The 141,020-nt window shown below is 41.0% G+C and overlaps 6 protein-coding genes across 6 annotated transcripts; 2 read left to right on the top strand and 4 right to left on the bottom strand.

The window, feature by feature from the left end:
• Window positions 1-27,135: 27,135 nt before the first annotated feature.
• On the bottom strand, window positions 27,136-38,347 carry LOC130092472 (pancreatic secretory granule membrane major glycoprotein GP2-like). The gene is made up of 7 exons (XM_056260328.1): window positions 38,261-38,347; window positions 37,980-38,078; window positions 29,415-29,599; window positions 29,145-29,308; window positions 28,406-28,651; window positions 27,753-27,915; window positions 27,136-27,582 (listed from the first exon to the last, which is right to left on the bottom strand). Exons 3-7 carry the CDS (start codon window positions 29,562-29,564, stop codon window positions 27,502-27,504), a joined length of 804 nt encoding a protein of 267 aa, XP_056116303.1. The 5' UTR covers window positions 29,565-29,599; window positions 37,980-38,078; window positions 38,261-38,347; the 3' UTR covers window positions 27,136-27,501.
• A 411-nt stretch (window positions 38,348-38,758) lies between these two features.
• On the bottom strand, window positions 38,759-70,662 carry LOC130092597 (uncharacterized; the record flags this gene model as incomplete). The annotated part of the gene is made up of 23 exons (XM_056260497.1): window positions 70,587-70,662; window positions 70,321-70,500; window positions 70,179-70,226; window positions 52,146-52,267; window positions 46,351-46,617; window positions 46,155-46,250; window positions 45,871-46,000; window positions 45,621-45,742; window positions 45,139-45,405; window positions 43,729-43,824; window positions 43,442-43,571; window positions 43,190-43,311; window positions 42,707-42,973; window positions 41,298-41,393; window positions 41,011-41,140; window positions 40,759-40,880; window positions 40,276-40,542; window positions 40,087-40,182; window positions 39,801-39,930; window positions 39,549-39,670; window positions 39,066-39,332; window positions 38,877-38,972; window positions 38,759-38,797 (listed from the first exon to the last, which is right to left on the bottom strand). Coding segments are annotated over exons 1-23 (3,288 nt in total), but the record flags the coding sequence as incomplete, so codon positions are not given.
• Window positions 70,663-98,778: 28,116 nt separating this feature from the next.
• On the bottom strand, window positions 98,779-101,066 carry LOC130092598 (E3 SUMO-protein ligase ZBED1-like). Its single transcript, XM_056260498.1, has 3 exons — window positions 99,781-101,066; window positions 99,304-99,454; window positions 98,779-99,198 (listed from the first exon to the last, which is right to left on the bottom strand). Exons 1-3 carry the CDS (start codon window positions 101,064-101,066, stop codon window positions 98,779-98,781), a joined length of 1,857 nt encoding a protein of 618 aa, XP_056116473.1.
• A 21,718-nt stretch (window positions 101,067-122,784) lies between these two features.
• Window positions 122,785-125,064, bottom strand: LOC130092599 (zinc finger MYM-type protein 1-like; the record flags this gene model as incomplete). The annotated part of the gene is made up of 1 exon (XM_056260499.1): window positions 122,785-125,064. A coding segment is annotated over one exon (2,280 nt), but the record flags the coding sequence as incomplete, so codon positions are not given.
• Window positions 125,065-126,077: 1,013 nt separating this feature from the next.
• Window positions 126,078-135,487, top strand: LOC130092600 (uncharacterized). Its single transcript, XM_056260500.1, has 3 exons — window positions 126,078-126,102; window positions 126,277-127,299; window positions 135,441-135,487. Exons 1-3 carry the CDS (start codon window positions 126,078-126,080, stop codon window positions 135,485-135,487), a joined length of 1,095 nt encoding a protein of 364 aa, XP_056116475.1.
• LOC130092466 (E3 SUMO-protein ligase ZBED1-like) lies at window positions 131,144-133,286 on the top strand. Its single transcript, XM_056260321.1, has 2 exons — window positions 131,144-131,788; window positions 132,096-133,286. Exons 1-2 carry the CDS (start codon window positions 131,317-131,319, stop codon window positions 133,088-133,090), a joined length of 1,467 nt encoding a protein of 488 aa, XP_056116296.1. The 5' UTR covers window positions 131,144-131,316; the 3' UTR covers window positions 133,091-133,286.
• Window positions 135,488-141,020: the final 5,533 nt, after the last annotated feature.

Genomic DNA, 141,020 nt, shown 5'->3' on the forward strand with positions numbered 1-141,020 from the left:
AAACCTGCAATAAACCTCTTGTTTTGGATATTATCTGTGTGTTGCATTCTTCTGTTCCATGACAAAAAACATGATCAGCAATGCAGCCTTTGGCTGGTGGCAAGACAGCAATGGGATGACATATTAACCCTCTGGGGACCAGAAACGCGCCGGCGCGTTTTGCCGTTTTTTTTTTCACATAGCAGAAAAATAGACTTAAAATACTCTGTTGATTTTGATCGTACATATAAGTGTTATACATCAATCGATCCTGTTAATTGTCTATTATTTTTCTGTATACTCACAATAAAAACAAAGTTTTGTGCTTTTTGTCAAATAAAGAAAAATAAACATGATGCGAGTTTTGCCATCCCTCTGTCAGTGCAGTCCATTCTGAAACACGTCCGAAAAATTAACTCTAACTCTGCAAATACTTGTCATACAGGCACGAGAGATTTTTCTTTATGAAGCTTGAATTCTCTTCTTTTCAATGAAGTAATTTATATAAAAAACAAATATTCTCAGTTTATGTAATCTGTATGAAAAGAGAGTGCTGTCAGAATTTTTTTCCCCAGCTCATTACACTTCATTACGTGTTAATCTGACACGCCCACGGAGGACGCGCGCTATTCAAACGCAAATGTTGAGGCAAGCCATGACAATGCCCACATCAGCCGTTCCACGCGGCGGTAAAATGTGTGGTGTATTTGCTGCCTTTTACCACTAAGAGGCGCTACAATCATAGACTCTGAAAAGTGTTCGTTTATTCTTTCTAATGCGTAATCTGCCGCCGCACCGCGGCTCATTTAGAGCGATTAAAAGCTGGTAGCAGATGAATTCAACAAGTGAAACGTAGTTAAAATAATTCATAATCACAATACTGAAATTAGGCTACTGAAATGAAATTGAATAAATAATGAAAACATAAAACATTGCAATAAAAACATTTACAGACGTACAGACGATAGCTCAGTGGTTAACGCAACAACACGAGCTTCGAGGAGCTTCAAACGACCCGAGATCGAATCTCAATGTAGCATACATGTTGTTAACCGATGTTGGCCAACAGCGTTTATATTTTACCTTCTTGATGCTTAAAGGTGCCCTAGAATGTTTTTTATTATTATTTTATAATGTTTCCTGGGTTACCCTTATAATGTTAGTATGTTTTTCAGATAAAAAATAATCATAATTTAGAAATAAATGGCATTTTTCCTAGCCTGCTTTTAGCCTCTGATTTGAACACTCTGTTTGAAGGGGCGTGTCTGCTGTGGGATTTAGTGTAACCGCGGCCACTGCTGTGATTGGCTGACATGCTTGCATATGAAATAGCAACGCATTACATGTGAAACTCTCTCCCGAATACTTTTACTACTGCTATTATACGTTTTTACTATAACAGCTATCGAGATTAACGAATCGTGAGATGTTTTTAAAGTATTTAGATCTATTCCCATCACATAAAATGTTGCCGTGATGAGCATTGAGCAGATGACAGTGTTGATCGCGAGAATGAAGATCTTATCATTGCAAAGCAGTTTCTGCACTCTCTCTGCTTTCACCAATGCAAACACGATGATGTAAATACAGTAAGAGCTTCGTTGTGCAGTAACGTGCGTCATTGATTTCATAACGAGTTTGGCAAGTGTCCAGATAAACTCGCGCTGTGTGGAAAGATTGTTCTTTGATCGCTTTCTGTATATAATTTGTTCACAATTTAAATACGATTATTTTCATCCTACTAAAAGAAACGATGTGAAGCTGATATTTTAGTCACTGGCTTGACTTACTGATGCATAAACAGTATTGAACGATTTTGAGAGAAAGATTACCTGTCTGAACTTGAACAATTACACATCAGAAAGTGTTGCTTGGTAGCTCGATCCGAGGCCAGCTCTGTATTGGCCCAAGTTGAGGAAACAGTCGTCGGTGAAATGTTTGAAAATTTCCAGAGAAAATAAAATTAACCCATTGTTTCTTCAGAGGCTCAGATGAAGGAACTAAAAAATACTTTTGTGTTCATGTGTACATCCACACTGAGCAACTGCCATGCTTCGGCTGCGCAGTTCCGCCTGGCATTGAGGGCTGGCATTATGCAAATATTTGGAGGCGTACATATTAATGATCCCGACTATTGCGTCACAGTCGGTATTGTGTGGAGAACCGACCGTTTTTCAGGGGTGTTTTTCATAAACGTGAATTAAATGAGAACGCGAAAACAGTCCAGTTTGAGATTCACTCTATGTCATGTCCATGCACTGAACTCTTGTTATTTGACTATACCAAGGTAAATTCAATTTTGAATTATAGGTCACCTTTAAATAGCTAACTGTTTATAACTGTTTACTTATTTAAAGTCAAGAGTTTTGTTTAATTATCATAACATAAATTTGCTACATTCCTGTAGAATCGCAGCCGCAGCACAAACGACAAAAACTGATGAAGGAAGATTGTCAGCCGATTGCATCAGAAAATGAAAATGAAGAAGCTCGTCTTTAGTCTGCTAAATTATTGTGTAATGTAAAAGAACACTAAAATTACTTAAGTTTGAAACCAAATTCGAACATTTCAAGGTTTAAATAAAGTGTCGGGACAGTTTTTTTTATTATTTAAAACAGGGTTGCATCGGGTTTAGAGTTTATATCTTTTGCGATGCAAAATAAGAAACACTATAGGCTAATCTTATTCTTGCGACATTTTAAATTTGTATTGCCAAAGAAATGACAGCTATATTAAACAATTAAAACAGTAGGCCTACAAAACGAAAATTGTCCAAAGCAACATAATTAAATTAAAACATGCGTTTTTCTTTGCCTCTCTCGCGCTGAATCTCTTTTTTAACAAGTTTATTTAGTCTCCCTCTCTCCATATGAAAGAGGAACATTAACACCTAGGCCTATTGTCCTGCGCGCACGATACAGCACTGAACTGTCCCTCCAACCCCCCCACCGGCTATCAGAGTCTGAGGCTGATTTAACACAAAGAGAAGTCGCAATTCACACTTAAATCGCTATTCTAGACAGTGTTGATAATGAAGGAATTAAATGATTTAAGTTACATGTAGCCTAGTGATATTTCTGTCATAAAAGTTTATTACTAAATATTTCATTATTTCAATAATTGATGAAATAAAACTGGTTTGGGCCAGCTTTTTCCAAGCAAAACTAAATATAATCTGAAAAAACGCATGTTAATTTGTTGTCATGAACAAAATGTTCAACTCAATATTAAAGTCTACAGGGATCTTTGGATCCTTTCAACCAGGCATGCAATTTGTGAATTAAGTTTTTATTTTTTGTATTATTCAAATAAATATCGAAACACGGTGCTTCGTGGTAATGCTGCTAAATTAAATAACATGTATAGAATAATTATGAACTTAAATGAAACAATATCGCAACATTTCGACAAATACATTATTTGATATGTTTTTACATTTTAATTCAGGGCGATTTAGCCTGCTACATTTAATTAGAGCGAGATTTTCACCCTTGTCATTTTCTCATTGGGAAGCGCTTACAGGCTACATGTTTGAGTACATCCTCTGTACCTCTCGTTTTCATATGGATTACATAATCAGATAACATTTATTAGCCTGAATATTTAGACATTTAAAGGCTTTAGACAGAGCCGATTTCTTATAGTGACTGAGCTGAAGTGGCTTTCGGTTCATTTTTGTGACGCGCAGTTCTGGAGACAGAGACGACAGATAAACTTTTGTCGTTAGCAAAAGTTCGAATAAAACCCGACTTTAGAAAAATGCATAGGGCCACTCGGCGTGGTCTGCCAAAACACTTAATTATAAACTTCAATATTTCAATCAAAATAATCTCAAAACGCTTTGTGAAATTTTGAAAAGCCGTGCATGCATTAAGGCCACTTGAACTAATGAACAACTGAAACGCTGGTTTTGATTTTATTGTTTGTCGTTTAAACGTGCTTGTTGCATATATCTATTTTATATTTGATATGGTCTATTGGTGAAGTAGCCTATAGCATTGATTACTGTGGAGGGAGGGGTGTGGGGATTCAAATAATTCAGCAGAAGCAGGGATGTTTAGACCAGAAGGAAATCCCCGTCCCCCCTGGCAAATCACACTTTACTTAAAACCATGTTTTTAAAAACTCTAGGTTGTAGGGAATCAAAATAATAATAATAATAGGCCTAATAAATAAATAAAAAATTATATATAGGCTATATATATAAAATTACTTTTTTTACAGAACTGCTTTTGAAATTACGATTGGTAGCCTCGTACGATTGGTACAGATGCAACGTCGTTCTGTTGGATACTATTGTTCCTTAGTGTAAAATGGAAATGCATGGTAATTTTATTTTATAAATATAAGCAAAAAACTGTATGGTGTAACAGAGTTTTAGAGCTAGACAAATCTCTCTGCATTAATAAATATAAAATTTACAGTAGACCATGTATGATCGGGATTGGAACCCGTGTCATCTTGATGATCGAATCGTAAGTTCTACCGCTCGGCTATGAATTTTCTCACTGAGACATGCCCAAACGTTTGTTTCTCAAATGAGCGAGAAAACGTTTTGTCGTTAGCCTGTGATTGTAGGCCTACTTTAGCCTACATGAATAAAAGTAGACCTTTTACAGTTTTAAAAGATGATATCTTATCTGTATGACCAACAATTACGCAGTAAGTTCTTTTAGCTGTTATGAGAAAAATAAATCCAAATGAACGCGCCACCGCGTTTGTCAAACTCTAATTCAACATGCCAGAATAAAGCCAGATTTTAGAATAATGCATAGCCACTCGGCGTGGTGTGCCAAAATACCCTAATTATAAACTTCAATATTTCATTCAAAACCATCTCAAAACGCTTTGTGACATTTTAAAAAGCCGTGAATGTATTAAGGCCACTGGAACCAGGATCGTAACTGAAACGCGCTGCATGTCTCAATACAGGAAGCGCTGGTTCAGATTGTATTGTTTGTTGTTTAAACGTGCATGTTGCATATTTAAAAATATTTGTTTAAAAATAAATGTTTGTTGTAGGCTTATTTGTAAATTACCATAACTTGTAGAATTTCATCCTTACTGTTAATTGACATTAGCCCCACTTACGTTTTGATAAATGTCCCTTTGCGCCACCTGGCGGTCATTTCGCGAGCGACTTTGAAATGCGACTGGTTTATTTTTATTGTATTGGTCTACTTTAAAAAAAGTAATACTTTATAAGACATTTATGGGAAAAGACTATTTTCTTTTCAAGATGTTTCCAACTGTAACTTTGAACCAATTCTGTAGACTGGCCCATATAGCATTTGACCAGGATTTGTTTCCAGGTATGACAAAAATGTGCTTTTGGCTTTCATTTATATTTTGATTGTTTGTATATATATATATATGTGTGTGTGTGTGTGTATATATATATATATATATATACAAGAAAGAATGCAATGACAATATATATATATATATATATATTGTCCTTACATTCTTTCTTGTGTGACACCCCTGAATGAAAGGCTCATTATTATGCAGGGTCACTGTCTGAGAACCACTTAATTATTCATGATAGGGGTTGGGCCGTTCCGCCCATCCGCATATTGCCTTGGCAAACAAAAAAATGTTTTTCACAATTTAAAACAATCTATTATTTTATGTGAATGATTAGGAAGGATGATTTTCAGATCATTTTGAAGCAAAAACTCTAGGCGACAACGTACATTAGTCAAAAGTCTTGTGGACTCATATTTAGTATGTTTTTTGTGTCCTTATTTCAAAAACTTTATTTTTTAGTTTTTTCAATAACCACGCATAAACAATATTCTCTCAAAAATACAAACATGTACATACATGTTGCTCACACATTATGGTAGTCCTGTTTGTGCTAAATAGAGTGTAATTTCACCTGTGCCAATAATATGTTTATAAGCAACTGAAAAAAGCACAAATGTCAGAGCATGTCAAAACATCTCAAGGACCCCAAAAACACCTTGGTCCCCAGAGGGTTAAAAAAGAACATCACACACCTGCCTAAAAACTTGACAAATTTCTGGATCTTTATAAGAAAACAATCAAGCAACCAGGCTACATAAAAGTTATATTAGATCAATTAAATGTGTACTGTTTGTTACATGATTCCCAATTATATTCATTATTTCACAATTTCTAGTATTTGTACAGGGTTTATATTTTTATTTCAGTGTTGTAATTTGCTATTCATTTTATTTTAACTGTGAAGCAGATTTGTTATGTGAGCAGTGTTCGGCCCTCTGTGAGGCCACCTTGATAAACTGTCTTTGAGGAAGAGTTTTGTTGGCCTTATTTCACTTAAAGGGATAGTTCGGCCAAAAATGATATTTAAACCATGCATTACTCACCCTCAAGCCGTTCGAGATGCATATGTCAATCTTGTTTCAGACGAACACATTTTCAGTTATTTTAGAAAATGTCTTAGACCCTTCAGTGGATATAATGTGAAGCAATGGGGTCCACCTCCTTCAAGTCCCAAAATGTGCATATATATCCTTCACAAAAGTAATCCATCCGGCTCCAGGGGGATAAACGAAGGCCTTATGAGGGTAATCCGTGTGGTTTTGTCGTAAAAATATACATATTTAAAACTTTATAAATGAAAATATCTGACTTCCGGCAACGATCGATGCGCGTCCAAGGGTGATGGAAGTCGGCGTACGAGGTAGGACGTAGAACGAACGCGCCCGCGCAGCCAGAGAGCAGAGCAAAACATCACCCGTGAACGTGCGTCGATCGTTGCCGGAAGTCAGATATTTTCATTTATAAAGTTTTAAATATGTATATTTTTACGACAAAACCGCACGGATTACCCTCATAAGGCCTTCGTTTATCCCCCTGGAGCCGGATGGATTACTTCTGTTACGGATATATGCACATTTTGGGACTTGAAGGAGGTGGACCCCATTGCTTCACATTATATCCACTGAAGGGTCTAAGACATTTTCTAAAATAACTGAAAATGTGTTCGTCTGAAACAAGATTGACATATGCATCTCGAACGGCTTGAGGGTGAGTAATGCATGGTTTAAATATCATTTTTGGCCGAACTATCCCTTTAAGAGAGTTGTCCTGCTGAGGCCTCCGCTCACCTGAGCTCTGTCTAGACAGTGATATCAAGAGTTCGTCCCTCTGTGAGGCCGCCTTGATAAACTGTTTTTGAGGTTGAGAAGGTTTGACCTCCTCTCGCTTTAGAGAGTTGTTTTGCTGAGGCCTCCGCTCAACTGAGCTCCAGTTAGACAGTAATGGTTGCCTTGGCAAGACATGTCTTTGATTAGAGCCGTCTCAGGCCCTATTAGATAATATTGGCCCAGAGATGCTGACTTAGGGTCAGCCAGATCCCCCTAGTATAGTGACAGGTGAAGGAACTTGCTTTTTTCTTTCCCAGTATTCCCTTTAAGGTAATGCCTGTCAGGGGGACTGGGCTTGCCAGACCTTGGGCTCTGCCCTTGGGGCGGGTGCTGTACGCTCGTAAGGAGGAAATTACACTCGGGTTCTTCCTTACATTGGGCATGGATCTAACTGTACGTTCACACCGCCGCCGACTTGAGCGTCAAAGAAGCTCTGGCCGCTCTGTCAAGGACGCTTGTCAAAAAGCACGGGGAAGCTCGTTGACGCTTTGGACGCTCTGACGTAGCAGGGAGAAGAGAAGTGTCACAACATGAAATGTAATAAACAGAAAAAACAAGCAAAACATTGAAGAAACCTTTTATAATGACAGCATTTTTATAACCGTTTTGGTCACATTTGGTCGGGGAAAAAAATAATAATTAGCTATTATTATTATTATTATTTGCATTAGGCTATTATTTGCATTAGTGCAATTGGTCAAATTGTTGTCACCGTGAGCAAATGAATTGCATTCCCGCTTAAAACGAGCGTTCGTAAATATTTCAAATAAAAGTTGCGCTCATTCTCAAATGTGTATCACTGGATCATTATGGAGAATCGCGAAGTTGTTGTGTTTGGTGCTGCTTTACTGTATTTGCGGAGAAGACGTCGGACTCTGAGATTTTGGGTTCATGACACCCTCCAGGACCGTTATCAATTCGGAGAGTATCACCGGCTGGTGCAGCAGCTGCGGCTCGATGACGAGAGGTTCCAGCGGAACTTCAGGCTGGACATGGAGCAGTTTGATAGCGTGCTGTCAAAGGTGGGGCCGCTCATTATGATGACTAGCACCAATTACCGCAGTGCAATAAGTCCTGCAGAGCGTCTGGCTATTTGCCTGCGGTTCTTGTCCACCGGGGATTCCTATCGCACTATTGCTGCTAGCTATCACATGGGAGTGAGCACTGTGGCCAACATTGTCCCCCAGGTCTGCAGGGCCATTTGGGACTCCATGGTGGAGGAGTACATGCCAGTGCCCACCACGGAGGATTGGCTCTGCATAGCAAAGGGGTTCTACCAGCGGTGGTCTTTCCCCAACTGCCTTGGATCCATAGATGGGAAGCACGTGGTGATTAAGTCTCCTGACAATTCAGGGTCCATGTTTTTTAATTATAAGGGGACTTATTCTGTAGTGCTTCTGGCAGTGGTAGATGCTGAATACTGCTTTCGGGTAGTGGATGTGGGCAGCTACGGGAAGACGAGTGACGGCGGTGTCCTGGCCAACTCCACCTTCGGCCGGGCACTACTGGACGGGACTCTTGGCCTCCCACAGGATGCTCTGCTGCCGGGAGCTGAGCATCTAGGAGCGCAGCCACATGTTTTTGTTGCTGATGAGGCTTTTCCACTGCGCCCCAACCTCATGCGGCCTTTTCCTGGCTCCAACCACTCTGGCAGGCGCAGAGTATTTAACTTCAGGCTGTCACATGCTAGGCTGATTGTTGAGAATTCTCACGTCTCAATGGCGTATGTACAGAGGAGTCATTGGGATCAGCCCTGCAAATGTGGACACCTGTGTGAAGGCTACCTGCATCCTGCATAATTTCCTGAGAAGGACCTCCAAGACGCCAACCAGGGCAACTGGAAGACGTGCAGGACCACCACCAGCTGCAGACAGGGAAGTTGCTGGCCTACAGGCAGTAACCCGAGTGGGCAGCAACAACTCCGCACGGGAGGCCATCCGTGTCCGGGAGACATATACCTCCTATTTCTCCACCAAGGGAGCTGTCAGCTGGCAACCTGGAGTATGAGCCTAGTGCTACAAAAACGGCTCTTTTAAGAGCCACCAATTACACTAAAAGCAAAGTTTCCATAGCTAAGCACTTATACACTTTTAAACTATATATAACATGGATTTAAAAATAATATGAATCATACAACCATGAACGTTTAATTTTTTTGTGTGTTTATTTAAAATTATTCAAATGTATTTAAAATTGATTACAATATTTATTTGAAAAAACAAAACAATTCATACAACGTAACTTTTTACAACAAAAACAAAAACTTGGTCCCAACAGGGCTTTTAACGTCAACATGTTAATCAAACAGACGTGAACTTGGTTCCTCACTGCACTTTGGTTTCTCACCCCGTTCCTCACTGCACTTCCTTTGTGAATGATTCTGTGTGTGTGTGTGTGTGTGTGCGTTCATGCATGTGAGGGAGAGAGAACAAGGGGCAGCTGACAGCACTGCGAGGGTAACAAGCTTACTAACAGCCCTCACAGGGTTGTCAGCTGCACCCCGTTCCTCTCAGCCCAAGGGTCAACCTCACGACACTTTGCCTCATACACTAGGCGGTGCATCTCAAACTTGAGATCCTGCCTTGTCCTTAAAGACAGGGTTCTAAAGTCTTCCTGCAGGCTTTTAAAAAAATAGCTATCACTATCCTCAGGAGGAGGGGGAGGAGAAGGGCTGGGGACAGGTTCCGGTCTGTTGCTCACAGCCTCCAATGCTATGATCAGTCTCTCCTCAAAGTCAGTGTGGGGCCTCTTCCTTTTCGGGGCAGGCTGGCTTGCTCTCTGCACTGGTCTGTTGCTCTCTGCACTGGCCTGAAGCTCTGGTGTCTGTTCTTGTGACTGAAGCTCTGGTGTCTGCTCTGGTGCCTGACTGTGCCCGGCCATGGCATTATCACTGTCCTCAGGCCATTGTCCACTGTCATCTAGGGCTTCACCTCCCCCCATATTACTGGACGTTGGCCGGTCCTCCATGAACGGATTGAGGAAGCCCATGACTGCACTGTACCGCCATGGCCGGGCACTGCTTGCACCCGCGCCACTCTTTCGCCTATCTTTCTCCTTTCTTTCCTTCCTGAACATGTCCCTCAAGCTCTTCCATTTCTTTCTGCAATCCTCAGCTAGTGAACAGACAACAACAACAAAAACGTAAGCAATGTGAATATTCAACAACATCACATCACAGAGCAGCTTCTTTACATGAAGTGTTTCTCTCTTGTAAGCTCGTTATCAGAGTTGCTATTCTATGTTTTGAGGCTGGCATTATCACTGTCATCTAGGGTGACAATATCTGCTAGCTATCAATCAATCAAGGAAATAGCATGATTAACATTCTTTTTTCTTTCAGAATTACTTAAAGAAAATTAAAAATCCATAGCAATCACTGCACTATATCGATATATCAAGTTTTTTTTATCATAAGCTGCTGGTATGCATTTTGTGGGGAGAGCAAGTTTATATTGCTGTCAAGACAGAGACACATTTGAGTATCTATCAGAAACAGTTTAAACCTAAAATGCACCGCGAAATGGACGACATGACAAACGCCGAAAGAATGAATGAAACTGGCGGTAACTTTTTGGCGGGCCAGATGTTGTAGCCGTAACTTAAACCTCCCGTTTGACACAACTTGTTAATGCATTGCACTAAAATGCTTCTTCTACTTTTAATTACTTTTGCGCATTTAATTAGGATAAAATGATCTGCAAACAGATCGTACCATTCACATCAAGCAAGGAAGACTAAGTTAGCATGCTACAGTGCACTGATCATTGTTGTGCAATTATTTTTCTCCTAGTTAAAAATATTATAAATCATCAGCACGCACTTCACCAACTCACCGGAGACACCAACTATCCCAGCTATTTTATCCCATGCCTCGTTCTTTTGTAACTGGTCCCTGTAAGCAAACAACGTCATATCATATATGATAGGAAACCCAGCAACAGCGATTATCAGCTTCTCCTCCATTTTCTCGGAACTAATGTTTTGGTAGGAACGAAAGTTCACATCGTATGTTTCTCCGGAATCAGCCAGAGTGAAGGACGTCTTTATTCTGATTGGTTGCTGGCGTTTTGCCGCTGCTTGTCGCTGAACTGCGTCATAGCTCATTACCATAAAGTTGAGCTTCTTTCAACTTTCTGATTGATGCTCAAAACGCCCAAAACGCGACGCCGAGGGATTTGATGCTCCTTGCAGCTGAGAGAAGCCAGCTTCCATTGAAAATGAATGACTTCCGGCCGCTTTGGAAGCTCAAGTCGGCGGCGGTGTGAACGTACAGTAAGGTGGCCTTAGGGAATAGTGTCACTGACAGTTCAGGGTTGACCTAAGTTGGTCTTCGGTTTCTAAGTCCTTTGAGTCTTCTTTGTGCTTGTCATTGCCATTTAGGCAGTTACAGTGGGTAGCCAACCAGAATGCCTATTACTGCCGCGACTCGTGCCGCGGCAAATCCCCCGCGGTAAAAATAAACTAGCCGCATTTCAAAGTCGTTCGCGAAATGACCGCCAGGTGGCGCAAAGGGGCATTTAGCAAAACAGCCGCAATTGCCGCATTTTTAAACGTTAGTGCGGGGCTATGTCAATTAACAGTAAGGATGAAATACTACAACTATGGCAATTTCCAAATAAGCAACAAACATGAAAAATTAAAACGAGCTATATTTTCTGTAGGTTACAATAATGAAACAAACAAAGATTTGGTGAAGTTGAAACTGCATGTTAAAGTAATAATTTTATTATTAAAGACAGACAATTTTGTTAATGTTATTTAAACAAACGATCATACAATTTATAGTATACATAGTAGTAGCCTATACATATAGAGGTTTATTTGTACGAACTATTAGGCTATATATCTCTGTTTGTATCTGTTTATTAAAAAACACAGCACAAGGTCTTGTAAAAAAAAAACAAGAATGAGACTGATTGAATATGTAAAAAATAAAATAAAAATAAACAAACGAAACAGAATAGAACAAACTTTTAGAATAAAAAATAATCAAAATAAAAATAATTTAGCCTACAACATATTCGGTTAAATTTAACAAAAGCAAAACTTAATTAAGTAAAAGTACATTTAAACAGAACATAACAAACTTTTAGAGCAGAACATTTTATAAATCAAAAGTTAAAATAGGCCTCTCTCGCAGTCAGTGGAAATAAATTAGGTGCAATAACTATTGAGGAATGAGAGGATTGATTTCAAAATGTCACAAAGCGTTTTGAGATGTTTTTGAACGAAATATTGATGTTTATAATTAAGTGTTTTGGCACACCGAGTGGCGCTACGCATTGTTCTAAAATTGGGTTTTATTCTGGCATGTTAAACTAGAGTCCGACAAACGCGGCGGCGCTTTCACTTGAATTTATTTTTTCTCATAACAGCTAAAAGAACTTCAAAGGCTAGCCTACGCCGTAATTTTTGGTCATACAGATAATATGTCATCTTTTAAGGCCCCGTTTACACGATGGGAAAACGCAGATATTTCTCTGCGTTTTGCCCTCTCATTTACACGAAAACGCCGTTTTTATCACAGAAAACGATTATTTCTAAAAACTCCGGGCAAAGTGGAGATTTCTGAAAACGCCGGTTATGCGTTGCCGTGTCAACTGGGAGAAACGGGGTTTTAGGTTCTCAAACGTCACATTATGCGCCAGAAAATGCTTAACGTCATGTGAGCGCCCTATGTTTACAGTTTGTTTGGCTACTGATCATGGATGCTGTTAAGGTAGTACTCATTTTTACTTTTGTGCAAACGCTTTTGGCTTGCTTGCATTTACAAACACAACTGCTCTACTATATCGAGGAGCAGAGGCGAAGGAGTGCACGGAGGTCAGCATTTTTACAGCAGCTTTCCCTTCCAAGACGTAGGTACATTGCCTGCCAACGTCGCCGCCGCCGGTTTTGGATCCGACCTGGGCGAACCGCGGTCTGGTGGGAAAACTTCGAGAAAGAAGTCGTGCTCCCGGAGGAATGGCATGAGAACTTCCGAATGTCACGGTCATCTCTACTGACACTTTCGGAGTTACTGCGTCCCTCCATAGAAGGTCAGACCACTGTCATGCGGTCGCCGGTCAGTGTAGAGAAAAAAGTTGCCCTAACCCTATACTATTTAGCTGATGAGGGTAGACTACGTAAGACGGCCAACGCATTCGGCCTGTCTAGATCGGCCGTTTCAATAATAATCAGAAAGGTGTGTAGAGCGATAACTGTCCACTTGGGTCCTAAATATATAACACTGCCGAAATCCAAAGCTGCTGTCCAGCAATTTGTGCAGGGATTTGAAGAAGCTCATGGCCTCCCTCAGTGCCTAGGTGCTGTGGATGGGACGCATGTAGAGATAAAGCAACCACCAGCCAATTCCACTGATTACATCAATAGGAAAGGGAGGTTTACCTTAAACGTTCAAGCCACCTGCGATTATAAATATGCCTTCATGGACGTGGTAGTGAAATGGCCTGGGAGCGTGCACGACGCCCGCATTTTTGCTAACTCCACACTTAACACGTCCTTGAAAGATAGAAGCATCCCTCCCTGTCCAAGGCAAATCATTGAAGATGAAGAGGCCATACCGGTTTACATACTAGGCGACCCTGCATATCCACTGCTCCCATATCTTATGAAAGAATATGTTAATGGAGGAAGCACTGCCCAGGAGCAGTACTTTGGACTTTCTTTGTGCCGAGCAATGATGGTGATAGAATGTGCATTTGGGAGACTAAAAGCCCGGTTCGGAGCCCTGAGAAGAGCCATGGACATTAATCTGGCTGATCTTCCCTTTGTAATTTATGCATGTTTCGTGCTGCACAATTACTGTGAGGCTTCCAAGGACATGGTAGACGACAACAGTGTTACTGAGGCAATTCAATATGACAGGGACAACCAGCCAGACACACAGCCAGCTGCCAGAGGAGACTGCATGACATCAGAAGGGAAGAGGGTCAGGAGAATCCTCACTCAATTCCTGGATCCATAAAAGGGACAATCTTCTCTCCATTGTGTGTGGGGTATCAGACAGTATGACATTTCACAGTTTAAAGTTCTCATTTTCATAGTTCACAATATTTTGCCTATGTTCATCACAGACCTAAAAACTGTGTGCTCCTTACATGCCAGTACTTAGGCAGTATGTTTTGGCTACATTTCAATGTGTTAAGCATTTAAATTACCATGTAAAAGCAAACATGTTTACAGTTTTCTGTTCTTTACATTGTACATGTTTACAAGTCACTTGGATGTAATGTATTGACATTGCCAAGTGTAAATGTTATTTGTTTGGTAGAATGCCATTATCCACATAAAGAATGAGAAATTCTAAATGGTCCTGTGTGAACACTTTCTGTAATAGGTTGATGTGTGTGATTATTCAATATAAGTCAAACAACAAGTCTTAATTTTTCAGACATTTTACTTCTGAAGAGATGTTTGTCATTAATCCAGAAAATCAGACAAGCATAGAAGTGCAAAAAAAGTGGCATTTGTAGTGCAAATTGTCAAATAATAAATAAAGGCATATTTCATGTAAACTTAGACTTCAAGAGGAATTCACAAATTGACTGAAGTAGTCCATATAAGCTGCCTCTTCAGTACTGCTGTTCAAGCAATAGGCACTTTTCAAGTAAAAAAACACTTTAAGTAAAAAAACACTTCAAGAGGCCTTAACTCCAGGCTACCTATATATATCCCGATTTTATACACTTGGTACAAAAATATTTGAACTATAAAAACAAGTCCCCAAACATAACATAACATAAGCTTATGAACAAAATACAGTACCAATTTACAGTACCCGTATTGCCAAAAAAAAAAAATTTTACCAATCACAATTGCACATCAATTTAAACTTAGCGATATCTCAATATCGCTAATCTTCCTTAAGGGCTTGGGTATATAAAAACTGACCCTGCATGCCCTCAACAGGTGTGTGTGTCAAATCAGTTAGGTTGATGGTGCTGAGTGGCACTGCATTGAGTGGTCTGTTGTCAGCTGACGAGTTGGGTGGGAATGAGTGCTGAACTGGTGCTGAATTTGGAAAATAGGAGTGTGTGTGTAGTGGTGGCGTGTGTGCATAAACTGGTCCATAAGGACCTCTTCCCTCAAATGGGATATTGTAATGTGGCGGTGGCTGCACAACTTGCCGCAGGAGAGCAAACCCATCTGCAATTGATGATGTTAACCTATCCAGGGTATTTGTTATTTTAGCGAAATTCTCGGATGCCTGCTTTTCTGAGGTCTCAATAATTTCCACAAGTTTCTTCTTGACATTTTTGTCATCCTCAATGGCATTCAGCCACTGGTTTTCAGCGGGCAGCTTCCTCTTTAACCGTTCATGCCGGTGTCCCTTCAGTTTAGCCTTTACAGAGTAGTCAAAAGAAAATGTATTAAAACATGCTCATTTGCAGAAGTAAACCTATCTGAAAATAATCACATTTGATATTACCATTATGAATGATGGCCTATATTTCCCTCAGCATAATCAATCTATAAACAAGTATTTAACACTAAACGTCACGATTCATAACAGACTATAGGAATACAGAAATTAAAACATACTTTCAATGGAAGGCTAATCTCCCCAAAATGTACATCTGAGAGACACAGGAAATCTTTTTTGCCAATGGACACAACCCTCCCCCGATGCTGTATTGTTGTAGCACATGAGGACGACTGATGTGACTTCTCTTCATCTACTTTTTAATGTTTGCCATTTACCACTACTTTTTTGCGTGTATGTTTACAGACTATTGACGTAACTATTGCGAAAAATTTCCTTCAGGATGAATTATTCTGATGAAGCATTTCTTATATTATCTTATATTTCACAGATACATACACACATTATGTATACACCAACAATACATACATGACAAAAAATACATACCTGAAGCAGGTCTCTCCTCTGCTTCACTGTGGGGGTGATGGCCACACTGCCAATCAACATCTTGAACCTCTGCTTCAGACTCGGCGTCTAAGGATTCCCCCAAGGACGAAGTAGATGTGGCGGAGGAAGGAGCAACGGAATCCTCCAGTTCGTTGGTCTCGATGCCGGAGGCGATGGTCGTATTAGCTGGGGAACCACCCCAAACCTGCTCGCACAGTTCAAAGTAGAGGAGCACCACTCTTCCGTGGCCGCTCCTGCGTCCAGTGTCCACTGAACTTCTATATTTCCCTCTTATTGCCTTAAGTTTCGTTGTCAGATGGGCTCGCGTTATCTCCTCCTTCACATGAGGAAACTCCTCGTTGGTCTCGGACGGGTATTGCTCCAAGAATTGCGACAACATGTCGACATATTTGGACTGGCAAGATTCCCAGTCGACATTGTCTTGGGCTTTACTTGCCTTGTAGTCTAACGCGACATTAAGGAGTAACTCAACTTCGCTGTCTGTCCACACAAACGAACCTCGCGCCATATTTGTTGTTTAGAAAGGAACAGGAAGTCGATCGTGTTATTCGTTGTTGTCGATTTTGAAGATTCTGATTGGCTTGCATGGCTTTATCCTTCTCCCTACACTGCCACCCATAGGTTTGGCATAGTTATGATGCCGCTCGACGGCGTAATTATGCGGGTTGATGTAAATGACAACTTTTTTGAAAACGATGTTGTGTGCACGATGGTATTATTGAAAAAGGGGGGGGGGGGGGGGGGGATATTCGTTTCTCTAAATACCCGGCTATTTGTAAACGTGGCCTAAAACTGTAAAAGGTCTACAATATGCTAACGATAAAACGTTTTCTCGCTCATGTGAACGAACACACTGGAGAAACAAACGTTTGGTCATTTAACAAAGAGTAAATTCATGGCCGGGTGGTAGAACTTACTGTTCGATCGTTTAGATGACACGGGTTCAAATCCCAAACAAACTTGGGACTTTAGTAAATTTTGTATTAGCCTATTAATGCATTTTATATCCTATTATTAAAGGTGCTCTAAGCGATGTCATGTGTTTTTTAGGCCAAAACATTTTTTGTCACATACAGCAAACATCTCCTCACTATCCGCTGGCTGCCTGTCCCCTGAACACACTGTAAAGAAACGCGATCTCTGTAGACAGCCCATGCTTCACAAACAGCACCAAAAACAAACTGCAGCGACCCGCTCCCCAAAACATAACAAACTGTTCCAGCCAATGACCGACAAGAAGGGTTTGGGGGTGTGGTTTGGGGGGTTAGTGTGCGGATGAGGAGGAGGGAGGGTCTAGCTAGCCTCCGTTTTGTTTGACAATAGTTCGAACGTCAACAAGAAGTGACGTCACCCAGGATCGCTTAGAGAACCTTTAATGAAGAGAGATTTGTCTAGTTCTAAAACTGTTACAGCATATAGTTTTGGCTTATATTTATAAAATAAAATTGCCATGCATTTCCATTTTACACTGGAACAAAATGTGGGTGGGTTAAAAATAAAAACATTTTTTATAAATGGGCCTATAGAACAAAAGATAGAATCAATTTTAGAAATGAAAAATAGAATCAAAAGTTAAAAATAGAGATAACAATAAGCTTAGCCTATTCCTATGGGGACCAGCGCAATAACATACAAACAAAAAGTAGGCTACACCAAAAGACCGTATCTGCAGTCAGTGAAAATAAAGTAGGCTAGGTGCAATAACGCTGAATATTTGTAGCCTACTATTCTATTGAGGAATGAAACGAATGAAGAGCGCTTCTCTCTCGTGAGCGATATAATTTCATAGTAGCCTATAAAGGCTTCTTATAGCCCACTTTGTGTTAATTTAATTTGTAGAGGATTTATTAACTCAAACATTAACACTGAAATAAATGAAACTAAATTATTGTAAATTAATTAAAACATTGGCTTGACTTGCTATTAGCTAAGTTAGTCAGCAGCATTTGGGTTTTGCGTTCTTTATGATATAAGAATGAAATACAGTAGGCTACTACGTTGTTATGATCAGCATAATTTTCTTTAATAAAAGAAATATAAATTTAAAAACATTTCAATAGAAAAATGAAAACAATTCAATAGGCCTAGTAGCCTATAGCATTTCTACATTCCGGTAGAACCCCCGTTGCGCTGTACCACCGCCGGCAAAACCTTCTGAAGGTGATCAATGTATTTATTGCACGCTGTTTTTGTCAGGCGATCTCTCCAGAAAGTCACTATGGCCTGAAGAAGCTCGTCTTTGTTCCATGGCTTAGCCTCACGTCTGACGAACTCTTTTAGTGCGTGCCAAACCAGTTCGATCGGGTTGAGATCTGGTGATCTGCAGGCAAGGTACAAGTTAGAGGATATTGTCTTGTGCACATTTCATAGAGAAGTTAATCTAAATGAACGCTACCCAGGATGTAAAAAAAACATACTCGGCTGGGGTTTTCACCCAGTTGATCCCCGCCTCAGCAATACACTGTCTCGACGCTGCATGTTTTGGTTCATTGTCTATGTTATAAACAGAGAGAAATGTCAGAAAAAATTGAACCATTCCGATAATAGAAATGGCAAAATGTCACAAGCACATTATTATTATTTTTACCTTGGAAGAAGCGATGAGGTCCTTTAAATTTTTTCTGAATGTATGGCGCCAACGCAGATTTTATTATGCTGTCTTGGTAATAGTGCCGGTCCATAATTCCTTTAAAATTCAGTGATGTTAATAAACAATTCAGATAAATTGTAAAAAAAAAAAAAAAAAAAAAAAAACAGTTGTGCTATATTGTAGAACTCACCTTCGAATACAACTATCGGTCCTGGTCCCTGACGGGATATGGCCCCCCAAACATGAAGTTTAATGGGATGCTTGGCCTTAGGTTTTGCAATGTGCCGACCCTTTTTCTTATAGCACATTAAAGCAAACCGCTCCAAAGCCACAGTTGATTCGTCAGCAAATATTACGTTGTCAAAGGTCTCTTTGACAGCCATCCACTGCTGAACTTGGGTAAGACGCAGTGTCTTGTTGTTATCCCGAATCATAGGGTCTGTTCTGTAAGTAAATAAATAAACACTATTAATACAATAATAAAAACAATACACACTGTTAAAATATGTAAATACTGTAATATGTTGCTATGTATACAGTTACTTATAGTCGCTTACCGGGCTTTTCCATAAGTCCATCCAAGTTTCTTTATGGACCTTCTGATTGTGCTGATTGATATTTTTAACTGCATTCGGGACTGAAGCTCGTTTTGAATTTTTATTGCAGACTGTTCATCGTCCTCATGTAGTAGGCCTATTTCTTCGATGCATTTAAGTGCCGCACTATAAATAATAATTACATTTTATGCGATGTCGTAGATTTTTAGTAAACAAAAATGAATAGGCTAATACTGTAGCTTACCTGGTCACTTTCAACACAGTTGGTTTCTTAGTTGCAGGAGTCTGGCGACGAAGGCGACAATGTCGTCTGATCGTGTCGTCTGACACATGAACACCCGACTGCATCAAGAATGTCCTGATGTTAGAGAACAGATGTCCTGCTCTCCACATAGACCTGATCTTGATGCTCATCTCAGGGGAAATCTTCGCCATGGTCGACAGTGTGGCAGAAAGCTCGATTTAAAAAAACAGGACCAGTTATAGCCTAACGTCTAAAAAGAGACGGCCCCGGTCATTTATTAGGCTATGTTTTAATGAGTTGTGAGCATTGGTGTTAATATTAGGGCGATTAAACGGTGAATTGTGAGCTAATCTGCCCTACAAAGCAAAAAGGCAGTAACTACGCAGAGTGCAGAACAGAGAAAAATGACTTTAAAGTTATCCTGTCATCCAGCCTAAGTAGTTGTAGGTAGATTATTGGACATGTGGCTGTTTTGTTACTTTATATTAGCTTATTCTTTGTACATATCAATCCTCATATTTAATTTGATAATTTACCCCTATTTTGCAGTTACTGTATTCTTGGTTTGTATTACTTACCAAAAACGTGGCACCATACCTGGAAAAGGCAGTAACTACAGATTCTCCAAAAACTATTTTGCCACAACTTGGGCTCTGGGTCTGAAACACTGTGTTTGAAATAATTGGAACCATTTGGACAACATTTTCAAAAATGTTGTGTTGCAAAACTAGTGTTGCGGAGCGGGCGTGTTACGGATGTGGTGTAAATTTTTAGTAATCAAAAATCATGTCTAATTAATTGAAATCATGAAACTTTTATTATAAACTATTATTAAACTTATACCATATTTTAAAAACAAACATTTTTGGTCAAACAACATGCTGCACAATGAGCTTTACTGTGAACAATTGTGATTATTCCTTTAAAAATTAAGTTTTAATCTTAATTTATTTGTATTAGTGTTAGTATTATTACATCGAGACGTTTCTAAATTCTACTGTACAGCAGTAATATATTTCTGTCAAGTTAAACCGAACTTTTATTTTGACGGGTTGCCGTGAAGACCGTGTCCTCATATAGGCAAAAAAACAGCGCGCGCGTGTGTGTGTTAGTTTGGTAGGGGAACAATTAGGGGAAACACTGCATCTCATACAAAATTTGTGCGAAGTTAGAAGCGTGAAATCGCAAATGTTAAAACCGTCCCGTGAGGATGCCGCGAAATCAGCTGTGTGTTCACCATGGCAATAGTAACTACACTACGTAGCAACACGGTCATTTTTTGTTAGGTAAAACATAACAAGAATACAGTAATGGATGTTACTGTACTCTTGCTTTGTTTCACTAGGGCTTTTTGCAGTTACTGTACAAACGACTACCATTTTTCTCCAAAACGACACACATTTGAGATAAGATGTTTTGTCACATAACAAAGGATGCCTTGAATGTCATGAAAATGATAATAACTCATTTTTGACCAAAAATGCAGTTACTGCCTTTTTGGTTTGTAGGGCAGTAATGTTATGGGGATTAAAACGTAGAATAGGCCTAGATTCTTAAGTAGAGGTGTTTGTTTAACAGTTATGCAATTATCTAGCTATTCAATATAAAGCAACATGATTGTAATAACCCAAATCCTGCTAATGATCAGTTAATTTCCCAGGTAGGCTATATGCACTTCGAAATAATGGTTCTTATATGGCTCTTTGTTTGGGTTAATGGTTCCATGACAACCCGGTAAATTTACATGTACAACTGGTCATTTTGTAACTATGTATCATGAGCTATTAGTCAGAAAGTTGGTGACCATTTTCCCCTTTTTAATGTAGGCATAATTAGCGAGTGGGGCAGATGTACCTAAAACATCTATCAAATTATGAATTACATTCCTCTTTGTAACATAAGATGCGATATGGCCCAATGTGTTTATGAAATCATGAAAAGTGTTACCGTTGCCGCTCGTCTAAAATCACAACACTAAATGCACACTAACGTGTCCGTGTTCGTGATATAGAATTATTGATGAACATCTATACCTTTGTAGGCTACACACACGTTAAAACAAACACACATTTTTCGCCATTTAATGTAACACTTTAGGAAACAAGACTTTGGAAAAATGTACGTTAATATTAATATGAGCATATGGAATTCCTTCATTCGTGTGCCTCCGCATTAATGCTTGAGGCATGCTTGGGAGCTTAGTTGTGAGCCGGGGGAAAAACCAACATATTGCCAGCCTCATCTCAGGAGCTGGCTTGAGTTAGCTTAAAGTGGGGGAGGGCGCATATTTAGCATTTGAATGGTGTGTGACATTCTAAAACATTTAATGCGTGACGCCCACACACAACTAGTAGAAAGTAGACCATGTTTGTTCGGGATTCAAACTTAAACAATTTTAGTGTTCTTTTACATTTTCATTTGTTTTTATATTGAAAGTAATACTACTTAGTTAGTCTGTCAAGTCAACAAAATCAGTCTTTTCTGATTTGTTCAATGTATGGATCTGTTTTGAAAAAATTCTCCTGTTGCTATGGCCAGGTATCACTGTCAGTCAACTTCACAAAACAATAATTTAGCAGATAAAAGACGAGCATCATTATTTTCATTTTCTGACGCGATCAGCTTTCTTTTTTTATTTTTTTTTCATTTCCCTCATCAGTTTGGTCGTGCAGCGGCTCTACTGGAATGTAGCAAATTTACGTTAATGTGGCATTGATAATTAAACAAAACGCTTGACATTAAATAAATAAACAGTTAGTGAACTCACTAATAAACAGTTACCTATTTAAGCATCAAGAACGGTGAAACATAAATGAAGTCGGCCAACAGAAAAGATTCGATCTCGAAACACTTGAAGCGCAGTGAGACTCATGATGTTGCTTTAACCACTGAGCTACCGTCTGAACGCTATTCAATTTCGTCTTATGCTCTTCCTTAGCCCCATTGATAGCCTAATATATATTCTGTTGCAATGTTTTATGTTGTAATGTTTTCACTATTTGTTCAATTTAATTTCAGTATTGTGATTATGAATTAGTTTATGTTTCACTTGAATTCATCTGTTACCAGCTTTCAATAGCTCTGAATGAGCCGCGGCGTTAGATTACGCAATAGAGAGAACAAACGGACACCTTTCAAAGTCTGTGATTGTAGCGCCTCTTAGCGGTAAAAGGCAGCAAATACAGATCCGTATCCGTATTATTCTGGTTGAGTAACCACTGTAATTACCTCAGCATGGCGAACTGGGTACTCGTTCACAAACGTGTCTTCGGACGCAGTGCAAGTTCCCCATTCGAAAGGGAACGTCTTAAGTTACGCATGTAACCATGGTTCCCTGAGAATAGGAACAAGACACTGCGTCTCGCTACCATGCTTCGGGCATACCTAGTCATGTCTCTTAGACAAAAATGCTCATAACGTATACTCTATTGGTGCCCTTTTATACTCACTGTCACTCTGGACTGCGACACCCCATGATGTTACTCTAATGTAATTGTCACATTTGAATCATGTACTTCAGACACCGGTCACTCTGGAGGCGTTCCCCAAAGTGTCTTCGGACACAGTGTCTTCGGACACAGTGTCTCGTTACCCTTCTCTGGTAACCATGATTACATTCGTAACCTGAGACATTTTTTGAGAATTATCCTTCAAACTGATAGTTTACTTTGCTGGATGTAGCAACTGATGACAAAAATGCATTAAACAAGATTAATGATGTATGCTTAATTTCACGATAAGTATGCGATTAATCGCACAAAACGGTCCGATTAATCGAGATTTAAAAAAAGTAATCTATTGACAACCCTAAATATATTATAATGTAAAATAGCCATGTCTTTGTCATTCTTAATTAAAAATAAAAAGTAAATGTATAAATCTTTATTTATGATCATCCCCAGGTTTCTATGGTCTTGCAAGTTTGGTTATGCATTAAATGTGTGGCTATAAGATAAAGAATGCCATTCACATCTGAGATACCTTCATCTGATCAATTTTTGAAGGCAGCATAGATGTTTCCTATGCTGTCTTTGAAATCCCACAATCCTGTGCATTCCATCCTGTGAAAGTTTAGCTAAAAAATAAAGATGGCATCTGAAAGTTGTGGTTAGTGTTCAGTTTATTTGTAAATGTACGTTTTTTTTGGGCCAAAATTTTGCACTTTCGATCTTATTTCTAGGGGACCGTTCGGTATTTATGGAAAGGGCCACCGGAGGAAAATAGGGGAGGGTCATGTCTTTTTATTCTTTGTTGAGGGGAGGGTCATCCAACTTTGTTTAGGGGAGGGTCATCCAACTTTGTTTAGTCTATAGGGGAGGGTCACCCAACTTTTGTATTCATCAAAACAGCTAAATTTCAAAATGGCTTGTCTGGTGCATATTTCTTTCCATGTAGCTACAGCTCTCTCGGTCTCGGCCCCCCATCGCTATCAGATGGGTCTGACCCAACAAAAATCCAGTTTGGCGCTGTCTGACAGTGCGCGCGCGCTTCAGTAGGCTACACGCTCAGAAAAAAGTGCATTAGAACAGAACGCCAATGAAATGTTTACCCGGCAAAGCTTTAAAGCACGAGCAAATAATGAACTTTTGGGATTGCGAATAAGTGCAGTGTCCTGTGAGTGCTAGTCTACCGCTGCATTAACATGTGATGTGAATGTACGTCGAGTTTTAATGGGACTGAGGCGCCAGAACTGCAGCTGATGTGCGCTGTAGGACGATACTATTTTAGTTTCCATTCTTATTGTGTTTCCACAACAATGTTAGTGAGCAAATCTACTGAAATTGCCACAATAACAGTGGAGTGTGATGTGTTGGACATAGGGCTACCACATTTTTAAATTACTATTCGTATTATTTGAAGTTAACATAATAAAATACGTAGACTTACACCAAAAAACTTGTTGAGGATAAATTCTTTAAAATTGGGCAATTCCAGCATCATGGATGTGACATTTGCAGTCAAAACTTGAAATATAAATTCTCAGAAAATGCATTTAATACTGAAACGTCTGTTTATATATTCATACTCCATTAAGGCGGGCTTACACGGTGCGATTTTTTGCTGTTTTACGAGCTCGCAGATGATTTTTTTCACTCGGGAGAAATCGCGTGGAAATCGGTTGTGCTCGCATGTTGCGGCTCGTGTGTGCTAGGAAGATACGAGCCGAGCCGAACCTCTCGACCTCACGATAATTTTTAAACATGTCTAAAAAGTTCGGGAGCTGTAGGCTTGAATTCGTGAGGTGTGTGCGCTGTGCAGTTGAATGAGCCGATTTGTCGATCTATCTGAATTTGACCAATCAGGAGCTGAAGAAATCCACAGAAGAAAGAATGGCAACGCCACCGTGAATTTGGACTATTGAAAGGGAACCCTACTACTTTATTATGATTTTAGTATCATATTGATTAATAAATGCACGCACAATTATCAGTGAACTTGATAAATGTTGCAGATATGTTTTACTATGCACAAACAAATGCCTTTCAACTTGTGTGCAAAATTCTGAATTAAATGAATGTGCAGCAATATGTACAAATAGAGTCTGTAGCCTATGTGTTGTAGCCATAATAAGCGTATTTAGTTTCATATTTATTATAATGTTTTTTTTCATCTGTTTATTATGAAAAGTATAGCCTATACGCAATATATCGGGAGACATGGCCAGACATGATTTTGACCACTTCATTAAGTGTTGTTTTGTAGAAAGCCTTTCTTTAAAGTGAATTTCGTTTTGTATAAATTCTATGTTAATTTTAATCAATTTTTCATCAAACAATTTTCCTGGATTTAATTAATAAGAAGCAAAAATAGCTGGATTTACAAATGCACATCTTGATTGTTGCATGCAGCACACATAGCCTATGTCGAAATAAGACATAACCACAACAATCATCGAATTGTCCTGGTTTGAGACTGTTAATAACAAAAAATATTCTTTTTATTTTTTTCGTGTTTGCATTTATGAGGGAATTTTTTTTTTTACTGACGTGACAGTTCTCCGTTACGGACATGACCGCTCTGAAAGTGACTTTAAAACTTTTACAGATAAATATATAGAAAGCTTGACATGTCTACTTTTTAACAGAATAATTCAAAACGAAAGAAAACAGACTACAGACTCTGCTTCTGTAATCTGTAAATGTGCATTTCTCTCTGGCGAGTTCACTACTGCGAAGATCGCGAGTCAGCATCATCACCTTTATATTTGCAGCCACACTGACAAAGACTTGTTTATTAATAAACAATTAAAATGTCCCCTTGAAATTATTCATAATCATTACTTTTGCCGGTTCTTTGTGGCAGCTTTAAAATACTGTATTGGCAGCGCCACCCTTACATTTTACCATGAACGCGTCACCACGGCATCAGCACCGAAAATATGATTTTTTTTTATTTTTTTTTTTATCAAAAATCGTGATACGAACCGAATTGTAGGTTTGGTCTGTCGTTACAGCCGCAAGATGAGAATGCAGGAGTTTAGTCGTTTATCGTGGAATGGCTATCTGAACATCTTTGCCAAAACCAGTACAAAAGTAATTAATAAATTATCGGGGAGGGTCATGCCTTTTTTCACAATCATTTTGGTGGGTCATAGAAAAAATTATTGCTGGCGAAGGGAGGGTCAAGTCTTTTTTGACTACAGATCTCAAATCTCCTCCGGTGGCCCCTTAAATAAATAACGAACAGTCCCTAGCAAGAAATTACTATTATAGTAATTATTCGCTTAGTTGTCACAAAAGCATTCTCTATTTTGCTGGCGATCATTAAACCGTTACTCTGCCTCAGAAACCTGTCCGAAATCAGTTTTGTGAGGTACCTACATGCGCAAACGCTCCCTGCTAAGTCACTGCCTGATAAAGCAGCAAAGCAATAAGTCAGCTGCCTAAGCTTTCGGACGCAGCCAATATGTCATGGCCATGACCAAACTAAGTGATCTGAACATATCCCTTTTAGGTCACCATACTTACAACTTATATTTGTCACATTTCCACCTAGCCACCATCCTCTGCACTACACTTCCCAGCATCGCTCCTGGTCCCCACCAGCACTTCATCTCCAATCACAAACACCTGCACGTTTGCAATCACATCACCCTCATCACTGCCACTACAAAGGCACACTCCTCACCACAGTTCATTGTCCGACCTGGTTTGATGTATGTGGACTCTTCCCCTTTGTCTCCAGCGATCTCGCTGTCTCCAGCGTCTTCCTTCCCTCTGTGTCTCCGCCAAGATCACCCTTTGGACTCCACTACCCTGCTCACCTCATCCCTGCACCTTTGTTATTCAATAAATCACTGTTCACCATCCACCTTCCTCTCCTGTAACAATAATCCAGGTCATCCGTAACAATATCTGTCTCTTATGGGTATAACTTCCATTAACTAAGCAGAGTAGTACAGTAAATAGTATTGTTCTGGCTATATCTGAACTACCATTGTTACATTTTATGAATAGATGTATTACCTTTGAGTGCAATACTATTCATTCTCTGCAATACTTCATACTCTGGTAGTAACACTCATTAAATTGAATTCACTCTAAACATGAGAAAAACAACAACATAAAACTAAGCTTTATGAAAAAACAAAATACCACAAAGTATTTTCTTCATTGCTAAGCAGGTTTATTCAAGGATAGTCTGGTCTATTGTTTCCAAAATTACTCCTTGAACAAAGAGAAAGACAGAAAGCTAATTCATTCATTTAATTCCATTAATTAAACTAACAGTAAATGTACCATACATGGTACATTTTAGTCATACCCATCCAATAATCTAGAAGAATTTAGTTTTGTATTTGAATAACACTTCCTCTTTAACAATAAAACATTACATGAATAGTTAATGAATTGTTATTACAGAGATTTTGTTTTTCTGTGCATCAACGTCTGGGTTAGATTTAGTAGTTTTCCGAAAGTCCCTTTTCACCTAGCAGTTGGTATTCATTGGTGATATGTTTATTTAAAATATCTCTGATTTGATGTTTAAAGACAAGGAAGTGCTTTCAAATTCATATTTAGAAATCTCATATTTAGATCATTCACACAAAGTATTTTGATATAAATGAAGGATCTTTCATTCATCATGGTTATTGAGCTTTGTTAAAGACCCATGGTGATCGCAGAAGAGTGATGGAAATCCAAAGATCTGCGCTTTCTGCGTCTATATCCAGGGTCGCAGGACTGAAAATGACAGACAAGAAAATACATTTATCATTGACTTCTACAATGCAAAGGCTGTTGAATGTGTTTTCTTTTAAACAGATCTTTCATAAAAGGTTCATAATTTACTTGAAGGCTTCTGTAAAAATAATGCAGTGGATGGACCATTCAAAAATACTGTCCAAACATACCAGTGCACATCTGCCATTCTGTACAAGGCAGAGATGAACCTGACAGTGCAGGAAGATGCGGTCAGAGATTCCTGAGAAGGTGAACATCCTGAAGGAGAAATGGCTTGTCGTATCAACACCATTCTGAAGAACCTCCACTGTGCCATCTTCAGGGTTGGGGCATCTAGGAAGAGAGTAAAGAAGACAATAAAGAAAAAAAAAAGTATAGCATGGTAAGATTTGAATGTAGGCTCCAAGTATTTGGTCATAACCAAACATATGGTACAAACATTTTGGGTAACATTTTATTTTAATGGTCCACTTTCGACATTCTACTATTAAGTAACTTTGCGATTGCATGTTAACTAACTCTCATTAGAGTATTAGTAGATTGTCTCCTTAATATCTGCAAACCCTTTTTTAATGGTCGCCCAACAGTCATTCTATTGACTGTAAGTAACTTTGAAAATGCATGTCAACTTATTCTACTAACCTAACAGTCTACTACAGTTTACTAATACTCAAATGAAAGTTAGTTGACATGTAGTTGCAAAGTTACTTTATAATTAGTAGAATGTTTAAGTGTACCATTGAAATAAAGTGTTACCCAATTTGGTAGTATTAACTTTCTGAGATTACAACAAATTTAGTAATTTAACCATCAAGTCACTCACTCTCTAGTAATTAGACTCCAGCGTATATGATAGTCAATATCATTAACAGGTGTGGCCCAGCAGTTGTCTAGAACCGTTGCAATTTGATTTCTATCCACTCCATCCACCTCAACAGCCACATACATCTGCTGGTTCACCTGTATTTCCACCTCCCCATCAAATGGGCTAGTAAACTGTGCATCATGGTAGGGAATCATGCGGATCCGGTATGTGCCCTGGCCAGCAGGAAGCTCCAGACTCATCTCACTGTGGGCAATTTTTTTTAAAATATTAGCAACCATGACTTACTTAAGTAAATGGTAATGGTGATAGCTCACATTGATAGCTGATGACTCTGACTAGATTCAAACCACCAACCGTTCGCTTACCAGCTCTGAGCCTTAGGCACTGACACAACATAAGACAAGGATAACTACAGACTTACTAAGGCTGCAACCTGTTTTATAACCACTGTAACATTGATCAAAATTCTTAACCCATGTTGAATCAGGTGGAAATTCTCTGGAAAGACCTAAATGAGGTCATTGATTTTATTGAGTTGAGTAGGTAAAAATCAGTCTCTTTCATGTTCTAGACAGACAAGTAAAATATTGGAAATTGAATGAAGTCAATCCAAACAGTTAAAAACATGAAGATTTCCTAAATTGCAATAGTGATTTGCCTCATTAACCGTAATAAAAAAACTATTCATTTTCATAATACTACACGCTTATACACAGAAGGTATTGAGTACCCTTACCCGCCTTCAGCTTGGATACCCATGGGCATAGATAGGGTCTGGATCAGAGGATACGCACAAGAAAATGTAATGTTCAGCCACCTCTCTCTTGAAATGATGCTCTGGCCAGTGCTTCTTAAGTTAGACTGAATGGAGTTTTGGTAGATGAAGTGAGTCCTGTTGCTCTGTGAGGACATGGACAAATGTCAATCTCAAGCTCAATGACAATTTACTAATCATTTACACATCTCTACAGCTCTAGTGATGAAACAGAAATGGAAAGATCATTACCATCAGAATGGTACCACATATGTGGCCTTCATTGTCAAATTGAAATACAAGTCTGCCATGCTCAAGGGTTCCTTGGCAGCTTGGATCATTTAAGTGCAGGGTCTCAGGAGTAAAACCAGATTCAAAGAGCTGGCAGCGGGACAAAGACATGGACCCAGTGCTGCTGGCGCAAGACTCCACAGCATCTGAGCAGATAAAGCATTCAACAGAGATATTTTTTAAGATTTATTTTTGTTGGTGTTTTTGCCTGTATTTATACAGGACAGAAAGGAGAGCAGACAGGAAGCTAATAATAATAATACCGTATTGTTCCGAATATAAGACGAAAAGGCTTTTTGAAGACCAAATCTTGTCTTTTAAAGAAAATACTTAGCATATTTTTCATATTTAATTTTTTTTTTTTTTTTTTTTTGTATTTAGAGTAAATACTGGTAAAATGTACCAACAACCATGACATTCAGAAATAAACACTTTATGGCATAGCTACCATAAAAATAACCTGAAGTTCTCATATCCAGTAGGTTTCACTATGTCTGATTTCTCACCTTTTTATGTATAGTGACAGATGTTGGCAAGTCAAAAAACACAGGTGTTTGATCAACATTACCTATCTGATCCAGGGGATATGAATGTTTTTTCCTTAGGCCGATCACAGCGCTGAAAAGACAGCAGTTCCCTTTCGTTGTCACTCCGAGTTCCGTCGGATGACGACGAATGGGGGTTTCGCTTAGAAGCCAATCAACTTCAAATACTTCAAAACGAGCCAATGGCAAAGAATGCCATGGGTCTGCGGAATTTGCATAGCGTAACTCCGCCTCACCTCGTGAGTATATAAGGAGAACGCTGGCAGCAAACCGGCATGTTTTCGCTTTGGAGCCAAGTTAATCCTTCGTTCCACAAGCCATTCCTGAAATTGTCAGTTCTTCAAACGAGCAAGATTCTCTGGTGTTGGTGTGACGGCGATCTTCGGCGAGCGCGCACTTCCTGCTTATCTGTCTGTGGTTCGACAGCGAGTGTGTTTCTCCCCGAGCGCTTCAACACAATCAGGTTTCTTTTTCTCACAAAAGAGCTTGCACGTGGCACGTCTTTTTAAAGATGCCTCGCCCGTGCACTTCTGGTTGCGGTAGGCTGGTTGACGACTCTGATGGGCACGGGTGCTGCATAGTGTGTTTGGGCATTGATCACGCTAGAGCAGCACTCGTGGATGACTCATGTTCTCTCTGTGGGAACATGACCATCGCAGCATTACGGTCAAGACTCGGTGATCTCGCAAGAGTGAGGGTCCCCTCATCCACACCCCGATCTACTGACTCTAGAAATAGAGCTAGTACTTCGGCTGGTGGCCAGGGTGATCTGAGGGTGACGGTTTGGAACCAAGCGCCGACTATCAGTCCGTGCCCAGCCGCACCCTCTCCAATGCTGCAACCCGTGAGTGTTCAGGGGATTCCGGCGAGATCATCTTCGGGTGTCCCGCGGGTTTCCTTTGGCGCTCCAGAGGAAGATGCCATGTCTATTGCAGCATCACAAGGTGGGTCTGAGTCTGCTGGAAGTGAAGACTCATCACAGCTGCCGCCTTCGGGTGTGACTACAGTTGTGCCAGAGTCAGATCCAGAGATGACGGCCATGCTGTCTCGAGCCGCCGCGAGCATCGGGTTAGAGTGGAACCCTCCGCCCTGCCCCGAGCGCTCGCGGCTGGATGATTGGTATTTGGGTCAGGCTGCGGATCCCCGTCCCCGTCAGGCCCCGATACCTTTCTTCCCGGACGTGCATGATGAAATCTCGAAGTCCTGGAAGACTCCCATGTCTTCCCGCGACCGCTCGATGATTTCATCCGCCTTTCCTCCCCTCGATGAGGCCGCTGCCCGTGGGTACACTGGGCTCCCCCCGGTTGAACGCTTTGTTGCGCGTCTGCGTTAGTGGCGAAGTCCTACAGAGCTGCGGGACAGGCAGCCGCCTCTTTGCATGCCATGGCCATTCTGCAGGTCTACCAGGCCCAGATGCTCAGGGACATGCACGAGGGCAGGACAGACCCGGGGCTCTTCAATGAGCTGCGCGCCGCCACCGACCTTGCTCTCCGAGCGACGAAGGTGACCGCACGCTCCCTGGGTTTGGTGATGTCCACAGCCGTGGTCCAGGAGAGACACCTCTGGCTTAATCTTGCTGATGTGGAGGATGCCGAGCGGTCCCGGCTGCTCGACACCCCCATATCGCAAGATGGCCTTTTCGGCGGTGCAGTCGAGGATTTTGCCCAACAGTTCTCGACTGCCCAGAAACAGACTGAGGCTATTAAGCACATTCTGCCCCGACGGCCCGCTGCTGCCTCCACTCAGCCGACCGGGCAGAATACTCAGTCTGTTTCCCGCCGAGGGCGCCCTCCTACGGCTCCCACCCCTCCCGCCCGGCCCAAGCAGCAGCCTTCACCCGGGCCCGGTCGCGGAGGAGGCCGTAGGAAGGCGCCCCAGCCCTCTCCAGTCCCGCCCCCCGCTAAATGCCGGGTCAAGCGGCGCTCCTGAGACGGGCTGCTCAGGGATGATGTACACTTCTCAGGAGGTGGTAGCAGGACCACTCCTTCCCCCGGTGGAGGGCCGGGGGAGAATCTTGAGAGAAGTGACACATTCATCCCTGAGCATACAGAGTTCTTGGACGACACGGTGCGCCGCCCCCGGGCCGTGCACCCCTCGTCCTCCTCTGTCCCAGAGCCGGATGACAGTGCGTGCCGTCCCCGGACCGCACCACTCTCATCCCCCTCTGTCGCCAGACCCCTGGCAGAGCAGACCCCCGTGGAACGTTCGTCCTTCCCTGGTCTCCTCTGTCAGGGCGCGGTTCATGACTGCACCCCCACATCGGGCCGCTATGCCGTCCACGTCTGGGTCAGTCATACCGCCTCGCTGCCCCACCGACGGGAAGTCTGTGGTTCGCATGACCCCGCTGGTGCAGTCCTTGGGAGCTTGGTTAGAGCTTCCCAACCTGTCCCGCTGGGTCGCACGAACGATCAGGCTCGGCTACGCGATTCAGTTCGCGCGGTCTCCTCCCCGCTTCAGGGGAGTCCACTCCACTTTGGTCGGTGGCAATGCCCCTATCATGAGAGCGGAGGTTGCTACCCTGCTGGCGAAGGGTGCGATCGAGACTGTCCCTCCAGCCGAAATGAGGTCCGGGTTTTACAGCCCCTACTTCATTGTCCCGAAGAAAACCGGTGGGTTACGGCCAATCCTGGACCTGCGCGTATTGAACCGCTCCCTTCACAGGCTGCCGTTCAAGATGCTCACCGCCAAACGCGTTTTCGAATGTGTGCGGCACCAGGATTGGTTTGCAGCGATCGACCTGAAGGACGCCTACTTTCATGTCTCCATTCTCCCTCGACACAGACCGTTCCTACGGTTTGCTTTCGAGGGACAGGCATATCAGTACGCAGTTCTCCCATTCGGGCTAGCCCTGTCCCCTCGCGTCTTCACGAAGGTCGTCGAGGCAGCCCTTGTTCCCCTCCGGGAACACGGGGTTCGCATTCTGAACTATCTCGACGACTGGCTGATTCTAGCTCACTCTCGAGATCAGCTTTGCGAACACAGGGATTTGGTACTCCGCCATGTAGCCCGTTTGGGCCTTCGGGTCAACTGGGAGAAGAGCAAACTTTGCCCCGCGCAGAGGATCTCTTTTCTCGGTATGGAGATCGACTCGGTCGCCATGTCCGCGCAGCTTACGAGCGAGCGCGCGCAGTCACTGCTGACTTGCCTGAGACAGTTCGAGGGCAAGAGTGCGGTTCCACTGAAACTTTTTCAGAGGCTCCTGGGGCATATGGCATCTGCAGCCGCGGCAACGCCGCTCGGATTGCTTCATATGAGACCGCTTCAGCTTTGGCTTCGCGACCGAGTCCCGAGGTGGGCATGGCAACACGGCACGCTCCGAGTACCAGTTACTCCGACCTGCCGTCAGACCTTCACCCCGTGGGGGAACCTCAGCTTTCTACGGGCAGGAGTGCCTCTGGAACGAGCTTCCCGGCATGTTGTTGTAACGACAGATGCCTCCACCACGGGCTGGGGTGCCATGTGCAATGGACGTGCTGCCGCGGGCTCCTGGACAGGACCCCACCGCTTATGGCACATCAATTGCCTCGAGTTGCTGGCTGTACAGCTCGCCCTGCGCCGCTTCCGAGCCGTGCTCTCGGGCCAGCATGTACTAGTCCGATCAGACAATACCGCGACCGTAGCGTACATCAACCGTCAAGGTGGTCTGCGCTCCCGCCGTATGTCGCAACTCGCCCGCCACCTCCTCTTATGGAGTCGGAAGCATCTGAGGTCGCTTCGAGCCATTTTCATCCCTGGAGCCCTGAACTGTGCAGCCGACGAGCTGTCACGGCTTCAGCCCCTCCCCGGAGATTGGCGACTCCATCCCCAGACGGTTCAGCTGATTTGGGACCAGTTCGGGGACGCACAGATAGATCTGTTTGCCTCTCACGACTCGACCCATTGCGCCCAGTATTATTCCCTGACCGAGGGCACGCTCGGCACGGATGCTCTGGCGCACAGCTGGCCGCGGGGCCGCAAATATGCGTTTCCCCCAGTGAGCCTTCTTGCGCAACTCCTGCGCAAGGTCAGGGAGGACGAGGAGCAGGTCACTCTGGTCGCGCCGTACTGGCCCACCCGGACCTGGTTCTCCGAACTTGTACTCCTCGCGACAGCACCTCCTTGGCCCATACCTCTGAGGAAGGACCTACTTTCTCAGGGACGGGGCACCCTATGGCACCCTCGTCCCGATCTTTGGAACCTCCACGTGTGGCTCCTGGACGGGACGAGGCAGGTTTGAGTACCCTGCCACCAGCGGTGGCGGCTACCATCACTTCCGCTAGAGCGTCGTCCACGAGACACCTCTATGCGTTGAAGTGGAACCTCTTCGTCAACTGGTGCTCTTCTCACCGAGAAGACCCCCGGAGATGTTCGATCAACGTCGTGCTTTCCTTCCTTCAAGAGGGGTTGGAGCGAAGGCTGTCTCCCTCCACCCTCAAGGTCTATGTCGCCGCTATTGCCGCACAGCATGATCTTATAGAAGGTAAGTCGGTGGGGAAGCATGACCTGATCGTCAGGTTCCTGAGAGGAGCGAGGAGACTGAATCCTCCTCGCCCTCCTCTCGTACCCTCTTGGGACCTCGCAGTGGTCCTAACTGCCCTGCGTAGTGCTCCCTTTGAGCCTTTGCAGTCAGTCGAGCTAAACTTCCTATCTATGAAGACAGCGCTTCTGACTGCGTTGGCCTCCGTTAAGAGGGTGGGGGACCTGCACGCATTCTCCGTTGACGAAGCGTGCCTAGAATTCGGGCCGGGCTATTCTCACGTGATCCTGAGACCCCGGCTTGGATATGTGCCCAAGGTTCCTACCACTCCCTTCCGGGACCAGGTGGTGAACCTACAAGCGCTGCCCCCGGAGGAGGCAGACCCAGCCTTGGCACTGCTCTGTCCAGTACGTGCTCTTCGCATCTATGTAGACAGAACGCAGTGTTTCAGGACCTCAGACCAGCTCTTTGTCTGTTATGGTGGGAAGCTGAAGGGAAAGGCTCTCTCCAAGCAAAGGTTGTCTCACTGGATAGTGGACGCCATTGCTTTGGCATACCAGCAGCAAGGTCGACCGTGCCCCCTTGGTGTGACTGCCCACTCCACCCGGAGTGTGGCATCCTCTTGGGCTCTAGCGCATGGCGCCTCGCTAACAGACATCTGCAGAGCTGCAGGCTGGGCGACACCTAACACATTCGCCAGATTCTACAATCTCCGAGTGGAGCCAGTGTCCTCTCATGTACTCGCTTCAACCAGCTAGTACCGGACCCGCTCAGGTGTCTTCGCTTGCTCGCCACTCCACTCCACGGACTGGATACGTGCGATATTCTCCTCAGGTGAGCTTCTCCGAAAGCCCTGAGTTCCTCCAGCACTCCTGACGTCGGCGCCAGTGTCTTTTGCCTGCGCGTCGGCTAGGTGCCTCCCGTGTGCATGGTACCTCCCGGAGCTACCCCCACATGTGTATTCCCACTGTAAGCCTCTCTGAGCATGTGTCTTTCCCTTGGCAAGCCACCTTGCCACCCCTGGGGTTGAAATATTCCACCTGCGGCTGGACACCCCAGTGATTCCCCATATGCATCCCTCGGGTCATATGTGTATTCTTAAGTCCCCCCCTCTGGGTTGGCAGTAATTGCATACTTCCCTAAGATCTGGGATATGCTCCCCAGTGTACCTTGGTATTCCTGTGTTAAATAGGAGTCCTTCGTCCGTGCTAGTCTCACGACAGGGATCTCAGATTTACGCAGGGCACTGGAAGACAGCTGAGAAATGGCGTGATTAGACTGGTATCCCCATTCGTCGTCATCCGACGGAACTCGGAGTGACAACGAAAGGGAACGTCTCGGTTACGGATGTAACCCTCGTTCCCTGAGTAGGGAACGGAGACGTTCCGTCTTCCTGCCACTTCCGCTGTACCGCGGGGATCGCCTGAACTCAGGTTGGCTCCTCAGCGAAGAAACATGCCGGTTTGCTGCCAGCGTTCTCCTTATATACTCACGAGGTGAGGCGGAGTTACGCTATGCAAATTCCGCAGACCCATGGCATTCTTTGCCATTGGCTCGTTTTGAAGTATTTGAAGTTGATTGGCTTCTAAGCGAAACCCCCATTCGTCGTCATCCGACGGAACGTCTCCGTTCCCTACTCAGGGAACGAGGGTTACATCCGTAACCGAGACGTTTCTCCCTGAAGTTGGAGGGCAAGCGCTAATCCGTTATGCCGCATCAAAGCGGCCGGTTTGAGGATATTAACAGACAAGTGTGTCAGTAAGTAGCCAAAATAAGAAATGATGGGCTTCGATGGTGGGTAAGCTCAGCTTTTTGGCGATATCCAGTGTCTTCAGCTGAATGATGGCTCTGGTTTTGGGCAGCCCCTAATTTCTTTTTTTTTTTTGGCTACGTACTGACACACTTTGCCTGTCAGTTTCTTCCTTATGAAGGATTGGTGCACTTTTTTGGTCTTCAAAATCAATTCCTACATTCACTGCCATTGTAAAGCTTGGAAGAGCCAGGACATTGTTAAATTTAACTCTGATTGTATTCATCTGAAAGAACAAAATCATATACACCGAGGATGGCTTGAGGATGAGAAACGTGACCTTCAAATGAAAGATTGGTATCAACGAGCACACCCAGGTTCCTAACCGACGACGAAGACTTGACAGAGCAGCCATCAAGTGTTAGACAGTATTTTAGGTTATTGCGTGAGGATGTTTTTTGTCCAATAATTAGAATCTCTGTTTTTTCATAATTAAGTAGTAGGAAATTACTAGTCATCCAGTTTTTTAAATCAGCTAAGCATTCCGTTACTTTTGTGAATTGTAAGTTTCGTCAGGGCGTGAAGAAATGTAGAGCTGAATATCATCAGCATAACAGTGAAAGCTAATGCCATGCTTCCTAATGATATCTCCCAAGGGTAGCATGTACAGAGTGAACAGCAACGGTCCTAGAACTGAGCCTTGTGGTACACCATACTGAACTTTTGATCAATATGACATCTCTTCATTTACTGCTACAAACTGATAACGGTCAGATAGGTATGATTTGAACCGTGCCAATGCAATTCCACTAATACCAACATCATTTTCGAGTCTATTCAAAAAAATATTGTGGTCGATAGTGTCAAATGCAGGACTAAGATCGAGTAACACTAACAGAGAGATACAACCATGATCGGATGATAAGAGCAAATCATTTGTAACTAATGATAGCAGTCTCAGTACTATGGTACGGTCTAAATCCTGACTGGAAATCCTCGCAGATCCCATTTCTTTCTAAAAAGGAACATAGTTGTGAGGATACTGCCCTTTATAGTATCTTTGACAGAAAAGGTAGATGGCCGCCCGAGGGCTCGTCACCACCATGGCCACCCGAAGGGTCTTCACCGCCGTGGCCGCCCGAGGGGTCTTCGCCGCCACGGCCGCCTGAAGGGTCTTCACCGCCGTGGCCGCCCGAGGGGTCTTCGCGGCCGCCCGAGGGGTCTTCACAGGACGGCCCGCCACGTCCTGCTCCGCCCTGGTCGCCTGCGCAGCCTGCTCCGCCCACGTTCCATGGCCCCGGTTTCCCGTGCAGGCCTGGCCCTCCATCCCTCCCCCAAGTCCGCCTCCGCCCTCCTGAACTTTTTGGTGTGTTATGGGCATCAGGAGCCGCCCATAGGGAGGGGGCTATGTCACGGTGTGGGTTTGTCTTGTCAAGTTTAGTGGTTCCCTGTCTGTCTATTAGTCTTCCCAGGTGTTTCCCGTTAACCACGCCCCCTTGTTATCCTGTTTAGATCTTTGCCCCTGTATTTAAGCCCTGTGTTTCAGTCCAGTCTTTGTGAGTTCTCGTATTGTTGTAATGCTGTATGCACGCTGTCCTGTTCCTGAGTCTGGTTACCAAGTCTTTATTTGTTTAGTTTCTAGTTTATTTAAATAAAACACTGCTGCACGTGGATCCTGCTTTTGCCTCTACTTCAGCCGCTACATAACAATAATAATAATGCAAGAAGGATTTTAGTTAAATGCATGAATGCACAACAACTGTGAGAGAACTCACCATAGATTTCATGATTTGGATTTTGTCCATCCAAGCAAGCACAGCCATTGACACCACTTCTCTCCTGACAAGCCTCATTTTCAGTGCAAGTATCACAAACTAAAAAAGAAAATAAGAAGAACATTGCACAAAACAACATGAAAGCTATCATTCACTTGGATCTTGACCTACCCAAATGTGTTAAATTATATCAGTATATATATCAGAATATATGAAGACTATAACCATTATTTACACATTGAAAAAATGAGTTGAAACAGAGAAAAAATAATAGCCATTACCATCGTGACTGCCATCAACAAAGAAAACCCAACGACCGTTATCATTGACATTGCTGTTGGATGACAGTTCAGCAGCACTCAATGATGAAATGGAAGCTTTAGCGTTAAGTTCTGCCGGGAAGACTCAATTGCAACGTCACTTATTACCTTCTCATCTATCCAATCGTGTCTAATACTTGCGGTATAAAAGACCAGTACTTACACATGTCTGAGTTCGCAGATGCTGACGCTTTCATTCACCTCCATCCTCCCCACCACCACCAGGATGGTCCCTTCCCCTCCATCCTCCCCACCACCACCAGGATGGTCCCTTCCTATACCTCACAGGGGGTCGGCTGCGCCCCTGCCTTCGTCTTCAGGCAGGAAATGCAGAGTCCGGACCCTCGGATTGCGAGCTATGGACGGGGCCTACGCCAAAGAACTTTATTGCTTGCTGGGCTATCAATAAATGTATTTATTGTTACAGTATTTATTCTCCCGAGTCTTTCTGGTAGAAATGGCAAACGAGTGTGAAGAGTTCACTGTGTCAAAGCCAGCCTGAATGAAATATGATATGTTAACTGGAAAAATTTGGAGACTAAAATCATTTTTAATAATAACAAAATTTACAACTTACTAGCCAAACTTGTCCTGTTTCTGCAATATCACCATAGTTGATCAGGATGAAAGAGCGATCACCATTGGAGGCTAAAACCACTTGGAAAGTGACCGACTTCAAAGATAAAACAAACATTGAACAATTGAGAACATTCATAACTAAAGACACAAATAGAGCATTCATCAAAAATCAGAGATTAGGTCTTACCCCTCCACCAGTGATGTACGGGACACGGTCCCAGGTAGCCACAAAGGCTGATGAAGCGGTAAAAGGCACGTTAGGGAAATATTGGTGAACAGCTTCAGTGACTTGTGCCAGTACAGCACTGCTTGAATCCTCTCTATAGGAGATTGTTCCACCATTTACATTGTAAAGGTCAGTCCATAGAGGAGCAATGATGTCTATTCCAGCGTTCAGATAAGGGACGTAGGCAGATAGTGGTTGAGTAAACGTCAAGTGACCATTGTTGTTCACCTAAAATTCAGATCAAATTACTGTAGAATTATCTGCTACCAGTCAAAAGTATCATTCGGTTTACAAACACGTTTAAAAATATCCAGTTGTACACTTAGACAAGAGAAAACTCTCTTGACTAAAGAGAATTTGATAACAAATATTGATGCATAATTAATTGATAATGTAATAAAAGGAAAAAAATCTTTAACCAAGAAGAAAAAGTCCAATGCTTACATAGATCTGATTGTATACACGTCCAAAGTATTTGAAAGGCTGCTGCAAGTAAATGGCTTCAGAGCTTCCATCATCCGAAATGGGGTTTACTACGTCTCCATCCCCAAACGGCAGGAAATTAGCTGGCAAAAGGAAAAGCATAAGCACCAGTGAATTGTTTAGTACTTCCACAGAAATGTATAACCTCAAAAATGCTACTGGTTAAAAGTTTGAGGATCATGTTGCAGACAAACAGGCAACTCTTTGGCTTACAGTATGCCGATCTATCAACGCGGAAAGACCAGCGACCATCCACATTGATATTACTGCTGGATGAGAGTTCTGGGGCACTGGCCGCTGGAATTGTGAAAGAAGTGACAGAGTCCACTGTGTCATAACCAGCCTGTAAAAGTAAAAAAAAAGAGTATTTAAAGCCTCAAGCAAATCCTATTCAAATTAAGCCATCTCTTGCCTATACATTTTCATTCGGTCACAAGTAATTTCTTGTCATTCAATTCTGCTATTTGTAAAAATGTGTTAGGATTTTCTCTCCACTCACCAGCCAAACTTGTCCTGTTTCTGCAATATCACCATAGTTGATCAGGATGAAAGAGCGATCACCATTGGAGGCTAAAACCACTTGGAAAGTGACCGACTTCAAAGATAAAACAAGCATTGAACAATTGAGAACATTCATAACTAAAGACACAAATAGAGCATTCATCAAAAATCAGAGATTAGGTCTTACCCCTCCACCAGTGATGTACGGGACACGGTCCCAGGTAGCCACAAAGGCTGATGAAGCGGTAAAAGGCACGTTAGGGAAATATTGGTGAACAGCTTCAGTGACTTGTGCCAGTACAGCACTGCTTGAATCCTCTCTATAGGAGATTGTTCCACCATTTACATTGTAAAGGTCAGTCCATAGAGGAGCAATGATGTCTATTCCAGCGTTCAGATAAGGGACGTAGGCAGATAGTGGTTGAGTAAACGTCAAGTGACCATTGTTGTTCACCTAAAATTCAGATCAAATTACTGTAGAATTATCTGCTACCAGTCAAAAGTATCATTCGGTTTACAAACACGTTTAAAAATATCCAGTTGTACACTTAGACAAGAGAAAACTCTCTTGACTAAAGAGAATTTGATAACAAATATTGATGCATAATTAATTGATAATGTAATAAAAAGAAAAAAATCTTTAACCAAGAAGAAAAAGTCCAATGCTTACATAGATCTGATTGTATACGCGTCCAAAGTATTTGAAAGGCTGCTGCAAGTAAATGGCTTCAGAGCTTCCATCATCCGAAATGGGGTTTACTACGTCTCCATCCCCAAACGGCAGGAAATTAGCTGGCAAAAGGAAAAGCATAAGCACCAGTGAATTGTTTAGTACTTCCACAGAAATGTATAACCTCAAAAATGCTACTGGTTAAAAGTTTGAGGTTCATGTTGAAGAAAAACAGGCAACTCTTTGGCTTACAGTATGCCGATCTATCAACATGGAAAGACCAGCGACCTTCCACATTGATATTACTGCTGGATGAGAGTTCTGGGGCACTGGCCACTGGAATTGTGAAAGAATTGACAGAGTCCACTGTGTCATAACCAGCCTGTAAAAGTAAAAAAGAGTATTTAAAACTGCAACCAAATCCTATTCCAACTAAACCATCTCTTGCTTATCAGTAAGGTATGAATTTGACCATAAGCAATTTCTAGTCAGCCATTTCTGCTATTTGTAAAAAGTGCTAGGATCTTCACTCCACTTACCAGCCAAATTTGTCCTGTTTCTGCAATATCACCATAGTTGATCAGGATGAAAGACCGTTCCCCATTGGAGGCTAAAACCACTTGGAACGTGACCGACTTCAAAGATCAAACAAAAAACAAACATTGAACAATTGAGAACATTCATAACTAAAGACACACATAGAGCATTCATCAAAAATCAGAGATTAGGTCTTACCCCTCCACCAGTGATGTACGGGACACGGTCCCAGGTAGCCACAAAGGCTGATGAAGCGGTAAAAGGCACGTTAGGGAAATATTGGTGAACAGCTTCAGTGACTTGTGCCAGTACAGCACTGCTTGTATCCTCTCTATAGGAGATCGTTCCATTATTTTCATTGTAAAGGTCAGTCCATAGAGGAGCAATGATGTCTATTCCAGCGTTCAGATAAGGGATGTAGGCAGATAGTGGTTGAGTAAATGTCAAGTGGCCATTGTTGTTTACCTAAAATGCAGATCAAATTGCTGTAGAATTATCTGCTACCAGTCAAAAGTATCATTCAGTTTACAAACACGTTAAAAAAACATCCAGTTGTACACTTAAACAGGAGAAAACTCTCTTGACTAAAGAGAAATTGAGAAAAATATTGATGCATAATTAATTGATGATGTATTAAATGGAAAAACATCTACAACCAAAAAGAAAAAGTCCAATGCTTACATAGATCTGATTGTATACACGTCCAAAGTATTTGAAAGGCTGCTGCAAGAAAATGGCTTCAGAGCTTCCATCATCCGAAATGGGGTTTACTACGTCTCCATCCCCAAACGGCAGGAAATTAGCTGGCAAAAGGAAAAGTATAAGCACCAGTGAATTTTTTAGTACTTCCAAAGGAATATAAGCTCAAAAATGCTACTGGTTAAAAGTTTGAGGATCATGTTGCAGACAAACAGGCAACTCTTTGGCTTACAGTATGCCGATCTATCAACGCGGAAAGACCAGCGACCATCCACATTGATATTACTGCTGGATGAGAGTTCTGGGGCACTGGCCGCTGGAATTGTGAAAGAAGTGACAGAGTCCACTGTGTCATAACCAGCCTGTAAAAGTAAAAAAAAGAGTATTTAAAGCCTCAAGCAAATCCTATTCCAATTAAGCCATCTCTTGCCTATACATTTTAATTCGGTCACAAGTAATGCCTTGTCATTCATTTCTGCTATTTGTAAAATGTGTTAGGATTTTCTCTCCACTCACCAGCCAAACTTGTCCTGTTTCTGCAATATCACCATAGTTGATCAGGATGAAAGAGCGATCACCATTGGAGACTAAAACCAGTTGGAAAGTAGCCAACTTTCAAAAATAAAAATAAAAACAAACATTGAACAATTGAGAACATTCATGACCAAAAAACACACAGAGCATTCATAAAAAATCAGAGATTAGGTCTTACCCCTCCACCCGTGTAGTACGGCACACTTTCCCAGGTAGCCACAAAGGCTGATGAAGCGGTAAAAGGCACGTTAGGGAAATATTGGTGAACAGCTTCAGTGACTTGTGCCAGTACAGCACTGCTTGTATCCTCTCTATAGGAGATTGTTCCACCATTTACATTGTTAAGGTCAGTCCATAGAGGAGCAATGATGTCTATTCCAGTGTTCAGATAAGGGATGTAGGCAGATAGTGGTTGAGTAAATGTCAAGTGACCATTGTTGTTCACCTAAAATTCAGATCAAATTGCTGTAGAATTATCTGCTACCAGTCAAAAGTATAATTTAGTTTACAAACACGTTTAAAAGTATCCAGTTGTACACTTAGACAAGAGAAAACTCTCTTGACTAAAGAGAATTTGATAACAAATATTGATGCATAATTAATTGATAATGTAATAAAAGGAAAAAAATCTTTAACCAAGAAGAAAAAGTCCAATGCTTACATAGATCTGATTGTATACGCGTCCAAAGTATTTGAAAGGCTGCTGCAAGTAAATGACTTCAGAGCTTCCATCATCCGAAATGGGGTTTACTACGTCTCCATCCCCAAACGGCAGGAAATTAGCTGGCAAAAGGAAAAGCATAAGCACCAGTGAATTGTTTAGTACTTCCACAGAAATGTATAACCTCAAAAATGCTACTGGTTAAAAGTTTGAGGATCATGTTGAAGAAAAACAGGCAACTCTTTGGCTTACAGTATGCCGATCTATCAACATGGAAAGACCAGCGACCTTCCACATTGATATTACTGCTGGATGAGAGTTCTGGGGCACTGGCCACTGGAATTGTGAAAGAATTGACAGAGTCCACTGTGTCATAACCAGCCTGTAAAAGTAAAAAAGAGTATTTAAAACTGCAACCAAATCCTATTCCAACTAAACCATCTCTTGCTTATCAGTAAGGTATGAATTTGACCATAAGCAATTTCTAGTCAGCCATTTCTGCTATTTGTAAAAAGTGCTAGGATCTTCACTCCACTTACCAGCCAAATTTGTCCTGTTTCTGCAATATCACCATAGTTGATCAGGATGAAAGACCGTTCCCCATTGGAGGCTAAAACCACTTGGAACGTGACCGACTTCAAAGATCAAACAAAAAACAAACATTGAACAATTGAGAACATTCATAACTAAAGACACACATAGAGCATTCATCAAAAATCAGAGATTAGGTCTTACCCCTCCACCAGTGATGTACGGGACACGGTCCCAGGTAGCCACAAAGGCTGATGAAGCGGTAAAAGACACGTTAGGGAAATATTGGTGAACAGCTTCAGTGACTTGTGCCAGTACAGCACTGCTTGTATCCTCTCTATAGGAGATCGTTCCATTATTTTCATTGTAAAGGTCAGTCCATAGAGGAGCAATGATGTCTATTCCAGCGTTCAGATAAGGGATGTAGGCAGATAGTGGTTCAGTAAATGTCAAGTGGCCATTGTTGTTTACCTAAAATGCAGATCAAATTGCTGTAGAATTATCTGCTACCAGTCAAAAGTATCATTCAGTTTACAAACACGTTAAAAAAACATCCAGTTGTACACTTAAACAGGAGAAAACTCTCTTGACTAAAGAGAAATTGAGAAAAATATTGATGCATAATTAATTGATGATGTATTAAATGGAAAAACATCTACAACCAAAAAGAAAAAGTCCAATGCTTACATAGATCTGATTGTATACACGTCCAAAGTATTTGAAAGGCTGCTGCAAGAAAATGGCTTCAGAGCTTCCGTCATCCGAAATGGGGTTTACTACGTCTCCATCCCCAAACGGCAGGAAATTAGCTGGCAAAAGGAAAAGTATAAGCACCAGTGAATTTTTTAGTACTTCCAAAGGAATATAAGCTCAAAAATGCTACTGGTTAAAAGTTTGAGGATCATGTTGCAGACAAACAGGCAACTCTTTGGCTTACAGTATGCCGATCTATCAACGCGGAAAGACCAGCGACCATCCACATTGATATTACTGCTGGATGAGAGTTCTGGGGCACTGGCCGCTGGAATTGTGAAAGAAGTGACAGAGTCCACTGTGTCATAACCAGCCTGTAAAAGTAAAAAAAAAGAGTATTTAAAGCCTCAAGCAAATCCTATTCCAATTAAGCCATCTCTTGCCTATACATTTTAATTCGGTCACAAGTAATGCCTTGTCATTCATTTCTGCTATTTGTAAAATGTGTTAGGATTTTCTCTCCACTCACCAGCCAAACTTGTCCTGTTTCTGCAATATCACCATAGTTGATCAGGATGAAAGAGCGATCACCATTGGAGACTAAAACCAGTTGGAAAGTAGCCGACTTTCAAAAATAAAAATAAAAACAAACATTGAACAATTGAGAACATTCATGACCAAAAAACACACAGAGCATTCATAAAAAATCAGAGATTAGGTCTTACCCCTCCACCCGTGTAGTACGGCACACTTTCCCAGGTAGCCACAAAGGCTGATGAAGCGGTAAAAGGCACGTTAGGGAAATATTGGTGAACAGCTTCAGTGACTTGTGCCAGTACAGCACTGCTTGTATCCTCTCTATAGGAGATTGTTCCACCATTTACATTGTTAAGGTCAGTCCATAGAGGAGCAATGATGTCTATTCCAGTGTTCAGATAAGGGACGTAGGCAGATAGTGGTTGAGTAAATGTCAAGTGACCATTGTTGTTCACCTAAAATTCAGATCAAATTGCTGTAGAATTATCTGCTACCAGTCAAAAGTATAATTTAGTTTACAAAGACGTTAAAAAACATCCAGTTTTACACTTAAACAGGAGAAAACTCTCTTGACTAAAGAGAATTTGAGAAAAATATTGATGCATAATTAATTGATGATGTATTAAATGGAAAAACATCTTCAACCAAAAAGAAAAAGTCCAATGCTTACATAGATCTGATTGTATACACGTCCAAAGTATTTGAAAGGCTGCTGCAAGAAAATGGCTTCAGAGCTTCCATCATCCGAAATGGGGTTTACTACGTCTCCATCCCCAAACGGCAGGAAATTAGCTGGCAAAAGGAAAAGTATAAGCACCAGTGAATTTTTTAGTACTTCCAAAGGAATATAAGCTCAAAAATGCTACTGGTTAAAAGTTTGAGGATCATGTTGCAGACAAACAGGCAACTCTTTGGCTTACAGTATACCGATCTATCAACACGGAAAGACCAGCGACCATCCACATTGATATTACTGCTGGATGAGAGTTCTGGGGCACTGGCCGCTGGAATTGTGAAAGAAGTGACAGAGTCCACTGTGTCATAACCAGCCTGTAAAAGTAAAAAAAAGAGTATTTAAAGCCTCAAGCAAATCCTATTCCAATTAAGCCATCTCTTGCCTATACATTTTAATTCGGTCACAAGTAATGCCTTGTCATTCATTTCTGCTATTTGTAAAATGTGTTAGGATTTTCTCTCCACTCACCAGCCAAACTTGTCCTGTTTCTGCAATATCACCATAGTTGATCAGGATGAAAGAGCGTTCACCATTGGAGACTAAAACCAGTTGGAAAGTAGCCGACTTTCAAAAATAAAAATAAAAACAAACATTGAACAATTGAGAACATTCATGACCAAAAAACACACAGAGCATTCATCAAAAATCAGAAATTAGGTCTTACCCCTCCACCCGTGTAGTACGGCACACTTTCCCAGGTAGCCACAAAGGCTGATGAAGCGGTAAAAGGCACGTTAGGGAAATATTGGTGAACAGCTTCAGTGACTTGTGCCAGTACAGCACTGCTTGTATCCTCTCTATAGGAGATTGTTCCACCATTTACATTGTTAAGGTCAGTCCATAGAGGAGCAATGATGTCTATTCCAGCGTTCAGATAAGGGACGTAGACAGATAGTGGTTGAGTAAATGTCAAGTGACCATTGTTGTTCACCTAAAATTCAGATCAAATTGCTGTAGAATTATCTGCAACCATTTAATAGTATCAATGCCCCTATTATGGTTTTTCGAATATTCCCTTTAATGGAGTGTGTAAATAATAAAGCTGTTTCTGAATGTAAACGTTCTGCAAAGTTGTTAAGTCAAAAGTGCATGATAAATAAATTTATTGTCTCCCAAAAGAAAGAATCGACTCTGAACCGCCTTTAAGAGTCGTTTTTCGTTCGAATCCTACTGCTTTACGGTTCTACGTCACTAGAAGATACATTTGCACAATGCCCGCCTATGTTGTACGTTGTCCGCCTGCAAACAACTTGACCAGCCCTCAAACATGTAATTTTACTGACAACTGTTTCTCAAATCTCGGAGTACAACGTTGGATTTGCAAAACTCTCGTTCTTGAAAGATGGATCAGTACCTAGTTTATTCGGACCAGCTTGCTCCTCAGAATCAATTTTCTATGTGTTCAAAATACTTCGTTTTTTGTTTTATATTGTGTACGTTTCTGGCTAACCGGCTAACTCACTGTATTACTGTCTTATTGAAATAAGAAGTTCTGCTAAGCAGCTATAAGCTACTATTACCTAAAACTGTCTATTAATGCAGATTGTCTGTCATTCTTACTACTTTGAGTAAAGATAAAGAATGGAGCAAGATTTGTTGTACAAACATTAAATATATAGTCATTCACTCAGATTAATATGGTAAAATCAACGTTGTCGTTACTGTCTTTACAGTTTAATCGCTGGGCTTTAGGAAGCCTCCGGACAGAGCTGAAGTTCAGTTATAGTAATGGGCGTGAAGCTTCCGACAGGCGCTGTACGCAGTAGATTAATCACAACAGACTGGGCTATCTGGCCAATCAGAGAAGAGTAGACTCTCGGAAAGGAGGGATTTGGAGAGACTGATTCATCCATCGAGTCGTCTGAGAATCATTGAAAAATGTGGTGATGTGCAATGTATATTATGAGAGCCTTTAAAATAGCCAGCCCGTTCCCATCCTTTGGAGTTGTAGAGTAGGGGAGAGTGGGGTAAAGTGAGACATTTTTTACATTTGCTCTCCTCTAAGCGAGCTAAAATGATATATCAGTAAAATGTACACATTTCCCATTAATTCAGGATGTTTCCTAGCAATGGAAATTATCAGAATGTATTCAGGACGAAGGGCAGTGAAAATATGATTGTTTTTTAAAAAGTGGTCTTGTGTCTCACTTTACCCCAGCTAAGGGGTAAACTGAGACAGACCAGAGAAATCAAGGGGGTAAAGTGAACCAGCGGGGGGTAAACTGATCCACTTACTTTTTATCAGGGCCCTGGCTCCCTGGAAAGCAAACGACTGGTATCAGTCAGGAGTGAGTATGGGTGTGGTTACAAGGAGAAAAGTGATCTCGACAAATGCCTCCAACCTAGGTTGGGGGACCCTTTACAAGGGCCGGCTCGTCTCTGGTCTATGGTCAAGCCTGGAGAAGCACCTACATATAAACTGTCTAGAGATGAGAGCAGTCGCTCTATCGCTGAAAGCCTTTCTCCCGTACTTAAAAGGCCACCACATCCTGGTCCGGACGGACAACATTGCAGTGGTGTCCTATATAAATCGCTAGGGCTGTCTCAGGTCAAACAACCTGCATGCCATGGCCAAAAACCTCATCTTATGGGCTCAGCACAACCTGCGCTCCCTAAGGGCGGCGCATGTGCCAGGCATCCTGAACCAAGGTGCGGATATGTTATCCAGAGACAATGTTCCCCCAGGGGAATGGTCTCTTCACCCACAGACGGTTCAGCTAATATTTAGCATCTTCGGCGAGGCAGAGGTCGACCTCTTCGCCTCAGAAGACAACGCTCATTGCCGAATATTTTTCTCAATCGTGCTTGCCCACGATTGGCCGAGCCGCCCGCTGTATGCATTTCCTCCGGTCACGATGTTACCACAGGTCATCGAACGGATCAGGGAGAGCAAGTGCGCAATGCTACTAATAGCACCTCTCTGGAAGACCCAGTCATGGTTCTCTGTGCTGGTACAGCTGCTGGAAACAGCCCCATGGCCGGTTCGGCTGAGGAGAGACCTCCTCACGCAGCCAAACCGATTAATCTGCCGTCCCCGTCCCGACTTGTGGGCCCTTTATGTATGGCCCCTCAACGGATACCCGGGTGTCTCCCGGGAAAGGGTGCTGAAAACGATCACTGAGGCAAGAGCGCCGTCAACTAGACGCCTCTACGCTCAGAAATGGGTGGTATTTTCTGGCTGGTGCGCTGCACGGAGCCTGGACCCCTATTTGTGCAAAGTATTGAGTATACTCGCCTTCTTACAAGGGCGTTTGGACGCGGGTTGTACCCCCTCCACGTTCAAAGTGTATGTGGCTTTGATCAGGGGATCGCTTCAGTCGACTACCTTTGGCTGAAGTGGCCAATGTAAAGGCTTCGGCCACACCCATTCTGGAGGGCTCTGACACGCCAGGGCGCGAAGCAGCCTTATTGGTTCTTGCGTCTGAGCCGCCTCGCCATAGGTTTGTGCAGTTGCCGCAGCACATACAATGACCGCACTAGCCGTTCATCTGTGTCTGCTGTGTATCTGCACTGCGTTTTTAAAATTTTGGCTTCAATATTCCACATTTTATTGACAATATCTTGTCAATATCTTGTCAGGCTTGTCAATATTTCTATCCCTTGCAGCTGCTCTTATAGACTTCTTTCCTTCCTTGACCTCAGCGGCTGCACTCTCCATCTCCTCGAGGGGTGTTTTTCCCCAGGTTGTCTTCCTGGTGTATTACCTTGGCATGATGGCTTTTCTACAATGTTTATGACATTAAAAAATAAAACATATGTAATGTAATATTACATTAAAATATGTTTAAGACTAAACTTAACTTGTGCCTCATGTCTCACTTTACCCCACAGCATTTGTCTCACTTTACCCCACTGCCACATTTTAGAAAAAAACAATCTCTCTTAGTAATTCAGGATACTCTTCAGCTAGCATCATCACATGGTTTTATATGTTAATAGTTCATCAACATGTATGATATAAGTTTTTCTACCTGAATCAATTTGCTTTGGCACAACAGTTGATTAAGTTGACAGCAAGAAAATTTACTTTTACATGCAAAAACAATATTTTTGTGAAAAAAAACATGCTTATCACAGCATCATGAGGTCCTCTCCTTCATGGCCAAGGGGAAATGGGATGGGCTTGAAAACATAATGGTCACATGACCACAAATGTGTTCCGTTGACTAGATACAGGGGGTGTCTCACATTACCCCGCTCTCCCCTATTTGAGTTTGTCTCATGAGTTCATTAATTCCGATATGACATGCATACATTCCGAACAGGGTCCACAAAGTCAACACCCCGTGTTTCACACGATGCAAATCAACCATTGGCGACCACGAGTCTGGGCTAAAAGCCCTATTGACACCTTTATGGTGTGAGATTGTTTATAATACAAATAGCCATAAAATTTCGTTCCTGGTTTTTCAAACAGATAAGCTATCATGTAACACCCCTCTCTGCGGAGAGAACGAAGCCAGATGTGTGAAATAAATAAAAAAAACACACACACACACATGGACGCTCGCACCCACGTATCCAAGCACGCACACACATATGGACAGACGCCGAGACATTCCTTACGTTAAAACCCCGAGAAATGAGTGATTCGAAGAGAAATATGATGTATTCCTGTATTCTTGTGATTCCTGCTATTGTACCATGATCGTTAAGATTGTTAGTTGTGTAGGTAAAAATCTAAAGGCATATATAAAGAGCCTAAAAACATATATCCACTTGTATGTGTGTCAAACACGTCTTTCATGATAGCAAATGAAAGCTCCCGATTTGACCTAATTAACCATATAAACGAGGTTCCGTTAAAATGTACTCTGCTATGTTTTTCCATCTCTGTAATGTTTCTGATCGTATTCGTACCCTGTCATAAATCCGAAACTGACAAGACAAAGAAAGAAAAGGGCGCTAAAAATCAGTGAGTGACCATTGGCCTGTTCTTCCACAGCCTGGGCGTGAACTTCCCTTTAAAGGATCACGAACCGGGTCACTCACTCTCTCTCTTCTTTATCGTGGTACCCTCTTCTTCGTTTTACTTTTCCTGTGTATTATCTGCGACTTAGTCGTCTTAGTTTGTACTTTGTTTTATTTTGCGTTTAACTCAGTCTTTTCTTTGATGCTCAAGTTCTTGTCGTCAGACTGAACTCAGCATTTTACGTTTTGATTAAGTCCTATATCCTTCGGGTGAAAGGACTCCTCGACAGCATAACTTTAAGCCGTTTCGAATTTCCCGCGAGCAAAGCACTCTCCTGGAAAACGAAAGGAACGCCTTCAACTCACGCGGTCACCGGACATCCACACTCCGCACGCGCCTGCTTGCCCAGCCACACAAAGGTCCATTTTTGCAAGTATAGTATTTGATCCAAGTTCAAACGCGTTAAAGTGTGTAATTTTCCCTGTTGGCTCTTAAGGTTCAGCTGTGATAACCATCTTTGTTTCCTGTCTGCTGTTTTTTTCTTTCTTCCTGTTTTACTTTCGTTATCTCATATGTTCATTGTTAAATGTAGTTGTGTTTTCTAGTTCAATTTTATTAAACCTCATTATACTCTCGATTGTCTCTGTTTGTTGGTCACGGAACAAAGCCTCTTTAATGTGCGATCTTAAAGCTACGAGCTGATATTGTTAAGTAAACTAATTTGATTAGTAAACTTATGCTAAGGATAAACCTTTTTGAGAATTGATAATCAAACAAGCAGTTCGGCGGACGAACTGACTGGTGAGGTGCGGTTAATTCTAAGGTGTTCTTAAAATTAATATAGCCGTTTGCAGATGAGATATATTCTTAATTACAATTCGTTGTATTAATTACCTATATATATTTGAAGCAGACACGTGAGCAATATAATCCCTTTTTGGGTGATTTTTATGCATAGTATTCTGGTTCACACTCGTGTCCAATAATTGCTGATTACAAATCAAAAGTTATTGCACATTTTCCCCAAACCTGAACCGGGCTGAATACTCTACAGCGTCATACATGTGAGGCTTTGTACATTTCGTTGAAATCTTACGCACATGGCATTCTTTAGCATCAATATGAGACGCAGAACCCAAGGCGTCATACAGGTGACGCTCGTCTAAATCCAACGCACATGGCATCGTTTAGCATGAATATGAGACGCAGATCCCAAGGCGTCATAACCGTACCCTACGCCAGACCTAAACCTACCCATAACAGTGCGTGTTATATTGACGCTAAAGGATGCCATGTGCGTAAGATTTCGACGAAATGTCATATGGCGTGACGCCATAAATGTCATATAGGTGACCTATATGACGCCAAAGGATGAGAATGCGTTGAAATAGCATAATAGGGGCACTTTTAAAAACATCCAGTTGTACACTTAAACAGGAGAAAACTCTCTTGACTGAAAAGAATTTGACTAAAATGATTGCTGCATAAGTAATTGATGTAATAAATGGAAAAACATCTTTACCAATAAGAAAAAGCCCAATGCTTACATAGATCTGATTGTATACGCGTCCAAAGTATTTGAAGGGCTGCTGCAAGAAAATGGCTTCAGAGCTTCCATCATCCAAAATGGGGTTTACTACGTCTCCATCCCCAAACGGCAGGAAATTAGCTGGCAAAAGGAAAAGTATATGCGTCAATGTTCTTTTACAGGAACATAAGCTCGCAAATGGTACTCCTCTTTTTTAACATTCAGATCATCAGCTCTAGGAAAGATCTCCATGAACTGAAATCAGTAAGTCAGATAAGAGAGACAGAATGTACATAGCAGTGGGTCCTGGAAAAAGGAGTGCAGATGGAAGAAAACAAAACTAGAGGTAAATCGCATTGTGGAAAGTTAGTATAGTGCTGGGGTCGGCAACATTTGGCACCACTGGCACGCTGACGGTTAATCGCTGGCACTTGAGCAAAAGTGAGAGAGAGGTTGCAAAAAGAAGCTAGCGTGGTGTATGTTTTGAAACCAGCGAAAATCTATGGCGGTAAAGTTAGTTTAACGTTTGACATTCGTTAGACGTTAGGTTTCATACCCATTAAACTATCTGCACATTTCATGTTTTGAGCCCGAACCAACTCGTACATAAAAACGAATTCCCTTTGCATAGCACAAGGCTTAATTAAACAAAATATATGATATGTACTGTGTATATATATATTTGTTAGCCCTATAAATCAATTAAACAATTTATGTTTATGACATTATGGTATCAAACTAATTGTAAAATGTTCAGAAAAATATCTCTTTTATAGGCTCTGTTTTTGGAATTATAGTGTCATATTGTTGACAATTTGGGAATGACTATACCCAAACCACCAAACTTACAAGGGCCTGTCTGTGTGAATACTGTGAGCACAATTGAGACATGAGCCAGACAAGTCCAGACTTCAAGGAAATTCTTATCTAGAAACATGATCTCTTAGATCTCTTTTCAATGTTAACTCTATAGATGCGTCCCGATTCCATACTTATGAACTATTCTATGATGTTTTGTAGTATAATAGTGCAAGTAGAGTGTTCACAGTAAAAATAGAAAAAACTACACTTTAAATGCTAGGATGATGTACTTAATTAACCGAAAAATAAATATCGGTGTGGAATATTGGACACTTCATGCACTCAACTGTTGCAGCTTCAATTACGTAGTGGAGGGGGAAGAGCTACAGGACTCCGATGTTGAATGAAAAAATAACCTTATAACATTCATACACTGCATAGATGACTACATAGTGTATAAGTGAATAGTGTATAGTGCAGAGGTCTTCAACCCTGCTCATGGGGACCCATTGCCCTGCAGAGTTTAGCTTTAACCCTAATCAAACACAACTGAAACAAGCTAATCAAGGTCTTCATGATCGCTTGAAAATACACATGCATAAGTGGTAAAGCAAGTTGGAAATAAACTTTGCTGCACAGTGGGACCCAAGGAGCAGGGTTGAAGACCTCTGGTATAATGTATAGAAATATGTTTGCTTCAATAAGCCAAACCATTTGAGACCTTATTCATGTGTGTATAAAAAAAAACAGTGTGGGACTGGTTTGATACCAAAATTTGGAAGAAGAAGAAGAAGAAGAAGTAATGATTATTTGCTTTACAAGTACCACTAATTACTATATTGTCATTACCTTGTGCTGTAGTCAATTCACCTGCAGGAGAACAGACAATTTTGTTTCAGAACATTCTTATTAAAAGTGCATAATGATTGACAAATGAACAATTCAATTTTAAAATCAAACTTCTTAACAACAAATGTAATTTTCTGCGTTACATTATAAAGAGAATATTTTATGAATATTAGCCTATACATATTTTCAACAATCTCGTCATCATTAATTTTTTATTGATTTTATTATTCACCTGTGAGATTTAAATATATATATATATATTTACATTTTATTTAAATGGTAAAAAATGGTAAATGGACTGCATTTATAACATTTATAAAATGAATATTTCTGACTTACTGGCATGAAGAAACAGCAGTGTTACAACATATAATGTGACGGGTTTCCCCATCCTTTTTGTTGTAGGTCACAAAGTGTTCTCTAAAGTAAAAAAAGAAAAGAAAAGATAAATAAAGAATCTTAAACACTGCAAACAACTGTGACACCAATAGCAATATCTTTTGACATAACTTGTAAGACATCATTAATATTGATTAAGCAGTATTGGCTCTGATTTGTTATGAGGAAATTAATCTTACCAAAATGTCCAACAAAAAACCCGATGCTTCTAAATTCCTTCCTGCGGTCTTTGGAACAAATGATATCCACAGTTATTGTCAGTATTTATACTGTACTGTACTGTACTGTACTGTATGGGGGAGGGGGTTCACATAACTTTCACATACTATCATATATGATTTCAATAGAAGGAAATTTGTTGCTGGTATTTCAACAACTTTGGCATTTAAGAGATGACAGAAACCTGTCCTACTTGCCCTTCTGCATCCTTTACCTTTCTCACACAGTACTGGTCTTTGTTCACACTCAGTCAATGCATAATTCATAACTTAACACAAACCACAAACTTTAAAATATCTTTTTTTTTGTGCAAAAACTCTACATCCCTGGTGAAACTAAATACTTACATTTTTCGTCATGCGCATTTGTAAAGTTGAGAAATCACTGCAGGAAAGTTGATCTCGGGAAGCAGAGTTGTATCATATCTACTAATCTATAATTTATTACTAAGAGTTTATACACTATTTTGTGTCTGTCTTAATGAGGTAAATGTAAAATCATGTTCTTTAACTAATAAAATCAATTCAAATGTGAAATGTTATTTGCTCTCGTAACTCCATTCACCCTATAATGATATGTCTCTTGAGTCACCACAATTGATTTAACCCAAAACAACAAGTTTTAATAACTTTTAAAGAAGGACTTGATTAAAACACGATTGGTGATCAGGCATTAAGCAGTTATGTTCAAGCGTCAGAGAATATATAAAAAAGAACCAATGTTTCAGAATTGAACAAATTCACAATTCAGGATATTGGTTTCAGAGGTGGTTAGGACATTGAGGAAATTGACGAGTGCATCATACTTTGGGAAATTCTATTTGATTCTATTGAAGTAATTTTTTCCCACTTTTGAATACTTTTACAATTAAGTACAATTAAATGTTACATTTTACTTTCACACGTGTCTGTTTTTGGTTAGCTGCTTCGACTTTTAATTATGTAAAGATTTTATCACAATACGGATGCTTTTACTTAAGTATAGTTTCAGTAATTTGTTACACCCCTCGACATTTAATATTGCATATTTATAGGATATATTTATCTTCTCTTAAGGGACATTTACAGAATCATGTATGTAAAACAAAAAACAAAATAAGAACAAGACCTAAGGCTGGAATAGTTTGGTTTTGTGTAGCTGGTTTTGTGAGTTCAAAGAATGTTCTTTGATTATGGGAATTAGGTGACCTTTTTAAGTTATGCGAGTAATGTGCAGATATATATTTATGAAAGCCTTCTAAATCAGTTTACAACACTGTACAAAGAGTATATAGTCAGATTTCATTTCAGATAAGTCATTTCAGAAATGAGACCTTGTTTGGTTTGATTAGACTTTTATAACTTCTTGTTTTAGATATTTTTTAGTTCTAGATCAAATTGTTCTAAAAGTCATGATACAGAAAGCAACTCTACAGTACTGCATTGATAGTTGTTAACACAATATTTGAAAAGTCTATATGAAGAGTTCAGATGCAAAAGCCTCTAAATGCCATCTGAAATTTTCTTCTAAAATTATCATTTTTATCAAGCTCGTATATTTAAGTTCAATAATTTCACTTAAATGGCAAGAACAATTACTGAATTTAAATATACGAGCTTGATAAAAATGATCATTTTAGAAGAAAATTTCAGATGGCATTTAGAGGCTTTTGCATCTGAACTCTTCATATGTAGTCACAATGTCACAATGCTGTGAAGGTCTATTATATTATATACTGTATTTTTATTTTGTAATTATATATGTATATCGAGGATATTTTTTGAGCCGATTCGTTGGGAACCGATCGAGCCAGTTCACAAAATCAAACTGAATTGAACTGTAGTTCCGGGTTGATGATGCAAAAGGCACTTCTGAAGTAAAAAAAACAACAAACTGAATGAGACTGTTGTGAGGGACTTCACATGGAGGCAAAATAGAATCCAAATACTGCAATTTTTATTAATCTCAGCCAACGAATCCAATACACTGACTAGACAGAGACGTAGTCGATAAGGCAGGCAGGGTAAACAGAGATAAATCATCAGTCCAACCAGGCAAACAGAGCAAAAACAGTAATCCAATAAGGCAAGCACAATGGTCATAACAAGTAGACATTGAACAAGCAATGAAAAACGCTCAGTAAAGCAGTGATAGACTGGCAATACTTTGCAAAGTAGTAGTGGAAATGCATGGCCATTGCTGTGTCCCAATTCAGGGGCTGCGCGGCCTTTAAAGGACGCACTGAGACTTGTTAAATGGGATGGTATAGCCGATTGCTTCAGATGTTGAATTATATACAACCAATATGTGATTTTATAAAGTTTATTGTCTTTTTCATGTACATAAATTGACCATGGAGAACATATTCAGATGGTTTTAGGGTGTTTTGTTTTTAGGCAGTCAAATATAACTTATAAAAGTTCAGTACAATTGTTACTCCCGCTCGTCAATGGCAACTGTCATTGGGACGCAGCTGTAGTTAGCAACGATTTGTTAATATTGTGACAATACATTTTGTTAGTTTCTTTTTCCAAATAACTAGTGGTGGAATGTAACAAAATACATTTACTCTGTATTTAAATATAGATTTGAAGTACTTTAGATTTTTATTCAACTCCACTTCATCTCAGATGCAAATATTGTACTTTTTTATGAAAAACTGACTTTTTACAGATGGCTATTACATTTTGATTTAGATATTAGATAATGTTTTAAAAATTGAGAACACCATATAATAGAAACACTAAAAATATGGTCTTATAAATCAGGGATACGCAAGGTCGGTTCTGGAGGGTCACTAGAATGGTTTTTCATGTTAAAAATTGTTTATGGTTTGATTTTAGAGGATGTGAGTTAATTTAATTTATTCTTCCCTTTTTCTGAAAACATCTCAGCGACATGCCGTCGACTGAGTCAGACCTGCAAATCTGTTGGTAGACAACGCAGTGGACAGTGGAAATATGCAGTCAAACACCAGATGATGTCCTGCTGATGTACGGGGTTAAATTTTTTTTACTATAAATGAAATGTCTTTCACCAAAATTATTGTTTTGTTCATTTAATAATTGTTTGGTGACCCCTTGCGGCGACATAAGTAATTAGTGGGTCATTTGCCCTTTCACCTGTGAGTGAGACCACACCCCCAACAAGTCAAGTCAAGTCATCTTCATTTATATAGCACTTTTAACAATGTAGATTGTTCCAAAGCGGTTTTACACTGATAATAGGAAATTAAAGTAACAGATTGTTTTGGCTTTACAGCAGCTCTAGAATAAAGTTATTTTCCAGTTATTTTCCGTCCCAACGATCATTGGTTATTAACTTAGGGCCGCTAACACGACACAGTTTTAACAGAAAACTCTTAAGTTCTCTCTACGCAAACTTAAAAACGCGAACGCTGATAGCGTGCACATGCGTATTACAGTTTTTTTCAATCGCTAACAAGCGCTTACCCATACTTCAGATACTTTTTCTAAACTCTTAACACAGACTCACACCTACAAAACACAATTGGCCAAATGGATAATTTTCTTCTCAAAAACACATTTTGTTAAATATATACTAACTCGTCATTTCAAAATAGAACACATCTTTCTCTGCACACACTAACTTTACCAAAACACTGGAAATCTGACTCAAAATGAAATTATTCTGTCAAAGAATAACACTTGTTTTTACTTCACAAGGTGCATGCAGTCAATCAAAGTACACCAGGTTTCAAAATACTGTCTATTGTTGACATTACAAAAACTGCATAGACTTTGATGTTTCAGTTTTACAGGTATTTGCATGCAAAACATGCAATCCACCGTTTTTACACTCAATTTCTTGGTTGGGAACTGTATGTCCACATGTACAGTAATGTTCACATTCAAAAGCATTCCAGTAATGTGAACAACAAGCAAATCATTTTTTTCCCTTTACTGTTTACTACAAGAGGTACAGTAGAAACATGGTATGATAGAACAGAAAAAGTTTTACATTATTGCTTACAGTGAAGAAAATATCCATGTGGGGTGGGGTGGGGGAACTAAAAAAAGCACAAAATTACTGTATCTAATGTACTAATCTCTGCGGTCTTCAGGGTTAGGCCAGATGTTTTCATCAAATATTGCACTCCTGCACCTCTCACTGCATCTCTCACTGGGCCTGCTCTTCTCCCTGGGCCCCTTGCTCTTACTCTTCCTCGTCCACACATTACAGTGTTTGTCTTTTTCTGTTTCCAAAAACCTCACTCCTCAAAGTCCTCATTTTACTGTATAAGTGTCAATGTAATAGAAAAAAAAATAACCCCTGCCACTGAGTCTAAGCCAGACTGGAATCAGCTGCGGTTGGCCCAATTTACCCAACATAAATCATCTGTGTGTCAATTATTCAATTGTTTGTTTATTATTTTGCTGAGATATAGTTTTTGAACTGATGTCATTGCAGAAGCAGAGGTTTTTATACTGTATCTAAGGTTTGGAATATTGTGTTTGCTATAAAAGTCATTATGAGATTAATGTTAAAAATAAATGAATATAGAAATATGAAATGATGGAATCAATTAAATTGTATGTTTAAATATGAAACTAAAACAGCTGGCGGTAAGTCACTGTCTAAACGAGTGAGTCATATCATTAATTCAGACCGATTCATTCAAATACTGATTCATTCAGTTCGAGGGGAAACACCACCTGTTACTGTTAAACTGTACAGCTCAATGAGCAAAATTATGGCGGGGCGATGTGTGTCTGAGCTGTAATGCTGTAAAAAAAAAGCCCATGTATGAGATAATTTTATTATAATTCCTCCCCTCCCCAAATGCAGTGAGAGGTGCAGGAGCAGTGAGAGATGCAATGGGAGATGCAGGAGCAGTGAGAGATGCAGTGAGAGGTGCAGGAGCAGTGAGAGATGCAGTGAGAGGTGCAGGAGCAGTGAGAGATACAGTGAGAGGTGCAGGAGCAGTGAGAGATGCAGTGAGAGGTACAGGAGCAGTGAGAGATGCAGTGAGAGGTACAGGAGCAGTGAGAGGTGCAGTGAGAGGTGCAGGAGCAGTGAGAGATGCAGTGAGAGATGCAGTGAGAGATGCAGTGGGAGATGCAGGAGCAGTGAGAGATGCAGTGGGAGGTGCAGGAGCAGTGAGAGATACAGTGAGAGGTGCAGGAGCAGTGAGAGATGCAGTGGGAGATGCAGGAGCAGTGAGAGATGCAGTGAGAGGTGCAGGAGCAGTGAGAGATGCAGTGAGAGGTGCAGTGAGAGATGCAGTGGGAGATGCAGTGAGAGGTGCAGGAGCAGTGAGAGAAGCAGTGAGAGGTGCAGAAGCAGTGAGAGATGCAGTGAGAGGTGCATAAGCAGTGAGAGATGCAGTGAGAGGAGTAGGAGCAGTGAGAGATGTAGTGGGAGATGCAGGAGCAGTGAGAGATGCAGTGAGAGATACAGTGAGAGGTGCAGGAGCAGTGAGAGATGCAGTGAGAGGTGCAGGAGCAGTGAGAGATGCAGTGAGAGGTGCAGGAGCAGTGAGAGGTGCAGGAGCAGTGAGAGATACAGTGAGAGGTGCAGGAGCAGTGAGAGGTGCAGTGAGAGATGCAGTGAGAAATGCAGTGAGAGGTGCAGGAGCAGTGAGAGATGCAGGAGCAGTGAGAGATGCAGTGGAAGATGCAGGAGCAGTGAGAGATGCAGTGAGAGGTGCAGTGAGAGATGCAGTGAGAAATGCAGTGAGAGGTGCAGGAGCAGTGAGAGATGCAGTGAGAGGTGCACTGAGAAATACAGTGAGAGGTGCAGGAGCAGTGAGAGATACAGTGAGAGGTGCAGGAGCAGTGAGAGATGCAGTGGGAGATGCAGGAGCAGTGAGAGGTGCAGTGAGAAATGCAGTGAGAGGTGCAGGAGCAGTGAGAGATACAGTGAGAGGTGCAGGAGCAGTGAGAGGTGCAGGAGCAGTGAGAGATGCAGTGGGTGGTTCAGGAGCAGTGAGAGATGCAGTGGGAGATGCAGGACCAGTGAGAGATGCAGTGAGAGATGCAGTGAGAAATGCAGTGAGAGGTGCAGGAGCAGTGAGAGATACAGTGAGAGGTGCAGGATCAGTGAGAGATGCAGTGGGAGATGCAGGAGCAGTGAGAGATACAGTGAGAGGTGCAGGAGCAGTGAGAGATGCAGTGGGAGATGCAGGAGCAGTGAGAGATGCAGTGAGAGATGCAGTGAGAGGTGCAGTGAGAGGTGCAGTGAGAGATGCAGTGAGAGATGCAGTGAGAAATGCAGTGAGAGGTGCAGGAGCAGTGAGAGGTGCAGGAGCAGTGAGAGATGCAGTGGGAGATGCAGGAGCAGTGAGAGATGCAGTGGGAGATGCAGGAGCAGTGAGAGATACAGTGAGAGGTGCAGGATCAGTGAGAGATAAAGTTGGAGATGCAGGAGCAGTGAGAGATGCAGTGGGAGATGCAGGAGCAGTGGGAGATGCAGGTGCAGTGAGAGATGCAGGAGCAGTGAGAGGTGCAGTGAGAGATGCAGGAGCAGTGAGAGATGCAGTGAGAGGTGCAGGAGCAGTGAGAGGTGCAGTGAGAGATGCAGGTGCAGTGAGAGATGCAGATGCAGTGAGAGATGCAGGAGCAGTGAGAGATGCAGTGAGAGGTGCAGGAGCAGTGAGAGGTGCAGTGAGAGATGCAGGAGCAGTGAGAGATGCAGTGAGAGATGCAGTGAGAGGTACAGGAGCAGTGAGAGATGCAGTGGGAGATGCAGGAGCAGTGAGAGGTGCAGTGAGAGATGCAGGAGCAGTGAGAGATGCAGTGGGAGATGCAGGAGCAGTGAGAGATACAGTGAGAGGTTGAGGAGCAGTGAGAGATGCAGTGGGAGATGCAGGAGCAGTGAGAGATACAGTGAGAGGTGCAGGAGCAGTGAGAGATACAGTGAGAGGTGCAGGAGCAGTGAGAGATGCAGTGGGAGATGCAGGAGCAGTGAGAGATGCAGGTGCAGTGAGAGATGCAGGTGCAGTGAGAGGTGCAGGAGCAGTGAGAGATGCAGTGGGAGATGCAGGAGCAGTGAGAGATGCAGGTGCAGTGAGAGGTGCAGGAGCAGTGAGAGATGCAGTGAGAGATGCAGTGAGAGATGCAGTGGGAGATGCAGGAGCAGTGAGAGATACAGTGAGAGGTGCAGGAGCAGTGAGAGATGCAGTGAGAGATGCAGTGGGAGATGCAGGAGCAGTGAGAGATACAGTGAGAGGTGCAGGAGCAGTGAGAGATGCAGTGAGAGGTGCAGGAGCAGTGAGAGATACAGTGGGAGATGCAGGAGCAGTGAGAGATGCAGTGAGAGGTGAAAAAAAACTGATTAGCTTTTTACTGGAATGCTTTTGAATATGAATATTACTGTACATGTGGACATACAGTTCCCAACCAAGAAATTTAGTGTTAAAACGGTGGATTGCATGTTTGCATGCAAATACCTGTAAAACTGAAACATCAAAGTCTATGCAGTTTTTGTAATGTCAACAATAGCCAGTATTTTGAAACCTGGTGTACTTTGATTGACTGCATGCACCTTGTGAAGTGAAAACAAGTGTTATTCTATGACAGAATAATTTCATTTTGAGTCAGATTTCCAGTGTTTTGGTAAAGTTGGTGTGTGCAGAGAAAGATGTGTTCTATTTTGAAATGAAGAGTTAGTATATATTTAACAAAATGTGTTTTTGAGAAGAAAATTATCCATTTGGCCAATTGTGTTTTGGAGGTGTGAATCTGTGTTAAGAGTTTAAAAAAAGTATCTGAAGTATGGGTAAGCGCTTGTTAGCGATTGAAAAAAACTAATCTCATAACGACTTTTATGCAATTGTATTTGCAGTGTAAAAAAATTCTCCTCTGTATTAAGATTTTGACTTTTAATGACTTAATGACTTATTTTACTGATAACAGCCATAGTGCCTTATTATAATTAATGGAGTAGTTTATCGATTAATATTAAGAACTTGACATATATGATGATGTATAGCCTACCTATTTAATAAGGTTTGGGTAGATATAACATCAATTTATAGGGGGGAATATCACCACGACCATGGGCACGACAGGTGCTGTTTGATGGGCATGATTATGCTTCTGTCCTCCACTGCATGGGGTGATGTGTGGCTCACTAGCTGCGTTTACATGAGCCCCTTTTGTTTGATTTAAGAATAATTCCAAATTGATGACTTGTGATTAATCAGTATCTAAGAGCAGCATCTATGAAATATGGGTTGTGTTTTAAGCATTTGAATTGTCACCTGTTATGCATACGAAATTATGAAACGCGAATGTAAACCGTGTATTGAGTCGCGTTTCAAACTCATTGATCAATATGCTTGCGTGGAGTCAGTGAAATGTGCCCTGGTTTCTCTCCGCGTTCTGCGCTGGTGTGCGAGTCTCATCATCGACAGTAAACGCAAGCTCTTATCAGCCCCTATCTACCGCGTTTACATTGTTATTAATAGTGGATACTTTCATGCGCTTCCATGTCCAAGTGTCTGCTTTCAAAACCGTTAAAGTGCAGTTTCTGTTCATGTGTGCTATGTGTGTTAACCCTATAGCCTACCCTACATACAGTTAGGGTGATATACATGACTTAAAATGTGATATTGTCCGCACACCTCTTGCGTTTCGTTTGGTCACACACCACAAGGTGTAACTGTGGCCTCGAAGCTTCAGCACTGCCACTCTGAGCTGGATTGCTGATGTCTGAGGTAAAACACGCCCCCCTCATTAGCATACGGACAAAGAAATGTGGAAATAAATAAATGTATAAATAAATAAATGTGAAAATAAATAAATGTAGACATAAAAACAAATATACATAAATGAATGTGGAAATAAATAAAAGTGGAAATAAATAAATGAATTAATGTATAAATAAAAAATAAATAAATGTGTGAACAAATACAATTATACATAAATAAGGAAATAAAAGTATAAATACTCATTTATTTGTACTTTTTTACATTTATTCGTATATTTATTTATGTATTTATTTTTAATTAAGTCAGCTTTGGCATTCCATACAAAACTCACAACAATAAGATTAAATTAGGGAATAATTTTTTTTTTTAAATAAACCTATTTGTGAAGAAAAAAATGTAATATTTGAGTCACATAAAAGCTTTTTATTTGTTTTCTTCCTAATTGTCCTTGAAATATTGTTGAAGAATCCCCCCACCCCCAAAACAAAAATGGTTTGGCCACTGATCAAAATTTGATGTTGTCATTTGATTTGAAGTTCAGTATGCTCAAAATGTCCGGTCAGCACAAGTCAGAAAAGGAAAGAAAAGAGAAGAAGAAAATAGAGGTCTTAGAGATTTTCTAAACAAATATCTAAAAAAAGGTGGTGACGGTGAAGCTGTTACTAGTAAAGTCAGCGTAAAGCAAGGTAAGAAACAGCGCAGCCAACGTTTATGAGCCTTGTAACTAGGGCTGGGCAACTTTTCTATTAACTGTTTTTTAAAATGTGGTCGCTTATAGAGCCTCAACTTGTCAAGAAACTGGACTTTAAAGACATCATAGATGGTTTTGCCACAAGGAAAATTCGGCGCATGGCATTTGGAGTTCAAATTTAAACATGTCACACCAGCAGTAGCCTAAAATACAATGGTAAATATTAATTTATTTCCTGCTAGTGTCAGAATTCCAATACATATGAAGAGTGTATTTGGCAACAGCTTATGTGTAGTTTGTTAATGTTAACCATTATTGTGAATGCCTGTCATTTGTCTTTTGCAGAGAGAGATGTGAGGAGAGGAGAGGAGAGGAAGAGCAGAGGAGAGGAGAGTAGTGATGGGCAATCCGGCTCTTTTTTGTGAGCCGGCTCGTTTGACTCAGCTCACTGAAAAGAGCCGGCGCTTTTGGCTCACAAACGGCTCTTAAATAATGTTTTGACTATGAAAAGTGTAAAAACAATTCTTATTAAATGAAATCATACTCTCATGTCTCACAATTTCTTTAAAAATGCATTGATTTGTTATGAAAAAATAATGTATAGTGTATAGAAACAACATTCAAAACAAATACAATCTGAATCTGAACAACATAATAGAACCCATATTAAAGAAAAATAAATAACTGAAAGGATTAAACTCCCTCTATTTCTCTCTTCTTTATTGGCATGTTATAAAGAGCATGAACTCTCTCACTTATGTTTTGAATAACTAGCATGAACACACACGCACGCGCGCGCACACACACACACACACACACACACACACAATGGCTCGGCCCCTCCCTCATGCCGTATAATTGGTTAACACCTCGTGTATGATTGACAGGAACAGAATGTGAGCCTGATCAGACAGTCGAAACGAATGTGCGCGCCTTTAGGCCTATATAATATTTTTTTTGTTCTTTGAATTAGTCAATTATTTTAAATAAAATAAAATTCCTTCATTATTTCATTATTACATAATGATTTAATTTCTATAGGCTATATTTTTAAAAATAGAGTCGGCTCTTCAGATATGTGAGCCAGCTCCCGTCGTTCACCTACAAGAGCCGGCTCGTAGAGCCGACTCATTCACGAATGACCCATCACTAGAGGAGAGGAAGAGCAGAGGAGAGGAACAGGAGAGGAAGAGCAGAGGAGAGGAGAGGAACAGGAGAGGAAGAGCAAGGGAAAAGGAGAGATCTGGGGGAGGGGCCCATCTAAGATTATCTCGTCCCGGGCCCAGTCAAGACTGTCAGCTGACTACACTTTTTCACCCAAGTGAAAGTAAAGAAGTATGGGCTCTGACATGTTCAAGTAAAAAGTAGCCATTACTACAACTTGTTTTAGTGTCACGCTGGTAACTGGACCTCACATCAAATCAATACAATTAATGCAAAAGAACTTACATTTCAAATTTTGTTAGCTAATGAATGAATCCAGGCTGAACAACCACCATGTATCTCATAAGCAGATAAAAGACTAAGCTGAAAAAAACAAAACAACTATTTGCCATAACCTAGGCCACACCCTCTTGTCCTTTTAAACAGCTCATAATTATTATGATGCTTTAAAAATTACAAAATTGAGGTGAGTTGTACTGTAAAGTGTAAATGTATAATTAATTTATAATATGATGTATTTATAATATGAATATAATATAATAAATGAGCCAAAGAGAGCACACGTCACTCCTCTCCTCACAAAACTGCACTGGTTGCCAGTTTCCGCTCGCATTAAATTCAAGTCACTGACGTTTGCCTACAGAACAACCACTGGCACTGCTTCCTTTTACCTAAACTCATTACTTCAGACTTATGTGCCATCCAGAAACTTGCGCTCTGCAAGCGAATGTCGTCTTGTGGTGCCATCTCAAAGAGGCACAAAATCTCTTTCTCGGACCTTTACCAAGTCTGTTCCCTGCTGGTGGAATGATCTGCCCAACTCAACCAGAGCTGCGGAGTCAGTAGCCACTTTCAAGAAACAGCTGAAGACGGCAGCACTTGATCCAGTAACACTAACACTTTCTCTTCTATTCTATCTAAAAAAAAATTTTTTTAAATTCATGGACTGCGTTAGATGAAACTGAGAGGGGTCATAGCACTTGCATATTGTTTTCCTACTGTTAGTTTCACTGCTTCTATTGTTCTCATTTGTAAGTCGCTTTGGATAAAAGCGTCTGCTAAATGAATGAATGTAAATGTAATAAATAAACAGAAAGTAAATTAGAGTGAAAGCATACTGTAAGAAATTAGTCTGCTCCGATCCAACTTCCACTCCAATATAGATATATTGAAATGTTCCTTCACTTAAAAGAGCTTATTTATCATAGAATTAATTCCTTACAATCTTAAAAGTATCACAGAGTCACGTTTATTACCTATAGCGTGGGAATGACAGCGGGTATTCAAGAACCATCTTGATTAGGGAGCTTCAAAGAGATGTTATCACCTTAAACATTTGGCCGTTCTTATTTGAAAGAATATCAAAGACATGGACACAGAGGTACCAGTTTCAGCTCCACGCTGAGAGAGAAGACGAATTTGTTATTCTCAATTTACATTTAAGAGAGAGCTTCATTTACATGCTGAGGGGAAAGACAGATGTAAGACGGTATAAAATGTTTACGCTGGGATGAGTTCGGGGTTCATTCTGACGCCAGTGAACCCAAGGTGCTTCGTGTCCCTTGCAACTGCTATGCTGTAATAAACTTCATTTTTGAGATCTTCGACATCTACATCATTTTTTCTTACAATACTTTACACTTCACCTGCTTTACCAGTTCTACAGCATATGGAAACTACCTGACTAAACCTGTCAGTTTTCAGATGACAGCATAATACTGAAGAAATTATGAGTGGAGTATACATTTCCATAATAAAAAATAAATAAATATTTCTTTAAATCAGTACTGCTCAAATGGGCGATATAACTGAGAACAGAGACATTCCAGACACAAGCCTATTCACTGGCCTTAGTAATTTGACCTAAAGTTATTAATGCGTGTGCCATAAGCACTAGCAACCTGTGGCAACATACCTTATTCAAAAATCCTTAGCCCCTACAAAAACGGGGGAATAATAGATAAAAGATACACTACATAACTATGAGAGCCTTCTTTAAAGCCTCAGGTTATTTTGGGTGTGAGCCAGTGATTGATTGAGTGAGTGTGTGTGTGTGTGTGTTCATTTCTGAATGTGAATTGCTTCAAAAACAGGTTATTAACTGTCATACACAACCTTATTAGGATCACATCAGCTAGAAATACCAAGGGTTCACTCTAAGCACGGAGAGTCTGCTTTTAGCTATTATGCCAGCCGCAGCTGGAACCAGCTTCCAGAGGAGATCAGATGTGCTCCTACAGTAGTCACATTCAAATCCAGACTCAAAACACATCTGTTTAGCTATGCATTTACTGAATGAGCACTGTGCCAATGTTCGTCCGACTGTTTTTACTGTACTTTATTTTATTTTTTATTCTGAACTGTTTTAATTATTCTTATTTCTTCAGATTATTTTAATTTCCTATGTAACCACTTTAAATTACCAGTGTGTATGAAATGTGCTATATAAATAAACTTGCCTTGCCTATTACCAGAAGTCTTTGTTTATCCTAAGAAACAAAATTTGGAATCCACATGTGCCGTTTGGCGTAAAAATCAGTCATGCGGTGCTGAACGGTCTCATAGTATAAAAACAAAATGCCCATGAAAAGGTTTTTATTTTATTTTTCATAAACATTATTATTAATTAAAAACGTTTGCAGCTGTGTAAGGACTACTTTCTCCAGGACTTTCGATAAAAAGGACAGTTTGGAGATTGGCCTGAAATTGGAGAGAACAGAGGGGTTTAGATTTTCCTTTTTTAGTAAGGGTTGCACAACCACATGTTTAAAAGCGGACGGAACATAACCAGAAACAAGGCAAGTATTTATCAATACTAAAATACATGGTCCAATAATTTCAAAGACTTCTCTAATCAAACGAGAACGAATGCTGTCTGAAGTACAATTTGTAGGCCGCAGATGGTGGACCACCTCAGATAAGGAGGAGATTGATATAGGTTCAAACTGATCTAATACCGCAGGGCAAAGAGGAGGAACAGAGGGATAGGATAGGAACAGTCATAGGATGTAATTACAGATGATCTAAGGGCAGAAATCTTCTCAACAAAGAATTTTAGGAACAAGTTACAAAGATCCAATGTAGGTGTAATAGGGGCAGCGCTATGAGGGTTTGTAATGCTGCTAAACATATTAAAAAGAACCTGTGGCCTATGCCGATTGTTTGCAACAAGTTTCGAGATATAATCTGATTTTGCTAATTTTACAGCTCTCTGATAGTCAGATAGATATTGATGTAAGATTTCGTATGACACTCTGAGTTTATCCTTCTTCCACCTTCTCTCCGCTTGCCGACAGGCACGTCTGATCACTCGGGTAGTATCATTTAGCCAGGGCTCTGAAAGTGCTTTAGTGCGTTTCATCTTTAATGGTGCTACAGAGTCCAAGATATTTGTGCAGATCGAATTAAAATGAGTCCATCAGCGCCAATACCATCACCACCATCTGTCATAAAGCACAGAATCTCTGAAAGCAGCAGAGAACTGTGCCGGGGTTTGGCTATTAATTGTACGACGGCAATGTGCAGAAGGGGACTTAACCACAGAGCATGGGACTGTAATCGTAAATAGAATGGGGAAATGATCCGAAATACATATATTACATATTTCATTTACATGTACACACAAGCCATGAGACAACACAAGGTCCAATGTGTGTCCCTTTTCATGTGTTGGACCGGACACCGACTGAGTTAAATTAAAAGCATTTAACCCCTTAAGTGTCACGGGCCCACCGGTGGGCCCAAATCCTTTACATTTTTAAAACAGTAATATCCTATACTAAACCTAAACTAATCTTGACAAACTATATATCATTTGAAAGCTTACAATCTCTAGTTTCCATATTTGGTGATTGATTTTCAAAATAAATTACAGAGGAGCCGTAATTTATCAATTTGCAACAATAATATTTTCATACTCTTAGACCTTTATTTTGAAATAGTGATGAACATGAAAAATCATGAAAGAAGGGTAGAACCCTCAGTTTGTTTTCATGCCAAGAGTGCAAAAGATAGCATCCATTCAATTATTTAAAAAAAAAAGGTCTGAATTTTTTTTTTTTATATATAAAGAAAAAAATTATATGATGTGGCAGGAAGCTAAAACGCACATGTGTGTTCTTTTTATGTTTCTTAGAGGTTGAAATCATATCAAAATCTGCCAAACTTCTCATATTACTTCTGAATAGGATGTCTACTTCATAAATTGTATGAAAATTGTGGAAATAATGGTTCATATCACTCAAAACACATATGGAAATGGAGGCGCCCTTATATGGGCAGTAATGGAGTCTGGTTGTCATCTAGTGAAAAAGTTTGGTACTGCGCCCAAACAAAATCTTACTGAAAGCTCATTTTTTGAGATATCAACCTAAAATTTGAAACACAACTTGTTCAGATTTTTGTCTTTGATTTTTTTGCAGTTTTAGAGTCGCCCAGGTTTTGAAAATATGTATTTTATATAAAATATGAATAATTAAATTTTTTACATTGTACATTTTCATAAACTCAAACTTCTATAACTTTTTTTCTGTTTCACTTTCTTAATTTATTTTACTTCTACAAAAATCTGCCAAATGTCTTCTTTAAAACAAGACCAATCTTACGTCTATATTCCAAAGCATTCTTGAATTACAACCATTTAAGTTCGAAATGTGCATTTTCATGTATATTCAAAAAAAGGGGGGTGACACTTAAAGGGTTAAAAGATTTACAAAATCTTTAACCATAGGTTTGTTTTCACAACATACATGCAAGTTAAAATCACCACAAATTATAAAGTGATCATAGTTTACCCTTAGACGTGCTACAAAGTCAGCAAAGTCTTGCACAAAATCTTTGTTGAATTTCGGTGGACGATACACAACTGCACATAGCGTCGGGGTGGAGGGATTTAGTTCGAATAGCTGGAGCTCAAAACTCGAATAGTTGACAGAGGCAGACATCCGACACTGGAAAGTTGATTTAAACACAGTGGTGAGCCCTCCACCTTTACTAGTAATCCGGGGAGAGATAAAAAATGTACAATTTGGAGGAAGAAGCTCGGAAAGGGAAGCAGACTCACAAGCATGAAGCCAAGTCTCAGTCAGCAGCATAAAGTCCAGTTTATGTGATGTAAAAAAGTCATTTAGCACAAATGTTTTGTTAGCCAATGATCTGACGTTAATCAGGGCCATATTAAGAGTTAAATCCAAGCTATCTGGCTTTGAGGCCCGTCGAAATGCGCACAGATTAGCCGCCCTCACACCGCATCGATAGTCCGGCCGACACTTCCTCACCGACACTGGATCTCCCGGCTCGGTACTCGCCCACGGAGCACCACGCCTCTGATTCGAAGAAGCCACAACAGGCTGTGACACAACTGCAATCGAGCAGGGGAAGACAGGTCGAATCTATCGCAACCGTGGGACCTCTGAACACCGGCAGTCACAAACAGCGGGATGACCGCAGCCCCCACCGCAGAGGAGACAAGAGTAAGGCACGTCCGAGGACCCCAGGTAAGCTTTACGGCGAACAAGCACTCCGGCACGTCTTCCACGTCTCCTGTGGCGTTTTTTCCAGGGAAGATCACACAGATCACAGCGCAGGTAGTCTGGCTACCTGACAGATCACAGATCACAGCGCAGGTAGTCTAACCTTGGGGCTGTTTAGAGATCGTTTGGGAGAACAAGCTGGTGGCCTCCCACCGTGGTCACCAGCTTGTTCTCCCAAACGATCTCTAAACAGCCCCAAGGCCTCACAGGACGCTCGGATGTCGAACATAATTTGGCGATCATATACGAGAAGGCTAGTTACATCCCGGCAGCAAAAACACAGAAATAAAACAACAGCAAACAAAAATCTGTGTCATCTGTGAGGTAATCACAGATGACAATAGATAATGGCCACACCAGCACAATCCTGTACCCACGAGGGTAGGAGGAACTGCAAGAAGAAGATCTACAAATACAATTCACAGGTGTTAGACAGACAACGAATGATTATACCAAACCACCAGGCTGAGTCTGCCGGCAGAAGGACCACTTAATGGCTTTTCCAAAAGCGCAATCCTACTCACGCACACACACGTCACCGTGCACTAGATCACACACACAGGCACTCCAAAAAGTGTCACCCACTGCAACACCACCACCATGCACGAGACGGTCCTTCCGCCTGGCCACCTCAGCTCCTGAGAAAACAAACACACTTGAGTTCAACAAAACCCCAAAATAACCACAGAAAATATCACAAACAAGAGAAAATAAAAATATGCAACAATCAAGGTCGATAATGACACACCCAGTTAGATGACAGCAAAATCTAACAACATACACACAGCTGAACTAAGAAAAATAATTACAGAAAAATCAAGCTGATGTAAACCAACCGCTACCACCACATACCTGAGGCGGTAGTGGATGACTTACAAAGAGGGACAAGACGTGACGTGACTCAGGGTACATATTCTTCTCTGATAGGACACCACAACTGTCAATCACTTAACTGATTCTGTCACAAACGATTCCAGCCTCTTGTATCGTCGTCCCGACGGTAGAGCGTCTAACCACACCCCCCCCAGGACTCTCAGCTCCAAGGTCGTAACCAAACCACAGCGGTACTACACGCTGTGCCAGACACACCACCTACCCACGAATCGTGGAAGATGATGAACATGCAAATGCTGACCAGCCGTACTCCGTCCTCCTGACCCCACTTTCACTAGTCTCAAGCGAGCCAGTGGGAGAGTTACTAAAGGCTGGGGACCTACTTCAGACTCACAGGGTACCACATGCCTTCCTCCAGGTCTTGGAGAGGCTATCTCTCGGGGCGGCTGCCTGCGGCAGTCTTGCGGATCCTCGGGAACCAAGACAAACTAGTCTCCTTCCTCTGGCTCTTCCTCCTCCTGGTGGCACTCATGTTACGCTACCGGACTATCAGGCAAATCAGATGAAGGGGTCACACCGATCCGAGTTTTCAACAGGAATCGGTGCACATGTTTAACCCTACTCAAATCAGTAGGTGCAACCGTATACGCAACACCACCCTCCTGAGGCGCCTTCACGAAACTGATGCTCCAACATCCACCTGTGTCTCCAACAACTGGTTAATGTACGCCGTCGCCACCTCAGACTCAGAGGGAGGAATCCGCCTATAGCGCTAACGCACAGGAACATCACACAGAGGAATACCATGAGAAATAAGGCTAGTGCAGCCCCAACTCCCCATCATACATGGAAAACACAGACAAATACTTCTCCAGCAACTGGTTAATGTGCGCCGTCCCCACCTCAAACTCAGAGGGAGGAATACGCCTATAGCGCTGATGCACAGGAACATCACACAGAGGAATACCATGAGAAATAAGGCTAGTGCAGCCCCAAATCCCCATCATACATGGAAAACACAGACAAATACTTCTCCAGCAACTGGTTAATGTGCGCCGTCCCCACCTCAGACTCAGAGGGAGGAATTCGCCTATAGCGCTGACGCACAGGAACATCACACAGAGGAATACCATGAGAAATAAGGCTAGTGCAGCCCCAACTCCCCATCATACATGGAAAACACAGACAAATACTTCTCCAGCAACTGGTTAATGTGCGCCGTCCCCACCTCAAACTCAGAGGGAGGAATACGCCTATAGCGCTGATGCACAGGAACATCACACAGAGGAATACCATGAGAAATAAGGCTAGTGCAGCCCCAAATCCCCATCATACATGGAAAACACAGACAAATACTTCTCCAGCAACTGGTTAATGTGCGCCGTCCCCACCTCAGACTCAGAAGGAGGAATTCGCCTATAGCGCTGACGCACAGGAACATCACACAGAGGAATACCATGAGAAATAAGGCTAGTGCAGCCCCAAATCCCCATCATACATGGATACATAGACAGTACCAGAATTCACTCTCACTAGATCAGGAGACACCAGCAAACCAGCTGGAAGGGCTGAATCCACTGATTCAAACAGTACTGTGCCATTTGAAAGCTGTACAGAGCAGGTGGCAACAACTAATTTCGTAGTGCCACCTGGACTGCGAGTAGCCCGACGTCCACGTACTTTAACCCGCCCCCCCACGCGCACGACAAGCTGACGACAAGTTGACATGAAACGAGACAAACTCGGAACCCGTCGAAACATACGAGCCTGACTGTTCCCCAACCAAGCTGCGGCCCTGCAGCTTAGCGGGCAGTAGTTTTCCGACGGTTGCTCAGACTGAGACTGGCCACCCCCCAATGACGCTAAATCTGCACCAGCCGGCGAAACCCGAGGAGGACTACGCTCCCCCTCGCAATCCCTGGAAAAATGGCCAGGCCGCTGACACCGTCTGCAAATAATTAGATTAACCTGCGGCGATCGAGTATATGACTGAAAATTTTTAAGTTGGAGCATACCTTGGGTAAGTTGAACTACATACGATTGTGTACACCCATACAGACCACGCAACGCCTTAATAATTTGATTTTGGTCCCCCCTCTCGTCCTCCGACCGGTATCGAATCTCCTCCCTTACCTCTTGCCGTCATTTCATTATCTGCTTTTAATTGTGCTACCAATTCTCTCAATTCACGCAATTCATCTTCCATAGCTGCGAACCACACAATCACTCACCACCACGGAAGAAACTTATCTCAGCGGGTTACGCCTACCCTTTGCAACAGGATCGCCACCATCTACTTCCTACCACAAACCCAAAGAAGAGAAGAAAACAATAACAATTTCCCCCTCCAAAAATTTTTTATTTTATATTTTTTTTAATTTGTTTTAAACACTCATGTCTCTGCCTTAAACAACTGACACACGACCCTACCGACTACGCTAGAATGTAGCGGGGGGCCGCTTGAGCTGAGGGGCTCTCTGACTACCTCTAGATATGCACGACTACGCCACCCTGTTTAACAGGGAAATATTAATACTCATGGGTTTAATAACCCACAAAAAGGACACACAGGAACGTTGTTATCGAGGAAGGGCCAGAGACGTGGATACAAAAGTACAAAAGATTTTATTATAGTCAACAACAATCTTAGGACAGCATGAAAAGACTGGGTCATCGTGCAACACTCAAGAAGTCAAGAAGGAAGCCGAGGCTTAACAATGGCAGGTACACTACTGTAGTGAGCACAAGGCCCCTATAAATCACTCTTACCACCCTGTGCACAGGCATCACACACACTCCAATACGGTCAAGCATGAACGCACAGCACTCAGTGACAAAACCTCCAGGGGCCTACTAGCGGCCTGCCTTGAAGCCTCGGCTCCTGTAATGAGAGCAGAAATTACTGCACTGGTCTCAACATACAACAAGGACACTTAACCACAAAAGACACAAATAATAAACATTTAAATCTACAAACCAGAAAATTCATAAATAAATACACACATATACGTATATACATATATATATATATACATAAACAGCAAATCACACAATTTGAAAGACTAGTTGGAGAAACAACCCAGCAATCACCAAGCCGAGTGCTGTAGAGCAGGCGTCACACAAGACGCATAAATCGTGCACACGTGTTGATGCGAAATGTTATTGCCGGGAAAAGTCCGGACGTACAAAACAGCAGGAATCCGAGTGTATAAAGCAGCAGCGTCAAACAGCGTTGCCCCGCAGGTGTCACTGACCAGTCTATTCCTCCTAAAATATAAACATAACACATATACTTGCAGTCTAAAAAGGAAGCGCCACTCAATAGTGAAAGTTTTACGTACCTTCATTTCATAAGTCGCGCGTCCATGTCAAGCGCACACAAGACCGCACCATGAGGAACGCCAAAGGAGAGTAACAACTGTCAATAGCCCACAGTTGCGATTTACCCTCAAGCTCAACGCATCACCAGATGCGGGACCACGCAAGAGGAACGCCAGAGGGGAGTAGCAGCTGCCAACAGCCCACAGCAGCGATTCATCCTCAAAGCTAAAACGGAATAGTTTTTTACATGAAATCACGCATCTCTGTTTAACTAGTCAGCCAAACACATACCTCCAAGTGAGAACGGATGAGGAACCAGAAGGGGCGGTGCCCGGGCAATGACGCACCACGCAAACGACACCCACATGTAAACAGTGACTCAAAACCCTTTTTATATGGTCCCGCATCATTATGATTGAACTCACGCCCGAACGCATTAGGTTAATTGGACGCAGCAGTACGTCCCACTACATATGCATATACTTTTTTAAATTTTCTTTGTGTATAAACTGCTTATCAAATTGTTTTATATTATATTTTTTAATACCTGGGAATATCTGTGTTAACCAGTTTCCTCAAAATAAATCTTGGAATAGTGTTGTCAAAGGGACCGGATTTTAAAAATGTGACGATACCAGCATTTCCCTCTAGCATTTTGAGTGCTGTTGAGCGGATTCTTAACCATTACATCGGCGACACCATACAGTTATATTGATTGTAAGATAGCACAACCAAACAGTCTTAGTTTGTGATAACTCCTTATCAATGCAACATAATTCATAAAGATGGGAACGAAGCACAAGATAATTATTTGATTGACTAACCCAATGCAAGGTTTATAGAAAGAGAAACCAGAAACCATAAGTAGACCAATAAACAAAACAATTGACAAAACTTATTTTAAAGGGAAAATAAACCTCTCCGAGCTAATGGGACAATAAGTTCACGCAGTATATCCAAAAGGCATATTTATAACATCAACTCTTATAACTGTCTGCAAACCATAGCTCTTTTGTGGTACACTTCTCATTACAAACACCTGACAGGTCAGACAGTTTACTTGTGATTACGGAGTGCTTGATTTGATGAACCAGCCAATTCCTTCAAACAACAGAGTGTCAGTAGGGGTGTGCACGAATATTCGATCTGTAATTATTATTCGAAAAAATAAAATACTATTCGAATTTTACTACGTTGCTTTGCTGGCCGTAAATGCTAAGAATATGCTTCATATGCTTCCTTTAAGTTTTGTTAAGGAAGACAGGTTTAATAACAAAAAACGCAACTTGACGTTAGAAACTTCGTTATCTGTCACTGTCTCCCTGCAACGTCTGTCAGCGGTAGCGCATTTTATCACTCGAGTATGTGGATATTATTGTTCCCTTTCGGGAGGTCTCTCATATTGCGTAAGGCTAGCTTACGCTATGGGAAAACTCCTTTTCTCGAGAATATTGAAGCCAAATCCTTAAAATGCAGTGCAGCTGCACAGCAGACACAGATGAGCGACTAGCACGGTCATTGGCTGTGCTGCGGCAACTGCACGAACCTATGGCGAGGCGCCTCAGACACGCGAACCAATCAGGTCGATTCACGCCCTGGCCTAGAGCCCGCCAGAATGGGCGTGGCTTATGTCTTAATAAGCACCCATTTAGCCTAGGCATTCAGATTTATTCTCCTTCAGCGAACTCACCACTTCGCTGATCTCTGGAAGAGCCTTCTCGCCACCGTCGAAAAGCTTTCAGCGGAACAAGCCACCTGCCTTGCATTTTCTGAGGTTGCTGGCTTTCCTGGGGTCAACTGGACGCCGCCTTCAGCCCGCTGTTCTGCTGTGCCATCCGGCACACTATATCCTTTAAAAACGCTTAGTGTGTTCGCCGTTGCGTCACACTTATCTAAAAGAGCAAATTCCAGGCATTGTTTCAAATGTCTTAGGGCTAAATGCACCTCGTGCAGAGGCCCTCTCCGTCACATCCTCTGCCCTTCCTGTCTGGGCCGCGACCACGCGGACAGAGCCGGATTAGTACCCCCAGAGACCCCTGGGCACTGAAGCTCAAGGGGCCCCCTCCCTTACCTGACAACCACACCACGATAAAAAATATAGTGACAACCAGCAAAGGCAGCTGACCTTCGCACCACCACACACACACACACACGTTCTTTGGTTTGTATAATAGTAACTTATACAACTACATTTGTATTATTAAATCACTGTCGAAATAGATGATTTTAAATCTGCAGTTTTTAAATCAAAAGTTTTTCATTCAAAGGCATGTAAAGGGAAACATTGACACAGAGAAGAAAGAGTTAAAGTTTGTATCAGCGATTGTGGGTGACGTCACTTGTGTTTGAAGCGAGATCCCAAACAAATCAAGTTAGTTCGCCCCTCCCTCCCGTTTCGTGCATCATGACGCAAACGCAACTCACACACTAAATCCCTACAAATTTGATATTCACTCTGTTCAGTTCACTCACTCGGCTCAATTCTTGCACCACTCCTGTTCAACCTATATATGCTCCCAATGAGCCAAATAATGAGAAAGAACAGAATCTCTTACCACAGCTATGCAGACGACACACAGCTCTACTTAGCCCTATCGCCTAACGACTACAGCCCCATTGACTCCCTGTGCCAATGCATTGATGAAGTAAACAGTTGGATGTGCCAAAACTTTCTTCAGTTAAACAAAGACAAAACTGAAGTCATTGCGTTTGGAAACAAAGATGAAGTTCTCAAGGTGAATGCATACCTTGACTCTAGGGGTCTAACAACTAAAAATCAAGTCAGGAATCTTGGTGTGTCTCTAGAGTCAGACCTTAGTTTCAGTAGTCATGTCAAAGCAATAACTAAATCAGCATACTATCATCTGAAAAATATTGCAAGAATTAGATGCTTTGTTTCCAGTCAAGACTTAGAGAAACTTGTGCATGCTTTTATCACCAGCAGGGTGGATTATTGTAATGGACTCCTCACTGGCCTTCCTAAAAAGACCATAAGACAGTTGCAGCTTATACAGAACGCTGCTGCCAGGATTCTGAGCAGGACCAGAAAATATGAACACATCACACCAGTCCTCAGGTCTCTACACTGGCTCCCAGTTACATTTAGGATTGACTTCAAAGTATTATTACTGGTATATAAATCTTTTAATGGGCTAGGACCTCAATATATTGCAGATATGCTCACTGAATATAAACCTAACAGATCACTCAGATCATTAGGATCACATCAGCTAGAAATACCAAGGGTTCACTCTAAGCAAGGAGAGTCTGCTTTTAGCTATTATGCCAGCCGCAGCTGGAACCAGCTTCCAGAAGAGATCAGATGTGCTCCTACAGTAGTCACATTCAAATCCAGACTCAAAACACATCTGTTTAGCTATGCATTTACTGAATGAGCACTGTGCCACTGTTCGTCCGACTGTTTTTACTGTACTTTATTTTTTATTCTAAACTGTTTTAATTATTCTTATTTGTTTTGATTATTTTAATTTCTTCTATGTAAAGCACTTTGAATTACCATTGTGTATGAAATGTGCTATATAAATAAACTTGCCTTGCCTTGCCTTCAGCATAATGTCGCCTACGTTAGCTAGAGCTACCCAAGTTTAGTCGAGCTTCACTCATATTTTTTCAAGAAGGATATTTTCACACACAGTTCACATCCAAAAAAGTCAGCACTAGCAGCTACTCACCTGTCCAGAAGAAACAGTGAAACCTTGGCGTCCAATTTAAAAAAATTCAGTACTTTAAGTTCTCTCCACCTTTCAAAAGCCTTTCCCGATAACTATTTGTGTCTTGGAATAAACACGATGGTATTCCCTCGCCCTAATCCTCCTCCTCCTCCTCTTGGGGATTGACTCAATTGGCCATGTTCAATTTCTCTTGTTCGTTGATAGACGGTGGCTTCTTCTTCAGCTCCAACTTCGCGTGCAGCCGTGCACGAGCGCAAAACCTCACAACACCCACTCCCTGGCGGTGATTGGTTGGAACACTATTTATTTTGGCTTTGAGTGGTTGGTGAAACCAATTGTTTTTGTGTGCAGATCTCAGAGCCTAGGCTGCCTACAGAGACGCATTTTTTGACGGCCTGCTTATGGGGCAGGCAGCTAGCGGATCGTTAGGTAAGATTAGATGAATGTGATCATTTATGTTTGGGCCTGAAATCGCTGATACAACCTTTAAAACTCTTCAACTGTGCTCGCTCTCATGACAGCTACTGAACACGGCCACTTCATCCAACGCTCATGAATGATGTTCCTAAATCTTCCTGTTACGACTGATATGAGTGTGAAACCACTTCAGACGATTCAGTGCATGCAGGAAACTGAACAAATCATTCAAACTGATTCGCGAACCGATTTAGACAGTTCTGCCAACTTGTTTGAACAGAATCTTTTGTAAACAACTTTTTTTTAAATTCTGATTGGATAATTATCAAGAGCGAGACCAAGCCTTGTGTATAGGCTACCATTTTTATGTAGCGCAAAAAACAAACAAAAAACCTCTCTGCGCAAGGGCCCCTGGGCACGTGCCCAGATTGCCCGTATGGTAGATCCGGCCCTGCACGCGGAAGCGGCACTCGCTAAGGGCGGCTGCCCTGAGTGTGACGATATGGATCTCCCCACCCTGCAATATCTTCACCCTTATTTACAACGTTTTGTGATTAGGTATTCCAAGCTCTACAAAAAGCATTTATTTCATTTTTGTTACATTTTTTATTTTATTTAAACATTTCTATATTAACAACTATATACATGAAGTAAATTCATTATGCAAAAAAAAAAAGTCATAATCAAGAGGTGCCTCGTGGAGTCCAGACACCTCGTTGGTCAGCGCAGCCCACCAAGCAGCTCCACTCCAGCTCTCCCCACCATCAAGCTCCACAGGTGGCTGGTTGTCCTCCTCCTCCGAAACCTCTTCCAGCACATCCCCGCCACCAACACAAATGTTGTGCAAAATTACACTTGCCGTCACCACCTGTGCACAAGGCAGAGCAAAAGGATACAAGACTGTTGAGATATGAAAAAACATGAACACAGAAGATAGTGTGACTTTAGCAGTTGTTAAGCATTGAATGTTATTTTGAGTAGGATACTATGATTTGATTAAGAAATTCACTACAGAAATATTGCAATGATTTATTACCTTAGGGACAAACAGTGTATGTACTTCAAGTGCTTCTAAAAAGATGCACCTGAAGCGGGTTTTCATCATTCCAAATGCACGCTCAATGATTGTGCGACCTCTGGAATGATGGTAGTTGAACCTTTGCTCTGCCATGCCTCTCACTGGCCTCTTATATGGTGTGATAAGGGCCAGGGGTTCCTGTAGACATGGGTAGCCACCGTCAGCTAGGAGAAAATACCCAGGCGGAGTGTAAGTCCCCCTAGTGTAGATGGGGCTGTTCTTGAGGATGCGTCCATCATGCACACTTCCTGGGTAACCCACAAAGATGTCAATAAAGCGACCCTGATGGTCACAGACTGCCTGGAGCACCACTGAAGGCAAGAGCTTTCTGTTGTTGTAATCATGACCATCAGGGCCGCCGGGGCATTTTATTCTTATGTGGCAGCCGTCTACTGCTCCTGCTGCCTTGCCAAATGCTTGGTGATTAGCCAAGTGAGCAAAACCATCCCCAACCACTTGGAGCTCCTCCTGTGTGCGGGGGAAGTGCACAAATTGGGGGAGCACAGCCACCACCTCATCCACCATCCTGTGGACAACTCTGTGCACTGTGGGAAGAGGCATGCTAAAGACCCTGGAGACAACTCTGTAGGGTGAACCGGTTGCCAGCCAGAACAGGAACACGAGTGTCTCCAGGGTCGGGCCCCATCCGTGCTGCCTGTCAGTTTTCAGGGCCGCCATCAGCTGCTGCATGGCCTCTCTGCCCAGCCTGAAGTCTGGCCGAGTGTCCTCCCCTCCATTGCACCGCTGCAGTACTGGCACTGTGGCATTGATGGCACAGTAGGGCCGAGCCTGTACAACATGAAGAAGAGAGGAAGGTTTAAATATAATTTCAGTTTTGCCATTTATTTAATGTTTGTTAAAACACATGCAATGGTAAAATATGTGATCAACAAAAAAGGCTATATGAAGTAAAAATTACAAGGTGAATCACCAGTAAAAGGTAACAGCTGTAAATCCCCCCCTCTGCAAATCAGTTGAGCCAATATGTTTAATAGTTTAATTGAATAGAAAAAATAGCTAGAGAGCAGATTTTCCAGAGCACTTATATTACATATTTATTATATTTTTTACTTATGTCATTAAATAATTGCTATTATAACAAAAACGGCATTATATTTAATTTAATTTGTTATTTTAATTTGTTATTTAAAAAATTATTTGGCACAGTCAAGCAAATCAAACATTAACAACAGACATAACAGTAATGTTACTAACGTTACTACCCCAATGCGCCCTTTACTGCCGCCACTGAAACAATTTAAAACGGAACATGTTTTCCCACTCGACATTATAAAAGTTGTAACGTAAGTGACAGTCGTAAATCGCGGGCTGTTTATTCCAGTGGACGCAAGTTGCAACTAAAACAATAGGAGGCAATGGCGCAACCAGCAACAGCTCAGTTATGGCGCCCGCTTACTTCCATAGATAAGGAGCTGCTTATTCACCCTAAGCAGGACGCACAACTGCATGAAGAGGTCATTGAACGTTTCATCAGAAATGATCGGAGGATGAGTGATGAGTGAGTGTTAGGCCGATGACACACTGGCTGCGTGGCGTGAGCGTGGCGTTTCTGTTGCGTGGCGGCTGCGTCGCGTTTTCTGTGTCTTTGCACACCAGAAACGTGTCTGACGCTGCGCTGCTGCTAGGTGACTTCATAGGTGACTATAGGCTACTTCATGTTAAGCATAAATATAAAGCCTACTGATAAAGACACTGTCAGCACTATTGACAGCAAAATAGACTACACAATATTTCGTTCTGTATTGACAGGTGCAATATTTGAAAATTGATATTTATTTATTTATTTATTTATAAATTATATTTGTATCTAAATTTATGTCAAAACCTAGACTTTCAACCATCAAAATGTAATTTATTAATATGTATTCGTGTACAAAATAAAAATATCACATCTTTTCCTATTCTATTTTGAAAGAAACGCTTCAAACACGCTTGCGTGTCGCGTGAAAAATAGGCGTCGGTTCTATATCTAGCATGTACGCGCTTTTGGCGCGCGGGGGGGGGGGGGGGTCGTTACTGAAGGCCCTGACTGAAACCCCACGGTATGCTACTGGGTAAAAGCTGTTCATTCATTCACACACAAAAATGCGATTCATATTCAAACAGTCTTTTTGTTTACAGACACTATTTCATATCGCGATTAGAACAAAGCACTTGAAAATAAAGAATGTAGGCCTACCTATTCCTCAGCTGGATCCGTTGCTCCTCCAAATGAAACTACCTGTAGGCTACTTCTGAGGTAATTTTTTCCAGGATTATTATTAAGATAGTATTATTCCTCACAGTGTCGTAAATATGAGTCTCTTTCGGTGGTTATCCAGCTGATGTGTGGGCGTGGATCGCCTCAGAGCATTTGTGTTTGAATACAGCGCGCGCTCCGTGGGAGCTAACTTTAATTTAACTTTAAATTAACTTTTCAAATTAACTTTAATGACCTGAGACGAGAACGACTATCATCTCTCTCTTTTCGTACAGATTACATAAAATGAGAAAATTTGTTTTTTATATAAATTACTTCATTTAAAAGAAGATAATTCAGGCTTCATGCCTGTGTGCCTGTATACCTGTTTGACTGAGTATTTGCAGAGTTACAGTTCATTTTTCGGACGCGTTTCAGAATGGACTTCACTGACAGAGAGAACGCAGAACGCACATCATGTTTATTTTTCTTTATTAGGCGAAAAGCACAACACTTTGTTTTTATTATGAGGTTCCACAAAAAAAATACAAACTTAACAGGATCGAATGATGTACAACACTTATATGTAAGATCAAAATCAACAGAGTAATTTGAGTCTCTTTTGCACTGATAAGAAAAAAAGTGAGCTGGTATCGCCGGCGAGACCGCCGACCCCAGAGGGTTAACATGCTATGGTCATTAAATGGCTTTCCTGAGCTAAATGTAACGTTATGGGACATAATTGTTCTCCTGCTGTTATATTGACCTCTTTCCATGGTTTAAAACACTAATTGGTCGATATTATGTATACTTTCTAGCTGTACCTTACCCTTGCCTTTTGCAATGTGAAAATGAGATAAATAATGGACACAAATGAAAAACATGAATTCGTTTATTTGATGTCATTCATTTATTTATTGTTGCCAAATGGACAGATCTTTTTATAGTTTCCTCCTAGCTAGCTTGCCAAGCTATTTTCATAAATAATCTGTAAGATCGTTTGTACCTTCATCTGTGACTGGAGGCCACTGTCTAACATCATCAACCCAACAAGTCATTCTGCCTGGCTGTGTCATCGAGGGTGCGTTATCACGGAGGTTTGTTTACATACCGGTAACGGCTCGTAATGGCGTCGCCACAAGATGGCAGTCTACACAGAACGCTCGTCGGATTCGTGTATAGATGCCAGTGCAGAGAGTCGTGTTTGTCCAGTTGTATTCCTTAAATACGTTTTGATGCGCTTGAGAGCGGAGAAAGATCGCTCAACTGATGCGGTGGACACTGGAATGGTCGCGATCAAGCATGTGAGGGCATAAAGCTGACATTTACTGACATTGCTCACAACCCGCCGAATTTTTAAACGGCGGATGACATCAGCGGGGGCTAGCGCGATACACATCGCTGCCCCCTGGGGCGTTCTGTCACTGCGCATCAAATTTTGATTGGCTAATGATACACGTCAGTCAAAGTTAAGATCAAATGGGAAATGGCAGCTTAAACGGAAGGCTAGCTATACTACTAGTGCTGGTCCACGGAGCTGTGATGCGTTTAGATGACCATATGGAAAATCCAGCTCAGCCTCAACAAAATAACCATATTCTTTCAGGAAATATAATCGTAAAAATGAAAAAAAAAAAATATATATATATATATTAATTATATATTATATTATTATATTATCGGGTGCAACCCCTATCAAACGAACTGTCCAGGCTGTCAGGGGCGCAGCGAAGACTACGCAGGCTTCTACTTCTGCGAACACCCATGTAAGTGGGGCGACGTGAAAGCATATGCCTCCAACTACAAGTGGGGAACAGATAAAAGATTCCAGGTATTTGCAAAACACAGACTAAGCAACAACAGGTATGGGATGACAGTCGAGCTAGCACAAGTAAGACTGTCAGACCAAGGCAAGTACTATTGTGGACTAGATTTAGAGGGAAAGGACTGGTACGAAGAAATTGACATTATTGTAAACGAGGCAGTTCCAACTTTAAAACCTTTTGTAGCACCTGAGGTCGAACGAGAAGCAAGAGACGAGCTGGCATGGATGGGGAACGGAGACATGACACGAGATCAGGGGAACCCTGAAGTGCAGAAAGCCATGATGAAGTGTCAAGGTAACAAAGCCTGTGCTCTGGCTATGCTGCAGAAAGAAGAGTTAGAAATATCAACAAGCTGCTGGCTGTGTCTGCAGATGTCACACGCTTGGAAGGTTGTCCCACTGACTATAGCAACAGCTAATGAAACAAAGTGTCTAATTCCACAACAAATGACTGATGTGCTTTTAGCAGCAGCTGAACTGGAGGAAGGAGAGACACCGACGAAACGACCTGAGGACAGCTGTGACAACGTGCGACGATATAACAACACTGATATAGCAATTCCACCACTGAGAGTAACACACGAGAAAGGTGATGTGTGCGTTTGTTCAGACGCGCAGAGACTTTTCACAACAGGATGGTCTGACTGCAGGGTCAGAATCAACACAAAGGGCGGAACAGTGAACAATTGCACAGCGACACTCGACGGCAAAGAAATTAGTTTCACATGTCCATTTGGTGAGCTGCATGAGACTTCACCAGCAGCTGTGTGGGTGTGTGGGGACAGGGCGTTCCACAGAATGCCTAAACACGGGTGGTCAGGGTGCTGTTATCCAGCGTTGATAAATGTGGGAACATCTGTGTATTTGCCAAACAAAACACCAAGGGCAAGGGAAAAAAGAAATGTTAAGATTTTGCCTGGGGTTCTGCCAAAACATTATTCGGGGTATACATTATCTGATCCATGGACAACACCTGGGGCAAATGTGGGGTGGTCCCTGTTCCTGGGAGTGGGAACAACAGTGACGATTAATAAGGTTAATGGGTTAGCATGGTCTGTACTAGCAATAGCAAATGCCACTGAAAATGCTATAAACATGATAAATGATGAAATGAGACATTTACGAAAGGCAGTTATTCAGAATCGATTAGCCTTGGATTTAATTACCGCAGAACGAGGGGGCGTGTGTAAGATGCTGGGTGTGTCTTGTTGTTTCAACATTCCAGATTACAGTGACAACATAACAAATGTGATCGAGCACATGAGAAGGGCGGTGCAGGAGCCTGAACCAGTGGATGAAAACTGGCTGACCTGGATAATGAATTTTAAAGGGGGCTGGGGATTTTGGTTAGCTCAGACTGTGTTGCCAATTTTAGTCATAGTAGTACTGATTCTGTTATGTATACCATGTATTATACAATGTGTGTCTAGCTAAGTGCAGACACTGGTTAAAGTTGGAATGTCTGTTCAATTGGTGAAAATGACAGTCTATCCGAATGATGATGTTGATGAACAACAATATGATGACACAAGTAGCGGAAGTTACAGTGAAACGTGCTAATTGAGTAAAGAAAATGTGTTTCCTTTGTCACGAGATGGCGTGCAAGGACGAGGTTTGAATTGAGGGATTTTTATTACATTTTTATCTGTTTGTTTTTCTTCTATTTGTTTATTTTCTGAGAAAGATTAAAGGCAAAAGATTTAAAGAAGGTTACAAGCAGCGGTCATCCGTGTTACGAGATGGCGTACAAGGACAGGGGTGGAAACTGAGGGATTTTTTATTATACTTTTTCTGTTGGTTTCCTTATTGTGTTATAACTATTTACTCCTTACTGGCGTGACTGAGGGTCTGTTTACAGGAGCGCAGGAACAGTGATTTCTCGTTTAGCCCGGCCCAGTAAAAATGTTTACTTGCTTGCTAAAATATTACGGGGCCTTTCCCCCACAAAAACAGCCTTATTCTTCTTCATTCTAAACTTTTCTTCACAGGTTCAAGGAGAGTGATTTTATGTAGTGACTTGAATTTGCATTTATTATTACTATTATTACAATGTGTGATTAATCAGTTATCAGAGTATGATAAACAGAGAGGAGTTGTAATGGAATTTTCTATTTATTATTCTTATTTCAGTTATCCCTAGTGTTGGCCTCATCTGTTTCTCTCACTTGTAGGGAGAGGGGGCTTTGTGTGATAATTTACTGTGGTTGGTTGTCAGTGGAGGTAAGGAAAAGCAGGTGGTCAAGGGGTCATCTTGAGTGCATTTGTACTTTATAGCCTAAAGGGTTAAGGGGGCATTTACCTCTCAGGGCCAGGGAGAAATAGAAAAGACAAAGTATATCTTCCTCCCTGAGGGGAGGGGAGAAATAAGGCCTTGGAGAACATGAGATATAAAAAACACAGACACTGCTTCTCCTTATCTCTCCTCACTGACTCATGAAAGTGTATTGGTGATGAAGATCTCTCTTGCAAGAGAATAAATACTTTATAAACTATCAATTTGGATTCAGAGTGTCTCTTACTCAGTGATAATGTTTATTTGATAAGAAAAAAGCCACAACAAGATACATTGGGATTGGCCTTTTAAAGAATAACTCTATTGGAGTTAGATAACACGTGTCAGGACCTACTCATTGTCGTAATCATACTCTAGATCTAATATTATCACACAGAATCAATGTTGATGCTTTTGAAATTCTGCAGCAGAGCGATGACATCTCAGGGGCCGTATTCACAAAGAATTGTAAGGCTAAAAGTAGATCCTAACTGGCGAATTTAGGAGCAACTCCTAAAAATAATGGGCGTGTCACTCCTAACTTTAGGACTCCCAATTTTTTTCACTAAGAGTAATTCACGAAGCATTTTAGCCCTAAAAGTAGCACCTAAGTCTGGGACAGCTTAAAAGAAGTCGAGAGGACTCCTAACTCACTAAGACCTATTCACAAAGGATTGTAGCGCATACCACCGCCTCTCGCAGTCGTCCCGGGTTCGCGACACAAGCGGGAATGCTGCATTGATCTGCAAACAAATCCTCTCCCATGTGTTTTGCTTAATATCCCAGTGCCGAATTTCCCATTTATCTTTTTTTTTTTTCAGCACCAACATTGTGGCACTGTAACGGTGTGTTCACACCGAATGCGAATTTAATTATTTGCGCGAGTAGATTACATACAAAGTCAATGCAAAGACGCGAATAGACGCATCATTCGCGCCAGGCGTTGCGAATGACGCGAATTGGGCGACGCGTTGACGCGAATTGGGCGATGCGTTTGAAGCGAATGTCTTCCGCGCAAGTTGAAAAATTTGAACTCGAGCGAATGTTCAAGCGTCTAACTAGACGGGATAGACGCGTATTTTACGCTCTATTCGCGTTGGGTGTGAACACACCATAATTGACCCTGCGTCCAGTTGGGCTTTCTTTTCCGTTTTAGCGAGTTCATAATCCACCGTCATTCAACTATTACATTACTTCAATAGGAGCAACATTTCCTTGCTTTAAGTAGTCTATTTAGGCTAATAGGATGTCAATTAATGTGTTAATGCAAGTGTCGTTTTTCATTATTAGGCAAGTGGCGGTTTTCATTGGGGTATTAGGCTACCTTGATTTAATTAAATTTAATTCACGACTTTTCTCTCTCTCTCTGCCTTTTTAGAATTACACTTCACTGGGGCCTGCACAAACATGTCATTATGCATTTCGATGATGACATTACTATTATTATTTTGTGTAGGACACAGACATATTTAGATGTCCTAAATCTATGATTTGTTGCATCTGTTATGTTCCGCATGATGGCCCTGTCATCTAACAACCAATCACCGTGATCATTGCGAGGAAGCTCGTGCATGAGAATTGACGTCATCCATAGTCAAGTCAAGTCAAGTCATCTTCATTTATATAGTGCTTTTAACAATGAATTGTTTCAAAGCAGCTTTACAGAGATAAACATATAATTTAAGGTAACAGATTGTTTTGGCGTTATAGCGGTTCTTGAATAATGTTACTTCCAGCTAAAGTTAACTTTGATTGATTCACCTCCGTCGAAATGATCAGACTTTAAACGCGAACCTGTGATTAACGCTGACGGCGTTCACATGCTCATTCAGAATTCTATAGTTATGTGCTTTTTAAAATATGTGCGCAGGTTTGTAATTCATACAACCCAGCCTAAACAAACTACTTTTCTTGCCTATAAATTTTGATACAGAATTTTGTTTTATTTTATCACTTCGGGGTACGCGAGCCGGAATTCACAGCGCTTTATCTGTAGAGTGGGAAAGGGATCCTCTATAGGGAGAGGATAGTGGATACTTCAGCACTGCATTGTCATCGGGTCCAGGCGAATCTCCTTCGTCAGATCTGGACACGGCCTGGATCCGGCAGGCTGCGGGAAAACCTCGGGATAAACAAAGACACTAAGATTAGCGTAGATGCCATTCTTCTTATGATGTAGCGAGTACATCAAGATTTAATGGAAGTGTTCCCAGTTCCGGCTGACCTAATCTATGCAGCCTAACATTGAATTTATAGAAGTCTATAATGTATTATGTGTATGCTAGGTCAAAGAGATGTGTTTTTAGTCTAGCTTTGAACTGACAGAGTGTGTCTGCTTCCCGGACAATGGTAGGAAGACTGTTCCAAAGTTTTGGTGCTAAATAGGAAAAGGATCTACCGCCAGCAGTCGATTTAGATATTCTAGGTATTATCAACTGGCCGGAATTTTGAGATCGCAATAGACGTGAAGGACTATAATGCGTTAAGAGCTCGCTCAAGTACGGCGGAGCTAAACCATTTAGTGCTTTGTAGGTAATCAACAATATTTTAAAATTTATACGATGTTTAATAGGGAGCCAATGCAGTGTTGACAGAACCGGGCTAATATGGTCATATTTCCTGGTTCTGGTAAGAACTCGAGCTGCGGCGTTTTGAACTAGCTGTAGTTTGTTTATTAAGCGTGCAGGGCAACCACCCAGTAGAGCATTACAATAATCTAGCCTTGAGGTCATGAACGCATGGACTAATTGTTCCGCATTTCCCAATGAGAGCATATGGCGTAATTTAGATATATTTTTAAGATGGAAAAATGCAGTTTTACAGATACTAGACACGTGGCTTTCAAAAGAAAGGTTGGTATCAAATAGCACACCCAGGTTCCTAACCGACGACGAAGACTTGACAGAGCAGCCATTAAGTGTTAGACAGTATTCTGGGTTATTACGTGTGGAAGTTTTTTGTCCAATAATTAGAATCTCTGTCTTTTCAGAATTTAGCAGTAGGAAATTACTAGTCATCCAATTTTTTATATCAGCTATGCATTCCGTTAATTTTGTGAATGGGTAAGTTTCGTTGGGTTTTGAAGAAATATACAGCTGAGTATCATCGGCATAACAGTGAAAGCTAACTCCATGTTTCCTAATGATATCTCCTAATGGTAGCATGTACAGAGTGAACAGCAGCGGTCCTAGTACTGAGCCTTGTGGTACGCCATACTGAACTTGTGATCGATAAGACATCTCTTCATTTACTGCTACAAACTGATAACGGTCAGTTAAGTATGATTTAAACCATGCTAATGCAATTCCACTAATGCCAACATAGTTTTCTAGTCTATTTAAAAGAATATTGTGGTCAATGGTGTCAAATGCAGCACTAAGATCGAGTAACACTAATAGAGAGATACAACCACGATCGGATGATAAGAGCAAATCATTTGTGACTCTAATGAGAGCGGTCTCAGTGCTATGGTACGGTCTAAATCCGGACTGAAAATCCTCGCAGATATAATTTCTTTCTAGAAAGGAACATAGTTGTGAAGATACTGCTTTTTCTAATATCTTTGACAGAAAAGGCAGATTCGAGATCGGCCTGTAATTGACTAATTCTGTAGGATCAAGTTGTGGTTTTTTAACAAGCGGTTTTATCATAGCCAGTTTAAAGGTTTTTGGTACGTATCCTAGAGACAAAGATGAATTAATGATATTAAGAAGAGGATATATGACCTCTGGAAACATCTCTTTCAGTAGCTTAGTCGGTATAGGATCTAACATACAAGTTGTCGATTTAGATGAATTAACGAGTTTGCAGAATTCTTCCTCTCCTATAGCAACAAATAAATCAAATTTTTCCTCAGGGAGACTACAATGCACTTCCTGATACGATACTGTGGTAGACGGTTGCATAGTTATAATTTTGTCCCTGATATTATCAATCTTATAAGTGAAGAAGTTCATAAAGTCATCACTGCCGTGTTGCTTTGACACTTCTGAGCTTGAAGCTTTCTTTTTCGTTAGTTTAGCCACTGTTTCAAATAAATACCTAGGATTATGTTTATTTTCTTCTAATAGGTTTGAAAAATAAGCAGATCTAGCAGCTTTTAAAGCCTCTCTGTAAGCAATTGAGCTCTCTTTCCACGAAATCCGAAATACCTCTAGTTTAGTTTTCTTCCTGTTGCGCTCCATTTTTCTGGCTGCTCTCTTTAGGGCCTGAGTGTGCTCGCTGTACCACGGCGTTGGACTATTTTCTTTAATCTTCTTTAAGCGCAACGGAGCAACTGCGTCTAAAGTGCTGGAAAAGAGAGAGTTAAACGTTTCTGTTGCAATATCGAGTTCTTCTAAGCTATCTGGGATGCTGAGATGATGAAACTGATTAGGAAGATTATTGATAAAGCAATCTTTAGTGGCAGAAGTTATAGGTCTAACGTATTTATAACACGGAGTCGGCTTTGCAGCCTTGGCTAAATGTAATTTACATGAGACTAGATAATGATCTGAGATGTCATCGCTCTGCTGCAGAATTTCAACAGCATCAACATCTATTCCATGTGATAATATTAGATCTAGAGTATGATTACGACAATGAGTAGGTCCTGACACGTGTTGTCTAACTCCAATTGAGTTTACAATGTCTTTAAATGCCAATCCCAAAGCATCTTTTTCATTATCTACATGTATATTAAAATCACCAACAATTAGTACTTTATCTGCAGCCAATACTAAATCTGATAGAAAGTCCGCAAATTCTTTGATAAAATCTTTATGGTGCCCTGGTGGCCTGTACACAGTAGCCAGCAAAATTCTCAAATGTGATTTATCGTTTACACTATATATTTTTACATTAAGCACCAATACTTCAAAAGAAGTATATTTAAAGCTACATTTCTTAGTGGTTTTGAAAATATTACTATAAATTACAGCAACACCTCCCCCTTTGCCTTTCAGACGAGGTTCATTTTTATAACTGTAATCTTGTGGGGTTGACTCATTTAAAATAATGTAATCGTTTAGTTTTAGCCAGGTTTCTGTCAAACACAGCACATCTAGATTATAATCTGAAATCATATCATTAACTATAAGAGATTTTGAAGTAAGGGATCGAATATTCAGCAACCCAAGCTTTATCTTTTGCTCATCTGTATTATATCTGTTTTTTATTTGTTGAACATCAATTAAATTTTTAACCTGACATTTTTTGGATTTCCAAATTCGGGGAACAGACACAGTCTCTATATGATGATATCTAGGTGAAAGAGGCTCTATGTGATGGGATTTATCTGACCTTGGTGACATGAGGCCGCTAGCAGACGGTCGGTTTAGCCAGTCTTTCTGCTTCCTGACCTGAGCCCCAGATTGTCATGTTTTAGCTCTAAGACTATGAGCCAAATTACTAGAGAGAAGAGCAGCACCAGCCCAGGAGGGATGGATACCATCTCTTTTCAACAGATCAGGCTTGCCCCAAAAACTTTTCCAATTGTCTATGAATTTTATATTATTCTGCGGACACCACTTCGACAGCCAACCATTCAGTGAGGCCAATCGGCTAACTATCTCATCACTCCTGCGTACAGGAAGGGGGCCAGAGCAAATTACAGTGCCTGACATCGTACTTGCGAGTTCACACACCTCTTTAAAATTAATTTAGGTGATTAACTGGCGGAGTCGAACATCATTAGTGCCGACATGAATAATGATCTTAGAGAATTTACGATTAGCATTAGCCAGCACTTTTAAATTTGCTTTGATGTCAGGCGCTCTGGCTCCCGGCAAACATGTGACTATGGTGGCTGGTGTCTCTATTTTCACGTTCCGTGTGATCGAATCACCAATTACCAGGGCACAATCAACAGAATTCTCAGTGGGTGTTTCACTGAGTGGGGCAAATCGATTTGTTATGGGAATCGGAACGGAAGAGTGGTTCTTTGATCCGCGACTAGAGCGGTGATCTCTCACAGTAACCCATCTGCCCTGCTGCACGGGCTCTACTTCAGCCGGAACTGAATCATGTAAAGAGTTCACTATGCTAGGCGCATCCAAAACACTATCTAAAGATCTAGCATTCTTACCATCCTCAATTAAAGTTTGGATGCGTGTCTCTAGTTCTGAAATCTTCTCCGTCAGCCTGACTGTCTCCTTGCATTTATCACATATAAATCCTATATTGCCATCGGAGAAGGCTATACTAAACATATGACATGTGACACAGGTGACAATAACAGGACAAGAAGACATTACTCACCGTGTTTGTTGACTGATTTCTTACTTACCTGGACTTTATGAACTCAAAGGCGCGGGCGCGCGAGAGAAAATAAATATATAAATGAGCGCACGGGTGGCGCGTTAGCAGGCTAACGTTAGCGAGTTACTAGCGTGCTGTGTTAACAATAACGGAAGCTAGAGATGTAAGGTTAATCTGAGATGTTGGGTAAGCTGTATTTAGTAGTATAAACAACTAGATAGTAAATGATGGCTCAAAACATAAAGAAATACGAGGCTCAGGCGGAGCTTACAGCCTCGAAGCAAACAAACACACAGCAGGCAGCCAGGCAGACAGGAGCAATCCAACGCAATCCATAGCAACGAAGACTCACTCTTAGTTTAGGAGTTGTCATTTTTCCTTATTAAGAGTAGGTCTGAAAGGCGTTGTGAATAACTTTTAAGAGAAAACTCCTAGCTAAAATATTTTAGTGCGATTTAGGAGTACTCCTAGTGGTAAGATAAAATTCTTTGTGAATACGGCCCCAGATCATTATCTAGTCTTATGTAAATTACATTTAGCCAAGGCTGCAAAGCCGACTCCGTGTTACAAATATGTTAGACCTATCAATTTTGCCACTAAAGATTGCTTTATTAATAATCTTCCTGATCAGTTTCATCATTTCCGCATCCCAGATAGCTTAGAAGAACTCGATATTGCAACAGAAACTTTTAACTCTCTCTTTTCCAGCACTTTAGACGCAGTTGCTCCGTTGCACTTAAAGAAGATTAAAGAAAATAGTCCAACGCCGTGGTACAACGAGCACACTCAGGCCCTTAAGAGAGCAGCCAGAAAAATGGAGCGCAACTGGAAGACCTAGGTGTCAGTGTTGAGTGCAGGTTGCCGAAGACGAGGACACGGGAACTGAAGTATAGTTGATTTATTTACAAAGTCAACTTACAGGAACAGACAGAAACAAAGGAAACTCTCCAGGACTTCAAAACACACACAACCATAGATTGACGACGACCAACAAACACTGAGGGAAAACACAGGGCTTAAATGAACAGGGACTAATGGGATAATTAACAGAACACAGGTGAAGGGAATTACTAATCAGACAGAGCGGGAAAACTAACAGGACTGAACCAAAATCACAAAAAACGGGGGAAACAAGATCTCAAAACTGAACTAATAACAGGACTAAACCAAAATCACAAATACAGGGGGAAATCAGATTACAAAACAGAACTTAAACACATTGAAACATGACAGTACCTCCCCCCTCCCCGAAGGCGCGTCCTCGCGCCGTATAACATCCAAAGGGGTGGGAGGGTGGGCGCCCTGGAGGCTGACAAGGGCATGGTGGTGCAGGAACGGGAAGCCTCCAGGGCGGAGCTGGTAGCTCAGGGAACCGGGGTGGAACAGGCTGTGGGCGTGGCCATGGTGGAGCAGGCTGCGGGCATGGCCATGGAGGAGCAGGCTGCGGGCGTGGCCATGACGGAGCTGTCGGACCCTCGGGCGTCCAGAGCGGAGCTGTCGGACCCTCGGGCGTCCAGGGCGTAGCTGGATGTGGGCGTGGCCACGGCGGAGCTGTCGGACCCTCGGGCGTCCAGGGCGGAGCTGTCGGACCCTCGGGCGTCCAGGGCGGAGCTGTCGGACCCTCGGGCGTCCAGGGCGGAGCTGTCGGACCCTCGGGCGTCCAGGGCGGAGCTGGATGTGGGCGTGGCCACGGCGGAGCTGTTGGACCCTCAGGCGTCCAGGGCGGAGCTGTCGGACCCTCGGGCGTCCAGGGCGGTGAGGACCCTTCGGGTGGCCATGGCGGTGAGGACCCTTCGGGTGGCCACGTTGTTGAAGACCCTTCAGGTGGCCACGGTGGTGAGGACCCTTCAGGTGGCCATGGTGGTGAGGACCCTTCAGGTGGCCATGGTGGTGAGGACCCTTCAGGTGGCCATGGTGGAGAGGCCCCTGTCGCTACCACTGCCATGGTCCTCTTACAGGGCGTACTGCGCCCCCAAAAATTTTTAATGAGAAACTTGACAGGTTCAGGAACAGACACCGGCTCAGGAACAGATACCGGCTCGGCGGCGATCGCGACGTGAACCGTCTCTGGATCAGTAGACATGGACGGGACCAGCTGGACGGGCTCTGGCGCAGGATCAGCGGGGATCAGCGGGCTCTGGCGCAGGATCAGCGGGCTCTTGGAATGCAGGACTGGACGGGACCAGCACATCAGGGGACTCGGAACTGGATTCATGGGCCATCGTTGATGTGTGTGTTGCCCACACACACAGAATAGCCGTAGACACTACTATCAGTGCTGTGTCTTCTTGTGTTGACTCCCGTGCGGTGTGCTCAGTCTCTGGCAGGCTGGTGATGGGCTCAGGCTCTGGCGGGTAGGCGATGGGCCCTGATTCTGGACTTGGAATGGGCTGGAGTGGGAGATCTTCCACCATGTATCTGGATCCACATGCCCACAGTGTGTGATCCACGAACTCCAGAAATGACAAGTCAAGATCGTTTGCCAGAATCAGCTGGGCGAGCGGATCCTTTAATCCACCCCAGAAACTTTGCGTTAATTCTTCTTCCTCCAACGACATGTCATCATACAGCTCCAGGTAAAGCCCTGCATACTCCTCAAGAGAGCGTTCATTTTGAAAGAGGATAGGTTTGTTAATGGGGTTTTTCCCTGGTTCATCTTTGGGTTCTTTTTTTTTTTGTAATGGTTGGTCGTTCTGTCAGGGTTGAGTGCAGGTTGCCGAAGACGAGGACACAGGAACTGAAGTATAATTGATTTATTTACAAAGTCAACTTACAGGAACAGACAGAAACAAAGGAAACTCTCCAGGACGTCAAAACATAACATAGATTGACGACGACCAACAAACACTGAGGGAAAACACAGGGCTTAAATGAACAGGGACTAATGGGATAATTAACAGAACACAGGTGAAGGGAATTACTAATCAGACAGAGCGGGAAAACTAACAGGACTGAACCAAAATCACAAAAAACGGGGGAAACAAGATCTCAAAACTGAACTAATAACAGGACTAAACCAAAATCACAAATACAGGGGGAAATCAGATTACAAAACAGAACTTAAACACATTGAAACATGACACTAGGAGGGCGAAGCCAGGCTATGAAACCAAGCCCAATAGTGTTAAAAGTTGAGTTTTTCAATTTGGCTCAGTGTTAAAGTCTGTCATTGTTTGTAATACAATGCTTTTTTATGTAAATCTATTCAGGTGGCTTGTCCAATTTGCTACAGAGAATTCCTGAAAGATAATATTACAATCCATGCAAGTGTCTGTGGAGAGAGGTGATTTGCATTGGTGTGTTTTATCTAACCTGTCTGTCTCTATGTCTGAATTGATTTACCAATCCATTGTTGCTTTTGGGTAAATGTAGTTTATGTAGTTTATGTACAGTGCTAATCAAAATGCATTATACACTAATATTACATAAGTAAGCGTTTATTTAGTAAATCCAGATCTGTTGATTTTACGTTTAGAAATTTGTAATTGATCTGATTTTATGTCCTTTTCAGCCTTGAAGATGTTCTGACATTACTTAAAGAGCAAATTGACACAACAACATAGTTTAAGGCCCCATTTACACTGCATGGTTCAAGTGACCCAAATCCGATTTTTTCCTCTCATGTGGCACAGATCGTATATGACCGGTGAACGTGTAAGCAGGAAAAAAACGCATGGATTCCGATTTTCTCAGATCGGATTCAGGCCTCACTCATATGCGGTAATAAATCGGATATGAATCGGATACGTGCATTTGCGTGTGCCATGAAAGCAGACAAATCGGATATTCCCCAGTAAATGCGAGTCGTACGTCATTAAAAAAGTGACGTCAACTCAGGTGGACACCACCAACTAGAGGTCTTCTCGGGTCCTAAAAACTGTACCCGACCCGAGTCGACCCGAATCACTACTTACCCGAACCCGACGTGCATAAATTTTTTTTTTTTAAAGAAAACCCGACCCGAGACAGACCCGATAAAAAATCCGACCCGACCTGACGCCATTTCCTTTAGAACCCGACTGGACCCGAACGTAAACGGGATTTACATTGTGCACAGCCTGCAGCCCTGGGTTTCTCAAAAATGCACTTAACCCTCTGGGGACTAAGCCCTTTTTGGTCCGTTTTCTCTATTTTTACATTTGGGCTTATAAACGATATGTAATGGAGATGAATCACTATGTGTTTGGTATCTATGGATTCAGAAGACCCTAAGCTAACATAAGCATGCATGTAATGTGTTTATAAAGGAAGTATGAGTGAAAAATGTACTATAAACTAGAGAATTTCAAAAACGGATATTAGATTTTTCTCATTTATTTCTGAAAATCACACATCACACAAAAATAGTGAAGTTTTTGAACGAAAAATATATTTGTCAAAGCCTTTGCTTGACAGACATGTGTACCGTATTTTGCGCACTATACGGCGCACCGGATTATAAGGCGCACCTTCAATGAATGACCTATTTTAGAACATTTTTCATATATAGGGCGCACCGGATTATAAGGCGCATAAAATACTGCAGTCAAACGTTTGACTGGGTTTGCGTTATGCATCCACTGGATGTCAAGAAATGTCAACAAAACAGTCAGATAAAGTCAAACTTCATTAAGCGTTCTGAAAACTCCGTTCACTCCCATGGTAACGTTGTTCAAACGTTAAAGGAAAACTCCGGTCAATTTTAACATTGAGCTAATTTTTTGTAAATTTGGAGTGCTGTCAGTACAGATAACAACGACAAAACCGGTGTTGCCTACACCGTGTTATCCTCTTTTTTAAATGTGCACCCTGTTGACTTAAACGGGAAAAGTTTTAAACCTGCTTTTAGCCTCTTAACAACCTTAATGTGTCATTACAAGTGCACACCCATGTGAGTGAACACGGTGAATCTGACTGCAGTAAATGTGAAAGATATGAATAAAAATTATGTTTATTCAGCCAGCTCACGTACCCGTATTTTCTTCCTGTTTTCGGTCGAAGTCCACAGTAGTCGATTGTCGAGTGCGCGCGCGCGCACGATCATTGGTAACTAAGCAACAGTGGAGACTCAGACTGTCAGCCGATGACGGTGATGTGTGGTATTCTGAGAATATCAGCTCAAATGGATGATTCATCCGAATCAGATGTTGAACACACGGAGGAGGTTTGATCGCGCGCGCGCGAAGTCGACAATCAACTACTGTGGACTTTGGTCGAAAACAGGAAGTAAATACGGGTATGTGAGCTGGCTGAATAAAGAGATTATTGCTGCCTTCGTGAAAGCTCGGATCACAGTAGAGACTGATATATGGATATATCAGCCCAGGCATCCACGATCCATTGGCAGATAGTGGCGTAAGTCGCCCGGCGCTGTCTCCCCGTCTTGGTGAACGTGTGTGCACCACCCATATATAAGGCGCTCCGGATTATAAGGCGCACTGTCGTTTTTTGAGAAAATTAAAGGCTTTTAAGTGCGCCTTATAGTGCGGAAAATACGGTAATTGTTAAATAAAATGTGTAAAGAACAATGAAAAATTTTACTTTATTTACAAATAGTCCCAGGCGTTTTTCTTAGGAATGCTTAGAATTTTCTAAGCAATGCTTTCTCCTCGTCACTCTCCAGTAATTGTTCCAGAGCTTGTTCCACCGTAAATCGTTTACTGCTTGCCATCATAAAAGTGCTAAAACAATAAATAATGCTATAATTGTATATATATATATATATATATATATTATAATTGTTCTGTCTAGTGCTGGGTTTCGATTCAAATTTCAAGAATCGATTCGATTCCGATTCTCAAGATCTTGAATCGATTATCATTATTCGATTCGATTCGATTCGATTCGATCCGATCCGATCCGATCTTCGAGATTTAGATAAGCGGTTTTGAAAAAAGCATTTTTTTTCCAGCTGTTACTTGAATTACAGGACTGTAGTTATGCAACATATTGATACTATTATTATAGACATTCAACTGCAAATTAATGGAGTATTGATGGTTGTAAAGAATAATCCCCCTTCCAGAGTGTTGATACAACTGCTTTCACAAACTTGTACTGGTGTAGACGTCAGAGGACGCAGAGGTATATCAGCAGCAGTAGACCGATTATTTAGACGCAAACCTGATGTATTATTAAAATGACATTTTAAAAATGAAAATTTTTCCAAAAAGCTCCAACAGTTCAGATGCAAATGCACCTTTATTTTTTATTTTAACAATCAACATTTAGAACACATTTGTTCTAAGCCAGTGCAAATGTAAACAGATTGTTTGTTACTGGCTTCACAGTAAAAAGACAACATTACACAGAATGTAAATAAATGTATAGGACATTAAATTGCCTTTAAAGTGTATTTGTGTAAACTGGTCATTTTAAACTAAAATAGTAGATAAAAATAAATAAAAACTGGAAAAGGCCTTGCCTATTAAAGTGCAAATAAAAATAAGCTGGAAATTAAACTTGTCTTAACCCAGAGTGTGAACTGCCATCACTCAGGAATGGAAAGATTCTTCTGCAGGAACAGTAGCTCATTGACATGCCCAGGTGTAAGGCAACTTCTTTTGGCAGTAATGATGTCACCTGCAGTTGAAAAAACCCTCTCAGATGTGACGCTGGTTCCTGGGACACAGAGATATCGCTTTGCCATGCGAGCCAAAAGAGGATACTCCTTTTCATTCTCCCGCCACCAGATGAGAGGATTGTCCTGCAGTCCCGCAGGTCTCCTTGCCTTGTACCTTTTGATCTCGTCTTCTGCCTCTGCCGCTTTAGTTTTCTGTGGTCCTACTTCCTGTTGTGGTCTGTAGGCTTCCCCAAGGAGAGACTCCAAAGCACTGGATTGCTTGGGTGCCGGAGGTTGGGGTTCCACCTCTTCCTCCACTCCATCAACTTCATCAGCAGCATCATCTTGCTGTGTAAGAAAAGAGAGAGAGAATTTGTATTTTATGGAGGTGTGTGTGAGTGAAAGAGAGAGTGGACTTTTTCCACTGAGTTTCTTTTTAAAATGATTACTTACATTATATGGATCTTCCTCCATCCCATACACTGCTTCAGTCTGGAGTCTGGAGAAGGTCCTGTCTCGCTCCTCTTCATTCAGGAATGGCAGAGCTTTGAAACGTGGATCAATAGCTGAAGCTACGTACAGCATGTCCTTCTGGTTTACATACCTGGAATTTAAATTTTACACATTTTGATCAATTTATCCCCCCTGAGGAGGACAATGTCTTTCTTTAATGAAGTTTCCTTTATATTTATATATATATAATATATACACAGTAAAATACTCTCATATCACTCACACTCACACACACACACACACACTAACCTGTCCCCTAAACCTACCCATCACACACACACACACACACAGACACTCACTCACTCAATCACTCACACACACACACACACACACACACACACACACACACACACACACACACACACACACACACACACACACACACACACACACACACACACACACACACAGGCCTACCTTGTGCTTAAGTTTTTCTTGATCTCATCCTTCATGTCCTTAACAACTCTGGAGTCTTCTGGGAGACTGGTCATCTCTTTCAGCAGCAGAGCATGCAGAGGTGCTATCACTGAGAGAGTTGGGCACTTTTCTTCTGACATTACTTGAGTGGCTGTCTTCATTGGCTTTAGAGCTCTAACCACATCTTCTGCATCTGTTATGTCCTCTTCCTTTAGGCTGCAAAGATCCTTTTCATTTCTCCGCACATCAGGTGAGAGCAGAGCGGCAGAGATCGCGGGTTGCTGCTCTAAAAAGCGCTCAAGCATTTCTAGTGCACTGTTCCAACGAGTCACCACATCAATTTTGAGCTTACGTGCATTCAGCTGCAGTAGCTTCTGCTTATCTTTGAGGATACGGGTGGCAGTTGTACTGCGATGAAAGAACTTTGCGATGTGCCTTACTCTCCCAAGAAGTCGTGCAACATTCGGCAGTTTGAGACCGGCTTGCGAGGCCAGGTTGATTATGTGCGCGAAGCAGCCGACGTGGGTTAGCCCCGTAATCTCAACCGCACGGACCATATTCGCCGCGTTGTCAGTGACTATGGCTGGGTCTTTACTCATCAGCCCCCACTCCTCCATAGCTTTGGTTAACATTTCAGCTAAACAGACAGAGCGATGGTTCGTTTCAACTTCGGTTGTCTGCAGCACGTAAGACACGAGGTTCCAGAGCTCGTCTATGTAGTGTACTGTCACACTCATGTAAGATTCCGTAGCTACAGATGTCCAGGTGTCACTCGTAATGCCCACCCTCTCTGCGGTCTTAAGCTTACACATTACACCATCTTTTACTGTCTGGTACATGTTGGGGATCACTTCTTCAGACAGACGTTTGCGAGACACAATGACATAATTTGGTTCCATTACCTTCATTAGCCGCCTGAATCCCACGTTCTCAACAACAGAATACGGGCGCATATCTTTGCAAATGAAGCCCGCAATCGCCTCAGTTATTTTGACAGAGCGTGCAGAATTAGTTGGCAGTTGTAGAGTTTGTTTCAGTGTCATCTGTTGCGGTCCGGTGGCAGGCTTGGATAATATGTCTTGATGATGTCGCATCATGTGGTTCCTGAGATTAGTAGTATTTCCACAATACTTCACCTCCATTTGGCAGGCTTTGCAAATTGCTTTGCTTTTGTCAAGCTCGTTCTCTGTATTGCTTGTTCTGAACCCGAAATGGTGCCAGATCGCAGCTTTGAACGTTTCTGGAGTTTTCAAAGCAACCGCTTGCTTAACGTCACTGACCGCCATGTTCGTTGTTTTAATGTCCTTCCACCTCGCGCGCATGCGTGAATTAAAAAAAAAAAAAAAAAAAATCGATCCTCTGAGTTACGGATCGATCTTAAGAAATTAAAATGAAAATCGATTCTGAATTGGTGAATCGATTTTTTCAACACAGCACTAGTTCTGTCTCTCTCTCTCTCATATAAATCTCTGATAATCCGCTCCGTAAGCCTCCGTTCGCTCTCTCTCCTTCTCTCCATTCAACGCTGTTTGCGTCATATCCCTAACTATATAGTACCACCCCTTGCAAGGCTACAGAGTCCTCTGATTTGCTAGAAAGGTCATGGCAACCTTTTTCTGATTGGGTAAGAAAAATATTTCTCCATCGGCAATTTTTCAATTGGTTGTTGTTCGCGGAATCTGCCAAACAACATCGATTTCATTGGCCTTTTACATAGTGGTATTGCGCAACAAGGAAGTGTGTATATTTACAAGCCGGGTATCACTGTTTTCAGCGGAATCTGAGGAAGACGGTAAAAAAGACCACAGCTCTCTATCATTAATAGTTTTTAAGATAATTACACATTTGTAAAAAAGTATGCCATTTTGGGCGGTACCGCCCAATCCGTCCCCAGAGGGTTAACATAGACGCGCAAGTGTAGGCATGCTGAAGTGCTAAAACGTCAATCACACATCACTGTAACCCATTACGTCCTATACAATTTGGCATAATGTTATTTACCGGACCATACGATGATTAGAACCACCATTCATTTTCCCTGACATTTTTCGCAATTTCTGTTATCGCCTCCATGCTTTTCTGACAGTGTCGCGTATTTTTAAAATTTATTGACAGGCCTGGCTAAACGACAATTCAAATACATGCATCTAGTCAAACATCCATCCACATGATGGCGCACTAGTTCTTCTTGGCAAAGGGAGGGGTTGGTTTATGTGGAGCGAGCAACTGAGTAAATAAATGCGGAGGCAACCGTGCATATGCCTATAGCCCATTTGCACGTAGAAGCGCGGATTCGCTCTCTCACTTAGAAAAAGTGAGAGAATGGTGTCATAGAGTTCTTTTAAATACTGCAATTTTCTTAAATGGCCAACATACACTTACCGGCCACTTTATTAGGTACACCTGTCCAACTGCTCGTTAACACTTAATTTCTAAGCAGCCAATCACATGGCGGCAACTCAGTGCATTTAGGCATGTAGAGATGGTCAAGACAATCTCCTGCAGTTCAAACCGAGCATCAGTATGGGGAAGAAAGTTGATTTGAGTGACTTTGAACGTGGCATGATTGTTGGTGCCAGAAGGGCTGGTCTGAGTATTTCAGAAACTGCTAATCTACTGGGATTTTCACGCACAACCATCTCTAGGGTTTACAGAGAATGGTCCGAAAAAGAAAAAAACATCCAGTGAGCGGCAGTTTTGTGGGCGAAAATGCCTTGTTGATGCCAGAGGTCAGAGGAGAATGGCCAGACTGGTTCGAGCTGATAGAAGGGCAACAGTGACTGAAATAACCACTCGTTACAACCGAGGTATGCAGCAAAGCATTTGTGAAGCCACAACACGCACAACCTTGAGGCGGATGGGCAACAACAGCAGAAGACTCCACCGGGTACCACTCATCTCCACTACAAATAGGAAAAAGAGGCTACAATTTGCAAGAGCTCACCAAAATTGAACAGTTGAAGACTGGAAAAATGTTGCCTGGTCTGATGAGTCTCGATTTCTGTTGAGACATTCAGATGTTAGAGTCAGAATTTGGCGTAAACAGAATGAGAACATGGAACCATCATGCCTTGTTACCACTGTGCAGGCTGGTGGTGGTGGTGTAATGGTGTGGGGGATGTTTTCCTGGCACACTTTAGGCCCCTTAGTGCCAATTGGGCATCGTTTAAATGCCACGGCCTACCTGAGCATTGTTTCTGACCATGTCCATCCCTTTATGGCCACCATGTACCCATCCTCTGATGGCTACTTCCACCATGTCACAAAGCTCTAATCATTTCAAATTGGTTTCTTGAACATGACAATGAGTTCACTGTACTAAAATGGCCTCCACAGTCACCAGATCTCAACCCAACAGAGCATCTTTGGGATGTGGTGGAACGGGAGATTCGCATCATGGATGTGCAGCCGACAAATCTGCGGCAACTGTGTGATGCCATCATGTCAATATGGACCAAACTCCCTGAGGAATGCTTCCAGCACCTTGTTGAATCTATGCCACGAAGAATTGAGGCAGTTCTGAAGGCAAAAGGGGGTCCAACCCGTTACTAGCATGGGGTACCTAATAAAGTGGCCGGTGAGTGTATTTAAAAGAATTCGGGTCTTCTCGGGTCCATTTGGAAAAGGCATATTTATTTTAAATTACCCGAGGCCACTAATACCGAACCCGACCCGTGTCCGAGACACTCGTCGGAGTTTTGGACCCGAACCCGCTCGGGTCTCGGGTCGGACCTCGGGTTTTTGGATCCAAGTAAACCCGTGAAGACCTCTACCACCAACTGAGATCACATTACTTATTATAGGCGCGATGGAGGACGAAGGATACACACAGTGGAGCAATGCGGAGGTTTCATGTCTTTTGAGTGTTTGGGGCAAAGAGACCGTGCAGGCAAAAATGCAGGGTTGTTACAGAAATAAATCCGTGTTTGAAGACATTTCACAAGATATGGGAAGGCACGGTTTTAAGCGATCGTGTCTACAGTGCCAACAAGGGCTCTCCTCTTTTTTTCTCCGCCGTACGAGACCAATGTTTTGCTGACTTTTTTACTGACTTTTCAAAATATTGTGGAAAGCAAAACACTGGATAATTTTATTCGCATCTGCATCCATTGCATTTCGTGCTGTTTTACTTCCTTTTTCGGGTCAGAACGTCTACATTTGGTAGTTTCAGCAGTATATAGTGTAAATGCAAAAATCGGATACAGGTCACTTTTAAAAGATGTGGGTCGTCGAAAAAATCGGATATAGTCAGAAAATCGGATTTGGGCATCAAGACCTGCAGTGTAAATGCAGCCTACGTTGTGTGTCGACAGAGAAGATCTTCAAGAGAGAGGCATTATTCAATGGAATAGAAAGAAAATGGCATCTCCTGTCAGTCTGCTCAAGGTAGTCTATATAGGAGAGTCAGGAATTGATACTGGGGCTCTCAGAAAGGAATTACTGACTAGTGAGTTATTTTAACTTTTTTTTCTCTAGATTTGTAATCTGATATAACAAGAAGCAATTAACAAAAAAAAAATGCTCTTTTCTTAAGACACGATTTCAGGGATTGAAAACCGGCTCTTTAAGGGAACTGGGAGCCAGGGGAAAAATCCCATATACTCCAAAAACTGACCTTGATGACGAGAATTTCAGGTGGGTAACTCAGTCTTCTATCAGAGTTAATTTATGTTCATGCATCGTAAACTGGCTTAGTTACAATTGGTCAGAACAGAATAGTTGGAGAGAAATTTGCAGTCAGTCTTCCACAAGGGGGCTCTGCTCCTGCATTCCTGAGGGAGTGGTGCTACAACTTTCTCAGACAACTGAAGTTAACTTCTCCTGCACAGAGCAAGGAGGATGTAATGGTTCTGTAATCTTCTCTTCTCATCTGTAGGGTAAGAAATTATTTGAACTTAATGTAGAGTGAGTGTGGCAGGTTCATATCATACTGTAAATAAGATGATTCTTAACCTTCTCTTCCACTATTGAATTTTGCAGGTTGAAGATGCTGCAGATACATAATCTCTAATGATGTTGGCTGCTGAAATTGTTAGTTGTGGGTACACTAGTCAGATCAATCATGAGCAGAAAGAAAGCATCATTCTGTGACTTTTTTGTTTTGTTTTGTTTTTTGGGAATTTTCATTTGTTTGTTGTTTTTAAAACATTGTTTCTGTTTTTCTTTAAAGGGCTTTTGTCTTACACTCTACAACAAGACTGATTCCAATCCTGAAGAAACTTAATGAGTTGAACAAACGCCAACTAAAAAAAGTGTCTATAATAATATTTTATATTTTTGACTTTTTTATTGACAGAAGAAGGGATGATCTGATGTTTACTGTGTGCAGAATTTTCAAAACTCATCGGAACATTAAGTTTAATCCAAACCAAGCCAATCTGAGAAAGCTGCGGCTGTTAAAAAAATACGCCATTTTTTCACCACAGGGTGTCAGTGTTCGTCTAAACTAGTGACCGCGACGCTGAAATGTGTGAGAACAGATGAATAACATCAGTACGAACCACGAACATTTATTTATTTGGATTAAATATTTTAATCATTCAGTGTCATTTTTCAATGTCAATCGTTTTACTATTTACATGTTTATGCCCAAAATGCTTAATTAATATTCAAATAAGTTGACTGTCATTCTCCTCTACGCTGCGTGCGGTTCTGATCTATGATTCTGATCGTAGGCACCTCGCGAGTATTCATTCATTCAACTATTTTAAAAAGACAGGAATAAAGCACGAATGCACACAAGAAATACTTTTTATTAGTCAAATTCATTAAAAAATGTGACCTCAACAGGTATGGAATATAGGCTAAGAGAAAAATACTGTTAATGAGAAGACATAGGACTGCTGCAGGTTAGTGATTAAATATATTATTCAGAATGTAACAGTTGGAAAGAAAATATATTTATAGGAACATTTCAGCAGGCTCAAGATAATTAATACAGAGATCATTATTCATTGTTTTAATCAATTGGCATCCATAAAACGTAGTGATAATCTGCATTCTCATGTAAGGACGTGCGATGAACCATAGACGAACAAACACTCTAACCGGAAACTCCCGATATGTAATAAGTAGAACGCGGAAGTAGTTGTGCAAGTAGTGCATTGAGTAAAAACTCTGAATTATGCAAACCACTGTTTGTTCCAGGAAAGATAACAAAAGTATTTAAAATATTTAAGTCCAATTCCAGTATTTTTTTTTTTTAAGAAAGGTAATCACCAATTATTATTTTTTATTTTTTTTTGTAGCCTGATGCTGACTTTATCATGATGAACTGTCAGCCACGATACAGTGAAAAGGGTTCATAAAAAGAAAGAAATTAGAGGTTTTACAGTCTGTTTTGACCAAAAGGTGCTCCATTGGATGACAGGGCAGTCCCACATTCCCATCCTCCCAGATGAAAAGAGACATGTAATTTTGATTACTATTGCATGGAATGACTTGGAAGTATGTTATCCAGTTATTACTGCCTGCACTTGTACTGTAACATTTCCTGTTAAACACATGAGCACATACCAGGAGTTTAAAAGAATTATGAGTGATGCTGTGAGATAGTTTAAACCATGATAATCAGACAGGTCTATCAACACAGGATATTGTTCACAGCAGTTTATTTTTGTTTAACGACAGCACTTTAGAAAATGTTGCACTTTAACTGTTTTTGTGGTTAATAATACAATAACAGTACAATAATCATACAATAATCTTTGAACTGCATTAGTTACTGTCGTTTCATGTTCATTAATGACTACAAATGAGACCTGCTCTATAAAGATGTACATTCATGTGCCTTGACCCCACCATGTGCCTGAAATACCATTCAGAAAGGTCTGTATACCTGTAACTTTTTTTCACAGCTGTTTTCAAATGACAGCTATTGAGCTTGGAGCATGCGCTTAAACAAAGTACACAAATAAAAGGTTTTTCATCTTATTAGGATATAATACAATTTCATAATTTTTTTTATTATTTCCAAAAAAAAAATGTAAACATGACTTTTATTTTTTATTTTAATGTTTGTATCTCCCAGATCACATTGCCCCTTTAGGGGTATTAACTTATTGAAAAAATCCTTGTTTGGCAATATGTGTTACATTTTAGACAATTTTTAAAAAGTTTTTATTCTCTCATAACTTAAACTAAACATTCTTTGTTAAATTCTGTTGAACAATAAGTATAATGCCTATTTATAAATATATTAGCCTACTGTATAATATTTATATCTTCATCTGATCAATATGACCAAATATTTGCTGAAAACCCTGTTGTACATAATCTACCTCATGCCTTCTGTCTTCTGATTGATAGTTTATACTTTTTAGTCTTTTTTGCTCAGAAATCTTTAATGATTTTTATAAAGTAAATGTAAGATGAACATTTACTGTAATGAGGCAACTGGGGTTTACTTGATTATTCATACACAATTTCTTAATGTTAAAAATAATTTTGACATTTTTTTCATGTTAAAGGGTTAGTTCACCCAAAAATGAAAATTCTGTCAGTAATTACTCACTCTCATGTTGTTCCAACCCCGTAAGACCTTCGTTCATCTTCGGAACACAATTTAAGATATTTTTGATGAAATCTGAGAGCTGGCTCACTCCTCCATAGGCTTCTAGGCAATTTCATTCTGCCAGTCCAGAAAAGTTAGTAAAAACATCGTTGAAATAGTCAGAGTGACTACAGTGGCACTACAACCTTAAAGGGGAAATGAAACATCCATGTTTTGGCACTGGTAGTAGCTACATACAGGGTTCTAAATTAACACCCGCCAACCCGCCAAATGCGGGTTAAAATTCATTTTGGCGGGTGTTAATAAAAACTTACTAGCCAGTTTGGCCGGTGATGCATAAGGTTCTGTTCTCGGTCATTTATCCCCCCTGGCAGTACTTCCTACATTTCCCATAAACACTGTGCCGTAATGCTACGTGATGACGTTTCATACGCCCATTGGCTGCGCGCAGTTTGCAGTGAAACCAGCGCGAGAAATGATCATGGAAACAAACGGAGCGTACGCGTCCGTCCACCAGAAAACACAAGGAAGATGAAGAACGAGCCAGGGCAGGGAGCAGACTGAAAGAAGAGGAAGCTAGTAAAGTAGCTAAAGTAAAAAGTTAAGATTAAACTAAATGCGGCGGTGGTTGGGACAGACTTCTGGGTTTAAATTTAAATGTCGTTTAACGAGAGATAGCCTACGTTATTTTTTTTAAGTTTAAGGTTTTTGTCATTATTTCTTACAAGCTTATACATTAGGCAATAGCCTATACACAACAAGCTTACTATATATCTTAAGGTTTTCTTTTAGTTGAAAACATTAAACAATATGCGTAAACAAAATATATAAACAACAAAAGCATTTAAGCTCAGGCAGCTTAAACGGGGAAAAAACGAAACAAAAAAAGAAGCAGACTGCGCAGTTATCGTACAGAACGTAGTCAGCATACTCGAGTCAGCATATGATTATCGTGTTTATATTGTTTCACGTTCATGTTGAGAAAAACAATAATATCCACATATGCTCGAGTGAGAAAACGCGCTGCGCTGACACACAGGCGTTGCAGAGACGCGCGTGTGTGTGTGTGTGTGTGTGTGTGTGTGTGTGTGTGTGTGTGTGTGTGTGTGTGTGTGTGTGTGCAAAGTGAAGTAACAGCACTTTGCGTTTTCTGTTCTTAAACCTGTCTCCCTCAACGAAACTTAAAGGAAGCATATGTCAAAATCATTTTGCTACCAGAAGATATCGGGGTACAGCTGCTGACCTGCAGTCGTTAATGCAGTGATGGACAGCTGCTTCCTCAGTCGACTGCTGTTTCTTTGGATTTCATGTGATTTCTCATTGTGGTGGTGATATTATGATAATAATAATAATTAATAATTGAATAAACGTAATTCCATTTTGTAATAGGCTATCATTTTCATCTAAGTAATTCCAAACTTCGCGAGGCAGGCAGACAACGACATTATGTGATCAAAAACACAATCCACTTGTTAAATGCTCCACCCAGTGCATTTAATTATAACTGCGAAAAAAATTGAAGAAAAAAAGTATTAGTATTAGTATTTTATTTTTTAAATAATAATTACAGAGCGAAAATTCGAATATTCGTGCACATCCCTAATAGAGATAGATCCCAAACTTGAAATTAAATGTTTGCACTTTCTGTCTTGTATTGTACTTTATATGTGTTTTTCATGCCAACAATGTTAATAAAATTATCAAATGCATTCAGTGGCACTCATAATTTCTCTTATTTTCACCGGAAAAAATTTGGCTAGTGGAAATTCTAAATAGCTGGTAACTTTAGAAAGTTACCAGCCACATTGGCTGGTGATCAAAAAAGTTAATTTAGAACCCTGGCTACATATATTAGAAAAATCACATTGCCTAAGATTTTATTTTAAAAAGTTGTTAAAACCACAGATATGACAATTATTTTCGTAATTTCTAGCTAGCTATCCATCTAGCGAGTCGCTATTTTGGAGTGACGTCACAGTCTACGTAACGGGGTTGGTTGGTTCTGTTGGTGAGTGAAGAGAGTGGAGCGTTTCTGGACCGGACTCAATATGCACTTGATTTGAAATGGAGGGAGACGAACTTGAAAGACCTGTTGAGCCCGTGTGTCCCATTGCTTATGCATTTGAGCCGATACAGAGTGGGAACCGAGCTAGGGTTACCACCTGGCTAGATCTGTTGCAGGTCAGCACACCTGATTTTTCGGGACACAAGGGAGAGAACTTACTATTGTTATACTAGGTGAATAAATATTGATTTTATATTAGATGTCTTTTTGCAGTGATGTTAACATGCTTTAAATTGCTAATGGCTTTATAAAAATGTTAATGATGCCGCTATGAACGTCACTAATAATATAAAACTCATTTTAACAGCACGGGTCTATTCAATCTAAATAATTAAGTGAAAATAATAATCCAATCGCTAAAAAGCACATTTCCAAATAAGCACATAAATTCTATTAGGAAAGACTAGAAAGATTAAATGCGGGATTCAGTGCATCTTGAATTTATATTTTTTGTCTGACAGGCAGCTTCGAGTAGGGCCTTCTCATTCATAATGTGTCTGTAGAACTCCTGGCAGGTGTAGCTCATACCTGCCAACACTCCCGTTTTCCCCGGAAGTGTCCCGTATTTCACATCCATCTCCCGCCCCCTTCTCGTTTTGTTATTTCTACCGTGAAACTCCCGTAATTTGTATGGCCCAAATCTTATATGCAGGGATGCAAACGGCGCATTTTATTTTAATGCAAACATGTTGTTAAATGCGCAGTTTATTCCAAGCGCGCTGTATCTTTTTTTATGGGCACGAGCGATGCTCAATTTACAAATGAATCACTCTTTTTTTTGTCAATTCTGTTCAAAGACTTCATCAAACAAGTTGGCAGATCTGTCTAAATCGGTTCGCGAATCAGTTTGAATGATCTGTTCAGTTTTCTACACGCACTGAATCACTTCGCGCTTTCAATTCACACTCGACTCGGAGTTGTAACAGGAAGATTTAAGAACATCAAGAGCGTTGGATGAAGTGGCCGTGGACCTACAGTACAGTCTAGTGAAAGCAAATCGGCAAATCTATCATATTGTTTGCCAGTGATGAAGATCTTTATTAGTTGAACATCTTCGTAAGCTGTCTGTGAATGAATGATTCCACAGGACGATACATTCGATTTCATTTCATTCAGGTAATACATTTTACAACCAAACAGATTATTACGCCACAATAACACGATCCATCTGCTGTCAAGACACTGATCTTGATTATGTAGACAGGAATATGATGGCAGACATCACGAACAATGTTTCCATGTGCAGTTTGTTAACGTTAGACGTCGTCTTTTTGTCAGGTACTAATAAAGTTCACTAGCTAAACACTAAGTTATCATTAGCTAGTTCATGCTTACAGCTGTTAGCTAACAATGACTGTACCTAACGTTAGTTGTTCGCTGGATCGACCAGCTTACATGCATCTTTCACTGTATTTTACTGAACTCAGCACAGAGCCTTTAAAGCCAACCAACCCCGTGACGTCACCAGTTATAATACTGCACAATGGCGGCGCCCTTGCCGCGAAAGATATAACGGTGTTTCTTTTTTCTTTTATGTTAACATTTGTCATGTTTCTTATATAATTTTTGATTATAGTGGTAATCCATCTTGTAAATTATGTAAACTTGACTGACTGCTTCATTTCCCCTTTAAGTTTATCAAGCGACGAGAATACTTTTTGTGCGCAAAAAAACAACAACAAAAATAACGACTTTATTCAACTATTCATTTTCTTGGTAAAGAGTGAAAGGTTAACCATTCATTTTGCGCCATTGGTTGGGCATTTTTACGTTTTCTTGTTGGTTTCTCACATCTCTCACACAGGAAATGCACACTTTAGAACCATTTTGAACACTACATCGAGACCCATCTGCGTCATTGTTGTGGAAGATTTCTTAAACATCATCACTGTTTAAGAGACACTGAGTCAAATTGTCTTTTAAAGTAATTTATTCTCTTGCAAGAGAAGGTCAGACAGTCATACGGACATTCAGAGCCTGCTTGCCTGCAGAGTGTAAGACAAGGAGGAGGAGCTGTGCGACACCTTTTATATTCCTTACCAAGGTCTCCTTCAGCTGTTGCTTTTTCCTAGTAGTTTTCCACTAACTTGGGCACACTTTTGCACATGCTCCTATTCATCACTACTTCTGGCTAGGGGTGTAAATCGGACAGTTCATCACGATACGATACGATATCGATTCTCTCAGCCAGCGATATGTTATTTGCCGATACCTCAAAAAATTCTGCGATACGATTACGATTCGATTCAGGGCTATATCAATCGATTTATCGATATTTAGATAATATGTGCCAAGTGTACACAACCAGTTACGTTTATTAACTCACAAATGCATCCAAAAATATATAACATGAATGTTTAATTAAACTCTTTGAAAATTGCACACCCTCTCCCAATTGGGTCATTTACAAGTTGTTTGTTACAAGTTACAAGTAAAAAATGAACAAGAACGGAGTTAACTGTTTATCTGTAACAGAAGAGTTCATTTGCAATAACAGATAACTTCGTTCTTGGTCATTTTCATATATCATGGGTTTTTTTTATTGTGTATTTAAATATCACTCAAACTGCAGCTGGGTTGTTTTGATAAAGTAATAGTAACTAAAACAAATACAGGTAACTTATAAAATGTAAGTTTATTGAAAGTATTTTTATATATATATTAGGGCTGTCAGTTAAACGTGTTATTAACGGCGTTAACGCAAACCCATTTTAACGGCGTTAATTTTTTATATCGTGCGATTAACGGTCTTTTTGGCCTAGCAAACTGTAGTTTTTTTCACATGCTTTTGCAACAGGACACGGCATGCGCGGTGCTGCGCTATAAAAACCCATTCATTTCAATGGCTTGCGCCATGCGAGGACGTTTTGAAAGCGCAAGCGGATCTAGCTAGACCGGAAACAAAACAACAGGCACGCCGCACACACTTGTTTCGGCTTGCGAGCCGGTGTGGTGAATAATCCGGTCACTCGGTGTGAATAGTCCGGCCGTAGGACCCCATTAGTATGCCAGTAGTATGCCTGATCTGAATCTGTTCTCGCGATAACTTGTAGCTAACGTGAGCTGTTTTAGTGTTATTATGTGGTAGCTTTATGTAGAATGCTAACTCCCGTTGCTATATATGAGGGCTTGAGACGAAGAACCATATAAGTCCATATTTTCAAATTTTGAATAATGACATTTTTTTAATTTGGACTCTGAATATTATATATATATATTTTTTTTTACTTGAAGATAGACAACAAAAGTTTCACAATTCTAATGAGATAAGATTTTTTAGTATCAATCTTAAAAATAAAAAGTTAGAGTAATTTACATTTCTGGAATGTGGAAGAACAGTATAAGTCCAGTTAATGTGGAATAACAGTATAAGTCCAATTCATCATATCACTTAAACCACTGGAGATTTGATTCCTTTATCTTAGTTTTAATACAGTAACAGAACCTTAAAGAAAATATTAAACATTTCTTTCTTTCAATTTCATTTATTTTTTTACCAACATAAATCACAGAACAAAAACACAGACAATACAGTACGAACAATGAACAATACATAGGCCTACTTATAGTACAGAAAATAAACGTCATTACAAACAATAAACCGTACATACAATCAACAATACATACAAACAATAACCAACAGTAATAACTGTAAACAATACATATTTACAATACAGACATACATCATCATCATTCCTTGCTATGGTTCCATATGCTAGTTTACCATTTTATAATACATTTCATAAATCACCCCATTCATTCATTTACTAAATAAATAACTATATATTCCTATTATACAACATAATATAAGGCATACAAGATAAACTACAACTACTATTATGATTAATTTTACACAATATACACAATATACCCCACCTTACCCTGCACATGACCTACACATACCAGGCTACTCTTCGCATTCTAATGCCCCATAAAATGCTTGGGCCTCCGGTGGCATGTAGGCTAGCATTTTCATAAGATCCCGGTGCTTCTCCTTCTTGACGGGCAGAGGGTCCTCATAAGCACGAGCATACGTGGTGGAGAACAAGGGAGCTGGAGGTGGTTGATTCTTCCTCTGTTTGGTGATCAGCCAGGTCTTCCATCCCTCGTAGAGGCTGTGGCTCCCTTTTGTGTGGACACACCATGGATCAGCAGCTGAAATCATGATTCAACAAGAAATTCAATAAAGATTCTTCTTTCACGCACATATCCCCAACACTGTTAATCTCAGAAGACCTACTCTTTTGTTTTTTACCTGTCACTTTCAACCACATCATGGATGTGATTAGCAAGCCAGGTGGACGCTTTAATGTTGCATCAGGGAGCTGCCTGAAGTCCGGACATTTCATCTCAATGACTTTGAATGGATGCTGCTGCCTGGCTCCACGGATCATCTCGGCGACATCGCTGGGGGTGTGGAGTGTGGACACCTTACGCCTCTTGTCCAGCGTGGCAAAGGAACGGTCACAGGGAAGGAAGGAGTGACCAGACACCATGAACTTCTGCTCTATCTGACTGAAGTACCCTCTAGATACGAGCAGGGCCATGAGGTTTAGGACTCGCCAGTTGTTGTTCTGCCCACAGCATCTGTCACTATAGATGACGAGCTTCCGTTCCTTTGCCTGGACTAGGGGAGCAAAAGATGTTTCTGCCCACTTCAAAAGACAGCTTGCCACCTCGATGGAACCTCTGTGAGCGATGCCCTCATGCCAGAGGCACATTGTAGGAGGATCGTCAGTGCCCATCTCCTGGATACAGAGGTTGTAGTTGGCCAGCTGCCGTTGATAGTACACGTTGGAGTGTGTCAGGTTTGGCGTGAACACTATCCCCTGCATGTCGATACAAATGACATGGCAGTCATCATTGGCTTTGGCCCACTCTGTGTCAGCCTGCAACTGGGTGTACGCTTTTTCAGCTTTCCGGTGGTGAAGCTCACTCTCGGCTGCGATCTTCAACCTTTCTCCTTCTGTTGTAGCAGCTGTTAATTTTAAAAACAGGGCGTCACATTTCGCACAAGTGTCACTTCTTGGCTACCCAAAACTGAGGTTCTGCTGCTTGAAGATGTCCCTATAGAGCCAGAACTTTGCAGTGGATGTTGGATTGTGTTCCTTGTACAGGCGGAACATGCGGAGCAGGTTTAAATCAGGGCTCAGGTACTCCCTCTCCACATCTCCCTTCATCCGTGAGTAGTGGTTCGGTTGGCGTGGGAAGCTCAAGATATGCTCTCTTATCCCCTCTCTCACTGCAGGATGAATGCTATGAGGCCTAAAAAATAAACACCACAACTCATGAACAAGGGAAATATAATAAACTATGCTGGTCTGTTTTGCACAATTGCATTGTTTCTGTGACCATAAATGTATAATTATAAACATTCCTCTAAACTATAGGATTTTGTTTTTCACATACAGTCATTAAAGGGATACTTCAAGATTTAGCATTAAGCTTTGTATCATTAGAAAACCGAATTCTTTTTAGTATTTTCGAATTACAATGCTTTTCTCCCTCATATCCCCCTGAGATGAGAGATTTATGTATTTTTTGTCTGGAAAAAATCCTCCGATGACGCAAAAATTGTCATTGTTTACATGCAAATCTTTTGTTTCAATCTAACTGAATTTATTCTGATTTGTGAATCTGAATGTAGTGTTTACATGGATGCTAAACATGTGATTGATTGATGTGTGCATTTTAGCATTGCAATCTGGGAGTTGTTGTCTTTCATCCCCATAAATCAAAAATACATTTTCTGGCTTTTAGAAGGCTCCATTCAAAAATAATTTCACATTTCTACTACATAAATGACCCATTTTAAATACAGATTAATCTTTCCAGAGCTGAAGTATCCCTTTAAGATCCACGTGTTGTAATGATACAAAGAATAATCATACATTACATTTGCATAGCACTTTATCTCTGATATCGATTTCAAAGTGCAAAAATATGTTTCCTGACTGGGCAACAACAGTGAGCTGAATCCTAACCATTACGGTATGTGCACACTGGCGTTATAGGGTGGCAAGGCACCCAACGCTCTATAATACCAGCGTCCAGTGCACCATTGGACCAGGGAATGTTGTAGGTGTGACAATGGTGCAGCTTTAAAAACTAACAGGACGAGAGCATGAGGTCCTTCAAGATTTTTTTTTTTTTTTACTTACCTGTTCTTATGTTTTCCTCTGAAGTCCTCTAATGGAGACCTGACTTTAGCTACCTGCTCTGTTCCCTCAGACTGACTGCCTAACTTTTCTTGAATAACCTTTTCAAAGATAAGTAACTTTAAATAAATATGTTATGGACAATGTATCTAATTAAAATCATGCATGTAATAAAAAGTTAACAAACGGAAAAGGCTAGGCTATATAAAACTTGCCTGTAGGCGACTGTTGGTCAGTTGAAAGACTGACATAAATGTGAGTTTACAAACAGCAAGTCTTTGGCCTCCTTGTTGCACATGGTACTTGAAGGTGTACTTCCTCTTAGTAATCTCAGTGTCAGGCCCACGTGGTCGTCTGCGACTCACCTTGTGCTAGAAGTAAAAAGACATGAAGTAAAAAGACATTTACCATAGCGTAGCAGGCTAGCCGTATTGTAGAGCTGTCAGGTTAAGGTCATTAAGTACGTGAGTAGGCTTTGGTTAGGAGAATGAATAAGCATTTTAGGGCACCAAAGCGCTGTGGTCTGACTGTAATGCACTTGGTGGCCTACTTGATGCTGATCATCCTTCATCCATCCTCACAAAATTTAACATTTACAGTGATCAGGCACATGTGCAGTCTTAGTGAATTGAAGGCATACAGTAGTATTCAATTCACTGGTTATTTCATGGGCCTACATTGTGATGCATTGCATACTGTTGACATGATATGGTCATGAATTGCTTAAGTTAGCCTACCTGCTCCAAACCAGAGAGAATGATAGCCTGCTGCCTCTCATAAGAGACAGCATAAAACTCTGTGAAGAGCTGGAGTTTTCTTTGTTCTGTTAGGCTTGAACACTGCCTGGGACACGTCTCCTTGCACACCTTGCCCTTAACAAAAACAAAGTCACATTAGAGTTTTTTTTTGTTATATATAGCTATAGAACACTAGAGCTATTAGCAGCTATTAAGGTTACTACCTATAATATATAACGTAACAGCTTACACAATCAATGCATTTTTTTATTATTACCTTTTATTTATTAAAAAATGAGTAACAAACAAATATAGCATACAATATTACAAAACAAAGTGTTGCATAAATGGTAACATGGGATCCAAAAAGTATATCAAAATATTTTAAACACGTCAATGACTTTTTTTTTTTTTTACCAATTTCAGTGAAGACATAAAGCAATCAAAGTCTAATTTTCTCAGCTTTCATTTTGACCCATTCATGACTTGATTCGCTAAACAGTCAGAGCTGTATGAACATTAGTAACGTTAGACGCCCAGTAATATGCCCCCTGACTGTAACCAGCTACGTTACAAAGTAACTGGCTAGCCAGACATCAAACGCAGCTATAATGTTTCGATTCATTTATCCTCGGTTATAAGGAGTAGTAGCCTACAGCATTAATTTCGACCCATTCATGAATTGATACGTTAAACAGAGTGAGCTATATGAATGAACTGTAGTAACGTTAGACGACGCGCAGGAGCCTACACGCCCCTCTGACTGTAACAGTAGCTGCTAAGTTAGATACTTTGTATACGGTTCTTTCACTCACCTCTTTCGGTGGACTTTTTCCTCGTTTTTGCTCTCCTCTCCGGTTCACATATGGTTTCCCAGCATCCCTCAAAGACTTCCTTGCTCTGTCCTTCCATTCATTCATGTTCGCTCTCCTTTTTTTGCCGAGGTTTTGCCGTTTAATGTCCGCAGCGGACATAAAAAGCAACCGGCGTCTCCATTTTTCGTTAGTGGACATAAACGGTTTTTCCGCGTGAGACTATTTTAAAATTTAAAATACAGAGTTTTGGTCGCGCGAACACACCCCCAAAGTGATTCTGTATACAAAGTGGCACACATACATTCAAGTCACATGGTTATCTCAATTTTTGTTTTTTTGGACTTATACGGTTGTTCGTCGCATGAACACATATACTAACTGCTGTGAATACGGTAAGGCAGTATCAGTGCAGTATAAGCTCAGGTAAAGCTCATAGCATGATCATCGGATAACGTTAGCTGTATGCTATGCTACTATCTAAGCTAACTAAAAAACACACTAACAACGAGAAATGTTTAATTTCACAATCTATAGCTTCGGTTAAATACTAGTATATGAAACGTATAATTTAAAATACATTAAATACATTAATGACTCGTTATACCGTAGTACAAACGTCTTCTATAATAAAGTGATTTTGTATGATTTGTAACCAGGCACCAAAGCGATTACCTATAAAACGTGCTTTGAACCAATCGGATTGCTTGGGTCCTACGCCCGGACTATTTACACCGAGTGACCGGATTATTCACCACACCGGCCAAATAGTTGGTTAACGTTACGTTTTGAGTGGATGATGAGCGCGAGACGCCGAATGGAAAGTTTACTTTTAAAAAATTGCCAAATGGTTCCACTGACAAGACCAAAGTTATCTGTGTTTTGTCGTTGTGAACTGAGTTATCATCATCGCAGCACGTCCAGTCTGAAATACCACTTGATGGCCAAGCACACACACAGCTGATGCGAATTCTCCGCCCCCTCGTCAATATCAGTACCTCGTCAGTATTTCTTTCACCCTTTTATTGATGGACAGTGTTACATTGAGAGATTATTTGCTCCAAGTGAGAATGTTAGTGTGAAATTGAACACTGTATATGTCAATGTTGTTTTCAATAAAAAACATTTGCACAAAGCAAGCTGATCCACTTTTCCATGTTGATAAGAGCATTAAAATGAGAAAAAAGAATGGGACAAAAATAAATCAAGAGACATTTAGAATAGATAAAAATGTGCGATTAATTGCGATTAATCGTGAGTTAACTATGACATTAATGCGATTAACCCTCTGGGGACGGTTTGGGCGGTACCGTCCTTTTTTACCGTCTTCCTCAGATTCCGCTGAAAACAGTGATAACCGGCTTGTAAATATATACAAGCCTTGTTGCGCAATACCACAATGTAAAAGGCCAATGAAATCGATGTTGTTTGGCAGATTCCGCAAGCAACAACCAATGGAAAAATTGCTGATGGAGAAATATTTTTCTTACCCATTCAGAGGAAGGTTACCATGACGTATCTAGCAAATCAGAGGACTCTGTAGCCTTGCAAGGGGTGGTACTATATAGTTAGGGATATGACGCAAACAGCGTTGAATGGAGAGAAGGAGAGAGAGCGAACGGAGGCTTACGGAGCGGATTATCAGAGAAATATGAGAGAGAGACAGAACAATTATAATATATATATATATATATATATATATATATACATATACATACAATTATAGCATTATGTATTGTTTTAGCACTTTTATGATGGCAAGCAGTAAACGATTTACGGTGGAACAAGCTCTGGAACAATTACTGGAGAGTGACGAGGAGAAAGCATTGCTTAGAAAATTCTAAGCATTCCTAAGAAAAACGCCTGGGACTATTTGTAAATAAAGTTAAAATTTTCATTGTTCTTTACACAGTTTATTTAACAATTACACATGTCTGTCAAGCAAAGGCTTTGACAAATATATTTTTTGTTAAAAAACTGTTCACTATTGTTGTGTGATTTTCAGAAATAAATGACAAAAATCTAATTTCCGTTTTGGAAATTCTCTAGTTTATTGTACATTTTTCACTCATACTTCCTTTATAGACACATTACATGCATGCTTATGTTAGCTTAGGGTCTTCTGAATCCATGTATACCAAACACATAGTGTTCCATCTCCATTTCATATGGTTTATAAGCCCAAATGTAAAAATAGAGAAAACGGACCAAAAAGGGCTTAGTCCCCAGAGGGTTAATCATGATTCAATATTTTAATCATTTGACAGCACTAAAATATATATATATATTTGTGTGGCAAAAGCAGATAACTCCACATTTCATGTTTCAGAGTTAAACAAAGCCAAGTAATTTGCTATGATACATAATAAAACACTCAGTTAAACTTTGTAACGTTAACCCTCTGGGGTCGGCGGTCTCGCCGGCGATACCAGCTCACTTTTTTCCTTATCAGTGCAAAAGAGACTCAAATTACTCTGTTGATTTTGAACGTACATATAAGTGTTGTAGATCATTCGATCCTGTTAAGTTTGTATTTTTTTTGTGGAACCTCATAATAAAAACAAAGTGTTGTGCTTTTCGCCTAATAAAGAAAAATAAACATGATGCCTGTTCTGCGTTCTCTCTGTCAGTGAAGTCCATTCTGTCCGAAAAATGAACTGTAACTCTGCAAATACTCCGTCAAACAGTTATACAGGCACACAGGCATGAAGCCTGAATTATCTTCTTTTAAATGAAGTAATTTATATAAAAAACAAATTTTCTCATTTTATGTAATCTGTACGAAAAGAGAGAGATGATAGTCGTTCTCGTCTCAGCTCATTAAAGTTAATTTGACCACGCCCACGGAGCGCGCGCTCTATTCAAACACAAACGCTCTGAGGCGATCCACGCCCACACATCAGCTGGATAACCACCGAAAGAGACTCATATTTACGACACTGTGAGGAATAATACTATCTTAATAATAATCCTGGAAAAAATTACCTCAGAAGTGCAGGTAGTTTCATTTGGAGGAGCAACGGATCCAGCCGAGAAAATAGGTACATTCTTTATTTTCAAGTGCTTTGTGCTAATCGCGATATGAAATAGTGTCTGTAAACAAAAAGACTGTTTGAATCGCGTTTTTGTGTGTGAATGAATGAACAGCTTTTACCTAACTATATTCCAATACTGAGATGAGTAAAAATCGACTGAAATATGTTGAAATAAAATATTTTTGTATAAGCAACGTATTAAACTACAAATTAACATTTATATGTCCTAATCATAAAAACGATATGTTACATATGAAAGACAAGATGTCGTTTTTACTGTAAAATACTGCCACATCAAATAAGCTTGTTTGCTAAGATGTTATTATAGTGTTTGTTCGATTGTAGGCTATATTCAAACTAATTAATCCGCAACTGTGAAATATGTATGATAAAATGTATACTTTAGTATATAATACAAAGAAAGATTACATTTGAAATATAGTTAAAATTGTAATTGTTGTTGTAATTCTAACCTTTTTATTAAAATAACAAAAATATATGTTGGCTACATATAAATAAATCTTAGGTAAATCTTAAAAGCTCAATATAAGCCTCCTCTTTAAATTATTTGTATTGTGTTTTATTAGTGACACATTTGGGATATATTCCCAAACTTTCTGTAAAAACAGTATGAGAATTAACTGCACAATTACTAGAAATTTTTACATTTGATATTATACAATTTGCAAGCACAATTTGATAAAATAAATAAATAATTGGAACTGTGAACCAATTTTGTATTATATAGGCCTATATATATATATATATATATATATATATATATTGTCATTGCATTCTTGTGGCTCAGTGACACACCTGAATGAAAGGCTCATTAGTATGCAGCCCCATTATGCGCTCATTATGTGGGCCCATTGTCTTCTCAGGTGTGAATCACAGCAGGTCACACCCCTGCGGATATTGCCTTTCCAAACAAAAAGTGTCATTTTTAAATTTAAACCAATCTATTGTTTTATGTGAATGATAAGGCAGGATGATTTTCAGATCATTTTGAAGAAAAAACTCTAGGCGACAACATCCATTAGTCAAAAGTCTTGTGGACAGATAATTAGTATGTGTTTTGTGGCCTTATTTCAGAAACTTTAAGTTTTAGTTTTTTCAATAACCACGCATAAACAATATTCTCTCAAGAATACAAACATGTACATACATGTTGATAACACATTATGGTAGCCCTGTTTGTGCTAAATAGAGTGTAATTACACCTTTGCCAGTAATATGTTTATAAGCAACTGAAAAAAGCACAAATGTCAGAGTATGTCAAAACATCTCAAGGACCCCAAAAACACCTTGGACCCCAGAGGGTTAATCTCCTAAGCTGACATAGACGCCTGTCAAACTTTGTTGTTGTGATTAACGTACACGCAATACAGAGAGCTTTTCCCTCACCACTAAACGTGCTGCTTTAGTAAGATTCCGTGAAAAAAGTTTCAGCTTTTATTTTTCCTTTTACGCCCCGAAGAAGATATCACGGGTTCATCAAGTTCGTTGAAATCCATCCTCGATCACTTTTAATCAGCTTTGACGAAACTCCTCTCAGCTAGTGCGTCTTTTCAAAGTGACTAGCAGCCTTGTCACCTGACCTGAATACTGCCATTGATTCGCTAAAACAGACTTTTCGGGTTGTGTTCACAGACAACAAGGGTGCTTGTCGTTTCTGCTGTAAAACATGAAGTCGCGATGCCTTGACAGTGGAACATACCGGCTTTTGTTACAAAGGGTTCAGTCAATCTTGTCAGGCATCTATTTCAGCTGAGAAAAGTTCCGTGAGGATGTGGAGAGTGTCAAAATAAAGATACCGTATATCGACAGTTTTATGCCGATTGTATTAGTGGCATGCAAAATTATTTCCCATGTCCATCTACAGGTTTACAGAATTCACCAATGCTAAAAAAGGTACTATTGGAGAGAGACAGAGCAGCATTGAGTCATTCATTATTCAGCCAAGAGGTGCAAGTGTACCATCAGGGACATCCTAGGCAGAAGACCATCACTGAATCAATCATTAAGAAACTCATCATTTCATGCAACCTGTCACCGTCACTGATTGACAATCCCAGCTTCAGAATTTTTGTCCAGTAAGTCGGTGCAGCGTAACAAGAAGACTGAATGAGCTTGCAACAGTCAAAGAGGCCAAGATCAAATCAAAATTAGAGACAACAGACACTGTGTCGGTTACTGTGGATATCTGGACTGACAGGACCATGCGTGGCTTTTTAGGAGTTACTGCCCACTTCATGGAGCTAGACAGAAGCAACCCAAGACTCCAGTCAGTTCTGTTAAGCTGTGACAGATTCACAGGGTCTCACACTGGTGAGAGGCAGGGCCGGCTCTAGCCCTTTGGTTGCCCTAGGCGAGATTGAGTTTTGCGCCCCCCCAATAAATTGCATATACAAAAATACTACAAAGATTGTTCAAGGACATTTCATTATGACTCAAACAATGGATGAACAAACAAAAATGCTTTATTTATAGTCACTCAAACACTTCAACAATCAAATTATGACTTGAAGGATCAACAGTAATAAATTGTTTATGCAAAAATGCTACAAAGAATGTTTGAGGATATTTACCAAATTAAATAATAAACTCTAACTGTCCAAAACTACCTACCCTCTACAAAAAAAAAGTCTCTTTCGGCTTTCACCTTCAAAATTGATGCAGCATTACAATTTGACTCGTCTGGACTTTCTAATGACAAATTCGTTGATGGTATCATCAAATGATATTTTACTTGAGACCTCTTGGTTGATGCTCATCAGTGCAAGCCCATTGAGGCGTTCCTGACTCATCGTTGACCTCAGGTAGGTCTTAAGTAATTTTAATTTAGAGAAGCTTTTTTCAGCAGAAGCTACTGTCACAGGTAGTGTGACAGCGATTCTTAGGGCCACCCACATATTAGGAAAAACTTCTTCAAGTTTCTTCTCCTTCAGGTAATTCAGAATTTCCTTTGTCGTCATGCCAGCTTTTGGCAACACTGGGAAATGTTTCAACTCCATCGCCAGTTCTCTCCCATCAATATCTTTATGGTCACCGTGGCTCAGAGTGTTGCTGAGGGTTTCGCACTCCTTTGCAAGTTTTTCCTCTGGCAAATTAGGAAAGTTCACCAACACTCCAAACTTGTCCTCAACATCACCCAACAGCTTGAAGCGTTCTTGCAGTGATGTAACTGACACATCAACAATGACATTGAAAAAGGTAATTTCCAATTTCTTTAGCGCATCTCCCTCTGGCTCATCGGGTGATTCATAGGAGAACTGTCTTTTGTTTTTTCTCAGCCTTTTCTGCTTTAGGACAGTGTCCACATTCATCTCCTCACAGAGATCTCTTGCAGATACCTGAGCAGAAGCGAACCCACTGCTTCTGTAGCTGACCAGAGAGGCTTCAGTTGTCTTCAGGAGATTCAGAGCCACATCCAGTTGCATAGACATGGACTGTAATGCTTTGCTGACATGATGAATTTTGGCCAGCATGTCATACCACACAACGCTACAAATGGAGAAGCGGTATGACCCAACCTCTTCAGCCAAAGACTGTGCCTCTGTTTTAATCATAGAATCAGTGGTTTTCTCCCTGACCTCAAGAAGGGCATCCCTCACCTCCGCTGTCTGGAATCTCACAGCCTGTACACTGTTAATGCGACTTTCCCATCTTGTATCCGACCAGGATTTCACAGTCGTTTTGATGTGGTGCTTTAGGATGGTCCACCTTTGTGTGGAGGCAGAGAATAGTGTAAAAATTCTCTGTAGGTAGCCAAAATAGTTCATTGCATCTGTGGAGCTTTTTGCTGCATCAGCAACAACAAGATTTAAAGTATGTGCTCCGCATGGGACAAATAAAGCCCTGGGATTTTGTTTCAAAAGTCTGGCTTGGACGCCTTTTGTCTTTCCCTTCATGTTGGCGCCGTTGTCGTAAGACTGTCCCCGGCAGTCTTCAAAGGTAAGGTTAAACTCTTCTAGTCTCTTCAGAATAAGGTTGGTGAGGCTTTCTCCCGTGGATGATTCCACCTCAAGGAACCCCATGAAATGTTCTTTTACTGTAGGGGTGTCTGTGTCATCTACTGCAACCATTCGAACTATAACAGATAACTGTTCTATGTGGCTGAGGTCTGGGGTGCAATCCAAAATAATTGAATAATATTTGGCTTGCTTTATCTCCTTTAACATATAGTGTACAATTTTTTCACCAATGCAATCAATTAGTTCATTTTGAGTGTCCTTTGCTAAGTATGTTGTATGGCTGGCTCCTCTCTCCACATCAGCAACATGCTGTTTGAGGACAGGGTCAAATTTGGCCATGAGCTCAACCTCCTTAAGGAAGTTTCCATTGTTTGGCTGGTATAGCCTGTCTGATTTCCCCCGCAGGGGAATATTTCGCTCGGCCAAAGACTGTATTATGGCCACCAATCTAGTCAGGACTTCACGCCACCTCCTCCTTTCAGCTTCAAGGAGTGCCATTTCCATTTGATCAATTGTCTGGCCCTTTTCAAGTCGAGTCTCCAATTCCTTCCATCTGGTCATGTGCCCCGAATGCTCTGGACTGTGCTCGTGGCTTTTCAGGATCTCACTACAATTCTTCCAGTCATTTAGGCCACTACTAATGAGGTTATAATTTTTCTGTGAAAAGAGCTTGCAGCAGAAGCAATACAGAGTATTTTTTTTCCTTGAATATACAAGCCAGCTTCTCTTGATTTTCTCCCCATTTACTAATTTCCTGTAGAAGTGGTTGTAGTGGCAGCTTCTCCCATCATCTCTTTTTGGAAATGTAAAGTCTGGACTGGTCTGGTATGGTCCTCTGCTAACTAACTCTGTCCTTACCGCATCACAGAGGGCTGGCCAGTCAGCAGGATCTATAGGTGCTCCCTGGATATCAGGAATTGCAGAGGGCGAGGTGTCTGCAGGTGGCAGTGTAGTAGCAGAGCATGTTGTGTTTGTTGTTCCCTCACCTTAAGGAAAATGCATACATGCAAAATTGATGTTAATGCTTTAATAGGGGTACACAATGTAAAGCAAAAATGCAATAACAAATTAGTACTCTTCATTTTAAGTTATAATACAACAGATGGTAAATATATAAAAAAATTACATAATTACAATGCTGTGCTTAAGCTATACATTACTATACTATCCACCTTATTCTGCTCTAAACAATGCGCGCTGCCATGACGACGACTCCGGTTGTCAACTTCCGGTTCGTAGCGATCGACCGGTAAGTTACTAGCAGAGAGAGAATGAGTTCAGGTTCCACATGTGCTGTTGTTGGTTGTTTTAACAATTCAAAGAAGATACAAAACTTTTTAGAAACTGAGTGCTTCGAGCATAAGATAAGAAGGAGAGAATGTCCGTGTCCGGTTCCGTATCAGCTACATTCAATGCCAGAGTGTAGACATTTAGAGTGGTTAGCTGCGCTAAAACTGAAACATCCACCGAAAAAGGTTTACGTCTGCTCGCATCATTTTGTTGACAAACGCCCCACGGATGACCATCCCAACCCGGAATTATACCTTGGATATGACAGACCAGTGGTGAAGAAGAGACGTGCAATTGTTCGTGTCGAAGCGACAGGTAAGCCACTTTTAATGTTGAATTCTGTTGAGTTAACGTTAGCTACCTCCGGTTGTTTACATTTTACAAAATATTTATTTTATCTGTGGGCAGCCTAACCTATATTTTTACAATCAATATGCCCCAGCCTGAAATATTCGTGTCATCTGTGGGCAGTCTAACCTACATTTTATGAATAATATGCCCATTATGTGGATAATATGTAATAATTTTATGTAACACTATGCCCATTATGTAATAATATGCCCATTATATGCCCATAATGTGTTTACATTTTTACGAGCTCCACCGGCCTGAAATATTCTTGTTATCTGTGGGCAGTCTAACCTACAGTTTTTTTTTAACAATATGCCATTTATGAGTAAATATGTTAAAAACATGGCCATTAATGGTTTATGCCTTTGTCCACCGAATGTTACTGTAGGTTTAATGCTATATGAGTGCTATCTTTATGTGGGCTAGGTAGTTGTTAGCCTGAGCGAGGAAGAGCTTCCATCACCATTTATCATAAGCTTTTACTATAATGTTGTCAGTGTGAGAAACATGGACAGAAAGAGTTTAACATGTAGCCTATGTGCTCTTTTTTTTTTTCAGCAACAGCAGAAGTGACAGACCAGGAGGATGAGGGCATACCTGAAGTGCCACAAGTATCATACAGCACTATTTCCACCCAGTGGGAAGATCCATTGCTTTGGGACCACAACTATGGTGAACAGCAGGGTGCTGATGAGACAGCCAAAGATGCCACAACACAAACTGAAGATTTCAGCTACTCCATGCTTCAGAGTGATGCCGATTCATTCCTCTACACTGGAGTCTCACTGGAAACCTTCAACTCTCTTGTTTCCACCTTAGATGGATTTGCTGAAAGGGCTTTTGTTTTGTCAGTGCGTGATCAGATACTAATGACACTGATAAAATTGAAATTAAATCGTGTGCTGGGTGACCTTGGTAGGCAGTTTCATGTGTCTCAGAGTGTTGCCAGTAAGGTTATCTCCTTCTGGATTGATAAAATGGAGGAGGTCTTGCGCCCTCTTATTATCTGGCTCCCAAAAGAAACCATTAAGGCCACTATGCCAACTGCATTCAAGAAGTTTTTTCCCAACACTACCTGTGTCATTGACTGCAGCGAAAGTTTATTACAGAAGGCGAAAAATCTTGACTCTAGAGGGGAGTCCTACAGCCATTACTACTCGCACAACACAATCAAATACCTTGTTGCTGTTGCCCCATGTGGCTTAATCATGTTTATCTCAACTGGATATGGAGGACGTGCCAGTGACAAATATATCACTATGAACTCTGGTATCTTGGACTATTTAAAGCCTGGAGACGAAGTCATGGCAGATCGTGGGTTCTTGGTTCGTGATTTGCTGTTTGAAAAAAGGGTCAAATTGGTTCTGCCTGCTTTCACTAGAGGGGGTGCCCAGCTAACTGAGGAACAAGTCACAGCATCTCGCAGGATTGCAAATGTTCGGATTCATGTTGAGAGAGCAATCAGACGACTTAAAGTATACAAGATCTTGTCTCAAGTAATACCAATAAACATGACCCCCAAAATTGAAAAAATCCTCAGAATCTGTGCGGCCCTCGCTAACTTAAGGGGTGATCTCATCTGTGAGTAATAAGTGAAAACAGTGATGTTCTGAGGTTGTAGTTTCATCTGCACACACACACACACACACACACACACACACACTTTACACATCTACATAAATTGCTCCTGTATATTTCATATTGACACTCGCTGCCTTTTTTAATTTTTGACTGTTTATATTTACTCTTTGTATGAAATTTAGCCTGAAATGGTTTTGGATAGTCATGTTAATTCAAAAAATCTTGTATAATATGAATTACTGTTTTTTTTATATTTTATATATATATATATATATATATATATATATATATATATATATATATATATATATATATATATGATATTTGTATTTTTGTAATTGAATTTGTCATGAAAATAGCTTTGAATGCTGATATGGCATTAAATAAAATAATCTGAATCTGTAAGAAATTTGTTGTTATTATTTGAGTTTGTGTACAATAGATTTTATCAGATTTGCATACAATTTTACATGAACAACATTATGTATTCATAAATATTCACTTATGTACAACAATACTTATGCTCAGCATTTTTACATGTATAAAATTGTTTGGGTAAAAAAATTAGTTTTCATACTGTTAACAGCAGCAGCACCTAACAGTTGTTTTGTGATTTGAACTAAATGTTTCTGAGGGATATTTTCTATTAATTCATTATGCTCATGTATCTGTTCTGCAGTTTCAGTCGCTGACCAACAAATTCATCCACAAGCTGGGGCAACATTGTTGAGAAATAAAATCTCTTCAGATGTCCTACCCTCTCCAGAACATAGGGCTCATCAAATGGTACAGTGAACATAACTGTGTCAATTGGGCTCCAGATAAACAATTTGGCCATCTTCAGACCGGCACAAAACATGCCTAATTGTATCTGCATGTAATATCCTCGACTACCGGTTTTCTGAAGTTGTGGTACTCCATCTACTAGCTTGATGTCACTGCAGTTATGGTCAAGTTGATCCAAGAGGGTAGAATGGAGTTTACTTGGGACGGGACATTTTATTTCGAGTAGGACAGATGAGTCAATTACCCCATCTGGGCTGGCTGACAACCATGGCTCTGTGACACTAACAACGATGCCCCTGTGTGTAATACTCATGCCTTGCTCTCGAAGTGCATTACCAGCAACCACCTCATTCTCCTTACCATAGTTTGTGGCATAGTTGCCACGAAAGGAGGGGTACAGGTGCTCTGCCATAAACTTATCAGGATTGGTGGATGCTCTAGAAGGAACCTTTTTAGCTGAACTTGCAGTTATTCTCAATTTTCTTGCATTGTGCCACAAATCGGAAGAACTCTGCTCCCTTGTTTCAGATTCTAAAGTAGAAGCCTGTGCACAGCTCACTTGAACATACAACTCATAGAAACTTTTACATGTCTCACATGTGAGATCAGAACCAGCATGTGTTTGATGGGGTCTTAAAAATCTTGCATCTACTGCAGTATTTGCAAGGCTACAAGGTTGCTCTATACTGGTTTTACACTGTAACACTTGCCCAATAGACTGTTTTTTAACTAGAAAAGTGGCTTTGTTGGGTCTTTGTCTACATTATTTATCAATTCTGCTTGTGACATATATTGTGGGGTGTTTGGTAATGGCTGAGCACCTGACACACTAATGCTAAATTCATCTCCTGCCCTGTGGTGGCTGAAATTTATGTCCCTCAGTCGTTTTGGCTCAAGGTTCCTGACTGTCCCTGCATTCCACCTGCGCTGCTCATCTGTACATGCAAGCCCTGTCTTCCCGGTAGTAACTGCATTCTCAACCTGTCATGAGCACATTCACCTAAAACGTTACCAGAATCTGCTCTATATGCTTTTGCCATGTGTTTCAGATTGTGTCATCCCCACATCGCTAAACTAAATCGAAAAAAACATGCATCAAATGTGATCTGATCACGTTATTTTTTATTAAATCACAGATAAAAACAAAATGAACTTTTTTCTTTTCTTTATACCTTCCAAAGGATAGCTGATGCATGACTGCACGATCGCCCTAATCCAGCAATACATGAACATCCGGCAGTCTCTATCACCCCCGGCTGCTGCAGCATAACCCAAGCAATAAGCTTAGGCTGATTAGCACTTTGACTTCTGTCTACCTCTGCTTTCAAAAATACATAGTCTCCGTGCTTCAGTAAGGAAATGCGCCCGACTTTATTACTAAAGAAGTAATTGAAGGCCTCTGTGCTTTTGTAATTGCGCATCTCCTCATGATCTACACCCTCCGAAAAAATTAAATAATTAATAATGTCAATATGGCTAACTCCTGGCCAAAGCTTCATGTCATCCACCCAACCTGTCAATTTTGAGGGATGTAGCACTCTGATACGGTCGCCTTCACGATCTTTTGTGATTTCATCAGCGGTGTGTAGCCACCGACTACTTCCCATCTTGACAGAATAATTATCTTATACTTTAATAACTACAATCTATCACCGCAGCCTTTACGCGAGTGCTAGCATTCTATGTAAACAAACACTTCAACCGGAAGTAGAAAACCGTTTAGTCAGTTGAACCCGCTATGAATCATGGGAAATAGAACGGGCGAAGAATAAGGTGGATAGACCAGCAAATAGAGTATAATAGACCAGCAGTGTTTGAGATTAATTAATGAGGAATGTCAGCTTGGTTTTACTTAGAAAGAAGTCACTGAAGTTTTAAATTGTGATCGAATAAATGGTATTCAAGGGTCTTACTTGCTTCAGGCTGAGTGTCCCTGGTCTCAGTGGTCTGTGTTTCACTGGTGCCTGGAATGCTGGATGTGGCCCCTTCATTTGCAACAGCCAGATCAGTGGTGTTAAATTAAATTAGTGAAAATGACTAAAACTGTGGTTGAAATTAGATTCATAGGGATGGGATGTTATTGTGATTTCCATGTGTTTTCATTATCTTCTAGTACATATTGTCAGATGGTTGTAAGCTCGAATTAGTTATTCAATGGACTAACTTCCTTCAGGCTGCGTGTCCCTGGTCTCAGTCGTCTGTGTTTCACTGGTGCCCTGAGTGCTTGATGTGGTCCTGGGTGTCCCTTCACCTTCACCTGTATACAAGCATATTGTATAGCCAACAAGCAGTGAGTGAAATGATGAATGTGGTTGAACTTCTTTAAGAAAATAAGCTATTGTATTTTAATACATGCTAACCTTTTTCTATTGTATTTTAAAGTATGAATGTGGCTTGAATAAATATGATTAAATAGACTCACTTGTGTTCCGGGCCTGTGTGTCACTGGTCCCTGCAGTACTACTACTGGATGTCCCTACTCCTGCAGCTGTATGTATTTAAACACAGAGTTCATCCATGCTGTTTGCTACACAATTGCATTTGGTCATTTCTATCATCCTACCACATAGTTGCATTGTACATTTTATCTCTGACCATGTAACTTGTAGTAGATAAATTACAATTAGTACCACCACTAGGGCTGGGAAAAAAATCGATTTGAAATAAAAATCGAGTTGGTAGGTCAAATCGATTCACATTTTCAAAAAATCGATTTTTTAGATTTTTTTTCTCTCCCTCATCAGTATAGCATATACATTTTGCATTCGCCAAATCTTCCTTCAGAGTTTCCGTAGCACGCTCCCTACGGCGCAACCCTCTGCCACTCCCCCGACGGCAGCGTATTCATATACAAACAACAACATGGCAGAAAGAGAGCAGCTCCTTCCGAAGAAATGCTCATCGACGTCAGTAGTGTGGAGTTGGTATGGATTTACAGAATCTGATGAGGAACAGAAAATACCTCGATGCAAACTTTGTCTAAAGGCTGTTGTTGTTGCTGGTAGCAGTACGACAAATCTGTTTCAGCATTTAAAGCGGAAACATGCGGCTGAGTGGGAGAAGTGTCGCCGCCTTCGATCAGAAAACGACTCTAGTGGCGTTAGCGCTAGCACCCCGTTAGCAAAGCAAACAACTCTTCAACAAAGCTTTTCAAGCAGTGTACCGTATGAGAAGAGCGGGGCAAGGTGGAAAGCCATAACGGAGGCAATTACCCTCTACATAGCTACGGATATGCTGCCAGTTTACTCTGTTGAGAAGAGAGGGTTTAACAACTTGCTGAAAGTTTTGGACGCTCGATATACAGTACCCAGCCGCAAGTATTTCTCTGATGTTGCTCTTCCTCAGCTGTATAACAACACTCGGCAAAAGATAATAAGCGAGTTGAAGGGAATTGACTTTTACGCTGCCACTACTGACCTGTGGTCGAGCCGAACCATGCAGCCTTACATGTGTCTTACGGTTCATTATGTCAGCGAGAGCTGGGAGATGCGAAGCGTCTGTCTCCAAACGTCATATTTCCCTCAGGACCATACGGGCCAAACTATTGCACAAGAGTTAAAGGATGCTCTGAACTCCTGGGGCCTTTCAGAGGAGCGCCTTTCCTGTATGACGACCGACAGTGGCTCCAATGTAATCAGGGCTATGAAGGACAATAATTGGCCAAACCTCAAGTGCTTTGGACATCGACTGCACAATGCTGTCGGTAAGTTTGTGTGAAAATAAGTTTATATTTTTTCAACTCAACATTGTTATATGCATTTCCCCTGACTATTTTAAAAGGTAGTTTTTTGGTCAATACTACTAGTACTACACTGATTTATCTATTACCATTTAAGACTATATGGTATAAGTATGGTGTTACAATAAATATGGGAAAAATACATTTCTAAAATAAAGATAAAAATAATTTGTATTTTGTACCTTAGCTGTGTGGGTAGGGAATGTTTAAAAAATGTACACTTACTAAAACTAAATATTGTTTTTGTTTTTTTGTTCTTTTTTTATTATAGTGAATGGTGTGAAAGATGAACGGATTGACCGTGCCATTGGAGTGTGTAAAAAGGCAGTTTCTGCTTTTTCATACAGTTGGAAAAAAAGACGGGACATGGCAGAGGTTCAGGCAGAGCTGGGTCTTCCTCCTCATCAACTGGTAACCGAGTCACTGACAAGATGGGGTTCGCGCCAAAAAATGATTGATCGTCTTCTCGAACAAGAGAGAGCCATCAGCCGTGTTCTGGGTGCTGATAAAAAGACCCGCCATCTTGTTCCTACATGGCAAGATCTGGAGGTTTTAGATGCCACAAATAAAGCGATCAAACCCCTTCAGGACTTTACTGACGCGTTGTCCGGAGAATCTTATGTAAGCGTTTCATACATTAAACCTGTGCTGCATCTGTTCAAAACAAGTCTCCTTCAGCGAGAAGAGAAAGATGTAGATCTCACCGCTACAATAAAAAGAAACATTATGTGCTACCTTGAACAGAAATACAGTGACCCTGAGAATGACGAGCTCCTGGACATGGCTTCTCTAATGGATCCACGGTTCCGTACCACCTACATTACCCTGGACAAGTTGGACATTGTTAAGAAAAGAGCGGTCACTGAGCTTTCTGCCCTCTGCTCAGAGAAAGAAGGTCCTACTGTACAAATGTGTCAAGAAGAGAGCCCACCTAAGAAGAAAACTTTAGCTGCCTTCTTCAAGAAAGCAGCACCTGCTGCATCACTGTCCCACCAGTCAACAAAGGAGAAAATTGAAGCAGAGCTCACCTCCTACTTACTGGGTCCTGAGGTGGATCCTGACACTAACCCACTTGAGTGGTGGAAGCAGCATCAGCCCAACTTCACAAGACTCAGTCATCTGGCAAAAAAATACCTGGCCATTCCAGCAACTAGCGCCCCATCGGAGAGGGTCTTTAGTGTGGGTGGGGGTATTGTCACCTGTAACCGAGCTTGCCTCAAGCCTGCTGTAGTTGATAGGCTAATTTTCCTCGCAAAGAATGTTTAAAATGCAATTAAAATGCATTTTATGTTGTTTAAAATGCATGTTTAAAATGCATTTTTTATGGAGAGTCGAGAGTGGTGTTACTGTTCAACTGTACATGTTCAATTCCATTAAGAGTTACCTCATGATTTTTTGTTGTTTTATTAGCTCAATCCAAATACATTACAAATAATTTGGATGTTGCACAATCTTTGTTGCACACTGAACAGTGACAGTGCAATTTTGTTCATGTTGATGCACTTTAATTAAATACAATAAATCATTATGATTTTTTGTTGTTTTATTAGCTCAATCCAAATACACTACAAATAATTTGGATCTTGCACAATCTTTGTTGCACAGTGACAGTGCAATTTTGTTTATGTTGATGCACTAATTAAATACAATAAATATATATTTTCAAAATATATTTACAGTTTGCAGTTATTTTGTTTTAAATGGAAGGGGGGAAAAAAATCGAATCGAAAATCGTAAATCGAGTTTTTTATAAAAAAATCGCAGATTTTTTTGGGGGGGAAAATCGCCCAGCCCTATTTTTACTAATCTATTAGGCTGCTACAAGGCTAAATAATACTACTGATTACAATTAGTAGTATTAATGTGATGTGATTATAAAAGTAATAATTGCTAATGATAATAACAATAACAGCAACAATAGTACTAGTTGTACTTACAAAGTTCAGAGAGAGGCGAACATGAGGGATCAGGTGTCCTTTCTCCAGCAGGTGCCGGCTTCTGCAAATATTGCCTGAGTGCATCTGCCATGGCATGGCCAATTTAAAAAAAACAAAAAAAAACAACAACATCTTTTAGTATATTCCTGGAGGGGAACTGTACAGAAGGGTGAACACCACACAACACCAATATCACCATAAATAATGGTTACTGTGTGTGTGTGTATAATGAGCCTGCTAGTTTCTGTTTAACTCACTAAACAGAACTTATGCATTAATAATGAATGTAGAGAGAGGAACTGTACTTTTCATAACTAGCATTAATACGTTATCCAAATACTGGTCTTTTGACATTTACATCCATGTAGGTTATCAGTGAAGTTACGTTTGCTAGTAATACGTAGCATTAACAAAATAGCAAAGTAACTAGCTAGCTAGCTTAGTGACAGCAATGAAACGTTCAATATTAGGTGATGATGCGTCATGCAGCAAAATACTAAGCAAATTTATTTCATTTAACACCTTAAAGGCTGAGATGAGAAGTCTTACCTCTATACTGGGCTTTCCTTTTATCTTCTTCCTTTCTCCGTTTTCGTCCCTGTGCACCGGAGGGTTTATTAGACCGCTTCATTTTCTTCATCAACGCGCCAGCAGCTGCGCGCACTTGCCTAACGTAACGGCGACCCTAGAGGGCGCCGGCGCGGCCGCGCCCCCAACATATTTGTCGCCCTAGGCAACCGCCTAGTTCGCCTATAGCAATCGCCGGCCCTGGTGAGAGGATTAGTGAAAAATTTGAGGAAGTATGTGATAACTTCAACATAAAGCACAAATTAGATTACATTATCTCTGACAACACTTCGAACATGAAGAAAGCCTTTACGGTTTGTTTCCCCTCTGTTGTAGTGACAAGATGGAACAGCACTCTGCGCCTTGTTGAAGCAGTCACTGACTTGGATTTTCAAAGCCTGAATACACTCCTGGACACCCAAGGTCATAAAGGGTCAAATAGGTATGTGTACCCACCATTTCCAAAGACAATCTATCACACACATGACATTATATGCATATTAAAAATGCCAGTTATGTTGTATATTGTCTTCCTAGATTGATTCACAACATTGACACTGTGTATATCAGTCCCATGATGCTGTAACTAAACATGTTTTTTGATAAACTTACAGACCTTGTCTTGGCTGAGGCTCGGAAACTGACTGTACCTGAAAGCAGCAGTGGAGACGATGATCAGGAGGATCAGTCACCACCTACTAAAACTCCACGTCTTTTCTCTGGCTACCGGAAGAAAAGCACCAAGAAAAGTGTGGATCACGGCTCATCTGTCCAGACTGAGCTCATCTGCTATATCCATCTGATGAAGGTGAAGTGGACTATCTTGAGTTCTGGAAAAGACAGTCCAAGGCATTCCCGCAACTCTATCTTGTGGCTATGAGAGTGCTTGCTGTCCCGGCTACCAGTGCACCAGTGGAGAGGGTGTTCAGCCATGGAGGGCTTATCATGCGTCCTCACCGTGCCAGGCTTTCGGCGAAGACACTGTCATACTTGTTTTTTTGTTGTTTTTTAAATGTAACCAATGTGTTGTTTAAAGACTTTTAGTGGATTTAAAGCCACTAAAGTTTGTTACCAGAAAGGTCAGCAGGCCTATATCTAGGGTTTTGAGAGAGCTAATTTAGAAGATCAAGTGGTCTTCTTATCTCAGTTTAAGTGGTAATTGTTTGATTTAAATTTCTTCAGTTGTTTTTCTCAGTTTTTATAGTTGTTAAATAGCAATACGGAAAGTATCAGTTCTCACATGTTTGCACCATGGTTGGTGTATTAACTTTAAATACAGATATTTTCCTCAAAATTGAACACTGAAAAATGTAATGCATTGTGAGGTTGGGCTTTACAGCCAGTTAGTAACACAGACAAACATGTATTCTTTGGTGCAGATACCAAAATGTTGAAAAATACAGTTACAAAATTGAAACAGAGTTCTTGATTTGTGTTTCTTCAGATTGCATTGCAGTAGACCCCATACAACTGATTTTGATACTGTACTGTATGGTAGTAGCTACAGGACATGCTCTGAATTCATAAGATTTAACAATACAGTGTTAGCAGATCAGATCAGACTTGAGACTTGACTTGGACTCGTGGCAAAAGACTTGAGACTTGACTTGGACTCGAGCTCAAAGACTTAAGACTTGGACTTCCAAAACATGACTTGTGAACATCTCTGATTAAGCAGGCCGTCAAAAAACAAACGCCGTCTCTGTAGGCAGCCTAGGCTCCGAGATCTGCACACAAAAACAATTGGTTTTACCAACCACTCAAAACCAAAATAAATAGTGTTCCAACCAATCACTGACATGGGTTCGTTGATAGACGCTGGCTTCTTCTTTAGCTCCGACTTTGCGTGCAACCGTGCACGAGCGCAAAACCTCACAACACCCGCCCCCTGTCGGCGATTGGTTGGAACACTATTTATTTTGGTTTTGAGTGGTTGGTGAAACCAATTGTTTTTGTGTGCAGATCTCGGAGCCTAGGCTGCCTACAGAGACGCGTTTTTTTGACAGCCTGCTTATGGGGCGGGCAGCTAGCAGATCGTTAGGAAAGATAAGATGAATGTGATAATTTATGTGTGGGCCTTTTTTGGGCCTGAAATCGCTGATACAACCTTTAAAATCAATGAAAATAAAATTTTTCCATTACAGTCATCTTCTCAGTTCTCGTGCATGCAAGACCCATGTGCAGAGGCCCATACACAAGAAAATGAATAGTTGAATAAAGTATTTTTGCTTTGCGCACACCTATGGGGACAGAATTAGATCTATTTCAAAAATGCTGCTGCACTGCTATATGCTGGATGCTATTTAGTTATTTCATGTCAAATGTTTGTAAAGCCAGGTAGCCTACATCCATGATATGCTCAAGCCTTACCTCACTGAATTATGCTTTTATATTTCATTTTCAGCTGCTGCCATGTTCTTTTAATGCCTGCAGGATTGCACCTACATGAAAATTAAAATTAGGTTGAATAACATAGGCTACTGTTCTTCCAGTTTCACCTCTGATATTATAACAGTTGGGTAAGTTACTCTAAAATAGTTATTAATTACTAACTACAAATGACATCTTCAACAGTGTAATTAGATTAATGTAATAATTTCTATCTCTAGAATGTATTGGTCTACTTATTACTAAATCCCATATCAACCTCAACCACTTGAACAATACAAGGAGAGACAAGAAACTGCACTTTAATGCTTTCAAATTAACAATATACAATTGCATGAATTATTCTTGAATTGACCAAAGTGTGTAGAGAGTGAAGGTTACATTAAAAATATACCTTTTAAAAATGTATGTTAAATCCACTATTGTTTTAAACAGAATTGTTCTATAGTCTATGCAGTATTTAATGCAATTACATCAGATATTACTTTAAATTACAGAAGAATTAAGAGTAATCCCTTTAATTGAATTACAGTATTTAGATTACTTGGTAATTAATTATACCCAACACTGTATAACAGTAATTAAAAAGTAAACTTAAGCATTGACTTGAGCAACTATTTTCTCCCAAGCTAAAACAGTTCTGCTGGTGAGAAATATGCAGATCTCTTTTTGTCTGGCGCTGTTGCTATGGTGACTCAAAATATCTGCAGTTGTGGTGTACGCGCTTAACTCAGAGGGCCCTATCTTGTACCCGGCGCAAATGACTTTGTACACTGACGCATGTATCATTGCTATTTTGCACCCGCGCAAAGCGGGCTTTTCCCTCCACAGACACACGTCGGTAAACTAGGAAATGAACTTGAGCTCCCTGGGTGGGTCGGCGCAAAAAGGAGGCGTGTTTTGGCGCAAACATTCCCTAGTGCTATTTTGCAGTTCCAGAAAACAATTCCGCCACTGACCAGAAAAAACCTAGTCTAAAGTCAGAGGTGCGTTGCGTGTTGTTCATAATGCTATTTTAAGCGCGCATGCTTGGCCATAATAGCGGGTGCACAACGCCCATACACTTTGATACTCTCATCAACACAGATGCAGCAGTTTTTATTTTTGCAAATCATACATTATAACAAGGAAAAATATTAACACATGAGGGAAATCATTGAGATGTCCATGAAGATGTTTTTTTTCTTTCTTTTTTTTTCTCCCATGCCTGTTTAACCGACGCTGATTTGGGTGGGTTTCTCCCATCCTCATACAACGTCACTTCTCTGTCTTTCTAATGACGGTGTTCAACTATAACCGTCACACATAGTTCCACGGCGGCATCCATCTTTGTAAATGTACAAAATCTGCTTCACCGTCGCTGTGCTGTCGTCATCGTGTAAAGCCCGCCCCAACGTTTCTGATTGGTGTCGTGATTTCTGCGGACTGGAAATGGGTTTCAATGAGCTCTTTGCCAGACTAACTTTCAGAGCAAATCTAAATTTGCCGGAAGTTGTCTGGATTTTCCCAGGCTATAGCCACACGTGTGTATCAGTAAATTTGAAGTCACAGAGAGAAATGTTTTAAGAGTTGCAAACTTGTAGACTTTTTTTCTCTTCCACAAACAACACAACAGTTACACCTTCTCAAATTCTTCATTGCACAAATCCTGTTCTACAAATCACAAATTAAGAAACTCGTATGCTCACATTTTTGCTACAGTTGCTGCGGTTAATATGGTGCAAAACGCATTTACACACCCACATCAAAAAATGTGAAGTCTCAGAGAAATGTAGTCTATCCGCATATCAGTATGTGAATTCATCCAATGAGAGTTGCACACTTGTAGAATATTTTCTCACAAATGTCTTGTATATTTTTCTAGCACAAACACAAGTACATAACTACAGCTGCTTGAATCTGCTGCAACTAATCTCAAACACTGTTTTTTGCTTTCAAGTGACAAGTTTCGCGCACTCTCCCTTTGGCACCATTGATCTGTGAAATGTGGAGCAAAAATGAGTTGTGAATCCATAGAGGCAGTGGGTGGAGCCTACATGAATATTCATGAGTTTCCCGGGCATGCGCGTGGAACTGCTCATTTGAGTTTGCTCCTCGTTTCTCAGCAGGTTTAATGGATTATTTCCAAAAAGGTAAATACAGTTTCAGCGCGAACTTGAACATTTGGCCAACGCACAAAATTAAAAAATTGCCAGAAAATGGGACAATTTGCCCGAGTGTGTCGATCAGCTGACACACGTTCAGTGCACGAAATTGAACTGCCTGAGTATACTGTTCTTTACATGCATGGCCAAGCGACCACAAATAAGCTTGTTTGTCCTGTCACCATAATGGCTGTCGCTGCTACCCTAGAAGTTGAGTTGATGGTGGATACCGGCTCATCCGTCTCCATTTTACCAAAGTCTATATATGATGCCAGCTTAAGTTCCGTGCCCCTTCAGCAACCTAATGCTCGCCTGGTCACATACTCATGTGCAGCGATCCGTGTATTGGGTTGCTTGCCCGCCACCGTGTATAGAGATCGGTCACACGCTCCGCGAAATTCTTCATAGTTGATTCAGAAACTGCATTGCTGGGCATGGATCTAATAAAAGGTTTATGCTTGCACTTTGAGGGTCAACTCTTGCTTCCTCCTCTTCCTCTTACTGGATCTCAGGCCCCTTCTGCAGCTGTAATGTGCCTTTCAAATCCATCCGCACCTGAGAGCGCACTCGGATGCGCAAAAGGCTTTGCTCACAAAGTGAAGCTCTCAGATAATGTGGCCCCGGTCCATCAAAAACTGCGGCGCTTACCGCTGTCTGTGCGCTCTGCTGTTTCCAATGAACTGATCACCTTCTCAAAGGAGAAGTAATTGAAAAAATGTATATGTCACCCTGGGTTTCTCCGATCGTCGTCAAACGGGTGGCATCCCCCTATGTATCGGTCTCAGATAACCCAATAAAGCCATCGTGACTGAGTTATCCCTTGCCACATACAGTATGGACGAGTTGCTGTCATTACTTAGTGGGGCTACATTATTTTCAACTATTGACCTGCAAAGTGCGTGCCATCAGGTCATTTTGCACGCTGACAGTAGAGGGCCAGTCCCGTTTCTGCCGAGTTCCGTACGGGTTGGCCTCTGTGCCATCGGCGTTCCAGAAGATGATGTGCATTGTCTTAAATTATTTACTGAACGTGGCAAATTACTTGGATGTAGGGGTGTGACGGTTATTATATAACCGTGAGACCGACAGTTATAGTTGAACACCGCCATTAGAACTCCATAACCGCCAAAACCGTGTTATTAAAATATCTTGCAGATAATGTTATTCTAATATCAGTGTTGGGGAGTAATGGAATACATGTACCAGCGTTACGTATTCAGAACACAAATTATGAGTAACAGTAATCTCCACAGAACATTAAATATTCATTTTATTTTATGTTTCGTGTTTGCATTTATGAGGAAAAAACAATGTTACGGATGTGACCGGTCTGAAAGCGCCACTGAAAGACGTGACATTTAATCACATCTCACAGAGTAAAACGTTCACAGAGAAAAACGTTCACAGAGACATCAAACAGAAAGCACAAAACTTTTCTTTAAAGTGAATTTCGTTTTGTATTAATTGTATCTTAATTTTAATCAATGTTTCATCAACCAATTGCCTGGATTTAATAAATAATAAGTAAATATAGCAGATGATAGATAATCACGAAACGGAGGTGCTGGCACCTGAACTGGAGCTCGTCTCATAAATGAACCGAAACTCAGCGTAAGGTAGCCTACTTGCCTCACAGACATGTCTACTTTTAAACAGAACAATTCAAACCGAAAGAAAACAGACTTACAGACTGCTCTCTGCTTATGTAATCCGTATGAAGTGTGCATTTCTCTCTGGCTACTGCGAAGATCGCGAGTTAGCATCGTCAACTTTGCAGCCGACACTGACAAAGAAAGGCCTGTTTTTTTTTGTTAAGGATTTGTTTACTGTGTGATTCATTTAATGGAAAGCACATTCACTGCTAGTTGTCTTGCTGTTAATTTAAAATAAACGTAGAGCAAGTAGCTAATCAGTGTCTGCTCGTTTATTCAAACTAAGTTGTCCTATAACAGACGAACGTGAACGCACCGGCTCTGAACGCACCGGCCTTTGCGTCAAGAACTCTCAATCCGGCCGAACGCAAATACTCGACTGCATGCGCTTTGGCGGTCGAGAAATGGAGGGCATACTTGTGGGGTCGGACGTTCAAATTGCGTACTAACCATCAGGCACTAACCACTCTACTCACCACAAAAGGGGGGGGGGGGGAGACTGCGCAGG

This window comes from Rhinichthys klamathensis, unplaced genomic scaffold (assembly GCF_029890125.1).
Source record: "Rhinichthys klamathensis goyatoka isolate OS25496 unplaced genomic scaffold, OSU_Roscu_1.1 h1tg000176l_1, whole genome shotgun sequence".
NCBI lineage: Eukaryota > Metazoa > Chordata > Actinopteri > Cypriniformes > Leuciscidae > Rhinichthys > Rhinichthys klamathensis.

Bases quoted from the DNA above. Each gene is read 5' to 3' on its own strand.
- LOC130092472 (XM_056260328.1), bottom strand. From the start codon at position 29,564: ATGTCTTTGTCCCGCTGCCAGCTCTTTGAATCTGGTTTTACTCCTGAG. The intron at 29,309-29,414 runs GTAATGATCTTT...ATGTCCTCACAG, and splicing joins TATGTGGTACCATTCTGATG to AGCAACAGGACTCACTTCAT. The intron at 27,583-27,752 runs GTATGTTTGGAC...TGTCATTTTCAG, and splicing joins AGAATGGCAGATGTGCACTG to TCCTGCGACCCTGGATATAG.
- LOC130092598 (XM_056260498.1), bottom strand. From the start codon at position 101,066: ATGGCGGTCAGTGACGTTAAGCAAGCGGTTGCTTTGAAAACTCCAGAA. The intron at 99,455-99,780 runs GTAGGCCTGTGT...TTTAAATTCCAG, and splicing joins AAGAAAAACTTAAGCACAAG to GTATGTAAACCAGAAGGACA. The intron at 99,199-99,303 runs GTAAGTAATCAT...TTTCTTACACAG, and splicing joins TGGAGGAAGATCCATATAAT to CAAGATGATGCTGCTGATGA.
- LOC130092600 (XM_056260500.1), top strand. From the start codon at position 126,078: ATGCCTTTGTCCACCGAATGTTACT. The intron at 126,103-126,276 runs GTAGGTTTAATG...TTTTTTTTTCAG, and splicing joins TTTGTCCACCGAATGTTACT to CAACAGCAGAAGTGACAGAC. The intron at 127,300-135,440 runs GTGAGTAATAAG...GTTTTGAGAGAG, and splicing joins CTTAAGGGGTGATCTCATCT to CTAATTTAGAAGATCAAGTG.
- LOC130092466 (XM_056260321.1), top strand. From the start codon at position 131,317: ATGCTGCCAGTTTACTCTGTTGAGAAGAGAGGGTTTAACAACTTGCTG. The intron at 131,789-132,095 runs GTAAGTTTGTGT...TTTTTATTATAG, and splicing joins TCGACTGCACAATGCTGTCG to TGAATGGTGTGAAAGATGAA.